The sequence below is a fragment of the Polypterus senegalus genome, chromosome 3, assembly GCF_016835505.1.
Source record: "Polypterus senegalus isolate Bchr_013 chromosome 3, ASM1683550v1, whole genome shotgun sequence".
Lineage (NCBI taxonomy): Eukaryota > Metazoa > Chordata > Cladistia > Polypteriformes > Polypteridae > Polypterus > Polypterus senegalus.
In genome coordinates, this window is record NC_053156.1 from 55,006,141 (window position 1) to 55,131,675 (window position 125,535).

The 125,535-nt window shown below is 39.2% G+C and overlaps 2 protein-coding genes across 2 annotated transcripts; one reads left to right on the forward strand and one right to left on the reverse strand.

The window, feature by feature from the left end:
* Nucleotides 1-1,560: 1,560 nt before the first annotated feature.
* trappc14 (trafficking protein particle complex subunit 14) lies at nucleotides 1,561-73,832 on the forward strand. The gene is made up of 11 exons (XM_039747232.1): nucleotides 1,561-2,731; nucleotides 24,726-24,821; nucleotides 32,234-32,363; nucleotides 43,281-43,367; nucleotides 46,873-46,993; nucleotides 51,014-51,161; nucleotides 57,073-57,155; nucleotides 57,236-57,399; nucleotides 58,159-58,313; nucleotides 62,833-63,026; nucleotides 70,872-73,832. The coding sequence occupies exons 1-11, from the start codon at nucleotides 2,312-2,314 to the stop codon at nucleotides 71,023-71,025; spliced, it is 1,752 nt and encodes a 583-aa protein (XP_039603166.1). The 5' UTR covers nucleotides 1,561-2,311; the 3' UTR covers nucleotides 71,026-73,832.
* Nucleotides 73,833-88,017: 14,185 nt separating this feature from the next.
* Nucleotides 88,018-108,362, reverse strand: lamtor4 (late endosomal/lysosomal adaptor, MAPK and MTOR activator 4). The gene is made up of 4 exons (XM_039747233.1): nucleotides 108,259-108,362; nucleotides 101,334-101,414; nucleotides 91,744-91,861; nucleotides 88,018-88,612 (listed from the first exon to the last, which is right to left on the reverse strand). The coding sequence occupies exons 1-4, from the start codon at nucleotides 108,259-108,261 to the stop codon at nucleotides 88,515-88,517; spliced, it is 300 nt and encodes a 99-aa protein (XP_039603167.1). The 5' UTR covers nucleotides 108,262-108,362; the 3' UTR covers nucleotides 88,018-88,514.
* Between the last annotated feature and the right edge of the window lie 17,173 nt (nucleotides 108,363-125,535).

Sequence of the window (125,535 nt, forward strand, 5' to 3'; positions counted from 1 at the left end):
GGGTCATTGTCCTGTTGCAGCACCCAAGATCGCTTCAGCTTGAGTTGACGAACAGATGGCGGACATTCTCCTTCAGGATTTTTGGTAGACAGTAGAATTCATGGTTCCATCTATCACAGCAAGCCTTCCAGGTCCTGAAGCAGCAAAACAACCCCAGACCATCACACTACCACCACCATATTTTACTGTTGGTATGATGTTCTTTTTCTGAAATGCTGTGATCCTTTTACGCCAGATGTAACGGGACATTTGCCTTCCAAAAAGTTCAACTTTTGTCTCATCAGTCCACAAGGTATTTTCCCAAAAGTCTTGGCAATCATTGAGATGTTTCTTAGCAAAATTGAGACGAGCCCTAATGTTCTTTTTGCTTAACAGTGGTTTGCGTCTTGGAAATCTGCCATGCAGGCTGTTTTGCCCAGTCTCTTTCTTATGGTGGAGTCGTGAACACTGACCTTAATTGAGGCAAGTGAGGCCTGCAGTTCTTTAGACGTTGTCCTGGGGTCTTTTGTGACCTCTCGGATGAGTCGTCTCTGCGCTCTTGGGGTAATTTTGGTCGGCCGGCCACTCCTGGGAAGGTTCACCACTGTTCCACGTTTTTGCCATTTGTGGATAATGGCTCTCACTGTTGTTCGCTGGATTCCCAAAGCTTTATAACCTTTACCAGACTGATAGATCTCAATTACTTCTGTTCTCATTTGTTCCTGAATTTCTTTGGATCTTGGCATAATGTCTAGCTTTTGAGGTGCTTTTGGTCTACTTCTCTGTGTCAGGCAGCTCCTATTTAAGTGATTTCTTGATTGAAACAGCTGTGGCAGTAATCAGGCCTGGGGGTGGCTACGGAAATTGAACTCAGGTGTGATACACCACAGTTAGGTTATTTTTTAAAAAGGGGCAATTACTTTTTCACACAGAGCCATGTAGGTTTGGATTTTTTTCTCCGTAAATAATAAAAACCATCATTTAAAAACTGCATTTTGTGTTTACTTGTATTATATTTGACTAATGGTTAAATGTATTTGATGATCGGAAACATTTTGTGTGACAAACATGCAAAAGAATAAGAAATCAGGAAGGGGGCAAATAGTTTTTCACACCACTGTATTTACGAAAGTGGATACTAAATTAGGACTGAATTATACAACGACTCCTGAAGGCTGAACATCGAACACAAATATCAATTTCGGTTTGGGTTGTACGAAGAGTTGCAAATCTCGCGTGTCTTCATTTCGAGTGTGCAGTTGCGGTCTCTCGTGGCTCTTCGATTGTTTGATTAGGCTGTGTGCTTTTTCTGGTTAAAACCTGTAAAATGTTTCCAAAGAAACAGTGGGTGCAAGCATCAAAAAATACATAGCATTAAAAAAATCAAAGTTTTGTATGTCTTCGAAAGAACAACGAAACTAATCGTTAACAACTGTGACAGTTTATACATGCTAACATCAACTCACTCCCATGAACCTTCATTTGGAATTTAAGAAAATCGATACATGTCTCAGACGTCTCCTTTGGGTGGCTGCGTGCTTTTAATACGGTTTTGTCACATTTTCGTGTATAATGTATTGTATTAGATTTGTCTCCGTGTGTGTGTGTGTGTGTGTATATAGAGTCTTAACCCGGCCCTGCCTACTTAGCACCGTGAATCTACTTAACCCTAATGAATATGGACTTTGGCCGGTAATCAAGCAGGCATGCTCGTTTATTCCATTGACATATACGGTTTATTCATTAGTAAAGTCTTTCATACACTTTTGAATCCGCGTCATCCAAGTGTGGGATCGCGAGTGGGCTCACCACTGGGAACAATTACGCACACCTTCATTCCATGTAAATTTATACTCGCCAGCTGAACTGTCACACACACACGTTTGAAAGCTAAGTAAGTCGCATATTTACTGACCGGTTTATCCAGAACTGAAAGGATCGCTACAGTCTTACCATGGCAATAAACATACAGCCGCCGATTTCACTGTAGCATAGACAGCAGTCAGTTCGCACGCGAGAATCAGTGATGGATTGCTCATGTCTGATGTTTTCGCTTCGTCCATATGCAATCAAATGAGAAAAAGTGTTTCCCAAGGATTTAAGCTTATATGTGTGTAAGAATATGGGACTGAGCAATGTTTATGGCAAGGCAAACCCGTTAGTGCATCCATATCTGAGGGCCAAGCTGCCGTGCTGAAGGTGAACGCGCACATGAGCGCGCAGACCGACTGGCGCTTGTCTTGTCGCGACTCGCCCGACGCTCAGCTCTACGCCCTGCCTGCTCCGTAGCTTCTCGTCTCGGCTACACACACTGGGAAGGGAAGCTGCAGCGATGGAGTCCCAGTGTGAGTACTACATGTACTTCCCGGCGGTGCCTATTTCTGACCTCTCGGACCCAGCCCGCTACCGCTCGCTGCCGCGCCGTAGCCACCTCTACCTGGGCGAAACGGTGCGCTTTCTGCTGGTGCTGCGTTGCCGCGACGGAGACGGCGATGGAACTGGAGACGCACCCAGGGTCCGGATTTGGAAGGAGCTGGCGGGCAACCTCTCGGCTGTGGCCAGCGTAAGCCCCGGGGACAGCAGGCAGCCCCCGCACTATGACTATCCCGGCGGAGGAGATGAACCCGGTTTGCAGGGCGCCGACGAGCAAACGGATGACGAGGAGGAAGCGGCGACGGCCTGCAGAACCAGGGGCTTCCGGGACTGCAAACCCCTATTAATCCACAACAGCAGCCGTCCGCTCCCACTTCAGGTGCGTGTAGAGGGCGTCCCGAGCCTTGTGCATTGTGCAGGTTTCAGAGCCCCTAGCATATTCATTGCACTTCTGGCATGGAATCGGTCAGCAACTGAGCTTGTAAAAAATGTGGGCTTAAGAGTTAGAGTGGGGGGGAAATAGAAGCAGGTGCACATGGTAAATCTGAGAGGCTGCTTAGACCGGAATACTAGGAATTATTACGGATAAAACTACATGATACATGACACATATGAGGCTGATGAATTTGGAGACCCAGTCGGTAACGCCGCATACATGGAGGTGCAGTGAAAATGTAAAGTCGCGAGTGTTCAGGTCTGGCCTGGTACATAGGTGTCCCGTGCCCATCTGGTGCAAGTGGTAAGTTCTAATGGCAATAGTTGGTTTGCGCAATTTATTGTTGTTAGGTGTAGAAGGAGTTAATGGTGGCAAAATCTTTGCCATGATTTGCAGTGTATTCAGTTTATCATGTTCTCATTTATAAGCAATGGAAAGCCAGAGATTGGATGTGTTATTATCTAGTTTGGATTAGCAAGTTACCAAATAATGAGGGTGAGAGAAATATATAATGTGGCCAGTTTAACAAATTAAAAATCACCGAAGAAGCCCAATGTCAACAGTCCAACAAAGGAAGGGAGACCTGTATCCGTATTTATCATGCATCTCGGAATTGCACTAAAAGTCTGCCCAGGATAGGAATTTGTTCAACCTCAGAGTATGACATGAGCAGTATTTATGAAGCATCCCACACTTACTCCCAGCTAGAAGAGTTCACATTTGATAATGAATGATGTCTCAATTTTGCTGCACTCCATGAGTGCTGCTCACAGTGACTTTTTATAGTTTCCTTGAAAATGATGACACTTCCTAGTTTTCTGATACTTGGCGCTAAGACTTCACTGCAAAGATAATCGTATTAAAAGAGCACAAAGGATACTGTGCCAAACTGCACATAATTGTCACTATGCAGCATTAAGCCCAATAACGGGCACATTAATTTAATAAAGAATGATCTGCAGCTGTCCTTTCAGGGGAATCGCTGTCCAAATGTTATGACCATAGAAAATGCCTCATAAAGTAACAGTTATACTGAAAGTGGCTATAGCTATACTGTAAGTTGCATTCCAATCATCTTCCACTGTGGCATGCTGTGCCTCTCTGTGATCCATCCTTATCTTCTCTGAGGCAGTATTTATCCAGTGTCCCGTGAGTCTTTGTCCGCATTCTTGAACCTTATTGGGCTTGTAACCTGTAATGTGCATGTTCAAAGGGTTTATGGAACACAGAGCTCTCGGCATACCTGTGTGACATTTCGCTGTCTATCACCCATCCTGCCCAAGTTATCTTCAGGATAACATGATGGCTACTACAAAGCAGTTTGTATCCATGACTGCCCGAGTATTAATGCTTTGATTTCACTTGAAATTCATGTATGCGTGCTTATCCGAACTTGAGGCAATAATCTTTGTGTGTGCCAATTTGCATGAATGCAGCTTGCTTTAACATTACCTCATGTAGATTGGTGTATGAATCTGGGTATTATCTTGCATGCTACAAGGGTGTTCAAAGTTTGGTACAAAATTCAAGAAATGGTTGGTTGTGACATTCACAAATTAATCACTATTGCAAATTTGTATTTTACACATAATGTTCCTAACAATTTAATTCTGGCTCACAGTGTATTGCTTCTTTGTAAAGATGGAGTGATCATGTAACATACAAGATTTGTTACAAATATGATCCTGCTTCTGTCAGATCAGATCTTTTTATGAGTTCACTCTTGCCCAGAATTTCCAAAATATTCCACCTTTCTCAGAATGTGAGTGCTAATTTCTGCTTGAATGCCATCTTCTGGCAGCTCCTATCAAGTTAAAACAACTCACAAGCTGTCCTAAATCCTGGTGAGGATAGGAGTAGTTTCCTAGAAGAAACTTGCTTCACTCTTGAGATTTTTGTGTCAGTTAGGACTGTTTTCGTTCTCGAAAGCAATTATTGGGTTACTGGTGTCGGAGTCAGTAAAAATGTACCAATTCGACTAAATGTAAATTGTAATACAATTTGTTAAAATTTCCAATTTCACAAATTTTTTTGCTTTAAACTATTTTTTCTACACGTCTGATAAAAATATAGCTTTTTAAAATTTTGTTAGTTTAGTCTTCTGTTTTTCAGTGTTTATAAGCCACAACAACATTGCTACAGCCATTAAACCCGAACTTTAACATAGTAGGGCTCTAAAACGTAGCCTGATAGTTCACACTGGCAGTGATAAAGTGCCTTGTATGTTGTGTGCTTTCAATTAACATAGCAAGTATCTTAATCTAATTACAAATAGAGGAGTTGGAGTGGGTGGTACCATAAATTGAGGAGTCTTGAGTCGGTGGTACCATAAATTGAGGAGTTGGAGTCTAAGGTTTTGTGTACCAACTCCACAGCCCTAGCTCTCGAGAAACACTGGTCTGCATAATAATGCAAAGGAATGTTCAGGAGTAGAACGAGTGATTTTATACTTGTAATGGGGCCAGGGTGATCAATAAGAAGATACTGTTAAGATTTTTAAAGATAGGCAAAAGCAGTGAACAAGACCTGTTTGGTTTTTGTCAAGCACAAGGAAGAATGGTAAGATTTGTTTATGTCTTTTGTAAATGTTTGAGATCAGTATAGCAAACTTTGCACGGAGGAAGATAAAAATGGTTGTCCTAGTAAAAATGATACTAAACTGGCTGCATTGGTGTTTGCAATCAGCTTTCAGCATACTTTGATAAACCTGGTAATGACAGATAGACATGGATGACTTGAGGACTTGGTTTGGGCATTAAGACACAAAGATCAATAAGCAAACACCATTAATTCAGTGGCATGTAAGGACAAATGAAAAGAAATTGGTTAGTTCTGCATTGAAAATGTCAATTGGCAAAAGCCAATATTGTGATGCATTAGAAAGAAGAGATTTTTTATTGATATTGACAATGTGGATATTGTTGTTATTGTAGGTATTGTATTGTGCTGTAGTCAAAGAAGTGTCCCCTTGTCCATTAGCCTGTTTCATCTCCTTTCCTGAACTTGCATTTTTAATACTGGGTTGCAAGGAGCTGTAGCTAGTCTGGGCAGTGACAGAATTAAGGCTGAACCCATCCCTAGACAAGATGGCAAGTAGATTACAGAGCACAGTAGTGTTTGCAACCTCACTTAAAACACACAGAGGTAATCCTTCTGACAACTGTCTTGGCACTTGAGAAAGAACCCTGGTTCCAAAGACTTGGAAAAACAGGGTCAACATTTAAATTTTGTGTGGAAGGTAGGTGTCCCACCTGAACCATCCAGCAGGCCTTAAAACAATTTGGTATTCGTTTACTTTGCAGTAGGACATGGGTTTGTGAATTACACAAGTTGCAAACTGAGGTGTGCCTTCAATTATGTTGCAGCTTACTAAACATGCTAATTTTAAAATAATGATCATCCTTGCCTAAAAGTGGAATGGGAGTATTTTGATAAGCCTCTAAATTGCATGTTTTGGAGTTGTGTGAAGTGTTTTGCAAGACTGAGTTCAGATAAGAAGAGCTGGTACTGTTAGGGAGTGACTGGGTAAAATATGTTTAAACTATTTTTAAAATAAGACCCTAACTGCACTTTAATTAAATTATTGTCCTGTGGAAAACCTGGGTTTAAAATCCAGTATACCCATTCAGAAAATCTGTACATGTGCTTCTGTCACAAGCAAGCAACACTAGTACTAATTCAATGTGTGAATTAGTTATACAAGACAAAGATTTGGTAAGATTTGGCAAAGGGTCTGATGCTAGATACCTAACACAAGATAACTGTCCTTAGTTCTGGCCATGTTCAGTATGTTTGACTCCAAATTATGTGGTGGGTGACAGACCAATAGCCAGGTTTGGGAAGTTGTGAATGTAAATCTGTTAAAGTGTGATACACCTTGTGGGCATAATCTTCTAATGCAGAAGTTCTCAACCAGGGGGCCACAGCCCACTGGGAGCCTCAGTAAACTTTTTGGGGAGCTATAAGGTGAATAAAGATAATAATCAAATAGCAGCAAAATACTCAAATCAGTAAAAATCAAGTTACAGTACGGGTGTCAGACTTGTCTTTTTAAAGCAAACCACTCCAATATCCAGAATATTGCAGCATCTCATCTGGCTGCGTGGTTATGACTGTGTGACAGTTTGATCTGGCAAGGGAGACGGACACCACCACAGAGAGCTGTCTGTCATGTAAATCAGCACAATATGATTTGTGAGGAAATATGAGAGGAAAACAGGGGGCCACTGTGACCGGGTGAAATAAAAAGCTAGAAATGGGCTAGAGTAGGAATGAGAAGCCTTTCTTTTAGACGGTTGGGCAGGTATGGCGGTGAATATGTCAGCCAGGTTGAAGTGGCATGCAGTCTTTTGATGATAGAGAAAAGGGAAGTGGGACTGTCATTGCACTGTGCGATGGTGCAGAAACCAAGAGCCAATGAGTATTTAGTTTCTCTTTTGGGGTCTTTTATATAGTGCATCTGTGTGCTTACTTGTTTGTTGTCAAGTGACTGCCTTTTTCACTCAAATACTGCACTATTGTTGAATAAGTAAACTGTTACAAATGCTGCTGCTTCTCCTTTTTTTGAAAAATGTATAGTTCTTGTTACAATGCCTTGAAGGTAAGATTAAACAATGCAACTCTGTCAATAACAGAAGGTACTTCATAAGTAAGATTCGTTAGTGATTCACTTGATTGTGCTTGTTTCATTTTCAGACAGATTATAATAAACCACTAATTGTGCAGCTGAGAAAAGACATCTCTTTATCTTCTAAACAGGCATTTTTCCCTAATGATTACTATCTCCTAGTAGTAAAGAAATCTATTGAAATATCATAAAGCAAAAAAACAATGTTTTGAGAGATGAAAATAAATAATTATACACAGCACATTGAAGCAAATGTTCCACTAAAATATTAAGCTGAGGCAGAAAAACTGTTTCTCATTGTTTAACTGAAAAAAGTAATTTATTTTCCAATGTCAGTTTTGAAAATAGAGGAAAAGTTTCCTAGTTAGGCATTTATGTGTCAAAGCCATAATGGGCACCACTGTGAAGAATGTCTAGCCTTCTTGTTAAACAGAAATTATTCTTTTATGTTGTACCTGTTACCATTCATACTAAATCTATGCACCATCAGGACCCATATTTTTCAGTTTAGGAGGTCTGTACCTTTCTCTAAAACGTGCAGCAGTCCATTGTAAACCATATTGATGCACACACCCTCTGTCCAACTAGGTCTGTTTTGAATTTCCAGTCGGCTTAATCTGCATGTGTTCATAATGTAGCAGGAAACCAGAGAACCCAGGGAACCCACAGAGACTGTGGCTGGTTCAGAAAATTAACATAAAATTCTGGTTGTGGGGTAGAAGCACTTTAGCACTGCATCATTAAGCTATTGCAGAAAGAATTCCAAATTAATTTCTACTTTTAGTTGCAAGTTATCAATGCATAAAAGTGCAAACAAATTAGTAAATGAATGCCTACAGACAAAAGTCATTGGCCAAGTACATCATAAAGGTGGTGATAAATTTTGGCAGTGATAATGCTGAAGCAGAAAATCATGTGTTTCTTAGAGTGTCACTGTAATAGCAGGGTGTGTATATGTATGCAGTGTTTATATAGTATTCATAGAGTAAACAATTTACCTAGGCATTTTGGAATATTTGATTTCAGGGCTGAATCTGACAGACTATACCAAATATGCTGCAGCCATAGAGAAAGTTACTGTATGTAGACATAATATTTGGGTACATGTCAGGACTCCAGCATTGGCATTTTTAAACATTTTCTCTAAATTCTGTTTGTACAGAAGGTCCTCAGAGAAGAGAATTGCTGTACTTCAGTTTATCATTAGCTGCCTTTGCAGCTGGCTTTTTTATGAGCCAACAATTCTGTGAATTTGTATCTAAAATGCTGTTACTTGGGTTATTGTTTCATCAAAAAGTGACCTGCCAAGCTTCAGGAGCAGGAAAGCTGTTAACTGTCTCTAGTCCTGTAATAGTACTTCAATATATTTTGAAGTGGATCATTTATATCAAGACTTATTACTCTATGTACGCCCCATATCGGCAAAATCAGAGAAGTTGTATTTGTACTACTGCATAATTTGATCAACTTCAATCTTGAGCTAGCTAAAGGTTATTGTGAAAATATGTTCAGTATGTTCATTTACTGCAAGAGTTTGCATCTTGAGAGAAATGTAAAACGGAGGATTTATTAGTTAATGAAATATTTACATTGACCTAGTAAGTACTACTCAAAAGAGCACTCAACTTAAATTGAACCCACACTATTTACTTATCAAAAATATTAATAACAACATTTATTTTTGTAGCACTTTTTTCATACTTGGGATGAAGCTCAAAGTGCTTTACAAAATGTCAAATAGTTATAAGTAAAGAAAAACCAATTAAAATTAGATAACATTAGTGATGATCAAGTAACATAAAAATAAATAATACATACAAAATAGATTTTTTTTATTTTGATATATAACTAATTGAGAAATAAAGAATTAATATATAGAACTGTATTTTTTAAGTCTCTAAAGAAGTGATGATCAGGTCAGATGGCCAGGATGGACAGGGAAAAAAAAACCCTCTTGATAACCTGGAGATAAAAATCAAAATCTGCAGGTATTCCTAGGCCAAAAGACCTACCAGTCTCCACTAGGCATTCAATGTAACATAAATGTTCTTAAGTAGTTCCTTATTTTTTTTTTTTTGGTTTTGTCTTAGATGATTCAACATGGTGGGTCATGGGGAAAGTTGGGCTGTCCATGTTCACTCAAACATCACAGATGGCTGCACAGTACTTTGAACAGGTGGTGGTGGTAGCCACCACATTAAAAACAAAAGAAATCTGAAAAATGTAGAGATTAATATTGATTGCAAATTCGTTGAAGAATATAATAATTCTATGAAGATGAAGTTTATTAGGAGTAAATCTAAAATGTAGGTACGAAAAAGCCAAATTTAAAAAAGTGGGCTTTTAGGTGATTTTTTTAAAATGATCCATAGTATTAGCCTGGCCTATTTCTATTGGCAAAGTATTTCAGATTTTTGGTGCATAACAGGAAAAAAAGCACCTCACCGCTTATTTTATTTTTGCATCTAAGGGTACTACTTGGAATGCAGAAATGTAAAAGTTACTACAGTATTTGACTCCCTACTAGTCTGTGTGCACCATTTATGGGCAACGTGTATTTTATACAGCTTTCACCCTAGAATCGGCCATTACTCCTTGGGTCATATCAACCTTCCATTCAGTGGAGGTAAAGGAAAATTGTTGTGGTTTATGTTGTATGCTCTGTTGAGGCTTTTGACTCCAAGTGCTTGCTTATACAAACTGCAAACTGTCTAACAGGAAATGCAAGCTAAAAATGGAAATAGATGTATGTGCAGGTGGTGGGTGGAGAATTTGTATAACAATGGTCCCCTTTAACTATCATCATTCTAGTCTAAATAAATCCCGCTTCTTTGTATAATGATTATCCTATGTTTATGATTGGGTAAATTGAAAGAAATGCTGTCTCTGTGTGGATATATACAGGCATTTTGTCAAGGAACAAAAATAGGGAAGCTGTTGGTTGTTTCAGATGTATTTGCATATGATTTGATAAAATGTCAACGGTGTCTACTGAGAATAATCAAATGCTGTTGCATCAAATTGATCTGAATATATGCTTCCTATCAAAATGAACATTTGTTGAGCATTTGGACAATAGTCCAATCAAGATTGATTGCTACATGTAGAATTTCACTGATATTTGGTTTCTAGTTTAAATGTGCAAGTGGTTACTTTTCCAGCAACACTTTTTGTTTTTTAATGAAAGTTTACTGACCTGTACATTCATGCTTACTAAAATTCCACTTTCTCATGCATTGGAGCATTGAGACCCATACCCTATTCTGGCAACCTCAGATGCAAGGCAGGAAGTTTGGATGGAATTTGTAAGCATCACAAGATAAACTATTTGAGCCAATGAAGAATCTCCAATTAACCCAACACATACCTTTGGAATATGGCAAGAAACAGGAGTACCTGTCAAACATGGACATGGGGAAATCATGCATCACCTGCCTGTGAATCAAAGCTGTGTCTATGGAACAGTGAGGCAACAGCAATAACTACTGTGCCACAATGTTTTCCACGGCCTAGAGTAAAGATTCCAAACAATGCTTGTTTATTGTTCTTTGTTTTTGTTTGTATTTGTAAAGAAACTATGTTACTGTAAAATATGGAAATTATTGACCATCAAGGAGTAAGCAAAGATAGGAAGATTAGTCTACCTAAATGGCTTAAAAGTGTCACAAATTAAATAAGAGTTGTATATTGCTGTACTTAAATATTTGAATATAATATTTTAGACGAATCTTAAACATGGAAATTAATTTAATATAAACTGATATTTATTCACAGATATGAAGAGTTTCACATTCTCTTAAATCTTTAAAGACTTTTTTTTTTTTTTTTTAAGGGTGATGAACCACATCTTAGTGGAGATGTTCAAATTATAGCAGTTTGCAACAATAGACACTTAACAATCTGAGTGTATTATAAACCCCAAACACAGATAATTGCATCAGTATACAACTTTATAAAGTTAAGTGTCAAGAAAGGGAGTATAAATGGCAAACATTGGTTGGTAAATTACAAAAGTAGTTGCAGTACAAGAAATTGAATTCATACAGTACATAAAAAATGGAGTTAAAAAATTGGGCAAAATAACAACAAGGGTAAAAGCCTACCAAAGCATCACCATTTGTAAGAGTAAATCATAGAAACAGATAAATAATTGGGTCACCATAGTTAACCCCTTATAATTTTCAGAATGGAAATATTCAAAGAAAAACAATACATTTTCATTTCAGATATGAATTGTCAATCAGCTGACTCCAAGATGGCATTGGTGCTGGTTTTCACTTTGGATGACAGGAAGAAGGGGTTCAGGTGATTGGGAGCCAGAAGTCACATCATTAGTGTTGCCGTTGTCAGCCACTGCTGCTGCAGAGGGAGGAAGAGAAAAGGCATTAGGTAACAATGCCATCCCCTGGTTCAGAGTGTAATCCCCTTTACATGAGCCATGAGGTGGTCTCCCAAGCGCACGTGTGTGATGCAGTCTTTTATTATATTATAGCATAGGTGCCAAGCGCCGCAGTGGCGAGATTCTCTGCTCTTTAAATGGCTCTTTGAGGTTACTTGATATTACAAGGGCTGCTTGCCTTTTGCCGCACTAGTTGGAAAAGCATGCGCAACTGTGCGGAGTTGCCGTTTTTATAGGCGCTTCTGCTATAGATAAGATAATGCCAGCTCATTCTTTTGCTGATTCATCCCTGGTTGATGTAACTTGTCCAGCACCATTGCAATTATTAGACATATATAAATGAAAGACCTGTGTGTGTATGGAGCAGTCCGCTCTGCTCACGCTCAGCCACTAGATGGCGGATGCATTGCACTTCAAAAAATTTTTGGTACTTGCATGCACCTCACTTCTCACTGTGAAAGACCTCACAGCAGCAAACACCGCTGTGCAACAACAATGTCGTGCTAATGACACAGATGAAGGGACACAGCATCGAAATTAAGCAAATGACATGGCTCAACAGCATTCAAGTGAAATATCTCAGCAATGGAAGGCAAGGCTTAAAGTTTTCACTTAACACATTGTCTATCTGGAGGTATTTTCTTGAGACAAATATTAATAGTACTCCTATGCCAGCAATACGGTTCCCTCTGCCATGGGAATTTTTTAAGAGTTAGCTGACAACTCTCCAAGTTTACAAATATTGTAAAACTGCTAGGGAGTCTTCCTGTTGTGTTTTTTGTCCTAAAGACCACACACAGCTAGTATAATATACTGTAACGCTAAGGACTGTGTATGTTCCCAGCCGCTTAGAGCAATCTGATTGGTCAGTTTGGCTTTGGTGACACTGAAGTACACTGGTGTAGGAGGTACACTGAGAGTCCCCTTCATTGATGGGAAGTATAAAAGCGGACAGGAGAAGTGCAAGGTACCTCAAAATGACAAGGTCTGAGTAATAGGCGTTGCAGGAATACACTCGACAGAGGGAACATCAGTCAAGAATGGTTCAGACACATAAGGACACAGAGGAAAGGAGCTGAAGGTACAATTAGGGCAATTCATATCATATATATACACACACACACACTAGCCAACCCGCAGCGTAGCATACGCCGTATATAATTATTTATTGATAAGTGAACACCGAGGCATGCCAGTGGGAGTAAGACTATTAAGAAATTCTTCGGGGAATGCAAGTTGATCTGCAGGATCGTCTGTGACGATGGAGTCAACGCTGGTGAAGGTTACTTCGTCGTTAGGGATAAGTTTCCGCACCTGTTCATTAAGGTGTAGTGAGTCTTCGTTGTTGACACTTAATATAGCTCGCGTACTGAGTTGTTCCAGAGTGACAATTGAGAAGTCGATGTCGCCATATAATTGCCTCGAGAGCGATCTTAGAAGCCTCTGAAGGGTGAGAGTTGTCGGGTGGGGCCTTGTCATGCGTTCCCCATGAAGTAGGAGTAGGGTTAGAGTGGGCGTTCGTGGCTCTTTCATGTGTAACCCATGGGTGGGGCTCTGTTACAGTTGGCAGGCGGGGCTCTGTGAGTTGGCGGTCATGGCTCTCTGTCTTGCGTGCGGTGAAAAGTCAACGTGGCTCAGAGGTGCATGTGGACTTTTGCACTGATGAAAGCGACTGAGGCTGTGTTTGGTGAGTTGTTGCATGCGGGCACAAGTAGGCAGTGCACATGCCTCGAGAGCGACACTGGACATGGGAGGACGGTTGCAGTTGGCGTGCGTGGCTCTGTCATGCGTATCTCATGACGCGGTAGGAGGGTTAGAGTTGGCGGGCGGGGCTCTGTTGAGCATATCCCATGGTCTTAGAGTTGGCAGGCGGGGCTGTGTGAGTTGGCGGGCATGGCTCTCTGTCTTGCTTTCACTGTCTTGCGTGCCCTTAGTGAATGATATATATAGACTAGCAAAATACCCGCGCTTCGCAGCAGAGAAGTAGTCTGTTAAATAAGTTATGAAAAAGAAAAGGAAACATTTTAAAAATAACGTAACATGATTGTCAATGTAATTTTTTGTCACTGTTATGAGTGTTGCTGTCATCAAGGATTTGATTATCATTATTTCTTTCAATCAGGTTCGTATTTGGAGGACGTGTTGTGTTCAAGATACATTCCGTGTTTGTCAACCGTTGTAAAGATAACAGGTTTCATTCATCGAAGTGTTCACTACCCAAATCGCTACTCGTGAATCTGAGATGCAGGCATTCCCGGTATTAAGTTGTGGATTTGCCTGCGAGTATTTAGCGACAGCGTGTCTATTAACTTGTGGATTTTTCTGCGAGTATTTGGCGGCAGCATCACAAAGTTGTTTCTGTCTAGCTGCATCAGAAAATATACAACGACGTCTGACACGTTGTAAGCATACAACCGCCTTCATCGATAACTTCACATCGTAATAAATGAACAGTAAAACAGCGGAGAAGCCGTGGATTAAATAAAAAGGCTGCAGTTATCATCAGGGAGACGTGAATACCGTGGTTAAGCAAAGAAGGGAATGAAGAGACTGGAGCAACGGATGGCCTTATATGGGCAAGCAGCCAACTACGTGGGAAGCGTGGGGGTGGGACACAACGCCGCCTCACACGGCGACTGAGCTGCAGGCTATGGACGTATATATGTATTCAATTCAATTATGACTGTTATGCGTAGAATTTCGAAATGAAACCTGCTTAACTTTTGTAAGTAATCAATAAGGAATGAGCCTGCCAAATTTCACCCTTCTACCTACACGGGAAGTTGGAGAATTAGTGATCAGTCAGTCAGTCAGTCAGTGAGGGTTTTGCCTTTTATTAGTATATACATACATTGGGTACGGAAAGTATTCAGACCCCCTTCAATTTTTCACTCTGTTATATTGCAGCCATTTGCTAAAATCATTTAAATTATTTTTTTTCCTCACACACAGTACACACAGCACCCCATATTGACAGACAAAAAAAAGAATTTTTGAAATTGTTGATGATTTATTAAAAAAGAAAAACTAAAATATCACATGGTCCTAAGTATTCAGACCCTTTTCTCAGTATTTAGTAGAAGCACCCTTTTGAGCTAATACAGCCATGAGTCTTCTTGGGAAAGATGCAACAAGTTTTCACATCTGGATTTGGGGATCCTCTGCCTTTCTTACTTGCAGATACTCTCCAGTTCTGTCAGGTTGGATGGTAAACATTGGTGGACAGCCATTTTTAGGTCTCTCCAGAGATGCTCAATTGGGTTTAAGTCAGGGCTCTGGCTGGGCCATTCAAGAACAGTCACAGAGTTGTGAAGCCACTCCTTCGTTATTTTAGCTATGCGCTTAGGGTCATTGTCTTGTTAGAAAGGTAAACCTTCGGCCCAGTCTGAGGTCCTTAGCACTCTGGAGAAGGTTTTTGTCCAGGATATCCCTGTACTTGGCCGCATTCATCTTTCCTTCGATTGCAACCAGTCGTCCTGTCCCTGCAGCTGAAAAACACCCCCACAGCATGATCCTGCCACCGCCATGCTTCACTGTGGGGACTGTATTGGACAAGTGCCTGGTTGTCTCCACACATACCGCTTACAATTAAGGCCAAAAAGTTATATCTTGGTCTCATCAGACCAGAGAATCTTATTTCTCACCATCTCCGAGTCATTCAGGTGTCTTTTAGCAAACTCCAAGATATATATAATATATATATACACACACACACACACACACTAGGGGGTTTGCCTCCTAGTCGCTTCACTTGCAAACCTTTCTGGCCTGCGTCTCTGATGCTCATGTTGTTAAGAGGGGGGCTGGGTGAACCCCAAGGAGACGCGGTCTCTCCTCTGAAACCCCCTCTTAAATGGTGATACAATAGGAAACAAATCTCTCCTCTGAAACCCCCTTAAATGGTGATACAATAGGAAACAAATTCATTTTTTTTTTTTGTTTTAACCTCCTCTTTGCTCGATCAGCTGCTGGCTTGCTGCTGCTGTGTGTCACGTGATCTGCATCTTGCGTGGTGCTTCGAACATTTAAAAGCATGTACAGCAGCTGTCCTTCTCTTTGTCTTTTATTTCCAGCCCCAGGCGTGGTTAAATCTCTTGGCACAAAGTCTCGTGTGTTCTTGATATTTTTTAGTTTATAATTTAAAATCTAAGAATCTGAAAATCTAACAACAGCACATTAAAGATCGATAAATTCTGAAAAGAATGATAACCAAAAATATATATGTAAGTTTTAAAATAAGCCCGATTTAAAGCGTGACAAACTTCACATAAAAAGTCACACAAAATCGTTGCACAAAATCATCTTGCTCTTTTAGGCTTAGGATTTTATATATAGAGAGTAGATATACATATATTAACATTTTATTGAATTTATTAAAATCAAATAACATTCCATACAAGCAGGTCAAAGTTTACAAAACTAGGTTCAAGATCTATATAGCATATGTTATTCTATTACTTGTCCTCAACATGGCTGGTATTTTATAATATTTTGGCCTAGGTCTCCAGGACTCTGAATTTGTCTGCAAACAAGAGTTTTTATTCATTTATGGTCTCAAACTTGATTCCTGGTGAACTGTAGTCCTTCCTACCAAGTTTTTGTTGTTAAAGGAGCATTAGGCCTAATTAAATGGTCTTCATCTTGCATTATCACATATAGTAATCGTGGAACATTTACTTCTCTCTGTGTGTTTGTAAAATTAGTTAATTATTTTTCTGGTTATTTGAGGACACCTTTAAGAATTGAGCATAAGCCCATTTAAGACACAAACCCAGAAGCATTTCTTCACAAAAAAGGATTGTGGAAATCTGGAACAAACTACAGTCATGGTACTTAAGTGGAATTTTTGATAACTTCTGAAAGTATGCGGATGAGATATTGGCACAGCTTAACTATTGGCTAACTAAAAGAGCTTGATGGACAGAATTGCTTCCTCTATTTGTAAAGCCTCTTATTTTTGTGACTCTTGTTTGTAAAACATCTTATTTTTGTGATTCTATGGCACAGGCCTTTATTCTGTTTCTATATATTTGTTTTTTAAGTTTACTTTTTAGTTCATTTACCTAGAACTCCATGCTATTGATCCTTTTTCCCCCCCAAGTTAACTTATTATTATCAGCTAATATTTATTTTTTGCCCAGTTTGTGTACAATTAATTCTTTCTGAGGCAGCAAAGCAAAAGAAGGAGGACTTGATTAAACAAAATGTTCCATTAACTAAAAGAGCCTGTTAGTAACTGAGGAAATTTTCAACAAAGAAAAACTGCCACACTGATTCTATATCATCTGAGATGGAGAACTGTGAATTCTACTCTATTATGTGAAACTAAGAGCCCCTGGAAATAAAAAGATTCAACTCCCCCGTGTAACTGGAATCGGGTACCTTCTTTGAAAAGCTGGAAAAATGTGTTTTAGAAACTAACCTGCTGGTGCAGTTATTTGGCAATGTAGTTACAATGGAAATCCCAGAAAGGTCAGGGGCAATTAAAATGAAATGATCACTCAGGATTCTGCAATAGTAAATGAGTGAGTAACATGTCCTAACTTTACACACCCACTATTCAACTCGTGTAATTCATAAAAGGTACAAATGTGAGTATTTGTTAATTACACATCCTCCACAGCTTTTCTTACTTTAACAAATGATTGTAACTTTATCTTCAAACTTTATCCACTTTAGGAGGCAGCTAGCAAGGGCTATTTGGCTAGTCAATAAAATTCTAATCATTGTAAAGGAACTTCAGTGTTAGGGATATAATTAACAGGTTTTGAAATGGGAGCTGTGAAAACAGTGTTCATATAAAATATTTAAATAAATACATCTGAGATCTTTAATTTGTATTTTTTGTATATTAGTTATTTAATTAATGAATTTTTCAAACCTGCTGATTCCAGTACTTGATTTCCTGGAGCTGCTGTTCACACAGACAGTAACTAGACAAGCCCAAAGTTTCTGAGTCAACTGCAGGGTGCAGCCACCCACACATGGCTAATTTAGAGTTGTCAGTTAAGGTAACATGCCTCTCTTTTGGATGTAAAAGGAAACCAGAGTATCCTGAGAATATCCACATGATCATAGCGAGAACAGACTGGACTGAGATCTGATCCTGCTCTCTAAAGCTTTCAGACAACATTGTTGTCCACTGTACCACCTTGCAATGCATGCACATGTGAAAAAAAGTTTTTTTTTTTTTTTTTAGACTTGAAATAAAATATTTAGACAATCCTAAAATAAATTGCCAAGACATACATGTAATGATTTTTTTTATTTTTTTTAAACAGAAACTTTTGGTAGTAGGGCAAGTGGCACCAAGTGCCACATTTGAGTACTGAGAAGAGAAACAGAATAGGTGAGGCTTAGTAAGAAGTTATAACTATCATCATGACTTAGTGCTAATGACTAAGAACAGAGATGCAGGTTGCCAGCTCTAGTCTAGGTATCCTAAATTGAAGTAGTGAGTCTTCAACCAGGATTTGAAAGCTGAGACTGAAGGGGCATCTCATGTAGTAGGCAGGCAGACCATTCCACAGTTTAGGGGCCCTGTAACGAAAAGCGTAACCTCCCACTGTTATTTTATTAATCCTTAGAATCATAAACAGACCAGCATCTTGAGATCTTAATGTGTGCTCTGGTTTGTAAGTAATAAGTTCAGATAAGTAAGCTGGACCTTGGCCATTTAAGGCTTTATATGTTAAAATTAGGATTTTGAAATCTGCCTGAAACTTTAGAAGGAGCCAGTGTAGAGATTTAAGAACTGTATTTGTGTTCCTATTTTCTTGTTCTTGTAATAATTCTGGATTAATATCAAAATACTGTACTAATTTAAGCTATGGGTCATTTCAAAATAAGAGAATCCTCATACGTACATTATAAAGATAATCTTTTTTATTATACTTCAGTAAACCATTACATCAAAAAGAACTGGCAGAAGTGAAGCAGTGTTGGCAGGTCTGTGGTTTTCCTGACCATTTGGGCTATTTTTGGTTGGTTTCCATGGGAAAAAATGGGCTTTTATGGGCTGTGGTTTTCTGTGTTTCTGTTTAAAAAACCAACAGTATTTTGGACTGTTTTTTATGCCCTGTCTCCTTGATGTATGATGGTATATACATATTATATTGCAACTAAACTTCAATGGAGAATCAAGAATTAAGTTTAAAATCATTGGATAGTGTGGCTTTTGTAGTTGCTTATTTCCTGCAGTCAAGCAGCATGAGAGATTGGCTTTCACACCATCACATTTTTTGTTATATCACAGCTGCTAATTCTCAGTTTTGCATTATATGGTCAAAAGATTGTGAACAACTGAGTGTTTATATGGCCATGTTGGACATCCCATTCCAAAACTATGGGCATTAATAGGGAGTTGACAAATCCCCCACCACCACCCCCTTTGTGGCTATAATAGCCTCTACTGTTCTGGGAAGGCTTTCCACAAGAGTTTGGAATGTGTCTGTGGGAATTTGTGCTGTGCTGTTAAAAGAGTATTTGATGTTGGACCAGAACACCTGGCCCTCAGTCATCATTCTATTTCATCCCAGCGGTTTTCAAAAGGTTTGTGGTCAGGGCTCTGTGCAGGCCACTCGAGTTCCTCCATAGTAAACTCATCAAGCCATGTCTTTATAGGCCTGGCTTTTTGCAGAAAGCTTGAACAGAAAAGGGCCTTCCCCAAACTGTTGCCACAAAGTTAGAAATGCACAACTGTTTTAAGATGTCTTTACATGCTGTAGCATTAACAGTACCCTTCACTGGATCCAAGGGGCTTAGTCCAGTACCTGAAAAATTGCCCCAGACCATTATCCGTCCTACATCTAAATTTACAGTGGGCACTATTTAGTCCAGAAGGCAGTGTTTTCCTGGCATCCACTAAATCCAGATTCACCTGTCAAACTGCCAAATAGTGAAGCATAATTCATCACTCCAGAGAACACATTTCCATTGGTCCGGAGTCCAATAGCAACATGATTTATGCACTCCAGCCGGCTCTTGGCATTGTACATTGTGATGTTAGGCTTGTATGCAGCCGAACTGCCTATCTCATGAAACTCCCAACGCACTGTTCTTATGTTGATGTTGTTTCCAAAGGCAGTCTGTAACTCTGTTGTGAGTGATGGAACACAGGAGGGTGATTTATTATATGCACTTTGTGCTTAAGTGCTTACCAGACCCACTCTGTGAGCTTGCGTGGTTCACCACTGCATACATGGTTGAGCTATTATTGTTCCTAGACATTTCCACTTCACAGTAATAGCATTTAAGTTGACTGGGGCAGATCTAGCAGTGTAGAAATTTCACATACTGTCTTGTGGCAAAGGTAACAACTTATGACAGTGTCACATTTAAATTCACTGAGCTCTTCAGTATGACCCATTCATTTACCAATTTTTGTCTTTGGAGATTGCATGGCTGTGTGTTTGATTTTATGTACCTGTTAACAATGGGTATGGCTGAAACACTTGAACTCAATAATTTGGAGGGATGTCCACATGCTTTTGGCCATATTGTCTATGTCCACACTGTAGATGATTCTACTGCATTCGCAATTCTCAAACTTTTCCATCTATCCAGTGTTGTAACAGTGACAAATGATCAGTAGCAGGTATATTAATCAATGCCACAAGCTAAATATTGGCCCAAAGTGCAGCTTCAACCAGCATCTTTTTTTGAAGATGGAATGCTTGTATATTGTTGCAATGACAGACAGTTTTTGAGTGTTCTGTCCACATCCTTCATGTTTTGCATTAAAAAATTCCCAATACCATTGTCGATAGCATTGAGCCACTGCGGTATCTATATACCTAGAATGTTGGGCTAATAACCAGGCCTTAAGAAATTCAATGATTGAGCCACTGTCAAACTCTCTTGTTTGTTCAGAAAATAAACACAAACACTGTTGTAGAGAAAGTATTGTACAAGCATGAAGAGGTCAACTTATCCAGCCCTGTCCAATTATCACCTTATTACGCAAGTGTGCCCAACTCCTGACAAATCCAGACTGCACATACATAACCACTGTCTGTGTGGAGTTTACGCATTCTTCCCATGTCGTTGTGAGTTTTCTCTAAGTTTCCAAAGACAATCATATTGGGTTAAATGCTTCAGAGTGGGGCCTGTGATGGACAAATAAACTGATTGTTTATTTTAAAATTCATTTCTGACCTATTATATGACAGAGCTGTGCACCATATACATACTTTTTTTAAAGTTTTCCATGAAGCCACACTTATCTGCAAGCTGTGAGAGTCAACTGTTATACCTTTCAAATTTGAATCAATTAACCAAAGCATAAATGTAAGCAAAGTGGTAAATGCAAGATGCACAGAATATCTAGTAAAACACTATTTAGTAAGTAACAATAGGTTTAGTTAGGTATAATGTAAATCGGCATGTATTTTTAAATCTAGTGTCTAGTCATCATGTGCGGTTACTGTTTAGCCTATAAGGCAGAAAGCTGAATTATTGAATTGTCACCCTCTTCCCTTTGAAACTGAAGTTGAATTTTTTGAGAGGCAATGGTAATGAGCAATCTGCATCTCAGCCTGGGCTACATGGAGCAGTACTCCATGCTCAGCCTATGCTTCCAGGTCATTCATGTTGAATTTGTGCTTTTCACTTAAGGTACAGGTGGATCATATAAACTGGATTTCTTCTGACCAGGGCTGTGGAGTCGGTAGATAAATCCTTTGACTCCAACTCCTTAGTTTTTGGTACTTCTGACTCCAGCTACAACTCTGACTCCTCTTTATTTAATATGCTAATGTATTTTTCATGTTGACTGAAGGAAGGCAACATGCATGTCATTTAACCACAGGCATATTGGCCAGGAAGCTGACTCTCTACCATTTTGGCCACTTAAAACTAAAGACCAGAACCCTTGAACACACATCAGGCCATAGCATACACCTCAATCTACATCATTACACTTGTTTACACTCAGATTAACTTGTTAAACACATTATATCTGAAATAAAATGAAAGCATTTTTTGTAATGTGCCATAAACCAGATTACAATATGTGAATGTCAGGTTGTATAATAGCACAGATAAACTTCAAACTAGTATTAACACAACTATGCACTGGGCTTTATTCTTGCATCAGAGAATCCATCCATCCATCCTCTTCCGCTTATCCGGGGTCGGGTTGCGGGGGCAGCAGCTTGAGCAGAGAGGCCCAGACTTCCGTCTCCCCGGCCACTTCTTCCAGCTCTTCTGGGAGAATCCCAAGGCGTTCCCAGGCCAGCCGGGAGACATAGTCCCTCCAGCGTGTCCTGGGTCTTCCCCGGGGCCTCCTCCCGGTTGGACGTGTCCGGAACACCTCACCAGGGATGCGTCCAGGAGGCATCCTGATCAGATGCCCGAGCCACCTCATCTGACTCCTCTCGAGCATCAGAGAAGTACTTATTTATTACTATTGTTTGTGAAATGGGACATTTGAACTTGCTGTATTTTTTTTTTTATTACAACTTAAATTTATTTGCAAACTCCGACCCCGATTCCAGGTACCCAAAATTGTCTCCAACTCTGACTCCACAGCCCTGCTTCTGACAGTCTTTATTTTATCATGCCAGACTTAATAAACATGCAAAATGCTTTGGTTGTGGTGTACATTTTCAATAAAAAATGTTCTTGATATGAGCACATACTTGTTTTATGTAGTGTGTTATACTGAGGAATATTTTAAGATGCTCATGAAATCAGTAATGATTTCACAATAGAAGATAAAAGCAATTAGTGTGTGTAGAAGTATATAATAGCAAGAAAAAAAGAAAAGGTTAAAACTGATACAGAAAAACAATTGTATTCATTTTCTAAGTCAAGAGAGAATTGATGGGTTTAAAGCATTGACCTGAATGAGATTAGACAGTGCAGGTCCCTAACAAAGGAATGTTTAAATCAAAAGGATTAATGGAAGACTTTGGCTTAATGATTACATCTTTCAGCATATTTCTGTCTAATCTCTGAGCCAGGAAGTATTTTAGAAAAAAAAAAAAGCTGTTCATATTACAAATATCATTGTTAGGAAACAAACTACAAGCAGAGAACGACAGTTTTTCCCTTTCAAAGTGAGTTTAAATACTCTTTATGTCAAAGTATGTTTTCTGTATTTTTAAAAAAATAATTTTCTTATGTGTCATATTAACTTAAATAACTTGACTGATTTTTTTTTTTTAAGGTTAATAGTTTTCATTTAGTTGTCATTTTCTTTTAGTAGTCTTTATTATTGTTTCCCAGTTTGAATCTAGTTGAATAGTTGCTAATGGCTAATGCCCCATTTGCTAGAACACTGAAAGCAAGCTGCTACAATGTATAGATGTACTGTAGGTGAATATCTCAGATGGGAACAATGAAACATAAATTTTCGTTTCGAAGTCATCCATCCATCCATTCATCTATCCATTATCCAACCCGCTATATCCTAACTACAGGGTCACGGGGGTCTGCTGGAGCCAATCCCAGCCAACACAGGGCGCAAGGCAAGAAGCAAACCCTGGGCAGGGCAACAGCCCACCACAGTACGCGTACACACACACCAAGCGCACACTAGGGACAATTTAGAATCGCCAATGCACCTAACCTGCATGTCTTTGGACTGTGGGAGGAAACCCACGCAGACATGGGGAGAACATGCAAAATCCACGCAGAGAGGATCCGGGAAGCGAACCCCAGTCTCCTGACTGCAAGGTAGCAGCACTGCCACTGTGCCTTGTGGTGGTCTAGCATTCTCCACATGTTTAGTTTATGCCTTCTACCATAATTGACTCTGGTCCAATATAACTTTGACCTTAATAAAGGGTTTTTGCAAATGAGTTTATGGATATTAGCACATAGATTCTTGTTTTGTCCAGGCCTGGCTGTATAGGCTAAAGTTCCCTTTGCCCTTATATTTGAGAAAACTGTTCAAGAAAATGGATGCAGTAAAAGCATTTTTGTGTTTTGACATCTGAAGCTAATAGCTATTTTTATTTTAATTTGTTGTAAAATAAGATTGTTTTAAGTTTAATTAAATCTTTAAAGAGAACAACACCATACTACTCCATTTATATACTGCACCCAACAAAGGCAGACTAGGTAAAAGTAAAATGGACAATTGTGTATAGCAGTCTATTTATGATATCATCATAATAAAAGCCCTGCTTGATCTGACCTAAGTAGTGATGACGATGAATGCTTGATAAATGGATGTACATTTCTTAGTGGAAGCATGCTAACTCGATAGTATCTTGTGATACCAACTTTCTACTCCATATGTGTGCACCCTATGAAGGGCAGAACACATCTGCCTTATTTCTTTTCTACAGGCCCCTCTTTAAAATGAAATGGATTAAGCAGTGCTCATGGACAAACAAATACCAGACATTAAAACGAGAATGCAGCAAAGTTAAATGCCTGTCTTTGGAGGTCCATTTCAGTACTTGCAAAGTGCAATATATGAAAGAGTCAGTAATTTTATAATATCAAAACTAGGTTAAATGTGGCTAATGGTTTACTCTGTGTGTGTGTGTGTGTGTGTGTGTGTGTGTATGTATGTATGTAGATAGGTATGGCAAACACACACACATGTACTGAAGATCAAGTTTATTGGAACAATTGTAAACTCTCTTCTGTGATCAGCTATAATGCAATAACCATCACTGATATACTTAAACACATGCGTTAGTTTAAAGTATAGTAAAATAGAGAAGAATTCAGTCTGATTAATATAAAACATAATGATCACTTGGTGAGCCTTATGATTTCCAGTTAAACATTGGAGTTGACTATGTTTTATTTATTTATTTATTTATTTATTTATTTTTTTGTTCTCCCCGTGGTCTGTAAAGATGATAGCCCTTGCAGTGTATTTGCTGCTTTATTTATTGTTGTCATAGACTGATGATGCCTAATGAGAACTTATTTCTTTCTTTTCTTATTAGTCTCCACTTGATGAGCCAGTAGTATTGAGTGATGAAGTCATCTTCCCCCTGACGGTCTCTCTCGACAAGCTGCCCGTAGGAACAGTAAAAGTCAAGGTGAGGGGAAATAATGTATGGGGAGGGAAAGGTGACACTCTTCTTGAGGTCTGAGCTTACATGCAAACACAAAATTAAGTGTGCATAACAAAAGTCTGATTTCAGGTTTTAATTATAAACACAGAGTCACCACTGTATCAAGTGCACTTATTGTTACCCTAGTTATTAGTCCGTCAGTGTCGTATGTGCAGGCAAAGATATTTTTTTATTTATTTAAAAATGTTACAGGTGTTACAAGGTTAGTCCACCAGCCTAAAAAAAATCATCTGACACCATGTTATAAGAAACTGAGAGTATTGAAAGAAAATTATGATGCACAGCTAAGAGTTGAGCAGTTCTTTTTGTCTGATGTCTACTATCTTATTTTTGGGAGAGCGAAGTTTAATTTAACCTGTTCCAGTTTGCTTTTGAGAGTCAAAGGAAACATGATTATTGAGATATTTTTTTTCCCTGTCATACCTAATTCAAATTTCTTAATTTTAAAACTTCAGTTATGTTACCTCTTAATTTCTGTTTCTTAAACAGAAAATGTTTAACTCCTTCAGTCTGTCTTCATGACTCGTACATCACAGTCCTTGAGTCATCTTCGTCGCTCTCCTCTGGACATGCTTGATTACTGCTAAGTCTTTTTTTTTTTTTTTAATGGAGACCAGACAAGGCCCCACTAGTGTGTTATACAGCTTAAGCATAATTTTGATTACTGGTATATTATTTTCTGCACATCATGCTATATAAACTAACATTCTGTTAGCCTTCTTAATGGCTTCAGTCATGCTGTCAGGTTTAGTGATGAGCGGACAATGAGTCTTGCGTGTTTCTTGTAAGGTATATTTTAAGGTTTGAGACCTCCCATTGTGTACTCATAACTAACCTTTTCAGTTCCTACTTGTAATACCTTATATTTATTTTACTTTGATGCTAACCACTCTTGTGGAACCTTATCAAAAGCACTCTGAAAATCCAGATAACATAAATAAAAAATAATCCCCTCTGATTCTATGCTTTTGTCGCTTCCTCTTACAATTACAGAATATTAATGAAACACGATCACTCATACACCTGTTCATGGCATGTCCTGCTTGATCTTTTCCTTAATAATGGCTTCCATCAATTTACCTTTGATGCTTGCTAATCCTACTGGCCTATATTGACTTAGACCAGCCTGATCACCTCTTTTATATAATCGTATAATATTTGTTCGCTTTCAGTCATTAAAAATTTCCCCAAGGTGCAGAGATTATCAAAAAAAAAAAAATAGTGTCACTGGTTATGTATGCAACAACTAACCTGTTTAAACATTTGAAATTGGATGCTATCTGTTGTAGGGGATTTATTTATTTGTAGCATAGTAAATCTACACAGCACTTCTTCCCCTTCAAATACCGCTCTGATAAACAGTTACTGTTGGGAGGTTAGACACTTTTTATACATCTAAGCTTAAGAAAAGTTCAAGTTTAGAGCTTGCTAAACTGTTTCAAAAACATTTCTTATTTAACTGTACTTTTACAACTAACTGAAAGAAACTGGTTCATCTTTAGTCTTTTCCATGAATTCCTGTCTATCTTTAAGCTTCCTACTATCCTTTTTTAAATGTTGCTCGTGTGCTCTTATTACCCCAACAGTTATCACTGGAATTATTTATATTATATGTGGTAAACAATGTTTTTCCTGTTCCTCCTTATTTGTAAACCACAAAGTTCTCTTATAATGCCTAAGTGCTTTTAAATTTTAGGATGAACTTGTCCTGAATTGTATGTAATACACCTTTAAACCTCCTTTATTTGGCCCTGACTGACTCCACAATTAAAAGCTTGTCCTAGTTCATCTTTATTAGACTTTACCACATCTGATTAAAATGTGCTCTGTAGAAAAGTTAAGTTTAATTTTGTGAAAACACTGTCAAATGTATTACAGTGCATCCGGAAAGTATTCACAGCGCATCACTTTTTCCACATTTTGTTATGTTACAGCCTTATTCCAAAATGGATTAAATTCATTTTTTTCCCTCAGAATTCTATACACAACACCCCATAATGACAACGTGAAAAAAGTTTTTACTTGAGATTTTTGCAAATTTATTAAAAATAAAAAAAACTGAGAAATCACATGTACATAAGTATTCACAGCCTTTGCTCAATACTTTTTCGATGCACCTTTGGAAGCAATTACAGCCTCAAGTGTTTTTGAATATGATGCCACAAGCTTGGCACACCTATCCTTGGCCAGTTTCGCCCATTTCTCTTTGCAGCACCTCTCAAGCTCCATCCGGTTGGATGGGAAGTGTCGGTGCACAGCCATTTTAAGATCGCTCCAGAGCCACTCAAGGACATTTACAGAGTTGTCCTGAAGCCACTCCTTTGATATCTTGGCTGTGTGCTTAGGGTCGTTGTCCTGCTGAAAGATGAACTGTCGACCCAGTCTGAGGTCAAGAGTGCTCTGGAGCAGGTTTTCATCCAGGATATCTCTGTACATTGCTGCAGTCCTCTTTCCCTTTATCCTGACTAGTCTCCCAGTTCCTGCCACTGAAAAACATCCCCACAGCATGATGCTGCCACCACCATGCTTCACTGTAGGGATGGTATTGGCCTGGTGATGAACGGTGCCTGGTTTCCTCCAAACATGACACCTGGCATTCACACCAAACAGTTCAATCTTTGTCTCATCAGACCAGAGAATTTTGTTTCTCATGGTCTGAGAGTCCTTCAGGTGCCTTTTGAGAAACTCCAGGCAGGCTGCCATGTGTCTTTTACTAAGGAGTGGCTTCCATCCATTCCAACTCTACCATACAGGCCTGTTTGGTGGATTGCTGCAGAGATGGTTGTCCTTCTGGAAGGTTCTCCTCTCTCCACAGAATGACCATCGGGTTCTTGGTCACCTCACTGACTAAGGTCCTTCTCCCCAGATCGCTCAGTTTAGATGACTGGCCAGCTCTAGGAAGAGTCCTGGTGGTTTCGAACTTCTTCCATTTATGGATGATGGAGGCCACTGTGCTCATTGGGACCTTCAAAGCAGCCGAAATATTTCTGTAACCTTCCCCAGATTTGTGCCTCGAGACAATCCTATCTTGGAGATCTACAGACAATTCCTTTGACTTCATGCTTGGTTTGTGCTCTGACATGAACTGTCAACTGTGGGACCTTATATAAACCGGTGTGTGCCTTTCCAAATCGTGTCCAATCAACTGAATTTACCACTGGTGGACTCCAATTAAGCTGCAGAAACATCTCAAGGATGATCAGGGGAAACAGGATGCACCTGAGCTCAATTTTAAGCTTCATGGAAAAGGCTGTGAATATTTATGTACATGTGCTTTCTCAATTTTTTTATTTTTAATAAATTTGCAAAAATCTCAAGTAAACTTCTTTCACGTTGTCATTATGGGGTGTTGTGTGTAGAATTCTGAGGAAAAAATGAATTAAATCCATTTTGGAATAAGGCTGTAACATAACAAAATGTGGAAAAAGTGATGCGCTGTGCATACTTTCCGGATGCACTGTATATTATGGTCACTAGATCAGAGCTAAACCTTCTGAATTCTGTTGTGATTCTCTACATGTTGTATTGTACTTTTTGTGCCCCTCAGCATTTCTAGTCCTTTTTTATGCATCTGATGGTTGTTTCCTTGAGGTGCATGTTACTGCTACACATGTATCCACAATATTAAGCAATGTTGCTTGATGATAACTTCAGTTATCCGGGGTTGAAGCAAAACCTATGTAATGAAAAAAAAAAACCAAAAGGATACAAACTTTAAACATGTAAAAAGATGTGTATGTTAGATAAATTTGTAATTGTAAACTGACCAGATTAGAATAAGTGTAGGTGTGTGCTTCTGAAATGAAATGTTCCAAAGCAGATTCTTGCCTTATTTCCAATTCTACCAAGATATACTCTCTTTCTCCATATCCCGGATATTGGAATAAGTGGCCTTTAGAAAATTAAAGGAAAAGACGGTCTCTGAGGCTAACTTGCTAAAAGAAAAGATTTTTTTTTCTTTTACAAGTGGAAGCACACTAATGCTGAGGTATGGCATCAATGCTCTTCAATGCTCTTTCTAAGTTGTATCTAACATATAGGTGTTGAACTGCGGTCCTGGTGCGCCACATTGGCAGCAGGTTTTCAACCATCTTCTTCATTAGTGACCAGTTTTTGCTGCTAATTCACTTCTTTTGCCTTAATTTAAATCAAATTTTTCTTTTTCCGTAATTAGCAGCCAAACAATAATGAGACACAAAATGAGCCACCAAATGACCAGCTAACCTGAAAATAAAGAAAGGCAAAGGTCTCCGTCACATTGGTCTGCTCAGGTCACCAAAACATCTTGACTGTGTTCTTAGAAAAAACAGAAAAGTCAGCAGTTTTGGAAATGTCTGCTGTGGCAGAATGAGAGCCGCAACAAGCCATGGAATTAAATAACGGCTTTAATTAATAGCAAGAATCAGCTTCTCATTAAGAGATTGGTTGGAGTTTGATATCCCATCTGTTGGCTCGTTTCACATCTCATTTCTGTTTGGTTGCCATTTAATGAAGAAAGGAATCAATTTAGAGGACTTAATCCTTAAAAACAGAGTGACTAGAATGAAGGGAAAAGGAGTTAACAGTGAAAACTGATCTCTGATTAGGAAAAGGGTTAGAATGAAAACTTGCAGCCACTGCGGCCCGCCAGGCCTGGAGTTTGACACCCCTGATCTAATGGAAGTACAGTGATCCCCCGCTATATCGCGCTTCGACTTTCACGGCTTCACTCCATCGCGGGTTTTAAATGTAAGCATATCTAAATATGTATAATGGATTTTTTGCTGGTTCACAGATTTCTGCGGACAATGGGTCTTTTAATTTATGGTACATGCTTCCTCAGTTTGTTTGCCCAGTTGATTTCATACAAGGGACGCTATTGGCGGATGGCTTTGAAGCTACCAATCAGAGCATGTATTACATATTAAATAAAACTCCTCAATGATAATCGATATGCTTCCCACGCGGTGCTTGATTATTTGCTTTTCTCTGTCTCTCTCACTCTCTCTGACATTCTCTGCGCCTGATGGAGGGGGTGTGAGCAGAGGGGCTGTTTGCACAGAGGCTGTTTGTATAGAGGATACGGACGCTATCTAAAAAATGCTGCTTTATCGCGGTTCTTCGGCATACTTAAAAGCCCAAAAGCATGTATTGATTTTTTGATTGTTTGCTCTTCTTTTGCGCTCTCTCTCTCTCTGACATTCTCTGCTCCTGACATGCATTCCTTTGAAGAGAAGATATATTTGCATTCTTTTAATTGTGAGAAAGAACTGTCATCTCTGTCTTGACATGGAGCACAGTTTAAACTTTTGACTAAAGGGTGTTATTTCATGTCTAGAGGGCTCTAAAATAATGTTAACAGTGTGGGAGAGTTTATAAGGGCTTAAAATATATAAAAATAACCATACAGACATATGGTTTCTACTTCGCGAATTTTCATCTATCTAGCGATCGAGGAGGGATTACTGTAGTTGCTATCCACCATTTTTAATTACTGTACACATTTAACAGAACAAAAAAGTATAATCAAGCAGTTTCTGTAGCTCTGAACTGCGATTAGTGTACATGACTGGTAGCTTGGCCCGCTCCTCTTTACCAAACTGCTGCAGTTTATTCAAGTTTGATGAGTTCATTCTACATATTCCAAGTTCAGCTCTTTCCATGAATTTTCAATGGGATTCAGAACAGGATTCTTCAGAACAGTTCAATGTTTTCTGCTCATCCATTTTGTGGTTGTTTTTAAAGGTGTGTTTTGTCTGGAATGCTTTGAAAGAAAATTCTATCCATTCATTTCCATCATGTAACTCACTATACTATACAATACAATACAATACAATTAATTTTTGTGTAGCCCAAAATCGCACAAGAAGTGCCGTAATGAGCTTTAACAGGCCCTGCCTCTTGACAGCCCCCCAGCCTTGACTCTCTTAAGAAGACAAGGAAGAACTGACCCAAATGATTTGGATTTGTTTAGAGTCCTGGAGACCTCATCCATCAAGCTGCCTCCCCCATTTGGCCATTCCACAGCTGAAACAGCGCTGGGCCAGCCAATCCGATGAAAGGGCCCCTCTACCCCACGATTCCTGCGATCTTCCATCAGGGATGACTTTACTTTAGGCAGGCAAAACAACTTGGCAGGTGGGCCATGGCACCAAGTGCCACATTTGAGTACCGAGAAGAGAAACAGAATAGGTGAGGGTTAGTATCCAGTTATAGCTATCATGTTACTTATGTTTTAATGCTAATGACTAACAACAGAGATGCAGTCTGTACAATTAATCAGCAGCTCTAGTCAGGATATCGTTCCTCCCCCACACTATATCTGATTCGTCAGCCTGGATTTAAAAACTGAGACCGAAGTGGCATCTCTTATAGTAGTAGGCAGACCATTCCACAGTTTAGGGGCGCTGTAACTAAAAGCTCTACCTCCCACTGTTATTTTATTAATCCTTGGAATCATAAGCAGACCGGCATCTTGAGATCTTAATGTGCGCTCTGGTTTGTAAGTCATGATAAGTTCAGACAAGTAAGTTGGACCTTGACCATTTAATGTTTTATATGTTAAAAGGAGGATTTTGAACTCTGCCCTAAACTTAACTGAGAGCCAGTGTAAGGATTTAAGAATTGGAGTTATTATTTTTGTATTTTCTTGTTCTTGTAATAGAACAATCTAGTCCTGAGCAAGTCACTCAACTTCTTGTACTCCAATTGTAAAAATATACTGTATATGCAAATTGATACACCCCTGCTTTTATTTTGCCTTTGGACTGCATTTATATAGAAAGATTTTATACTCAATAAGTTTTCCTCATTGGTATTTGCCTGGACTTTACATTTTTGCCAGCTCTTGTTTCAGATGTAATTTTCTGTTTCCTCCATTCCTCTGTCAGCAGCTGCAAATTCTTAACAAACTACAGATTCTTAATTAATATTCTTACAGTATATTCTTAATTCAGATGGATCTGAAATTTTTTTTTCTTTAACATTTATATTTTTTGTGCATGTCTGTACAATCAGAATTCAGGTTTGATTTTTGTCAGCTCAAAAAAAGCCTGTACAGTCCATAAGAAGAAGGTAGCAGCAATAAATTTGTCAGCTGAGCACATGATTCTGACACCTTGCTGCTGCACTCTTGGCACTAGGAGAATTACCTTTCAATGTATTATCTGCATGAAGAAGGAAAGATGCCATTGTGTTCACAGATTCATGTAGAACTGATCTTTATCAGCTTTGTGATTTTCATCCAGAAAACAAATTTGATTTTTGTCCCCTCAGGCTTTGTATGAAGCCGATTTTCATTCGCTCTCTAACAGTTGTGTCCCAAATGTAGTAGTCTTTGCATACATATTACCTACTCTGGGTTAAAGAGATGTCTTTGGATTTTTAATCCTTGGCAGATTATTGTGACAGTATGGAAGCGAGACATGGAGAAAGCAGAAGTTCAAGAGCATGGCTATTTAACAATCCTTCAGAACTGCAGTCCTTCTCTCACTTTTCGAGAAGATCTGAACACTTTCAAGGCCCAAGGTAAGTGAACATCCAGGACTTCTGAGAAATAGAATCTCCATGAATCATTCCATTCAGTTGCACTTTAAGCCTAGTGGGTTGTAGCAAATACAGTATTTATGAAAAGTCTGTTGGGAAGTTATTTGATTCAGTGTGTCATACTGAGTTAAAAGTAAAAGGGCAAGAGTTGTCAGTAGTGACAGTTTGTAGAATAGCATCCTTTATTGAGCACATCATCTCGTGGCAGTTTCATAAAGCCTGATTTCATGTCAGTTTATTTTGACCTTGGATTATTTCCTTAGGGCATATGTGGTCATCCTGGCCTTCTCCTTTAGCCTATACTAAAGTCACTTTAGCCTATAATTAAACAAAGCAGATTTTGAAACTACACAGTTGTAAGTAATGGCACCTCTGGCTTACAATGTAACTCTGACCAATTAACTGCTGGCAACTGCTGGTGCTTTCATTTTATGAACACCAATTAAGGTGCAATTGGCCTGATGTCATTGTTTTTAATTCCAGGCGTTAAGAACTCAATGCATTCATGAATATATCCTATATTTGAGATATTTCTAAACATTTTTTGATTGTATAAATTTAATTTTAATGAATAAGTTACCTTTCAATCATACATGCAGTTCTTTTAATTTATATCTGACTCCTGCTATGCAGAGACCAAAAAAATGCCACTGATTTATGGTAGTTGAGTTGGGAATCTTCCTATAGAGCAGTGTACTGTGACGTGCTAGCAGTGTAATAATGTAGGTTATCATGGAAGTTGGTTCATTAAACGGAACAATCCCATTAAACATTACTACATAATCTATCTTAAAGATAAGTTAAAATTTTATTCCATTATGGCCTCGGCATGGTACAGTTCTGGAACGTGACCCAAAGAGGAAGGTGCCTGATGGCGGATATACAGAATTGTAACATTTTGGCTGATTTGTGTGAAGATGACCATGCATTGATGTGGATTTTATTTATCAATAACTGATTTCCATTCAAATTGTCCCTAGTGTGTGCTTGGCGTGTGCCTTGCGGTGGGCTGGCACCCTGCCTGGGATTTGTTCCTGCCTTGCGTCCTGTGCTGGCTGGGATTGGTTCCAGCAGACCCCCGTGACCCTGTGTTATGGTATAGCGGGTTAGACAATGACTGACTTTCATTCTCCCGCTGAAGTTCTATTTGAGAAGTCCTTTTCACAGTGCACCTTTTTCAGGAAAGTGGTGAAGTTTGAAAATATTTTCTATCTCTTTACATTTTGCCAGATAAAATTTTGAAAAACCCTTAACACTAAGCATAAAAATTTAAAATAATCCTGTTTGCATTGTTGTATTTATTTTCCCTACTAAAAATGTGAAAAAATCAAACGTGTTTACATATAAAAATGATGAAATTTAGTGTGCCTTGGTGATTAGATGTTCTACCTTAATTTTTAAACTCTAAGAACCAGCCACACATAAGAACCATCTCAAACCTACTTGATCCAATACCAGGTTACAGAGCCTATTCCAGCAGCATTAGGCACAAGGCTAGAAACAGTCTATTACAGGCCCATACATACACAGGGCCAATTTGGAATTGCCACTTAACTTAAAACACAGACATCTGGGATTCAAAACCAGGACCGTAATGTGTAAGGATGCAGGGCTAATGACTCCACAAGTGTACAGCCCACCAAGGCAGAAAATTATTTAAAAAAAAAAAAAAAAAAAAATTTGTTTTTAATTTGCATTCGTTGGAGGTTAAGGCAATGCTCTCAGGTACATGTTTTTTGTAAAGCTTTTTGAAGGTCTCTTACTTAACTCAGTTGTATACACTGTGTCCAGGCTTACCTTCTAGCGTATGAATTTTCTTCCTGGGCTGTACAATATTGATTTGCTAGTTGATGGTGTTGTGTCCTGGGTTTCTCAGTTGACATGATCGCACCTGGCCTTGAATTTTAAACACCCAGGGGTACAGAGCTCTAACTAGTCCACTACCACTTACTAGAAACTAAAGGGGTGAATGGTTGTGCTTCACCAGATCTTCCTGAGTTGAACTTTTCATTTGCATCATATTTTGAGGGAATGGCTAATGTGTCCCATTTTGTATAGATGTCACAGACACTCGCAGTTCTGCTGAACTGATGAGAGAAATAATGACAGGTTTTATAAGTTTTACATCCCACTGTCATCTATTTCCTGGCATCACTCATTTGGTTTTGAAGAATACATAGCAAGATTTAAACACTCTTTTTTTAGAATGTGCATGCTTGTTTAGTATTTTCAATAAATGTTTCATATTTCTGTCAAGTGACTTTTTTTAAACAATTAAAGAGTTTAATCTCCTTTAATCTTCTTTCTGTCTTTTGTTGTTGTACTTTTTCCAAGTGCATTCATGCCTTTTTTGACTGTAAAAGTAGATGAGAAAGTGTGCATACAGAGATTTATTTAAACTGGATCTTATTTATTTGATTCCTATGTCTTACAGTGAATATACAGTGAATATTTTCAGTTGTGATTTGTAATTTTTGCACTTATAAAATCAAAAAAAGATGATTTCATGCATTTTCCACAGCTTGAGTGTCAAATAATAACCTACAGTTCTCAAAGCAAGCACACACCCAACGTGGAATTCATGCTATGCGTTTGTGTTTGAGTATCATGAACAGTTTAGTCTTTGTTTTAATTGGATACAGACTTTATTTTTGCCTCAATGTTGAGGAAAAACATTAGTGATGCAGCCTCCAGGCGGAAATTCTTACATTCTGAATGAGCAACATCAGGCTGGCATTTTGTAGTTGTGGCAGGCTAACAAGAGAACAGACCTTTGATTGCAGATGCCACATTAAAAAAAAAAAAGTGTCTGGCAAACGCTGCCAGCAAAATGCTTGTTTAATGTAATTCACTACAGAAATATTTCAAACAAACATTATGTAATAATCATAATTACAAAAGCTGTGAAAGGATACTCAAGCTTTTATCAACATAGTCTATAGGATGGTCCAGATCCAATTATGCAATTTTCATTACGCTATAACTTAAGTTTATTACATAGAAAATCACATGAAAAATCCCGGACCATCGAGAAGTGTCCAAACTGACGACATGAAGAATCGTCTTTGCAATGAACTGGAATCGTCCCCTCATAAATCAAAGTCATCCAGACGATCTGGATCTGCATAGTTAGATATGGACCACCCTGTACATTAATTTATTAAAGTAAACTAAAATGCATTATTTCATGTGTAAAATGAATCTCAAAAACTTTGAAATCTTTGCAGGAAAGAAAGTAAATATCTTAATTTTTATGGCAATTAGCAGATAAACTGTACCTGGTGTCAGATACAGTATAACAATAAGCTGTTGCACAAAGATGATGCACTGACTGATTTTCATCTTCTGGTGTTTAAATATTTAATAGTAGTAGTACAAGGCAGTGTTACAGAATATTGTGTATAATGTATGGTTCTGGTTGTTGTGCATGCATAAGAAATATTCAGGGAATAATTTCATTGTGACTAATTGATTTCAGTAGAAATATTTTATTATGTCTCTCATCTGTGATTTTTGTACAGTCATCTCACACCATGTTGTTTTTTTGGTGCAATATGAGGGGGCTCTATGGGTAGAAAATAGGAGACCAAGGGCAGAGAACTACCAGAATAGCACATGACAGGGTTATCTCCTGTAGCAAAACGAATGGATAGAGAATTGGAGGTAGTAATGCTCACTGACATGATATCTGTCTGCTGAATGGCACAGGCTGCTGGGGCTCAAAAGACTCTGTCATGTGTGGTGCAAAGGAAAGTAATGGTAGGGAATCCCTTACATCCCTAGGGGACTGGCCCTTTAGATGGATAGAGAGAGAAACCCTGAAAAAACAACAAGCCTGATCATTTGAAGGTAATTTCAAAAGAGGAGATTAACATTCTCATTCTTTGTTTTTTAAGCAAGTAAGAGAAAATGTACATGAAACTTTCCAAAAGAATAATTGTGCAGAGGTACAGTATATTAAGTAAAGGACTACATACCAGTTTTATTTCACTTCAATTTAGCTTATTTTTGTAAAATGCTCTTTACTGAGTGCAGACATGCAGCGTTGCGACAAGTTCATAGGTAAAATACATTTACAAACTTTACTAATCACATAGTGTATACATCTAGAGATACTAATTAGTTTAAACGCACAGTAAAATAAAGCACTTCCAAACTACATAACATAAATGGATCCTAGCAATATATGCTCATTAACATTATAATTCAATATATTATCAGTTGACACTAGGGTTATCAGAAAGAACGCCACAATTTAGATATAATTGAAAACAATTTTATTTGAAAGTAAAGGCTGACATTTGATCGTAAAAGAATGGTGTTATTTTTTACCACATACTAATTTTGGCATCATGATACATAGACGCACTATGCTGCAATACTTTTTTTTTGCGTGTGTTTTGCACATTACTTCTGTGATCAGTGTTCTTATTTTTAATGATTAGTTTGTATCATCGTGTATAAAAGGGTAGATTTTTGTACTGCAGAGCTCTGCTTTTTGACTAATGGGGGAGTACTAATGATGGTTTTTAAACAGCACACTAAAAGTACTTCTTTCCTCCTGATCCTGTTCAGTTTCACTCTTGAACCTGAGATCCCTGATTTGTTGTTTTTATATTAAAACTGTTAAGCATTCATCGTACCACAAAACTGGTTTCCTTTCCCATTGAATATAATTGGAAGTGACTTCTACATAATGGAAAAAACACATTCTGTTTTTTGTTTATTATTATAATAACTTTAAAACTACTGCCAATGTTTGTTTTTTTTGTAAAACCCAGGGGTACCATTTTCTGGCCCCCTCTTTATTTAAATTAAAGTTTGTTTTTTGTTTGAGGATATGACATTGTTGGAGCTGAAAGTCTTAATGAAAACATAAACACATTTAGCTATGAAAGTAATCACAAAAGTAACTAGCAAAAATGAGTTTCTACTAGGTAAGGAAGAAATTAAATAAAATAGGCTATTTGAGAATTTTCACTTATTTCTCTGATAAACAAGATACTGTGAAAGTCTTGATATTACTGGAACTTTACCTCGTGTAACTTCAACAGATTTCCAGGTTTAAGCTAAAAGCTGCAGTGCTTTAGAATAAGTAGCCCGGCAATTCAATGGCATACTCTTCTTCCCCGTGTTGCTCATAATACAGCTGGGATAGGTTTTGGCCCTCCACAGCCTGAATGTGTGGGGCTTGATAACAGATTAAATTAAATATGTGATTTTTTTAAAATAATAAGGCATTAGAAAACATAAAGAAACAACAACTGTACTAGAAAGTGAGGGTAGTATACTTTTAAGACAGGTGAAATGTAAAAACATCATAATGCATGCATACATACTTTTGCATCTTTGGAATTCTATATTGCGTAAAGTCTGAAATTCCATTATGATGAATTTGTGAAGGAAAAAATACATAGATGAGTTTTTTTAGAAAAGAAACAAAATGAAAACATTTTTAAATTTTAATGAGACAACCTTCACTGCTTTATTGAGACATGTCTTAAGATAGCAAGACTTAATAATAATAATCTATATATATAATTCACTAAGGCAAGACAACCATGGAAAGCACGCCGGAAGGGGCGTGGATTCACTAAGCCGCCGACAAGTGAGACACCTATGGCGCATGCAGGATGGAGCCACGCCCACCAACTCCAAGACCATTGGATACGACGACAACTCACAGAGCCTCGGCCACCAACTCGGACGCGACGACACAGAAAAACCGGCGTCATTTATATTCGTCTGTCGTAGAGGTCACATGCAGCTCCGACCCACGTTGACTGTTAATAGAGGCATGTTTCTCGCGGAGGTGAATCGCCATATGCGGCGTGTAAAACTGTTTGCCAGGGGTATCCCATGGGATTCTTAAAATGTTCCTTTACAACTGAGGTTAAAACACAATGAAGTGAGCAGTCTTTAAAAAATGAGTTTTTGGTTACGACACACGACCGCGTGCACTATAGCAAACTGTTTTACACGCTACATACAGCAATTCGCATCTGCGACAAACATGCGTCTTCTTAGATACTCCTGCACTTTGTACACACCCCCCTCCCACCCTGGTCGGGTGTCTTGGTGGATTATATATAGAAAGGCAGCCAAAACCTCACAGAGCAATGAAAAATCTACGTGAGTCACAGGTGCATCTGAACTGTACAAAGACGACAACGACTCGAGTGACGAGTTGGAGGTGGGCTAGGGTTACCACTTTTAATACAAAAAAATAAGGGACGCGCAATTTCATTCTCAAATACGGGACGATTCCGTATTTTAAAGGACGGGTGGCAACCCTATGACAGAGAACGCTCTCTGACAAATTGTGCAGTTGGCTTGATAACAATTTCCGCTAACACTCTGCAGCCAAGTATTTGTTTCCTCCCACTCTCTGCGGTATTTTTGCAGCCGCTTCCGTTTAAGCTCTGAAACTTTAAGACGCGGGGCAGTTACCTGGAGAAGCATCTGCCATTTTTTTAAAATTACTCTCGGCCAACACTTTGCAGACTCTACTTAAAAGACCCGCCCTCCTCACTGGACAGTTAAAAAGACCAATCAAACTAACGATGACATCAAGTATTACCCAATCAAAAGTAGGAAAGGAGGCATCTTCATAAAATGCGTGTGGGATGATTTGCATGAGACGCTGCTTTAAAAAAAATTATAAAAAAAATACGGGACAAAACCCGTTCCGTATTGATTCAAAATGGGACGCGCAATTTCATTCTCAAATATGGGACGATTCCGTATTTTAAAGGACGGGTGGCAACCCTAAGGTAGGCACATGAGCAGGCAGTGTATACTGAACGAGAAATCAGCAGACTAGCATGACGGAGGGAGCGGAGTGGATGTCCTTCTCCTCTCCTCCCGTTCCACCCTGAGCGCCGCACGGACGATTGTGTGTTGGTTCGTTCCGTGCATTGGTTAAAACCTAATGAAGGAAGCAGTCTTTAAAAACCAATAAGCCCTGTGCCTCTGTTTCATTACCATCTCACCTGCTTCACCAATGCAGGCGTCATTCCCATGCAACAGGCAACCGGGTAACCAAAGTCTTTGGGTTCAGGGGAGTATGGTTACAAAGCTGAAACTTAAAGGAATTGACGGAAGGGCACCACCAGGTGTGGAGCCTTTCGCCTCATTTGACTCAACACAGGAAACCTCACCCGGCCCGGACACGGACAGGATTGACAGATTGATAGCTCTTTCTCGATTCTGTGGGTGGTGGTGCATGGCAGTTCTTAGTTGGTGGAGCGATTTGGCTGGTTATATCCAAAAGAACGAGACTCCGCCTGCTAAATAGTTACACGACCCAACAGTGGTCGGCGTCCAAATTCTTAGAGGGACAAGTGGCTTTCAGCCACGTGAGATTGAGCATTAACAGGTCTGTGATGCACTTGTATGTCCGGTACTGCATGCGCGCTACACTGAATGGATCAACGTGTGTCTACCCGCCGTGGGTAAGCTGTTGACCCCCGTTCGTGATGGAGACCGTGGCTTCCAATTGTTCCCCACGAACGAGAAATTCCCAGTACGTGCGGGTCATACGCCGCACTGATTACGCCCCTGCCCTTTGTAAAGCCCCCATGGTCGGGTGACTTGGTGGATTATATATAAAAAAAAAGCAGCCGAAACCGCAAAGAACAATGAAAAATCAACGTGGAAACCGACTGAGGCAGTGTTTGGAAAATTAACAGTCAACGTGACTCACAGGTGCGTGTGGACTGTACACAGACGAAAGCGACTCAGGTAGGGAGTTGGGGGCGGGCACATAAGCGGGCAGTGCGTACTGAACCAGCGCCGTTCAACCCCGTCCTTCGCTTTGGAAGGAGAAAGTGCGACGGCGCTCCTCCGGTTTTCAGTCACGGACAATTGTATGTTGGTTTGTAGCGTGCATTGTTGCAATGTTACTTTTTCTTGGTGGTTTATTAAATTACGGATTTTTCAAATGTTTATTTTTTCCTCTGTGCTTAAAAATCATTTAAAAAGCGGCCTGATTATGCGCCGTATGATACGCCGCGGGTTGGCTAGTACATTTTATTTCTTTAGCACCTTTCCCTGGCTCAAAGCACTTCACAAAAATTCAGAAAGAATATACAACATTGGATACAGATAATATCTGTATGAAACGCTAAATAAAGATAAATACAGAATATACAAAGCTTTGGAGTGAAGTAAAAGGCTAGAAACCATAATAAAAACATAAAATACTATGAGAAAACCATGAACAAATAGCATAATTAGTGATACAGATGTAGATCATCCTGAGCACATGGACAAAGGTGAAAACTGAAATAAAGGGTTAGAACTTCTGGGTAAGTTGAATGCAGTCCTAAACAAATTAATTTTTAATTTGCCTTTTAAAAGAATAAACTGAAACAGCTGATTTCTTTAATTTAGGGAGGTCATTCCAAAATTAATGGTGCAATAGCACTGAAGGATCTGTCACCCACAGAGCACAGGTTAGTTTGGGGCACAACAAGATTGCCAGAATCTGTGCTTGAACAGGATCATAGTGATGGAGGAGGTTACTGATGTAGGCTGGTGCAAGGCCATTTAAAGCTTTATAGGTTAACTAGCAAAATACCCACACTTCACAGCGGAGAAGTAGTGTGTTAAAGAAGTTATGAAAAAGAAAAGGAAACATTTTAAAAATAATGTAACATGATTGTCAATATAATTGTTTTGTGATTGTTATGAGTGTTGCTGTCATCAAGGATTTGATTATCATTATTTCTTTCAATCAGGTTCATATTTGGAGGATGTGTTGTGTTCAAGCTACATTCCGTGTTTGTCAACCATTGTAAAGATAACTGGTTTCATTCATTGAAGTATTCACTTCCCAAATCAGTACTCATGAATCTAAGATGTTTAACAGGCATTCCCAATATTAAGTTGTGGATTTTTCTGCGAGTATTTGGTGGCAGTGTCACAAAGTTGTTTTCGTCTAGCTGTAACAGAAAATGTAGCACGACGTCTGACATGCATCCCTTTTACTGTTTTCTCACAGATTGGACTGCTGCTGTCATCGGTTTGAGTTTCATGGTTTGTTTGAATCATGTTAGTATTTGCAGGACTTGTGTTGAAGTGACATTTGGCATCTGTCAAGCATTGTAAGCATACAACCGGCTTCATCGATAACCTCGCATCCAGCTTTTGAGAGTTGAAACATTCATAAACATCAAAGTGTCCACTACTCAAATCGTCATTTGTGAACCTAAGATGTTTAAGAGGCATTGACGATTCTCCAAAGGTGTAAAATATGTGGCCATTTCGGTACAGTTAAAATCGACAACCGAACAATTCATGCGGCAGCCATCAACTCAAATGTAGAAGCATAGGTGAAGGGCTTAAGCATTTCACTCTTATAGTGCCCCTGTGTAGTATAATTATCTCCTGTACTGTCATCAATCCACACCTTGAACCTGTCCCAGTCATTCAATACATAAGACGCAATGTTCCTCTGGATATCAAGATTGAGCCTGATATGTCAGTGCAATATGTAACACAGAGAATGAAAAAGGCAGGCAGCATCTCCGGGCATGGAAACCACTCGGTAAGTGACGGTTCTTTGATCGATGGTGATCACCTCGATAGACATCTCACCACCCAAATCGCTACCCGTGAATCTAACATGTTTAACAGGCATTCCTGGTATCAACTTGTAGATTTGCCTGCAAATATTTAATGGCAACGTGTCTATGAACTTGTGGAATTCCCTGTGAGTATTTAGCGACCGCGTCTCTATGAACTTGTGGATTAGCCCACGAGTATTTAACAGCAGCGTCTTTTATGAAGTTGTGATTTACCTTTATGAAGTTGTGGATTTACCTGCAGTACAAGACGTGATCTTGTAGGTCCTTTATCACCATCTTCTCCGGGAGTTCTGCCCCTTCAGTTGAGCAAATGTATGAGAGAGACTGTATATTGCAGCTAATAAAATAGTGGTGTGACTTCAGATTATTCTGGTTTCAAAAATTGTGCCACTGCAGAAAAAAAAGGTTATTGGAACATTCTGGAGGAGGGGTGTGGACTGGGCAAGCTTGCAGAGAGTTGGGCAATTTAGAGATACCGGTGTAGTATACAGTTTGCGTGCCAGGGGCACCTGTTCCTTTCCACTTCTATAGAGAAGTTATGGAGGAATAAGGGGACTGTGGATGTCACAAACTGAAGATTTGGAGCACAGTAGAATTGGGAAAGCTAGCATCAGATTGGGCAGCATGGTGGAAAGGGTATAATACATTTTGGCCTGGATTTGTCCAATGGGTCTGGTATTGTACAGGCCATGATGTGCATTGACGTTATGATGAGGACCACAAGAGCATGTGGAGTAACCAGATAGATTGATAGATATGTAAGGCACTATATAATGGATAGACAGGTAGATAATAATAGATAAGTGCTGCTTTAGCTTTTCCCCCAAAAAACTGTGCTCCCACCCAATTATTTTATTTATTTATTTTTTTTTACTAGCTGCCACTGTTAGGTGAACTGAAATTTAAAAGTGTTGTTGGGCTATTTCCTATTCTCCTGTAAACTCATATTATGTATTTGTGCACAGTTCTAAAATAGATTAAAGGCAAGTCTTTGTAATTATGGGGTTAAAGTTAAAGATAGAATGGATAGCTGTTGAATTTAGAAGGAACACCGTAAATAAAGGTTGAAAGTCGGCCTCTTCTAGCATTTATTCTGTAACACTCAAGGATTTTATTGCTTTGTCACCCCCTTTCAAAGCAAGGGGACATAAGGCTTGTTTTGTAGGAATGCAAATACTTTTTGAAAGTGTGCTTTGTGTGCTCCTAGGACATTTAGTATTTAAAGAGATGCACAGTGGGTTGGGGCTAATTTACTTTTTTAGACAATGGTTTAAACTTTTTATTGTTTTGTGTACTTTTTTTTCCTCAGTAAGCACAACCTTAACGGTGTTACCGCCTCCCACAGTGAAGTGCCAACAGATGACCGTGTCTGGAAAATACCTCACCATCCTGAAAGGTACGTACAGTATGTCAAAAGCATAACACAAAGGAGCGATGAGATTATAATCAATTGGGAGTGTCCAGTTGCCAGTCAGGGAGCAAGAGGAAAAAAAAGCTCAGTAAAAGTGATGTTTATCATATAGACTTGTTAGCCATCTCATTAGCCAACCACAAACCGCATAACGTCTCGCTGAGGACTCAGTTGCTACAAGGTATACAGCAATTTCCATTACTGTGTGCCATAAGTTGAATTAGTTTCTAAAACTTTTTTTGACCTGTTTTTTGACAAAAAAATGTAGAAGAGTTACATTAATCTGTTTGTGCTTTACAGTTTGAACATTTTGAATGTCATGTTCTTATTTCTTGCTTTTGCATTTTTGGAAAAAATATTTGGAACTAATTTATAGTTGTTCCCATTGATGACCAATGAGGTTCAAAGGGCAAACATTTTCCCCTTCCAAATTCTGATTTTTGTGTTATATTAAGTAATTCTCTCTTTTCTTTTACAATTAGTAATGCTGTCCTTGATAAATAGTAAATGTTCTCTATTACTGACTGGAATTTTTTTTCTTTCCAGCACCCTCCCAGCCCCCACACTTCTGCACAAACACTGACATGTACAGTCATTAAAAAGTTTGGGAATCCCTTTTAATTCTTTGGATATGTGTTTATCATTGACTGATCTTTCAAAGTAGCAACTTCCTTTCAATATATGACATGCCTTATGGAAACAGTAGTATTTCAGCAGTGACATTAAGTTTTTTAGATTAACAGAAAATATGCAATATGCATCATAGCAAAATTAGACCGGTGCATAAATTTGGGCACCCCAACAGAGATATTACATTAATACTTAGTTGAGCCTACTTTTGCAAATATAACAGCCTCTAGACACCTCCTATAGCCTTTGATGAGTGTCTGGATTCTGGATGGAGGTATTTTTGACCATTCTTCCATACAAAATCTCTCCAGTTCAGTTAAATTTGATGGCTGCCGAGCATGGACAGACTGTTTCAAATAATCCCATAGATTTATGATGATATTCAAGTCAGGTGACAGTGACGGCCATTCCAGAACATGGTACTTCTCCCTCTGCATGAATGCCTTTGTAGATTTTGAACTGTGTGTTTGGGTCATTGTCTTGTTGGAATATCCAACCCCTGCGTAACTTCAACTTTGTGACTGATGCTTGAACATTATCCTGAAGAATTTGTTGATATTGGGTTGAATTCATCTGACCCTCGATAACAAGGGCCCCAGTCCCTGAACTAGCCACACAGCCCCACAGCATGATGGAACCTCCACCAAATTTGACAGTAGGTAGCAGGTGTTTTTCTTGAAATGTGGTGTTCTTCTTCCGCCATGCAAAAGCACTTTTTGTTATGACCAAAACTCAATTTTTGTCACATCAGTCCAAAGCACTTTGTTCCAAAATGAATCTGGCTTGTCTAAATAAGCATTTGCGTACAACAAGCGACTCTATTTGTGGCATGAGTGCAGAAAAGGCTTCTTTCTCATCACCCTGCCATACAGATGTTCTTTGTGCAAATTGCACTGAATTATAGAACGATGTACAGATGCACAATTTGCAGCAAGATGTTCTTGCAGGTGATCTGTGGGTTGTCTGTAACCATTCTCACAATCCTGCGCATATGACGCTCCTGTATTTTTCTTGGCCTGCCAGACCTGGGTTTAACAGCAACTCTGCCTGTGGCCTTCCATTTCCTGATTACATTCTTTACAGGTGAAACCGACAGTTTAAACCTCTGAGATAGCATTTTGTAGCCTTTCCCTAAACCATGATACTGAACAATCTTTGTTTTCTGATCTTTTGGGAGTTGCTTTGAGAATCCTATGCTGTCATTCTTCAGAGGAGAGTCAAAGGGAAACACAACTTGCAATTGACCACCTTAAATACCTTTTCTCATGATTGGACACACCTTTCCATGAAGTTCAAGACTTAACGAGCTAATCTAACCAATTTGGTGTTTCAAGTAATCAGTATTGAGCAGTTACATGCATTCAAATCAGCAAAATTACAAGGGTACCCAAATTTGTGCACAGCCAGTTTTTCACATTTGATTTAATTTCATACAACTAAATACTGCTTCACTAAAAATCTTTGTTCGGAAAACACCCCAATACTCAGATGTTCCTAGGAAATGAAAGACCACTGTTATCTTTTTTTGTTGAAAGTAGAGCAAATTATAATGCAGGCTGAGAGGGGTTCCCAAACTTTTTCATATGACTGTATGTAGGTCAGACAGTAGCAAATGTAAATGTGTTTCCAGAATGTGGCGGACTGGTGGCTCTGAGGCTAAGGATCTGTGCTGGTATCCGGAAGGCTGCCGGTTCAAATCCTCGTTACTGCCAAAGGAGATCCTACTCTGCTGGGCCCTTGAGCAAGGCCCTTAACCTGCAATTGCTCCCAGGGCGTCGTGCAATAGCTGACCCTGTGCTCTGACCCCAAGGGATATGTGCGAAAATAAAAAAAAAAAAAAAGAACATCTCTGTTTCATTTAATAAGTGGCGTTATTAATGCAGTCTTTTTCCACCTGGCAATTGGAATTTTTTTTAAGCAATGATTAGTGTTTTCATCCTTGTGTATTGTATTTAGAAAGTTTCCTGTGGGTGCTCTGGTTTTCTTCTGAAATTCTCACTGACTAGCACCAGACTGTGGGGAACTGGTGTGGCACCAGCTTTATTCTCCCAGTCCCAGTGATGTTATCAAAGGGTTTTACGGTACTTTGAATTTATGGAAGACCCCAAGGGTGCATCAAATCCAGTAATCACCAGAACACGCTGTAATGGGATTGACCCTAGGAACTGGTTGGAAATTCCCTATCGTTCATATCTGCAAGGCACATTGCTTATAAAAATTGGCTGTACAGTTGTTCTAAAGAATTTAAAATATCTTTTTGTGATTGTTAAGTTTACTACTTATTGTTGTGTGAGGTATTTTGAGTATCAGACGTTTATCAATCTAAGCAGTATGTTACTTAACCCAAGTTAAAATTCTTCCAACAGTTTTGTGGGTCAGGAATTATCGGTTAAATTTGTGGTCATTTTTGATCTTTTAGCATTAGATTATTCTTTTTTTGAAAGTGTTTTTATATGATGCCTGGTTCTGGAATTGTTTTTGTTAGCATGATATAGAATATTACTTTAATCTGTATTTGATTAATCCAGTCTTGAATTATAATAAGGAAGAGAAAGACTTTATCATGTTTGATTATTTTTACATGATTTTGATGATGTAACAAATTGAAAATTTTGAAAGCCAATTTAGAATAACTCTGGACCTATTTTGATTTTCCTTATTTCTATGAAAATTTTGGAGCATGAAATTTTTTTTTAAGATCTGGAAATCTAAAATCATGCTGAATATGTGGCATGGGGTCTGTGAATACCTTTTCAGGGTATAAAATTAGAGAATCATAAGTGGACTATGGACAGATTTGTTTCAGATTTAAACCTTAAACATGTTTTTCATCACTGACTGTGATCTGATCTTTCTTTAGTGTTGAACACATCCTCCCAGGAGGAGATCTCCATTCGAGATGTTAAAATTCTGCCAAACTTCAATGCCTGCTACCTTCCCATGATGCCAGATGGCTCTGTGCTTCTTGTGGACAATGTGTGGTGAGTTGATGGATGGTTTTGTATAGCATCTTCAACCATTATTTAAATGTGTAACCTTTTGACAGTTATTAACTGATACAGGTACAGGTAGTCCCCAAGTTACGTACATATGACTTACGAACGCGGCCACGGCTGCTCCTTCATCTGTCTGGGGATGCGACGCAGGCTCCTCAGTAACTGCTGCTCTGTCATCTTCGGCCTGGGGACACTGCAAGTGGTGGCTGAAGGGGGCGTTTTCGCTGCTCACGCAATGTAGTGTCCCTCGAGTGGCTCCAGTTGATGAAGTAGGGCCGTGGGAACTGCACCACATTCATTCTCATTGGGCGGCTGGGTGCGTGGCAAGTGGTGACTTGGGGTCCATAGTCGCCGGGGCCACAGCTACCGCTCTTGTGCAGGACAGAGGCTTGATGGGGTGGTTCGCTGCCCGCCCACCACGCCACTGCAGCTACTGCTTCTGACTGCTCTGTTTGTTCTCAGTGGGTGGCTGGTGATGCTGCAAGTGGTGACCCAGTTGTGGCAGAGTGGAGGCCATTGAGGGTGAATGGGGCGGCGGGTGGCAGCATTGTATAGTGTGCCTCGGGTGGCTGCCTGTTGAATGGGGTCAGTGGTGGGCGATTCACTACCCGCCTTTGGCCATGCCCTGTTCGTTCTCAGTGGGCAGACGCTGCAGGCAGCATACTGTATGTAAGTGAAGGTGACTGTGTATTGGGCGAATGGTGGATCGCCCCTCACCGCCCCCATTCATTCTCAATAGCAAGCCTGCTTGTACTGTTACAACTTCCTGCTATTTACGTATCTCATTCAGTACGCCAGACGTGCTGATGAGGGGCGCCTTCCTGCTGTGATAGCATGTACAGTGCTGTGCAGAAGAGCTCATCTTAACCTTTTGTCTTCAACCTTCAACAATGTCTCTGAAACACAAATCTGATGCATGTGCTGGTGATACAGTAAAGAAGAGATAAACTATCACCATGGAAAATAAAGTAGAAATAATAAAAACTTCAGAGAGAAGTGAAACTCCATCATTCATTGGCAGAGCACTTGGTTACAATCGGTCAACAATAGCATTTATTAAAATAATGTACCTGTTCCGACTTACATACAAATTCAACTTAAGAACAAACCTACAGTCCCTATCTTGTCCATAACCCGGGGACTGCCTGTGTTAGAGCCATTTAAGAAAATCTTAAAGTTTCTCTGCACATCTGGAAGATATGCAAGCTCTATGGTTCATTGCCTCCATGAACTGAACTACTGTAAATGTTTCAAGCAAAACCACATCACAAAACCCATGTTTTGATTTCTTTGTTTTAACTTCTGTATGTATACCTCTGAGGTCAGATTTTGGTTTATTCTTTAAAAATGTGAAAGATCTGTAAAAGAGTACAGACCAGGTGAAAAGTTTGCACCAGCATAAGAAAACCACTCCTTAGAAAAATTAGCCTTTAAAGGACTTCATGTGGGACAGTCACAAGACTCAGTGACTCAATGAAATAAGAAAGGTTTATCGATATAAAAAATGCACTGTAATTTATGCACATATACTGACACAAACATACACTAACTGAAATCTTAAGTAGTCCATCTGTTTTCTAAAACCAATTATTCCAATTCACAATAAAAATAAAAAATCTGCGATCATGACATCACCATGTTCTCATGAATGACATTCCTGTTAAGTTATACTGACAGCCAGGAAAGCTACAGATTTTCATGGGTGCCTAAAGGGGGAAAATAATAGCAATAAACCAGGACCCAGTCCTAACCTGGCTGAGTATGGTTCCTTATACTGTACCTAGAGTGAATGCAACATTAATGTCATTTATGTCTTACACATTCAAAACATGCAGTAGAGTTAGTAACGTCTAGGACTGTGAAGCGGTTTGGTAGATAATTAACTTGGCCCTGAGGAAATTCTGGAAATGCGGGATGTGGTAGGGAATGATTGGCTTCAGGTTTGGTTCTAGGGTAGCTTTTAGGGAGGAAACCTTGATCTCATTTCTTTAACTGTTGGTTAATAACCATTAATCTTTAAAAAGAGACACCCTATTTAATGACACAAAATACAATGCAAAGGTAAATGATCACAGATTTACTTATGCATTATTGGTTGGTGAATAGCAGATTGCTGAAGCTGTAGTGATGGGATTACTATATTTTAACATTTATGCACAAAGTGACTGATAAATACTACAGTATATTTTAATACGCAAGACTGAGAGTCCCGTAAAGACATTGAAAATATATAACTGAAGCAGTTCTAATACAAATGGTATAACACTTTTACCCTCCAAACAGTATAATGCAACACATATCCCCTAAATTTGGGAATTCAGTTTCAAGTGGATGTGAGAGTAATTAAAGTGCATAGATAGAAACTATTGACTCGAAATTAAACTGCAACTAGGGTTGCCAGACATCCCTTATATAGGGGACATGTCCCATATTTGATAATTTTGTTCCCTGTCCCATACTGACCTTTCAGGGACACCGAAATGTCCCATAGTTAGTTCATTTTCAAATTTCTTAATAAAAATATATATTTTACTACCTTCTTATGGTACTTAGTTGTAACTTTATAAGTAATTTATACTTTGTTTTCTCAGATTCTCTTGATGAAAATAGCCCAAATGTAACAAGGAAAGTAGTGTTTGCTGCCTGGTTGCAACTTGTTCAGTTGCTATGGTTGGCTGAGGACAGCGACACTCTTACCGTTTTGCTCTCCAGTAGCGCTGCTGTGCAATTCTGTTTCAGCGTTGCAACATACAGTATCAATAAAGTATGTTGTTACTACTTGCCATAGCCCACTTTTTTTCCAACTGCCTGTATTAAAAAAATAATAATATTTCTGTGTTGTCTGTATTAAATAAATGTTTTCAAATTATTTCACTTTTACAGAATTTTTTTAGCTAGTATTAAATAATTTCCAAATGATAAAATTCAAATGATTTTACTTTTGTTTTCCTCATAACCCATTAAAATCCTTGCTTTACATTTTTAACTTATGTCTCTACTTTTATATAATATATTGGTCTGGGTGTGTAGGGGGCATGTATAAAGTTTTATATATATATATATATATATATATATATATATATATATAGAAAGAGATTTTGTGTCCCGTATTTCTGATCTGGCAATCCTAGCTGCAACAGTTAAAGAAACAATCATGCAACACACAAAGAAAGCACCTGTCAAAGGGTATGGAAATGTGGCTGAATTACTTTTAACTTGCACTTGTCTTTAGGAAAGTAAAATATCAATCAATATCAAATTGTTGATATAAAGTTTACAGTCATGACCAAAAGAGCCAAACAGATATTAAAAAAAAAAACACCTTGGCCTTGATATAGAAGACCTAGGTTGCTTTTATGGATTAAAATTATTTTTCCTCTGTTGTTTGGAGAGCGTCATGTCTCAGCAATGATGTAAAAGAGGAAGGAACCGTATGTAGAAAATGTGGTGGTTGCATATGACATCATCCACACCATGACTTTCCTTTTGACTGTCTGTTAAACCCACTTTTGACTCGCCTTTTGTTTCCTGATCAAATTGGAGAGAGTGCTAAGACTCCAAAGGTACATTTATTTGTGTATGTATTCTTTTCTGCATCTTTAAAATATCTGCATTAATACTAGATATGCAGTATAAATACATGTTATTAATGATATTGTAATTGCATGTGTGTGAGTATCTTTATGTTCCCTAGTTACATTTTAATTAAGACCAGGTAAAGATAGAAAGCGGTAACAGAGCCCTGACATATTATCTATGCAGCAGTATGGAGGGCCAGCTTGTTATCGTTTATGTAAAATATTTCTAGAGACAGAAGGAGAAAGGGTCAATGTCAAAAAATGGCATGGAATGACATTGTACTTTGGTAAGCACAGAAAGGAAAGCTTTTGAAATGGTGTATTTTGAGAATATAATATACAGTATGCTGCAGTTAGAGGAGAACAAGAATGGATTGAAACTGGCTCTTAAACAAAAATAATCTCTTTGTATTCTGTTTCTGAATAGCCATCAGTCAGGTGATGTGGCCATGGCATCCTTCTACAGAGTGGACAGCCTTTCTAGTGGTCTTCCTACCACACTCAGTGCCCTGGAGGAGCATAACTTCCTTTTTAAACTTCAGGTTAATGAACGACCACAGGAGGACGTAAAAGAGGTAATCACAATCATTGTTATTTGCTATTATGGAGTTAGAAATGAGTAGAGAGTGGACTGGTTTTGCAGATGAGCGTATTTTGCCCTCTTTCGGTGGCTTTGTCTTACAGAATATTCCCCCTGCATTTTGGACGTCTATCACATATCATTATTTTCTCTGTTCATATTTTGTATTAAATCTACCTACCTTCTCTTTCATTTTGGATTGCTTAGGTCTACATTTACTTTATTTTCTACCCAATTATTCTGCAACATCCTCATTGATGCTGTCTCTACTGTACTCTGAATATGTTTAGTATGGTGACAGTTGCCTTGGATAAAAGCATCAGCCAAATAAGCAAATGTAATGCAATGACATTTGTTTCTTAAAAATGTTTGTTTTATTTTTGATTCTCCTATTTATTTAAATTATCTTCTGTTACAGTTTGTTGTTACATACACTTGTACTGTTATTGTTGTAAAGCACTATGTAGTGAAACAATATGTAAAAAGTACTGTGTCATAGATAGATGAATTGTAAAATAATTACTTTTGTATGCTCAAATTTCCCTGTGATTGCACTTTTCTATAGAGGATGTAATCACTATTTATCAGGTGTGACATCATTTGTGTTTAGAGTAGGCTACATGAACCCATATTGTTTGGACCCCATTTTTACTATCCTTATCCAAGATGAGGGTGATCTCAGTAGAGAGTTGGATTTGTGTATGTCTGACATGATGAAAGAATTTAAAAAGGTGAAATCAAATCAATCACTACGGCCAAATTGCATTTACCAAATGTAAATCATCTGTTGATTAGGAATTATTTCTAAACTAACGGAAACAATTTTTATATATCCAACCAAAAAAGTATATTGATTGTAGCAGCAGACAGGCATCATAGATTGTAGACACAAAAAACATTCACTGGGGATCAGACAACAGACTGAGTTTTGCCTTTGTGGAGTTTGCACATTTTCCCCATATCTTCATGGGAATTCCTCCAGTTTCTCTAATTTTCCATCAGCACCCCAAAGATGTACGCTAGTTTAATTGGCAACTCAAATTAAGTGGATAGTGTCATGCTTCACTTTTAAATAAATATTCTGAAGTTACTCTGCAAAAAGTTTGGTGTATACATATTTATTTATTCAACCAATCCACTGGAGTGTTGCAATTGAACTCTCAGAACTATTTTTGCAACTCTTAACTAGACAAAGAGATTCCTAGGATAATATAGACATATATAGGAAAGACCCATGGCAAGCAGGAAATCATCCTATAGACTGGAAAGTTACTAGGAAAGTTGGAAACTTAAAATAATAATAATACTACATATTATCCATTTAGGACCTTTCCCATGCCCAGGCTACATCATGTTTTAGGTCAGGCTAAAAAGACCTCCTGTGTTCTATAACAGCAATATACACGAGTATGCATATGTATAGAACTGATTATCTATGTACGTAAAAGGCAAAGATGACTCGCTCACTCACCAACCAACAACATTCTATTACCCATTTAGTTAAAAAGCTGAAATTTGGGGGGATTGTAAATCTAGAATAGTAGATATCTACTATGAGGACATTTCGATATTATTAATAATTAGTGTTGAAAAACACCACTTCTATAGAAAAACCTGGAAATCTAAAAATCTTTTACTGATTGAAAATTGGTGATGTTCTAGAAAAAAGAAAATTAGCTGACCCGTGTTTTTGTTTATTTATTTATTTAATATTCGTTGATAATAATACTGTGCCGAGTAGGATACAGCAGCACACCACGTCCTTTTCTTGGCCTCAGTGCTGAGACCAAATCAGGTCAGACACAGTGTCTTTCCAGCTTATGCAAATGGAGACCTCCAGCAGAAGGGATGTGAGGCACACAAAGAGCTGCACTGACCATATGGTGGACAAATAAGTTAAGAAGGAAAAACACATGGCAAGTTACATGGCATGAAGAGTAAGCAGGATGAAAGGTTGACAAAGCGCAAATAAGACATGGTTAGCAAGCGTGCTTTAAACCTGGAGTCCAGGTTCCAGCTGTTGTGACCATGAGCATTGTTTCAAAGAGGCCACTATAATATACTTACAGGACAAAACAAACCCAAAATTAAAAACTCAGAAATCATTGCATGGGGCTTGTAAATCCATCCATTATCCAACCCGCTATATCTGAACTACAGGGTCACAGGGGTCTGCTGGAGCCAATCCCAGCCAACATAGGGTGACCCTGACAAACCCCAGGTAGGGCGCCAGCTCACCACAGGGCACACACACACATCTACACCCCTAGCACACACTAGGGACAATTTAGAATCGACAATGCACCTAACCTGCATATCTTTGGACTGTGGGAGGAAACTGGAGTACCCGGAGGAAATCCACACAGACACGGGGAGAACATGCAAACTCCACGCAGGGAGGACCCAGGAAGCAAACCAGGGTCTCCTAACTGCGTGGCAGCAGCGCTACCACTGCACCACCGTGCCGCCTGCCTTGTAAATCTTCAGCCAGAAAGCATACCGTAATTGCTGTTAGTAATAAGTTAAAGTAAAACATGATTCAGTTGTACAACTTGACTTTTGGGGTAAAGTCCTCTGAGAATAGTTTTTGATTCCCTGTCCGAGTAATGGAAAAAGCAGATTCAGAAAGTGGATAGATAAGTAGAATTTTGCAACCTCAGATCACAAAATTAACTACAGAAATGTATGTCTGAAAAAAATAAAGACGTTTATGAAATTTAAGAGAGTACAGTTTACTGTTTGCTCCTTTATTCATGTTATAAAATATAAGGATAAAATTTTCACTGTTTATTTCATCAGCTGTGATGGCCAACTGGCATGCACTTGGCTGAGTTCCACGTGATTCTTTCCATAAACAAATTAACTTCTGATTGGTGATTCATTTTACCCACAAAACCGTAGACAGTATTTGATTAATATGTATTAAGAGAAATGACCATGTCCAGTTATACAATGTTTATATGTGCTTGTTATACAATACTCACTACTGTTTATGTAACAGAAGCCAACTTCCTTTCCATTCTAAAGCATCTTGGTATGACAAATCTTGGCTGGTGGAGCTCAAAGTCAAAAATGGCTGGCACCAACTTCCAGTCCTGGTTCCCAGTTGCTTGATCCACTGCCTCAGAGTATATTTTGACTGCCACAGCCTTTCCTGGGTTGGTGTCAGCTGACCACTTGTGCGGTGGTCCTGTTTATGTTTGAATGTAGAGTGTTGAAAGAAAAGAACTATTATACAAATCAGATTAGTTTAGACTATTCTAGTTTAAATGGATTAAGAAAACCTGCTTCAATCTAGTCTCTATTTTGCACATATTTATTTTCTTTTTGGAAAATAATGATCTCTTATTGTTCACTCGATGCTTTGTTTTGAAGTGCACACTGAATATACTAAATACTTTGTTGCCACATATACAGATTAATAGGACAGCTGTACAAATGGGAGTTGACTAGCCTGTCTCTTTAAAAAATACAGCATAATAACCAAGGATCGATATTTCAAATCTTTCTCAGAGCTGTTTAAGAGAGCAGTCTGCCAATATACGTACTGTATATAAATTCTCAAAACCATAACTTTAGCCAAGGTAGTGCTTACCACTTATGCCAAAGTGCTTCTCTAATGACACTGGAGTTGCTCAGTACATTTATTAAGGGTACGATGTTTGGAAAAAGTGCTAGCAAGTATATAGCAGAGCTATGGAATTTTAATTTTTCATGGCAATTTAAAGTAGCATCCGCACTTGGGATGGTAGAGTTCCGAGTACGCATTTAGGCAATTGGATAAAAGACACAAACTAGCTACCTAGCAGTGAAAGAGTTTTTGTCACAAAGAAAAATAAAAGTATGTTAAAATTGTATAATTTACAAAGACATTTGGAAAGGGAGAACCACAAGAAATAAAGGAGTATAAATTAATAAGAATTAAAATGAAGTAGCAAACCTATAACTATACTGTGAACAAAAACTTTGTACCGTAGATCTGTTCATCGGCTTAATATATAATGCAGGGGTTCTTAACCCATGGGCCATGGCCACAGTGGCATTGAAGGTGACAATTGCATCAAATTCACAGCAGCTCAGTTCAACAAGGAGAAAAAACGATGATTGTACTTGATTCATCCAACACTTTGTGATTGAGTGGAAAAAGCAACCCCACCCCACCCATTTAATAATTGCACTTAAATCATCAAGGCAGACTACCTTACTCCCCCCACTCACATGATCACATTCAATTCATGGAACCGTTCCGGTCGGTCACACACATACTGGCATGTGAAAAACTGGTGTATGACTTGACAAAGGATGGGAAACACTAGTATAATGCCTTTCAATTATGTCTGTCTTGCAGTATATACCACCGTTAACAGCAATTTTATTATATAATGCAGGGGTGCCCACACTTTTTCGGTTTGCGAGCTACTTTTAAAATGACCAGGTCAAAATGATCTACCTACTTTAAAAATGATATATAGTAACGAGTTACATTTACTCCGTTACATTTACTTGAGATTGTACTTCTAAGAGTAGTTTTACTGCACCATACTTTTTACTTTTACTTGAGTACATTTGTGAAGAAGAAACACTACTCTTACTCCGCTACATTGGGCAACACTCGAATCGTTACTTTTTTTCCATTAGATAAAAGTCTGACAGACAATTTTCAATCTGCTCTGTGTAGCGCATGCTGTCAAGTTGCGCACACGCCTTCCATTGAGTCTCCAGCTCTGACACGAGGCTTTGGATGTTCCCCAAATCAAGGAGCTGCAGCTTTGAGGACAGATGTTGCATTTTTCATTTAAAAGCATTAACTGAGCTAATCATATTGACCATGGTTTTCTCTTTTCCTTGCAGCTATAAATTAAGCTCATTCAACAAGTTGGTCAGATCGGAAAAAAAATGCCAAGTCTAGCGGCCATTGATCGTTATTAAGTTGCTTGCATTCTGCATGTTTAATGACAAGGAGAAACTCCTTTTTCTCCGGCCAGGGGTCTTGAAATCTCAGCAGGAATTTCTCCCTAGCCATCTGCCTCAACGAAGGCATCATCTCTCGATCTTGAAAGAACTTCTTATGCTTAATGATCGAGTGACTCACCCAGAATGATGCTTCGGTGCGTCTGCCTTTGCTTTTGAATTCAGCCGAGTGAAAAATGACAGCTGTCCGATTAACTGTGATTTTAGTTCCCTCTCCTTTCTCTTTCTCAGATCGCCGCAGCAAGTCAGTTTCGTAGTTTTTATGAACAGTTCGAAAGTGCCTTTCCACATTTTCCTTCTTTGGAATAGCAGTGATAGATTGAAAGATCAGACAAACGCACTTTGATTGTGACATTGTGAGAGAAAAAAATCCTCTTCCAATTCAACATCTAGCCCATAAACAACAATTTTTTTTTTAAAATCCCTTCTTTAGTCGATATAAATTGGAAGGCTAACTAAATCACTTAGCCGGAGTTTTGCAGTAGCTTGCGCGTTTGGTTGTATGTGCGGGATGACCAGTGTGTGCGGGATGACCAGTGTGTTAGAAGAAAAGAGATCTCAGACTGGCCGCCCTGTATGTCAATCAAGTGGCAAATGCCATAGGGAGGATATATGATAGACTTAACATTTAAAAAAAATTTTTTTTGAATGCAACGCTATCTATCTGCACTACCTTTCCGATCTACTGGTCGATCATGAGCGTCGCATTAGGCACCTCTGATATAGTGCCTTTCTTATTTTTCAGTCATAGTGAATTTCATATCCATGGTCAGGTAGTTGTTTGAGTGTGACCCGGCAGCCTTTTGCTTTGCCTTAACTTGGTGTAACTCTTAGAAGGAAACCACAGCAGTACATCTAAGGATTCTGATATTTACATTGTTAAAGAAGTGTAATATTTCATTACCGTCCTATCAACTCTTTGATTTACTTTACAGGGTCTTGAAGTTCCTCTGGTTGCAGTGCTCCAGTGGTCTACACCAAAATTGCCCTTTACCAACTTCATTTACACACATTACAGGTAGGTGCAGTTGTGATGCTAGCTGTCTTTATTCATTACATTTTTTTAATAATAACGTTCTTTGTTGTGTTGTACCTCAGGTTACCCAGTGTTCGCCTTGACCGCCCTCGCTTTGTGATGATGGCATCCTGTGAGTCTCCAGTGGCAGTAAGGCAGAGATTCCAAGTCCAATACACTTTGCTCAACAATTTACAGGACTTCCTGGCAGTAAGGCTGGTGTGGACCCCTGAAAGTGCCATCACTGGTAAGGGTCTTAGTGCTGTGTAGTAAAGAAAATAGAATTGTGATGTTGTCAGAAGAAAGTAAACTAACGTCCTCAATGTCTGCTAATGTTTTGAAATGGATACTGAATTCAGTAATCACTGTTTTACCAAACAGCTCAGAGTTGTAGAAGTAGCAGTAGTTACATTGTCAGGTGTACAGAGTAGAGTAAAATTCTTAGTTGTTTGTCCAACCAATGCACAACGTATCAGTGCTCTCCAGCACCATTATAAACAAATTGTATTAAAACGCATAACTTCATTTTATGGAATAGTGAACACAAGTCACCTTTACCTGATTTATTCCATGTGTCTTTTTCTTGAAAAAACCCAGAGGAAAATCTATTAATGTTAACAAAAGATTTACATATACATACTGTACATGTCAACCCATTTAACACTGATCATTAATTTGTTTAAGTATTGACTAAGAGTGTAAGGATGTAGGTTCAAGCAGCCTATCTTAGATTTCCCAGAGTTTATATTTTAAAGTGGCCCTCAGATTCCTGGCAGTCATCTAGCAGCAGATTAAGAAAGGAAAACCCAAGCTTCTCTGTTAAACTGTTTACTGTATGAGACGAGATGTTTAGAAAATCAGTGCGTGCTGACTGTTACTTTTAAGTTGAGTGGTGCCGTTGGGTTGTTTGTAAAAAGCGTAATGTAAAACACAGCACTGCATGATGAGATGAGTTTAACGGTAGCTTGTTTATGCGTGACATACTTAACCATTCTGTGTTCTGTAGGAAAACTGCATTCACAAGAAGAATCCAGAGCCTCTGAAGCTGCACTCAATGCTGTTGTGTGCCACACACCACTCAGTAATTTGGGCTACTGCAGGAAAGGAAGCACTCTCACTTTCAATGTGGCATTCCAGATACTGCGAGCAGGTCTATTTGAGGTAAGGAAGCACTACTGCTATAGTGAGATCTGTCTGACTGTTTTTCCATGTTGCCATATTGTGTCAGGGAAGTATTGTTCCCAATTTAAAAAAAAAAAAAAACATTTTAAAGCAGTTTATTTAACACGGCACTTAAGTTGACTTAATTTAGGCGACAGTGGGCCTGAGCATGTTCTACAGCAGCAGCAGCAAGGCAGAAGCCAGCCCTGAACATGGCTATAACTCCATTGCAGGGGCCACTCTCACTGACAAACACACAGGCTCAATTTTGAATCACTGATTAATCTAATAAGCCCCTTTTTAGATGTGGGAGAATATTCTGAGTCTATAGTCTTTAAACCTTGTAAGTTTTAACTCTAAAGCAGAGTCATCCACCACGAGCCACCAGCACATATTCATCCAGTGAACGGCGGCTGTTCACACCACATTTGCGGTGACAGAGCGAGCTGAGTGCGGGTGTGTAAAGCGTGAGAAATAGAAAGCGATTTGTGTGCTGCCTTTATTTGCGCTTGTTGTATAACAAGATGTAATTCAAATGGCTGAAATCAGAAAGTGCTGGTCAACAACCATTTGGATAGAAAAATCACAAGTGAGTAACGTTTCAGTTTATTTCTCAGGTGTCAGCTTTTTGTTGACAGCAATTCACCTGCCACTTTGTATATGAGAAAGTAAAAACGCTTTTTCCTATGCGAAGTATAGAGAAGGTATAGTAATCATGAAAAAATTTGACCTCGATATTTTGGTGAATCTTAACGTTATAGACTAACCAGTGTCCAACAATACAGTTTCTTGGATTGTGTGTGCGTGTGTCTGTGTGTATACACAATAACTCAAAAACACAACTAGATAGATGGATGAAGTTCGGCATGTGGTTGTTACACTTTAATTACAGATCTGTGTTAACTTTTGGGCCAAATCCATCACCCGGAAGTGGTACTTTACCTGAACACATTTATTTTTTTATTTATGCTGCAGAGTCCGATTTATTCAACTTTTATAACAATTGTTCAATATATTATTGATTTGTTGTTGATGGTTCCTTAATGTACATAATATAAAAATATAATCATTGTCTTGCGGTTTACTCTTCAAATATCCATCCCCATATCTGAGTATACAAGAAAGTTGAGGGGAGTCCACTCCCGGTTTTTGAAAATAAAATGCCACTAATCGAGATACTGACTAGGTCATCATACAAGATCAGCATATTGTTCCTGACCAATCACTTTTGCTTTAAAAACATCGTTTAACAATGAAGCGATGCAAACAAAGGTAGAGCCTGACAAGTGATGAAAAACTACTAATGGGTTTTTGTATTTATTCCATATTTATTAATTTATCATTTTTAGTTCATATTCACAATTTAAAATTCCTGATATTGTGAAAGTAATTCATTAGCAGAATTATATTTTAAAATATTTGTCTTTTCTCAATGTTTTTCTCTCTCTCAAAATAGATAGTTGAAATATCATATTCTTTTTGTTTTTAACATCAGCCATATCATACATATTGCATACCAGGGATTTTTCCTGCCTTGCATCCAAACCTGCTGCGGTAGGCTCCAGGTTTTTTCTGCAATCCTAGTCTGGATAAACAGGTTAAGATAATGTATATGTTGTTCTTGATATAAGACGCTGTCTCTGTTGTTTTGTGTCTGTCCATACTCCTACTACTTGCTCTTGCCCTGCTCATTGTGGGTTTACTGTTCTTATGGTGGGCTATTCAAGACTCACCACCCCTAACCTTGACACTGCATGCTTGTTGTTCTTTGTTTCCCTCAATACAGCTAAGTGGGGTCTGCACACTGATTCAAGTCTAACAGCCCTGTTCTTCCTAAGCCCCTGTGATTTTCAAGAAAAAATATTTTAAAAATTATAAAATTGTGTAAAATCGTTCATATTTAGTGTCTAGTTTTTGCTTATGCTTGTTTTTATTAGACAAAAACAAAACCAGATAGTAAACCAGGCAGTATAGTAAGCTTCCACTAACATTAAACTCATATCCAAATCTGTTAAGTGTACAGTTCTGTCTGATTGTGACACAAAACCAGATGCTCCATGCCATAATTACTAAAACTAAAACTTAACTCAATTTTTCTTTTTGTAAAATCTTGAATGCTTTGTATGGATTGTAATAAAATTAATAAAAATAATAAAAAAAAAAAAACTGAAACTAATATATATAAAAATAAAATAGAAATGTCTTTGTGAAATAAAATCTAAACTAAAACTAAAAATGCATGATGAAGGAAAACTAAAACTAAACTGAATTTCCAAGTAAGGCCAGAAAAAATATAGAAATAAAAACTAATATAAAAAGGCAAAACTATAATAACCTTGGTGCCCACATGTTTTTTCTCCAGGTGCTAAGGCTTTAAGGATAGGTGGTTTGGTGTTGCTAAATTGGCTCCTGGTGTGTGTGTGTGTGTGTGTGTGTGTGTGTGTGTTCATCTTGTAATGGACTGGCTCTCTGTCAAAGGATTATTCTTGCCATGTTCCCCATGCTTGCTGGGATAGGCTACAATGGATCATTAAAGTAGTAAACATTAGGCCATTTCTGTTTGATTTATTACTTTTTTACTTTTTTTTTTTTGATGGCTGTTGATCCTGTGCTGTCAATCCTTAGACAAGTTATTTTGAATGTTATGATATGTGGAATCCAAAATGCATGGGACCCAAAGTATTTTGGAGTTTGATATTTTTAGATTTTGAGATATTTGCATCTTACAAAATCACCCTCCATAGTCCATGTACTTGGAAATGCCAGGGTTTCAGCAAGAGAGGAAAAGAAACCGCAAAAGACTTGACATTATGAGAAATCTAAAAGGATAAAATAGCTGCTATCCATTCAGTACCTCAGTGCTACTAGGTAACTGAAGCTTAATGATTTTTTTGCACATTGTGAGAGCACAGTGAAAAGAGACAACCAGACAGACACCAATGTGGAATATTGCAGCTACTTGGCTTCACGTGTTTGAAAAGTCCTTCTGTCTGCTATGATAACTTTCTGTCACAGAGGCATCATGGAGGATTTTGAACATCAGAGGTTTTATTCCCTCATCTATTGTACCATTCCTCTAATCTTTTTCAAGAGTGTACAAGAATAATCCGCTCCTGTTCTTTGTATCTATTCTGTTTGATTTAGCTCCTGATCATATTGCATAAAGCCAAGAGGGAGCTGCTCTTCAAATTGTTATATATTGGATAGATGATTATGCAACTTCAAAGGGTAAACCCCCCAAATCTTCAATTTTTTTTATCCAAGTAATCTGATTATGTCTGCACACAATAATTTGCAGAGGAGCCGAAGACCCTGATCTCTTCAACACCTAACAGTTGTTTTTTTTTTCTGTTGTGTCATTATATAGTATAACAACAGCAAACCGAGTTAGATAAACATTGTATTCTATGTACTGTATATACAATGTGTTAAAAAGCTGCCGCTGTATTCGGGCCTGGCCTAATTTACAATTAGACAGTAATGTTAACTTTTTTTTTGTTCGTTTATATGTGCAATAAGAAGGTGGATGCTGTGTTCATGTCGTTAGGCATTGTTGTAGGCAAGGAACACACATGAAATGCATGTGTTCCATATAACATATAATATTTATTCTATATAACTCCTAAGCAATTGACACGCAGGTAAACAGACTTGAGCTGAGAAAACTTTGTACGGCAGTAGAGGGATGTAATAGCAGGCTGCTTGCTGCATATCGACACATTTATAAGACAAAAGATGCTGACGCAGAGGTGCGAAGGGATTTAAGGTGGGCCGGATTTACGTGTTTTTTCATAGGCTTTGGTAATTCTAGTGTTAAACTCCTGTAATCTTCTCCCCCTCGACTGCCTGCTGTCTATGAGGTTACCTTTTCTCTGTCTGCTCTTTTAACTTTTGAAGTCAGCTGCTACCTTTTTTCCCACTAAAGAATCGTTGTTTCTATTACTACTACGATGCATACTTACACCTTGCTGATGCTAGTTTGAATACAAATAGCAAGTAACTGTTCCAAATGCTCCCCAAAACACTCCTCTGCTTTTGCTTCTGTGCAGGTGAAAAATCAGGCAAAAAACCCTTCAATATGGGAAAAAAAGCTTAAAAGATATAAAACCTCCTTCTCGTTAACAGCAACCAAAACACACATTTTCAGGAGCAAAATGTATTATTTAAATAACTCTCCCTCCACAGAAAAAGGCAACTCTCAGCCGCTTCCTCTTCGTTTGCAAGGATGATGTCGGCACATCAGTATGTCTCAGTCTCCAATCAGAGTCTCAGTTTCAAAAACCACAGTAGGTGTCCTCATTAACCTGTCTGCCCTCTTCTAACTGACATCAAAATGTATGGCCCTCCATTTCACAAACCTAACCATTCAAAGTTGTCTGTCACATTTCCATTTTTCTTTACTTTGAAGTTCCAAGTGTATTAAACAAGGTAATTTTGCCTGCTGACTGTAGTTTGACTATCCTTGTCTTAGAAATGTAGAGTGTAACGTGTCAAACATTTTGTTTTCTTTTCTCCATAGTTAAGTCAGCATATGAAGTTAAAATTGCAGTTTACAGCCTCTGTCTCAAACCCACCTCCAGAAGCACGTCCACTTTCACGCAAGAACAGCCCCAGCAGCCCGGCGGTCAGAGACTTGATGGAGAGACATCAAGCAAGCTTGGGACGATCCCAGTCATTCAGCCACCAGCAGCCGTCGCGCTCTCATCTCATGAGGTAACTATGCAAATATTGATAAACACACCTACAGTATCTGGGTATGCACCACTTAACAGCCACCTATGGTTCTGGCCGGATAGTTGTAAAGCGATTTAGTTGTTAAACAGACCCTCAGATATTACAGTATGTACAGGTACATATAGTATCAGTATATAATGTATACACATACTGTATATACAGTACTGTACACTGCTGAACATCACAATTCTTGTAATAAAATCGCAACAGTAACAAATAACATATAAAACATGAACACAATTAAAATAATACATTAATATAAACTACTGTAATAATAATTAAAAAAGAGGTTTTGATGAAGAAAAAGAGGACTTTTGTTGTTAAATCCACACTTACTCTTAATGAAGCTGAAGTTTTTATGCATGTGAAGGCAACTGTAGTATACGGTATTGTACTCTACCAGATAAAGTGCCAGTATGTACAGGTACAAATGTCTTGGATAATGCTTACCATTGTTTGTATAAATTGTAATACAATTTGTTGGTGAAAAATTTGTATTTAATTTTAAACTTCATTCACTAAAAAAAATGAATTATATAATCTGAACTTTGTTTTTTCACATTTTAATTTTTCCTTACATTTGTATGATTTAATTTTTATTTTTTTTTTAACTTTTACTTAGAAAATAACAGACACTAGCATATTATTCGACAGATTCTTCAGGTGACTTTGCATCTGCACTTGTAGCCTCACTAATCACTTTCACATTGTGCAATTCAAACGCTTTTTAAAGTGCCTGAACCATCCTGAGTTGTCAGTAGACTGCACATCACATTCTGGTTCAGGTTTTTCTTTTAAAGTTCCAAATAATCTCAGCCCCTTTGCTGTGATCGGCATTCAATTCCTGGTCTAGTGATCTATCCCGTTCATAAGCAACATTTTTCATATTGGATATGGGTCCCTCTCGCTGCTTTGCTATCTGGTGTGTTTCAAGTGAACAGAACTTTCCACAGCCACAAGAATCTTAAATTTATCCATAAGGATAGTTGAGATTGTGGAATGAGCCATATCTGACTCACGTCTAATGGTATTAACATATTTCCATCTTTGTGTTATTTTATTACTTTAAATTTAGTTTCAAGGTCTGTTACTTTCCTTTGTTTCTTGGAAGTACTTGTAGGACTTATGGGCATTTGGGAACCATGATGCACTGAAATAGCTGCAGCTAGCTAGAGAGGATATTACTGTGACTGTGTTTGTTTAAATGCTGGTGACCATATGGCATGCAGATCGCTATGTAGTCATCCTTACCTCCACAGTGTCTGGTTTGGGATACGAGTTGATTCCATCATTATGGCAAGCACTTATTAGTCGGAAAGATGTTAAACAGCGCATGTCTGTATATGTGCAGTATATGCTCACCTCTATATAATAATCATCATTTCCCAAATACTAGTTCATTTTAAGTTTTTGAAAATTTCAGAACATTTCCAGAGACACTTTTCTAGCAGTCTAGCAGTTTTCTAGCAGATTGTCATCTTAAATGTAAGGCAAGAAGCTAAATATTTCAAAGATTTTATTTAAAACCTGTCATTTTGGGTATGGTGCTTTGCCAAGGATTTCTTTGCTTTTAGGCAATTGACATCATTCTAATGTTACATAGGAAGTTGGCTGTAAAGCAACATTTTATCTCACTTGAAAACAAAAAAGAGTGCTCTTTCTCATCAGACGAAACATAGTCTATTTCACTGATAATGATAGAAGCTTCTACCACCAAAACTACTATACAAATAGACTGTTCATACAAATCATTTGTGAAGAAGCAATCTCAATCTTAAAAGCCTTGCAATGTTATATGAATTTCAGGATTACCATGACACTACTTGGAAACATTTGAAAATTTGGAATTAATTTTCAGTATTCCAGCTGCAATGCACATTGGTATGTTGCTTCATTTTTCAAAAGATGTTTCCTTAATGCTTTGCCTAGAGTTGATCTATACTAACAAAAGGCAAAGCCCTCACTCACTCACTCACTCACTCATCACTAATTCTCCAACTTCCCGTGTAGGTAGAAGGCTGTAATTTGGCAGGCTCGTTCCTTACAGCTTACTTACAAAAGTTAAGCAGGTTTCATTTCGAAATTCTACGCTTAATGATCATAACGGTTGACAATGTCCGCCATATTGAACTTTCTTATTTAATGGCCCCATCTTCACGAAATTTGGTAGGTGGCTTCCTTGCGCTAACCAAAACCGATGTACATACTTATTTCAGTGGTATGATGCCACTGTCGGCCACCATATTGAAGTTTCCAATGTCACTAATTCTCCAACTTCCCGTGTAGGTAGAAGGCTGAAATTTGGCAGGCTCATTCCTTACAGATTACTTACAAAAGTTAAGCAGGTTTCATTTCGAAATTCTACGCGTAACGGTCGACAACGTTTGCCATGCTGAACTTTCTTATTTATGGCCCAATCTTCAGGAAATTTGGTAGGCGGATTCCCTGCGCTAACCGAAACCAATGTACATACTTATTTCGGTGGTATGATGCCACTGTCGGCCGCCATATTGAACTTTTCAACGGTCTTTGTTACTTATGGGCCCATCTTCAAGAAATTTGGTACGCGGGTTCCCAACGCTAACTGAATCCTACTTGCATACATATATACGTCGATAGCCTGCAGCTCGGTCACCGTGTGAGGCGGCGTTGGGTCCCCCATCCCAACTCCTCCCACGTTGTTGGCTGCCTGCCTATATAAGGCCGTCCGTCGCTCCAGTCTCTACATTCTCTTCCTTGCTTCGCCACGGGATTCACGTCTCCCTGCTAACTACAGCCTTTTTATTTAATCCATGGCTTCTCCGCTGTTTTATTGTTCATTTATTACGATTATAGTTATTGTTTAAGTATTTTAGACTTACTTTACATTGTTCAGGTACCCATTTCCTTTATCATTCCAACCGTACCCCCATTAACATGTCTATCGAGGTGATCACCATCGATCAAAGAACTGTCAACTTACCAAGTGGTTTCCATGCCCGGAGATGGCACCTACCTTTTCCATTCTCTTTGTTACATATTGCACGGCCATATCAGGCTCACTCTTGATATCCGGAGGAGCATTGTGTTTTATGTATTGAATGAGTGGGACAGGTTCAAGGTGTGGACTGATGATGGTACAGGAGATAATTATGCTACACAGGAGCACTATAAGAGTGAAATGCTTAAGCCCTTCACCTATGCATCTGCCTGTGAGTTGATGGCTGCCGCTAAATTGTTCGGTTGTCGCTTTCAAGTGTACCGAAATGGCCACATATTTTACACCTTTCGACAACCACCAATGAGTTTATGAATGTTTAAATTCTCAAAAGCTGGATGTGAATTTATCAATGAAACCGGTTGTATACTTACAACGCTTGACAGATGCCGAATGTCTCTTCAACACAAGTCCTACAAATACTAACGTAATTGAAACAAACCATGAAACTCAAACCGATTATGACAGCAGCAATCCAAGCTGTGAGATTTGAAACAAGATTACTGTTCACATGGCCAACTGTACGTTGCATGCTCAAGAGTAAGCTCAGCGCACAGCTTGGTCATATTCTCACAATGTGGTATACAAAGAGATCCTTAACAAATAATTATTGGTATATTTTCTCTCAGTTTAAAAAGGTTTAATTTTCTTCTTAATAAAAATTTCAAGGCAGTACTTGGCCGCTGCAAACCGCGGGTATTTTGCTATTTTTTGATAAAATGCCATTATCTTATAGTTTCACTGTGTATCTCTCTCCATTTCTGATAGAATTATTGTAATCGCCATATTCCAGAGTTCCAAGGTTATTATAGTTTTGCCTTTTTATATTAGTTTTTATTTCTAGATTTTTTCTGACCTTACTTGGAAATTCAGTTTAATTTTAGTTTTCCTTCATCGTGTATTTTTAGTTTTAGTTTAGTTTTTATTTTACAAAGACATTTCTATTTTATATATATATTAGTTTCAGTTTTAGTAATTATAGTATGGTTTAAGAGCTACTATGGAGTTTAGTATTTGTATCACAATGAGACAGAACTGTACACTTAACGGGTTTGGATATGATGAGTTTAAAATTAGTGGGAGCTTACTACACTACACAACCCACTTTACTATTTGGTTTTGTTTTTATCTTATAAAAACAAGCATAATCATAACCAGGTACTGAATATAAACAGTTTTACACAATTATATATATTTAAAATATTTCTATGTCATTTGTGCTGAACAAATCTGTGCTGGCTGTTGGCACTTTTTTCTTTTCCATTTATTGCCAAGAATGGGCCAATTTGTAATGAAATTTAGGTGAATTTTAAAGTGTGAGGGTTTTTTACTCTAAATCTCTACAGCACACAACATATCCTGCTCCAACGACAATGTGCTTATAATGAACGCCTTCAATATTGCATTCAAAAATCTCCCATACTGGGCTTTGTTATTTTGTACCAGCCATATTGATCTCTGGTTCCATCTCCGGCACAAACCATTTACAGACAGAATTTTGCACCTGCAGGCCTGAAAAGATATAAAAAAATAAAAAGAGATTCTAGTGTGTTCTGACAAGTGTGACCATGAAAATCACGGGGGCTAAAGAAAAACAGGGCTCTTAGGCTTGAATCTTCACTGTTCTGCCTTCTTGCTGTCACCATACCATGCATCCTTACTCCTGGCCCACTTGCATCAGCACACAGTTGCCCCTATCCGTTGTGCAAAAGAACTGCCACAACTGCTGACCATGCAGGAAACCTCCAAAAAAACACATTTGCTGGTACAGTAAGCAAGTCTAACAATTCGTAGTTAATGAATTGCAACTGTAACACTGATTGGACAATGTGACATTATTTGATGTGAGAAAGTCTCTATTGTAATGGAATTCATTATTCACCTGCCATTCAAGTTATTACTTTCTCAGACACTACCACAATACCACAACTTTGCAATTTATGAAGTAAGTATGTCCTCCCTACAAGGAAAAATATAAGTGAACCTAAATACTTGAATGTGGATGGAGCCTTGCTTATAAGAATTCTAACATTAGTTGTTTTCATCACCCCAGTTAACAAATAATAATTGTTCTCAGTGCATTTTGGTATTTATATACCATAATAATAAAAAAAAAATACAACTTTAAAATGCAAAAAAATAAATAAAAATAATCGCAGTGAAGTATCCCAGTGAAAAATATTGTGATACTACACTATGTTAGTTTTATGGCATATCTGATTCACTGTAATTTTGGTCAGGTTTTCATGTGCATAAATGTGTTCAATAAATGCATTAAAATGTATTATTTTTTTGTGTTTTATTTAATTAGATTTACTTTATCAGTAGAATTTAACTAAAGAACACATCCCATTGTGATTCAAATTATTTCAAAAATCCTAACAGCTGTAATGGTTTCTTTGTTTCTCACTGTCTAATCGTGATATGAAGCTCCCAGTGAGGTTCACAGCTGAATAAACAATTTATTTTTTTAATCTTATTACTAGAGGGCTCTGCCCCCTGCTTGCTTCGCTCGCAAACCCCTTAGGCAGGCTAGGCTCCCCACTATCTCATGTTGGGGCACCCCTCTGTTACAGTAAACAATTGTATTTAAAGAGTAGGTATATAGAAGTATGTGGGACACAGGAGGAAGATGGTTTGTTCCTTAGTTATTCTAGATAGAAAATCAGTTACTTGAGTATTTCAAATACCATGGCTATTTTGAATACGAATGAATAATAAAATGTAGTAAAGCTAAAAATGTAAATGTAAAATAGTAAAATGTAATAAAAAGCAAAAAATTTAATTCAATTAACACCTCATTAAAAAAACAATATTATGAATTACTTTATCCTCTAACTTACATTCTGTAAATGTTTTTTTGAATTTTTGGTTTGCATATTGTTTGGGATATTTTTCTCTTGTGTATTCTTTCTGTTGTTGATTTTTATTATATTCAGCTTTTTGTTTGTTTTTTTATTCGACATTCATTATCAGCTTTTGGCGCTGTTTTCTATTGCCATCTATAGTTCAACGTTCTTGAATCGATAATTTACTTTTCTGCCTTGCCATTATAATCGACTGAGTTGAAGGGTGAGTTAGCAGCACTGAGAGTGTCACGGGGTGGTATGGAGAGAGGATGTGCTCTGTAGGAGTAACGATTGGGTGAGCGGTGTGGAGGAGAGTCGTCACGGCTAAATAACGTGGACAGGACAGAAAACTTTTTAGTAGAACTGAGAGATGTTTATTCACTCCTCTTTTTCTGCCCTATTATAAGGCTTAATGCTGTGGCCTGAAACTGATTAATGGGATTCTTGTCAGCAGTTATTGTCTTGTACTTCGTGGATGGGTGTGGTGAATAGGCAGGGTAAGGCAGGATGCTCTGTATGTGCAGCACAGATTATATCAGAGAAGCATTGTTAACAGCAGTGTTTCTCAACCTGTGGGTAATGACCCAAATGTAGGTCACTGGATGATAATCATAGGTCATCAGCTTAAGTGTATTAAAAAAAAAAGCCATCACTTTAATGTTTAGGGGGCTGCAGATTGCAGTTCTGCACATAGTCAGAGGGAAATTTTGCTCCTGCATACTGGAAAATCAAAATAACTGACACAAGTACAGTTTCATGCAGACTATAACATTACAGTATATGACGCACCCTTCATTAAGAAATGCAAACACAGAGAAGTACTTCAAGTGCCACGTAGCATTTCCAGTTCCATATCAGCCTCACAAGATAGCATCCCAAACACCTGAACCAAACAAGAATGTTAAAAGAACATACAAGCCAGATTTTCCAAGATTGTAGATTTATGTTTATCGTGAAGTGTTGTGAGCAATGGCCATTGTGCATTATCTGCAGTGTAGTACTACAAAACGTAATCATGAAGTCTTACAGACTATAAAGACATTTGGGAATCTTAAGGCATTGCAAAAAACAATCTAGCATGATTGTACAACAAGTCAGCAGGAACTTTGGCTATCGTTTTATTTCACATTGAAGTGCCAAAATACTGTATTTATAGGCAGTGTGGTGTAGTGGTTAAAGGCTTTGGACTTCAAACCCTGATGATGTGGGTTCAACACTGTGTGGCCATGAGTAAGGCACTTGACCCATCTGTGCTCCAATTGGAAAACCAAAAAGAAATGTAACCTTATCATAAATGCTGTATGTCACCTTGGATAAAGGCATCAGCCAAATAAGTTAATATAAATGTAATAAAACTCAAACTACTTCAAAACTTGCCTTGTGCAATAGGTAAGCACGCTGAAATTCTCAACAAGTCAGCCACCAGCAGACTAAAACATATTTCGCTCTGTGCTGTCTTTGCTTACTGCTGATTTTGACAAACTTGTAAAAATCAGACGAGCCAATGTTATGTATTAAATTTGATTCGTCATTACACATTGGTGTGTTGAGTTGTGATTCATGAGTACCATGTTTATTTTCTCTATCATTTACACTGTAGTTAAATGCAACGTTTGCATTTAATATTTTTGTTAATGTTTGCCATTCAGTGGTAAATGTTGTCTAGTTTACCTTAAAATTACTGCTAATAAAGTGCCATCATTCAACAGAAATGGATAAAACTCTGTCCCAAGGCCAAAAAGATTGGGAACTACTGGTGTAGAGCACTCATGACACATTTCTTATAAAGATGCTGCCTGTTCATTTGAAGCACTTATTTACTTTGTAAGATTCATTCTTCAAAATTACAAACTATAATAAGAAACAATCTGCCTTGGCCACCGTACACAAAAGTAAGCACAAAACCGACATTGTTTGGTGGGTTTGAATGACCACATATTGTTGTAAACGCACATTACAGAGCAGTTTTCTCTCAAATTGTCTTTGTTCTTTCCTTAGGACTGGCAGTGTAATGGAACGCAGAGCAATCACCCCTCCAGTGTCGTCACCCATTGGCCGACCGCTGTACCATCCTCCTGAAAAGGCCGTCCTTTCCCTGGATAAAATTGCCAAGCGAGAGTGCAAGGTTCTGGTAGTGGATCCTGTGAAATAATTACTGTAAGAGAGCCGAACAAGCCTGGGGTCAAGTCAAGAAGCTAATGAACTGCTGCTTTTGCCAGGGGCACCAGCTTGGTGAGAGAGGGTGAAATGGACTTGGAAGGCAAAAAGCAGTAATTTCTTTTTAAACAATGTTTTAACCTGTTCTGGCGGCCATATGCTGAATACCCAATACTTTCCATTTGAATTTAGAGTAATGCTGCAGAGCAAAGTAGTCATGATCACCAGAGGCTTTCTTGTGCATTATAGGACAGTCTAAGCCTCTCACAAAGTTGTATTCACGTCAAGTGTTTGCGCTCACTCACTGCATCCTAGGCTTTTGCAGTATGGCGTTGAGGAGGACGAGGATGGAGGCAGTGTCGGCCGTTTCAGCAGAGCTTGTAGCCCATTCACAGTGCTTTAGTATCTGAGGCTCCATTTCTACTGTTACCTTAAACTAGAAGCAGGCCTTCTTGTCCCTATCCAAGCCTCAAATGGTGGTCAAACTTTAAGCATTTCAGTACATGTTAAGCTGTGCTTCCTTGTTACTTCCAACACCTAAAAGAAAGCTGACAGACCAGCCACATTGGCACTGGACAGATGTATTGGTACTGTATTGTCCTGCAGCCTGGACTGGGCCTCTACAAGTATTAAAACGGCATCAGGGTTGTGAGAGATCTGGAACCAAGTAGCCACAAACAAGACTGGACTTCTGGAAATCTGTAGGTGGACACAGAGTAGCAGGGCACAGATTGTCTGTTGTCCTCTCCTCTCCTCGCAAATAAGTTGTGATGCTTTGGTGTCCAGTTTTTGCTGTCTTTGTTTTGTGTTTTTTTAACATGTTTCTTTAGTTTTATCTTGCAGTTGTCTGGTACAAACTGTAAGAATTATGCACCTTGGTGACAGGCTGCCTAGTCGCTAAAGGATTTTACTGTTTTCATGGTTACTGAACTTGAATAACATGTTCCATGTTTACATTTCAGCTGTAGATTTCTTGTAAACGTGGACAAATTGAGGGCTTCTGCAAGCCCTCAGGAACATACATTCTGAGACCCATGAGCACTCCCAACACAGCCCGTTTTTTCTTGAGTTATGTTGTTTTCTGCTCAGGTTCCTACACCAGAGTTAATTGAGGTCTGGGGTCCATTTGTTTATACACGTACGGGATCCAAAAACTGGAAATGTATTTAAAGATTAAAGTAGGAAGGATTTTTGTACTGTTCAATGCATCGTTAAGTCAAATCAGTTTTCTGTGACTACTGCTGACCCACATCCTTCACTGCTATGTACACAATTCTGAAGCCCATATGTGAACTCTTTATTACCTCTTAACTCAAGATCTTTATTCTGAGGTCCAATGTCTGATTGACTCCATCTTATTTCTGAAGACATCCTCTACACCTGAAGCCCATCTTGTGACTCTGTTCCATTTTTGCCCTAAAGCCAGTGTGATTGCACTGATTGTCCATTTATAAAGCCACGTTTATAATGTTTTCTGTCACACACACACACACACACACACACGCACACACATCCAGTTCTCTTTTTCTGCATGCCCACTGACTGTGCCTGACCTCTCACTCCCCCTTCTCTCAATTCACTGCATCCACATTGTTCTGCCTTCAGAACATCTCTGTCCCATTTCTCAAGGCTGATGTGTAAATCTCTGCTCTCTTTATATAGTTCAGGCCCAGTATGACTGCACTCATTAATCTGAAGCCGACAGACAAGCTATACTCTGTCCCATTTCTGAGACCCCATCTCTAAACCGTTGCCTCCCCTACTCTTGATGCTCAGTATCTGACTCCACTGTATTCTTACTTTAAGTGCCCAGAGAGTGTGAACTTTGTATTCTAAAACCCACTTTTAAGGTCCTATCATCTTATTGCATCTCTTCTCTTTTAAGAGGACCACGTCATAAGACTGGCCTGGTTGCAAGAATTATGACCCCCCGGTGTGATTTCGCTCTGTTCTTTATTTTGGGACTAACTTCACACACACACACACACACAGACACACACACACACACACACACACAATCACAGTCTCCCACCCCAACATCCCCTAAGTTCTGGACCTCCATTAGTGGGGTTCATTATCAGTCTTCAGCAGAGATTTCAATACTGTGCATTGCTGCGGTGTAAGTCTCTATGTACCCTTCTTCCAAGTCCATGTTTGGCCACATTACTAGGTGCCATCCTATGCTCGGTCCTCTGCTCAATCCGCCATTGTAGTTTGCACTCCAGATTCTCTAAGAGTCGAGCATGTTCTTGTAATATAAAAGGCGCTAGTCTAACTGACCTCTGCCTGAAATACGGGGGTCCTCACTGTAACTTTCTTTACACAATGCTGTCAGATGTCACCAACCTGCATTTCTTTTACATTATTAAGTCTGTCGTGTTTTTCAGTTCATGTCTGATTTTATTTTGCTCTACTGTAAAATTTGGTGAACCAGGCAGCTGTTTAGGGCCAATTTACTTACTTACATTTTTACATAGGAAAAATGCTGCCATTTATAAAAAAAGTTTTTAATTTTGTGAGTTTATTTTTAATTTTTGGAATGAATTTTATTTTTTTGTCTTTAAGCACTTTATTTGAGTTTTAATTTATTTAATACTGTGATATTTTAAAAGTTGTTTTAAAGTCTTAACTGCTGTGTAGCTTTTGTCAGATGCACTGGATGCCCTCACAGTAACTGGATATGCATGAATCATGGGAAATTCAGCATTTCTCCTGCTAATTGGTTTACTCGAGGATTGGTTTAATAAACCTGATGAGGAAAGAGAAGCGGTAACGTAACCTTTTCTGATCATTTTTGGTGTTTTTTCTTTTATTTTCTTTCTTCTATCCATTGTACTGATTCCAGTGGTGGTCTGACTGTTTTTTGAAGGAAGTTTATCCTTCACACCTAAATCATTGATGAACTCAGAGTGTCATGCAGGCTAGAACTTTGATTAAACAAATGACAACTTAAACACTTTGGCTTACAAAAAAATTGTAAATTGTACTATTTAATTCTGCCCCCTAGTGACTTGTCTAATGAACTGAATGTGAATCCACAATGATGGATGCCTTGAAGAATGAAATCCATCCATTATCCAATATGCTATATCCTAACTACAGGGTTACGGGGATCTGCTGGAGCCAGTCCCAACCAACACAGGACGCAAGGCAGGAAACAAACCCCAGGCAGGGCACACACACACTAGGGACAATTTAGAATCACCAGTGCACCTAACCTGCATGTCTTTGGACTGTGGGAGGAAACCCACGCAGACACAGGGAGAACATGCAAAGTCCACGCAGGGAGGACCCGGGACGCAAACCCAGGTCTCCTAACTCCTAACTTTGTGCCGCCAAGAATGAAATCGCCAGTTACAAATAAGGTAAGTCCTTGGGAGACGCTCAAAGCGCAGAGTAGGTGAGCAGCCTAGAGGGTTGATTTTTTGAGCCCATTGTTAGACATCCACCTGCTACTCAAACTTGATTGATCTTAAAACTAAATTATTTGTGTCCTTTGACCTGATGTGTGAAAGTGTGCGCCTTTCAGGAGTGAAATCTGCTTTGTCTACAACCGTGAAATGCGTTCAGTGCTGCACTGTCCAGGAGGGGTCCTGTCATGTAATACTACTGGGACAGCCTCGGGCCCCCTCACAGCCTCGTACTGGAATGAGCAGCTTTGAAAAATGAATAACTTTAAATTAGATACAAAGCTTGAGAATGCAGTAATATATTATTTATGTACTGTTCTACTGTAAAGGAACATGAGTTGGTGACATTTGGCCTCACCCCATGTCCTGTGTAACTAGAGCGGTGAGCTGATTTAACACTTTTAATTGGAGGCAGATTCCTGTTTCAGTGGATGCCTCATCTTGGCAGAAGAGCCTCTGATTTGGTATTCAATGTTCACTCAGTGGCCGCAATTCAATATATAGACCTGGCCAAGAAGGCCTAGTTGTCTATTCTAGGGTTGATGTCTGATCAAGATGCATCATCCAAAAACCCTTGACCACAGTGAATCGGTACAAAGTGGTTCCAGCAGCTGCCCCCACAAACTGCAGTCAATACAGTGTACATTTCAATGGGACGATAAGCAAGAAATGTTCAGTGAGTGGAAGTTCTCTGGAAGAGCGCATCTTTTTATGAGACTTTAGAGGGGAATGGCTAAAGTTGTTCAAGCAAACAGAAAAGGCCTGTTAGAAATTGGAAAAGTCTTGCCAGGTCTTGTTTTCTGCTGTGAAATGCAAATGGTGGGTCACCATTTGGTGTAAGTAGAATGAATCCATGACTCAAGTACAGGCTGGAGATGGTAGTATACTGGTGTGGGGCATGTTGTGTTGGTATCTATTAAGCCTCTTCATACCAACTGGGTATCTTTTTGAGTGCCACAGCGTACCTAAGCTTTGTTCATGTTTTTTTTTTTTTTTCTGTATGGCCACGGCCTACTGTTTTCAAGTGGATACTTCTACATAGATGGATAACACACCTTGTTACAAACTCCACATTATCTCAAGATGGTTCCGTGAATATGATGAAGATTTCAGTGCACACCCAATGCCCTTCATGGTTCTGAAATCTCAGCATAATAGAGTGCCCTCAAGATGCACTTCTCAGTATGAATGGTTGGCTGAAAAATCTGCTGCAACTACATGTTTAGCATGGACCAAAATCCAAGGGATGTGTCCAGCCCCTTGCTGTATCCATGCCTCAAAAGAATTCAGACTGTTCGGGGGTGAAAGGGGGTCCTTCTACCTGGTCCTGGACAGGTGGACCTAAAAAAAAATGGCCACAGAGTGAACAAACCGTAGTGAAGAGGTTCATGGATTTTATTTGTTTTTTATGTTTCATCACAAGTTCTCATGTGACATGATTTCCCCCTTTAAGTTAAAAAAATAAGTACATACAGATGTAAATACATGGCAGGTTACTGTGAAGCTGCTCATGTAGATGCTTTTGGGTGCAGTTGAGAGGGAAGTTCAGAAAAAGTTACAGGTGATAAAGCATTAATGTTCTGAGGAGGTTTGATCCTGTGGATCACCTCAACGTAGGGAGCACTATCCAGTATTTATAGCTTAAGAGGATGTGAACATAAAAAAATCCTGTTTGGAATCTGTAAATAAAAGAGTAAATGTAGAAATGTCCATCTGATTCTAAAACCGGTGTACAGGAGCACCAGCAGCTCTCAAGATGGGATGACTTCAACTAATAGGGCCATGACTCTAGATCGAAGGTTGTCTTTTATTCTCATTCCAGTCATGCCTTTCATATAACAAATTTTGTGCTTTTTAAGGTTTGTTTGTTTTAGTAGGCATAGCTTTTAAATCATTGAAGACTTGCCAACCACTGCTGTTAAAGTAACTGTTATTTATAAAAACAAGAAGTAATAAATGGGTCTAACTGTGAGAGCACCAGTGAATGAACACCATAAAACCTGCACCATGTGAGTGCAGAGCCACTCAACGGCCCACAACTGCAGGAGACTAACGAACAGGCCAAGGAACAGCCATGCTGCCCCCCACAGAGCCCACCTGTCCTCGTCACTTGATTTCTCCACAATAAAATCGAGTTGAGTTTTGAACGTGCCCAAGCTCCAACTGTCTACCACACAACTCGCTCATTTAGTCCATGTGTCTGTGGTTCTTTACGTAAAGGAAACACATTATAACGTTAGTGCAAAATCTGCCCTTAACAAGTTTCCATTTGTGTCCTTATTGAAGAACTTAAAGTAATAAGTGAGTCCACTCTACTAATTCTCATAATTTGAAACACTTCCTCTTAATTTCTTTTTGCCTAAATTGTAAATGGCCAGCTCCTTCATTTGTACCTCTTAGTCCCAGAAACAGCCTACTCGCTCTCCTCTGGACTTTTTCCAGGACTGCTGTGTCTTTTTAGTAATATGGAGACCAGAACTGCAGCCAGTACTCCAGGTGATGCGTCACTAGTATGTTATGGACTTTTAACTTCATCATGGTCTGCGTTGGCTTGTACTCCACATAATGTCATATATGACCTAACGTCCTATTGATGGCTTCTGGCCACCATCTGGATGTAGATAGTGATTCGTGTCCACTATGACTCCCAGATCCTTCTCATAAGAGGTAACTTTCATGTTTCAGACCTCTCACTGTGTATTCAAATCAAACCTTTTACTTCCTACTTTACTTGCATTTAGATTCATTTGCCCAGGTCTGAATTCTGCTCAGGTCCATTTGTAATGAATCGGCCAACTCTGTCGTCTGCAAACTTCACAGCTGTTGATCAACCTGCAGTTGAAGTCAGCAGTTTCCGTACACTTTGGGTGAATTTTTTAAAACTCACTTTATAGTCCCTCCACAGATTTTATACTAACAAACTACAAATTTAGCGTATCGTTTTCCAACAGTGTTCACAGAAATTATTTCACTTTTTATTGACTATATTCCAGTGGGTCACAAGTTTATGTACAATTTGTTAGCTGTACTTTTAAATAGCTTGGAAAATTCCAGAAAATGACGTCTAGGATTTAGCCAATTAGCCTAAATGGAGTCAACATGTGGATGAATGTTAAGGCCTACACGTGACATAATGGGAAAATGAAAAGAAATCGGCCAAGACCTCAGGAAAGTAATTGTGGAATTTCACAAATCTGGTTCAAACTTGGGAACAATTTCCAAATGCCTGAAGGCTCCATGTTCATCTGCCCAAACAATAATATACAAATATAACCCCCATGGGACCACATAGCCGTCGTGCCATTTAGGAAGGAGACGCGTTCTGTCTCCTAGAGAAGAACGTAGTCTGGCACGAAAGTGCAAATCAATCCCAGAACAACAGCAAAGGATCTTGTGAAGATGCTGGAGGAAACTGGTAGACAAGTATTCATATCCACAGGATGTCCTACATCGACATAAACTGAAAGACAGCTCAGCAAGGAAGACGCCACTGCTTCAAAGTCGCCATAAAAAACCCAGACAGCAGTTTGCAATGGCACATGGAGACAAAGATCTTACCTTCTGGAGAAATGTCCTCTGGTCTGATGAGTCCAAGATCAAACTGTTCAGCCATAATGACCATCATTGTGTTTGGAGGATAAAGGATGAGGCATGCAAGCCAAAGCACACCACCCCAGCCATCAAGCGTCAGTTACTGCAGCAGGGACTGGTGCACTTCACAAAATGGATGGCAGCATGAGGAAGGAAAATGATATACTGCAGCAGCATCTAAGAGCTCAGCAAGGAAGGTTGAAGCTCAGTCGCAAATGGGCAATGACTGAGAGTTTACCTCCAATGTTAGGGACAGCAAAGTCAAGGTATTGGAGTGGCCATCACAAAGCCCTGACCTCAATCTGACTGAAAATTTGTGAGCAGAACTGAAATAGTGTCTGTGAGCAAGAAAGCCTACAAACCTGCCCCAGTTACACCAGTTCTGTCTGGAGGTGGGGGCCAAAATTCCAGCAACTTATTGTAAGAAGTGAAATCTCTGTGCATGTGACAGCTGTCCAGATTTATTGTTTAAGCTTACATTTGTTGTATTATATCAACCTGCTCCTGGTACATTCTTTCTTGTCGCTGTTGCTCACTTGAGCTTTATCTGATTTTCTGATATGCCTGAACAGGTTTCTGACATTTATTTATTATTTACATTATTTATTACATTTAACACTTTTATACTTCTAAGATGGATGCTATATTTTAATATGGAAAGCATATCAAAACACTTTATCCTAAATGAGTATGTGACCCCTAAGTCTAATTTTTCTTCCACACGACCCAAAACAATTACAAAAATAATTTGAAGGCAACGCTGCCAAATAATATCAAAGTGAATGTAAACTAGTGACACACTGGAATTGTGATCTAGTCAATAAAAAGTGAAATACTCTGAGGTCTGCGAACATTGGTGGAAAAAATTACTTTTGCCCTGCAGAAAGCAGACTTCTTAAAACGATATGTCAAAAGTTAACTTTGTTAGTATAAAATCTGTCGAGGGCTTATAAAGTGAGCTTTAAAGAATTCACCCAAAGTGTATGTAAAATTCAGATGTGGAAAGTAAACTGAGTTCTTTTGGGGTTGGGGGGATGATATTGGGAGACCCCAATACAAGCAGCAGGCAGATATGCAAACTCAACACACACGCCGATTACACTGGAATTTGATCCAAACTTCCAGGGCAAGGAGGCTGCACTGCTAGCCACTTTGCTACTGTGCTGTTTATAACTCTGCCAAATCATTCCCAGAATCCCGAATTTACACTCTAAAACTGCCAGGTTAGTTACCTCATTTAAGAGCCTTTGGATTCGTTGCCCGGTATCAGACAGATCGATGTGAAAGGCGCTATATTAAGATTGCTATGAAAAGTGGCATATGATTAACAGATATGTACTGCAGATAGATCAGTAGATTCACTTGATTTAAAGACTAAGCCAACTTGCAGTAGTGCTACAGATTAACGGACTCCATTTCCCAGCTGCCCCAAGGGTACAGTCCTGATTGGATGTCTGCAACGGGCACAAAAGCTGCTGAGGACATGAAGGGCCAACGGGAACTTTAAAAAGGAGCCAGCTAAGCAGCAGACACCCCTGTTGTTTTGTGTTCATATTCACCCGTCTTGTCTCGTCTCTGTGGAATATCGTTTCTATCCTGGATTGTTGAACCTGTAAGGATGTATGGCTGTTTCATGCCTGTCTGCTCTGTCAGTATTGTTGGATGGTCATCGTACAGAACTTTTCACTCCTCACCACATCAATACTACAGGTATGACTGTTTAATACTTTATTTACAGAAAGCTGTTCCATGGATCATCATCTTTTCCACCATTCCACTTCATCCGCTGTTGCATTTGGACTGTTTATGGACTGGATAATTAGTGTTTTTTGTTATATGTTTATTGTTGTGTTAGTAATTGATATTGTTGTGGGGAAAAGGGAGGGTCAGGGTTATTCGTTGTTTGTGTTTCATTCAATATATCGCATAGTTATTTATTTCAGTTGCTGTAGTGGGTCGGGCCAAGGCTGGGTGCGTTCCTGGGATCTCCACCAAAAAAAAAATCACTGTCCCTACAACGGTGTGAATCTGTGCAGCACCAGACTGCTACAAACTGATATGATAGTTGGAGCATTTTATATTTTCAAGTTACTTCATCAAAAGTCAGTTATGATAAGTCATATTCAGAAATAACTGTGACAATAAAATAATTACATGTGCTAGTAGATCACATCAAATGGCTGTATTTAACAGCACTGGTGGGGGGCCATGTGTTTCTTATGGACAGACAGACAGGACTACCTCAATAGGTGCTTCACATAATTTATGCAAACACATGGCCCAAAGGCCACCACACCTTTGTCCTTTATGACTGTCCCTTCATTTCTCAGAGTAGCTTACCTCCCTGCATCAAAAGGCATACGCGGCACCTGGTCCTTCCAGTTCTACGTAAGCCACAGGCAGCTGCTGTGTGGAACAGTTTCACTATATGTTGGAATAAGAGTCACCAAGCAAAACAGCAGCATGCTACAGGCCGCCATCAGCAACAGTCAGACAGGGACACAGCAGGTCCAAAGTTGGGCACCTTCCCTTGAATGGTTAGTTCTAACAGCTGCAAAACTCTCCTGTGAAAAAGTATTTTCCCCCTTCCTGATAGCCTCTGTGTTTTCATAACTTCACAATGAATGAAATATTAGAGAAAGGGAACCTGGGTGAACCCACAATACAAGGTTTTAGTCAAGAAACAACTTTATCCAATACCCATAACGGGAAGTAATTGCTCCCATATAGTCAATAATTGGTTGCAGTAAATTTAGCAGTAATAATCACTCTTTATAATCTGATTATCAGTCTTTCAGATTGCAGTCAAGGAATTTTAACCCACTCCTCTTTGCAGATCTGCTTTAATTCAAACACACTGCTAGGTTTGTGAGGGTCAACTGGTCATTTCAGATTCTTCCCCAGCATCTCTATTGGGTCCAATTGAGGGCTTTAACTAGGCCACAGCAAAGCTTTCATTTTGTTTCTGTTGAGCCATTCAGTTGTACACCTGCTTTTCTTTTTTGGGTTTTTGTCCTGCTGCATAACCTAATTGCACAGAAGCTTCAGGACATGAACAGATAACCAGACGCCCTCCTTAAAAATATTCTTACAAAGTGCAGACTTCATGGTTCCTGCAGTATTGAAAGGTCTTCCAGGTCCTGAGGCAGCAAAGCATCGCTAAACTACCTCCATGTTTTATTGTAGGCATGTCTGATCTTCTTACTGTTCTAATGCTGTATTAGCAGTCATAGTGGCTCCTTTGTCATCCAAGGAGCTCGACCTTTGACTCATCTGTCCAGGCACATTATTCAGAAAGGTTTAGGAATCATCCAGGTGTTTCTTTGCCAATGCAAAATGGGTACTAATGTTACCCTTGGACAGCAGAGGTTTCTGCCCTGCTGCTCTCCCATGTTTACTCCGTCTCTTTCGTATCTTGGAGTCATAAACGCTGACCTTAGCTAAAGCTAGAGAGGCCTACAGTTCTTTGGATGTTCATCTGGGACTCTTTGTGACTTCTTGAATGATGTTTCACTTTCACCCTTTGGGCTAATTTTTGCAGGCTGGTCTTACGTGTGAAGATCCAGCACTGCTCAAAATGTTCTCCAGATTGTGGTGTGGTGGAGTCCCAGACTCTTCGGAAATGACTTTGTAAATCTTTCCTGATCGTTAAGTTTCAGCAATCATTTCCTCATCTCTTCTGGAATTTCCTTTCATTGAGGCATAGTCTACTTTAGCAAGCTTGTGGTGATGACTTCAGAGTCACATATGATGAAATTTACATTTGACAGGCATGGCCTGGGCTAAGGCTGCGGACTCTTAATTATTTAATTAACTTTGGTCAGCTGTTTGAGGAACAGGGTTTGGGGGGCAATTACCTTTTCACATGGGCAACACTTAATTGAATACAAAACGGTTACATGTTTACACTAGCTCCCTTTAGATCATAAAATTACATGGCGTCTAAAGTTCTCGAGCTATTTATTAAGACAGATGTACATAAATATGGGGCACATACTTGTTCACAACACTGTTCTTTTACACGTTTGGTCTTTGAAAGTTCCAGGAGTGACACATTGCTAAGTGAGTACTTTTCCTCATGGCTGTTCACCTTCATTTCTCAGGGCTTCAGATGGCTGTTTTCCTTCTTTGTTAGCTTACATTTTCTAGGTAGTTTCCTGATTAGGTGACCCCTTTGTTTGTTTGGCTTGTACATATCCCCATTGTGGTAGATCTTTCCTGGGCAGGCTTTGTGTATGTTGAAAGGCAAATGCTGCCGCTAAGATGACCTCTGGTCACCTGGCTTCAATGTCATTGCCCTTTAACCAGACATGTTGAGGAGAGCTCACAGACCTTGATGGGCAAGACATATTTAGCCTTAAGTTACTGCTGCACTAGATGAAGAGAAGGAGGATAATGCCCACCAGATGTGATACCTACCCCAAACCCCATGGCACACTTGAGGGGGGTGCATCTTCAAGCTGGTTTGGAAATGTCTTGAGAATTACCCAGGAGAATTAGGAAAGTGATGCAGAACACGGGATATTAATCGGCCTTCTCGTGCTGTTTAAGAGAAGTCCTGCCGAGAGTTTGTACAGCAGACACTGTACCATAATAAAGCAGTGCTACAGCAGAAGACTCCCCTGCAACGGGTCAAACAAGACTATATGCGCTTATTTTATTTTTTGCATCTGGAAGGAAGCCTACATGCAGACTCTACTCCGAAAACAAACAGATCAGCATCTATACATAAAAAAACATTAAAATATTGGTTTTTCAAAAGACCCCGTCAGTAATTGATTCCTGGTATGACTTTCAGCCTTCAACACCAGAACCGTGAGGAGTAAGAAGGAGGATAAATTGGCAAAGATTCACACAAATAAACCTTCACTTTCTCAGTTTGTGGTCTGAACATGGCAAGAGACTGTTTTTCAAACACACTCATTGTAATACAGTCATACAGTTCATTCGTAACTTGAGGATATTAAAAGATGGCTGTACGCAGGTATACTGGCAAAGGACACAAAACCTAAAGGTGGCTTGGGTTTCACTCCCAGTTTTTCCCATAAAAGGGACACAAGCATACCATATCCTCATCTTAATTCTTCTCTAACGTATAACCCAAGTAAACATTTCTCATGTGGGACTGGCTTTTAAGTGCTTTTGAATGACTTCTAGTCTTTTAGCAGGCCGAACAGATAAAACCTTTATCTCATTTATAAGCTCCATAATATCCATTTGCCTTGTTAGAGTGGCATTCATTTTTGTCCCCAAATCATCTGCACTTGCCTGCTGGCTCCTCTGTGCGTGTTTGTGTCACACATTGTCTGAAGCGGCTGGGTGGCCGCATTAAACTGAGGAGCAGCTACAGGAGAGCTAAAGGTGCACCTGTCACTAGGCACGAGACCACACGCTTCACTCACACTACAATTGATTTTGCAATTCAAGGTTCATGTGACAATACTTCCACAGTATGACATTTTCATAAAAAGTACTGCAAGTTTAGTGCTACTTAGTACAAACCGGATTCCAAAAAAGTTGGGACACTATACAAATCGTGAATAAAAACTGAATGCAATGATGTGGAGGTGCCAACTTCTAATATTTTATTCAGAATAGAACATAAATCACGGAACAAAAGTTTAAACTGAGAAAATGTATCATTTTAAGGGAAAAATATGTTGATTCAGAATTTCATGGTGTCAACAAATCCCAAAAAAGTTTGGACAAGGCCATTTTCACCACTGTGTGGCATCTCCCCTTCTTCTTACAACACTCAACAGACGTCTGGGGACCGAGGAGACCAGTTTCTCAAGTTTAGAAATAGGAATGCTCTCCCATTCTTGTCTAATACAGGCCTCTAACTGTTCAATCGTCTTGGGCCTTCTTTGTCGCACCTTCCTCTTTATGATGCGCCAAATGTTCTCTATAGGTGAAAGATCTGGAATGCAGACTGGCCATTCCAGTACCCGGATCCTTCTCCTACGCAGCCATGATGTTGTGATTGATGCAGAATGTGGTCTGGCATTATCTTGTTGAAAAATGCAGGGTCTTCCCTGAAAGAGATGACGTCTGGATGGGAGCATATGTTGTTCTAGAACCTGAATATATTTTTCTGCATTGATGGTGCCTTTCCAGACATGCAAGCTGCCCATGCCACACGCACTCATGCAACCTCATACCATCAGAGATGCAGGCTTCTGAACTGAGCGTTGATAACAACTTGGGTTGTCCTTGTCCTCTTTGGTCCAGATGACATGGCGTCCCAGATTTCCAAAAGAACTTGAATCGTGACTCGTCTGACCACAGAACAGTCTTCCATTTTGCCACACTCCATTTTAAATGATCCCTGGCCCAGTGACAACGCCTGAGCTTGTGGATCTTGCTTAGAAATGGCTTCTTCTTTGCACTGTAGAGTTTCAGCTGGCAACGGCGGATGGCACGGTGGATTGTGTTCACTGACAATGGTTTCTGGAAGTATTCCTGAGCCCATTCTGTGATTTCCTTTACAGTAGCATTCCTGTTTGTGGTGCAGTGTCGTTTAAGGGCCCGGAGATCACGGGCATCCAGTATGGTTTTACGGCCTTGACCCTTACACACAGAGATTGTTCCAGATTCTCTGAATCTTGGATGATGTTATGCACAGTTGATGATGATAGATGCAAAGTCTTTGCAATTTTTCGCTGGGTAACACCTTTCTGATATTGCTCCACTATCTTTCTGCGCAACATTGTGGGAATTGGTGATCCTCTACCCATCTTGGCTTCTGAGAGACACTGCCACTCTGAGAAGCTCTTTTTATACCCAATCATGTTGCCAATTGACCTAATTAGTGTTTATTGGTCTTCCAGCTCTTCGTTATGCTCAAATTTACTTTTTCTAGCCTCTTATTGCTACTTGTCCCAACTTTTTTGGGATTTGTTGACACCGTGAAATTTTGAATCAACATATTTTTCCTTTAAAATGATACATTTACTCGGATTAAACGTTTGATCTGTCATCTACGTTCTATTACAAATAAAATATTGACATTTGCCATCTCCACATCATTGCATTCAGTTTTTATTCACAATTTGTTTAGTGTCCCAACTTTTTTGGAATCCGGTTTGTATTAGGCATTCATAAATCAAACCACTGCAAAATAACCAGATCAGTGCAAGAATACATAAGGTTTAACATCAGGTGCTGCAAGCTTTTTCTTTTTTTTTTTTTTTAATTGAATAATAAATATTAACATAAAACATTTGCACTACAGAAACATAGGACATGTTGCCCTTGTAAGTACTCTGTACATGTGACTGTAACCCACATTAATAAAGGGCTAAATGTCTGTGGTTCTGTGCTATGTCTCTCTCATTCCAACAGATGGCACACTGCTTTTAAAAAATCCCATATCAAATGGTATATAACAGAGATGGGCATTTCATTCGTCATTCCAAATGACGCTGCATCACAAGCATCTGTAGTAATGCATTTTTTTACTACAAAATGTTTTTATGTGCCATCCGTTGCAATGACTGCAAGTGAACTACATGCAATACAAAATACATTTCAAAACACTAAGGTCTACTTTGATTTCAACCCAACCCTATAAACGGATAATATAAAAATCATTGCAGTACAAAATCGTCCAAATTTACATTTTTGCCTTCCTTACCTGTTAGCTGTGGGTCCTGACTGGATCTACGAAGAACTTAATAATTGCTAGTATTTCAATGCTCTGTATGAAGATGAGACCACCGAACTGTAATAACACTCCACCGGCACAGACACAGCTGAGACATGCGTGAGATGTGACCACCAAAGCAAGTGCTTTGAATTTGTCTGCTTTCTCCTTTCACCCTGGTACAGACAGAGCTGCACTTGCGAGAAATCCAAGATCCACGTCTGTGTAACGTCGCCTCGCCACAGTCCGGCTGCGATTTGTGAATCAGTCCTAAGCGTATTGACGTCTCGTTCCCACACCAGTAGTGCCTGAGCAGATCATGCAAACTGGTCCACTACGACGGTAGGTTTGTGTGCTTTGCCATTTCCAAGAGTTCAATTTGAAAACAAACATGTGGACGCAATGGTGCATCAATGAAACAATGCTGGACTTCACATTACCATTCGGAGACTGCGACTCGCTAAATTAAGTTTGTGTTGCGGTCCCAACCCATTCTTTTGTGTGGTAATGTCTATGATGTGTGCCAACAACACCCGTCTTCACCTCATTACATCGATGGTGAATGACGCTTCTGCCAAAGCTCAGTCTGTTTGTCCTGTTATACCTTTAAGTTTCATTGTTCTGCATTTTCTAAATCTCCTCCTTTCAACAAATGGCATTTTCATTTGACTTTTTGTTTCCTGCTAGGCATTTGGCAGTGCCATACAGTACACAATGTAAGGCCACATTTCATGCTGGCAGTATTTGTATTGTGAAATTTTGTCTTCTGCCTGCCGGTCACACATTGCTATTTCTAATAATAGTAATGAAACATCAAAACTACACATCGCTACTACATTTACAAGCTTTGTTCAAGCCATGTGGTTACAAACTGCTGTATGTTAATCTCAGAATCAATAGATCCCCTTACTAGAAAGGCCAAATGTGTGTAGCTGTGTGTCGTCTGTCTGGCTGCTATGGCTCTGTCATTCCAACAATCAGCGCATGGCAAACATTTGTGGTAAAAAAACACCTTGCATTTGTCATTCCAACAGATGGCACATCACAAACATTAACACTGCTTCTATGAATCCCATACCAAACTGCATACAACAGAGACAGCTGCATTCCATTTGTAATTCCAACAGTGCATCACAAACATTTGAAGTAATAAAATTCATTGCATGTGACATTCCAACAGATGGTGCATCACAAACATTAAACTCCGCTTTAAAAAATCCCAAATGGCATATAAGAGATATATACAGTGCATGTGACATTCCAACAGATGGCAAATCACAAGCTTGCATAATATTGCATTTTATTACTACAAATGTTTGTGATGCATCATTTTTTGGAACAACAGATGCAATGCATTTTATTACTACAGGCACAGCAAAATACATTCCAGTAGATGGTGCACTGCAAACGTTAACATGGAGGTCAAGTTCGTTACTTAGGATTACAACCCGTTCTAAGCAGGTAGCACAGCCTGTACAGTATAAAGCAGTAATGCATTTACTCCTAATGACGCGAAGGATTTGTCTTGACTTTTAGATGAGCGCCCTTTGTTGTCCTTTTTCACGATGCTTTTCTCACCTTGTTGTAGACAACCACGCTGCAGTTATAGCCTTTGAAGCTTCATAAATGGTGGAACACTTTTGTAAGCATACAATATTGTACATCTGGCAACAGCTGGTGATCATTCGACCCCACCACCAGCAAGACACATGCATTGCTTTATACACACGTCCCCCATGCTTGTGAACATCTCCGTCCTTTGTCAACACTGGAGACAATGCAGCACCCAAGCCCAGTTCTATGACAGGCCATCATCTACTGCTGAGGTCCAACAACAGAAGCCCTCTATTCTTTCAGCCATTACAGAGAGGCCAGTGAGCCAGTGCCAACACTGGCCTACAAACACACTGCCAGGCCCAGCCTTTTATCTGATAACTGGTATAAGAATTGTGGTCATTTTTTCCCCCCATTGACCAAAGTGATGAATACCTGGATACAGGCCAAAGATACATCTGGTAAATTCGGATTTGAATTGATTTTATTATGTGCTCACTTTGATAAATACCAAAAAAATCCAAATTAAATTCAATGAGATTCAATGGTGCATGTAATAAAATGTGAAAACTCCCACCAAGAGGGAGGACATTTTTTTTATAGGCAGTGCAAGTCAGATCAGCAATCTTTTCAACAAGACTCACCACCCAAACATCTCTGGAAGGTACGCCATAGATGTGCCACACAAAGAGAAGGTGATCAGCACATAGTAGTACATAGGCAAATAAAGTGAAAGCTTTCTAATACATTTTATATATTAAAAAAAAAAAAAAAAAAAACATGAAACTTGACTTGAACATGAATTTACTGTTTGTTATTGAGAGGACAACAAAAAGACAATGCAGACACCTCGAGACAGCCATTGGCATATCATGAAAGAAGTCTCTATGCTGAAAACACAATGAAGGAGGAATAGGTCCCCTCAATCCCAATAATAAAACTGTAGATTTAGACCTCAACTGGCACATCAGAGCCCTCCATGACTGATAAAAGGTGCGGATTTACATCACTGACAGTGATCGTGTGGATATAGCAGCACATAAAGATGTCCTACTGGTTGCTGCATACATGCAACAAGGCTGCCAACACATCCTCACAAAAAAAAACAAAACAGACCAAAGCATCACAAGTTACACAAACTTTAAGGGAAATGCAAATGAATAAATTAAACTTGTACAGATTCTCCAAGTCCATGGAAGGTTCCCTTTTGTGTGACGATGAGAAACCCCTCAGGAATTTGGCCCATCAGGACCACAAGCGGCGCACGTTTGCTCCCATGTTTGGCTAAACGTTGATTGGATCCCGCTGGTTATTCTGTCGCTTGACAACAAAAACTTTTGTCCCAGAAACAGTAACCATGAACACATGATCTTCAAACATGACTGAAAAATAAACAAAAATAACCATTTAGAAGAGTAAACAATTTCAGTAATTGGTAAAGAAGTGTGCCAAGTGTAACTTGCACTAAGACTTTCCACAGAAACAAGTGAAGTGGCAATGGCAGGGGTTACTGCTGCCAACTGGCATTGCCAACACCCAAGATTATTTTTACTTTCAGCTTACAAAGGGGGGGGGGGTAAACTCTGAAGAACACAAATTGGCGAGGCAGTTAGAAAGACTGATGTAGTTTACAGTGTGGGCTTCACAGAGATGGTCTGCAGATTAGATGCGGATATACTGCTCAAAAAATTAAAGGAACACTTTTTAATCCGAGTATAGCATCGAGTCAGTGAAACGTCTGGGCTATTGATCTGATCAGTTAAGTAGCAGAGGGGGTTGTTAATCAGTCTCAGCTGTTTTGGTGTTAATGAAATTAACAACAGGTGCACTAGAGGGGCAACAATGAGATGACCCCCAAAACAGGAAGAGTTTAACAGGCGGAGGTCACTGACATTTTTTCCTCCTCATCTGTTTTTTTCACTAATTTTGCATTTGACTACGGTCAGTGTCACTGCTGGTAGCATGAGGAGATACCTGGACCCTACAGAGGAAGCACAGGTAGTCCAACTTCTCCAGGATAGCACCTCAATACGTGCCATTGCCAGAAGGTTTGCTCAAGGGCATGGAGGAGATTCCATGAGACAGGCAGTTACCCTAGGAGAGCTGGACAGGGCCGTAGAAGGTCCCTAACCCATCAGGAGGACTGGTATCTGCTCCTTTGGACAAGGAGGAACAAGACAAGCACTGCCAGAGGCCTACAAAAAGACCTCCAGCAGGCCACTGCTGTGAATGTCTCTGACCAAACAATCAGAAACCGACTTCATGACAGTGGCCTGAGGGACGATGTCCTCTAGTGGGCCCTGTGCTCACTGCCCAGCACCGTGGAGCTCAACTGGCATTTGACAGAATACCACAACTGGCAGGTCCACCCCTGGCGCCCTGTGCTTTTCACAGATGAGAGCAGGTTCGCCCGGGGCACACATGACAGATTTGAAAGGGTCTGGAGAAGCCGTGGAGAACGTTATGCTACCTGTGACACTGCTCAGCATGACAGGTTTGGTGGTGGATCAGTGATGGTCTGGTGAGATATCCATGGAGGGACGCACAGACCTCTACAGTCTAGAAAATGGCACCTTGACTGCCATTAGGTATGGGGATGAAATTCTTGGACCCATTGTCAGACCCTATGCTGGTGCAGTGGGTTCCTCTGGGTGCATGACAATGCCCGGCCTCATGTGGCGAGAGTATGCAGGCAGTTCCTGCAGGATGAAGGAATTGAAACCATTGACTGGCCCCCACGCACACCTGACCTAAATCCAATTGAACACCTCTGGGACATTATGTTTTGGTCCATCTGATGCCACCAGGTTGCACCTCAGACTGTCCAAGAGCTCAGTGATGCCCTGGGCCAGATCTGGGAGATTCTCCCAGGACACCATCCATCTTCTCATTAGGAACATACCCAGACATTGTTAGGCATGCATAAAAGCACATGAGGGCCATGCAAACTACCGAGTACGATTTTGAGTTGCTGCAATGAAATTTTAGCAAAATGGACTCGCCTGCCGTATCATTTTTAACTTTGAATTCAGCCCTCTGTAGGTTAATAATTTTAATTTCCAACAAACAATGTGGCATCCTTTCGTTCCCATTAAGATCTGCTCTGATGTTCCTTTATTTTTTTTGAGCAGTGTATTTGGCAAATCTAGTTAGGCCCTACCTATAATCTATGTTTAGGGAGGAGAAAAAAAAAAAAAAAAAAAGGCAGTTTTAAGGTTCTAAATTTCAAAAATAAAACATCAAATACAGCTTTACTGACAAGAGTGGACATTTTCAACTGCTGAAGAACGTATACTTTTAAGAAAATCTATATATGAAATAGAATGTCTGTCTGTTAGTAAGTTCACTATAAAATTCTACACCCTTTGATTGATTTGGACTAATTTTTTTTTAGTTGCTCTACTATGTCTGTATGGTCCTAGAGACTACTTTGGAACCCAACATTTTGACCCTGAGGGTCTCAGCAGGTTTTGTTGTTCCTGTGTACTACAGTTTGCCCACAAGGGTCATCTGCTGGCTCAGAGCAAGTGAAACATCTTAATAAACAGACTGAAGCCTGACAAGCAGACAAAATGACCAGAGCTTACAATTACTTACCTAAGCAACGCAGTGTGCTGCTTCTACCTACTGAAATATACAAAGGTGTATCGTGTGCTTTTGCAGGGGGCCCGATTAAGAGTGGAAGTGCAGTACAACACAAAGGGAAAAAAAGGTATTTTTTCAATGTTTATGCAGCATTACGAACTGCTCACCTTGAATTAAAAAGGACATGTCAGACATTACACCATTTACAGCTTCAACCCAGTAAAAACGTCCGGCCATTCTGTAATCCAATTGGAGCCAAAAAGATCCACTCATGAGAGCGCAGACATGGATAGAGGGGCAGTGTGGATGACGGATGGGACAGCTAGCAACTGGGCCACACAAACATTTGCTTGGTTTGCTTAACCCATTCTACAAATATACCCGGTAAATGCTAGTCAGAGATAAAAATTAAAATCAACAAACATGGATAGTAAAAACAAGCAACATCATCTCCAAGGGTAACATAAAGGTGCAGTGGTTAGCATTGTTGCCTCACTTGGAATCTGCATGTTCTCCTCATGCCTGTGTGGATTTTACTTCCACAGCCTTAAACAAGTGCTACTTAATAAAAGATTGCAAATTAACAGTACCAAAAAAATGTATACGTATTTTTCGGTGCTCTGTCGAAGGCTGTTATATACTTTGTGCCCAGGGCTGCCCGGATTAGTCTCTGGTTAGTCTTGAACCCTTAATTTAAGTAGGTTTGAAAAGGTTACATTTAAAAGAGTCTCATCCACGACTTAAAGCTGTTATGGACAAGAGGTATTGGAGTGTAGAGTCCCCAGTCTTCGTCTATAGATAGATAGATAGATACTTTATTAATCCCAAGGGGAAATTCACATTAATAACGTATCTATGTACAGCAGCTATATACAGAACACATGGGACTTCTTGTTAATAATAGTGTGTGGAACCACTAGAAGTTTACCTGACAGACGTTTGAAGGGCGGCTCTGAGCTTTCTTGCAGTCTAAATTTGCAGGCCGTCTGCACCATCTGCATGATCACTCCAGCTGTGTGTTCATCATTCTCCAGTTCACCTGCAGACTGAAACAAACACGAGTTTGTGTTGGTGGTACCCTTAAGTCAAATGCATGTACATTTGTACCGCATGTGCTTTTTAGATTTCTCTTTATTAATATTTTTATAACTTTAAAGCAGAACATGCTAAAATAAGCAGAGGACAGCCTTCAGAAAAATGCGACACTTGAATACACAGCCTTCACAGCTTCTCTGTGTGCACAAACTGGTGGAGTGGGACACGTTTTGCACATAATTGACCAAGACTGCTAAAACATAAAATACTCAAAACCCTGCCAGTGGACAAGAGTTTAGACATATAGGACCTTGATACTGTGCAGCTTGGGGTGCCAACTGAGTGATGTGAGCAGGAGTAGGTGGTTAATGAATAAAATGCAGGATCAAACTCACCACCTCTTTTTTCATTTCAACTTTAACTTAGTTATAATGACAAAAGTAAGAAACACAATTCTGTATTAAAACCAGGGGTGCGGAAATCCAACGCCTAATTCGTCCGACACGGGTAAATTGACCGTCGGACAAGTGTGTTTTTCTGGTTTGAGTTGTCCACTGACAAGTGCATTTTTCTGGAGAAAAAATAATTATACAGTGGTGTGAAAAACTATTTGCCCCCTTCCTGATTTCTTATTCTTTTGCATGTTTGTCACACAAAAGGTTTCTGCTCATCAAACACATTTAACCGTTAGTCAAATATAACACAAGTAAACACAAAAATGCAGTTTTTAAATAATGGTTTTTATTATTTAGGGAGAAAAAAAAATCCAAACCTACATGGCCCTGTGTGAAAAAGTAATTGCCCCCTTGTTAAAAAATCACCTAATTGTGGTGTATCACACCTGAGTTCAATTTCCTGATTACTGCCACACCTGTTTCAATCAAGAAATCACTTAAATAGGAGCTGCCTGACACAGAGAAGTAGACCAAAAGCACCTCAAAAGCTAGACATCATGCCAAGATCCAAAGAAATTCAGGAACAAATGAGAACAGAAGTAATTGAGATCTATCTGTCAGGTAAAGGTTATAAAGCCATTTCTAAAGCTTTGGGACTCCAGCGAACCACAGTGAGAGCCATTATCCACAAATGGCAAAAACATGGAACAGTGGTGAACCTTCCCAGGAGTGGCAGGCCGACCAAAATTACCCCAAGAGCGCAGAGACGACTCATCCGAGAGGTCACAAAAGACCCCAGGACGTCGTCTAAAGAACTGCAGGCCTCACTTGCCTCAATTAAGGTCAGTGTTCACGACTCCACCATAAGAAAGAGACTGGGCAAAACGGCCTGCATGGCAGATTTCCAAGACGCAAAACCACTGTTAAGCAAAAAGAACATTAGGGCTCGTCTCAATTTTGCTAAGAAACATCTCAATGATTGCCAAGACTTTTGGGAAAATACCTTGTGGACTGATGAGACAAAAGTTGAACTTTTTGGAAGGCAAATGTCCAGTTACATCTGGCGTAAAAGGAACACAGCATTTCAGAAAAAGAACATCATACCAATAGTAAAATATGGTGGTGGTAGTGAGATGGTCTGGGGTTGTTTTGCTGTTTCAGGACCTGAAAGGCTTGCTGTGATAGATGGAACCATCAATTCTACTGTCTACCAAAAAATCCTGAAGGAGAATGTCCGGCCATCTGTTCGTCAACTCAAGCCGAAGCGATCTTGGGTGCTGCAACAGGACAATGACCCAAAACACACCAGCAAATCCACCTCCGAATGGCTGAAGAAAAACAAAATGAAGACTTTGGAGTGGCCTAGTCAAAGTCCTGACCTGAATCCAATTGAGATGCTATAGCATGACTTTAAAAAGGCGGTTCATGCTAGAAAACCCTCAAATAAAGCTGAATTACGCTGTAAAAGACTCAGGATTTACAGGCACCAGGATTTTTGATCAAAACACCTAATCTTATATATAAACGTCTACGCATGGAAGTGTGCATGTGTGTGTCTGTCAGGCCCAGAAGTAAGGGGTAAAGTTGAGGTAAGGGCACCACCTCCAAGGACACAGAAAACTCGCTTAGCGCTAATAACACAAGCGGGGCGAGCATGTCAGCAGAAACAAAACCTCAGAAGAAAGACGACGTCACTTGGCCACTAATGCACAAGCGATGTGAGGACGTCGGCAAAACGAATCCTCCTAGGAGGGAGACACCCAGAGTAGTTCCTTTCAATTACCTGACATCTCTACATTTCAATCATTTAGCTGACGATTTCAATAGTTTGTAGGACCCCGAGCTTTTTACAGAATGGGCTTTCACAGATAGTTTTTTTTTTTTAAAACTAGCAAAATACCCGCACTTTGGAGTGGAGAAGTAGTGTGTTAAAGAAGTTGTGAAAAAAGAAAAGGAAACATTTTAAAAATAACGTAACATGATTGTCAATGTTTATTATTAGTATTGAGAGTGAATTTGATGATTGTAAAGAGTTTAATTTATGATTGTAAATGTTGTGTATGTATGTGGGCCAAAATTCCTCCAGAGCGCTGTAAAAGACTCATTGCAAGTTATCGCAAACGCTTGATTGCAGTTATTGCTGCTAAGGGTGGCCCAACCAGTTATTAGGTTCAGGGGGCAATTACTTTTTCAAACAGGGCCATGTAGGTTTGGATTTTTTTTCTCCCTAAATAATAAAAACCATCATTTAAGAACTGCATTTTGTGTTTACTTGTGTTATATTTGACTAATGGTTAAATGTGTTTGATGATCAGAAACATTTTGTGTGACAAACATGCAAAAGAATATGAAATCAGGAAGGGGGCAAATAGTTTTTCACACCACTGTATGTGCTGTGCATGGCACATTTTTACCACTACTTTCACATTTTAAACATTTGGGTACGTACTTCGTGCTGAAACGGTCTACTTAGGCATGTTCTTCATGTCTCAGATTGGTCTTCAATATTGTTTGCAAAATGACGGCTGATTTTTCATAGGAGAAGCACTCTTACAGAAGTATTTTACCCTACTATTTACACACTTGGAGATGCAATCATTTTTTTCATGCCGACATTACGATGTAATATGATTTTTCATGATAATCGATAACTTTTAATAAAACTCATTGTTTCTACATAAAAATGCGGTCATTTTACTTACAATGCAAATGTTTTCACCACAAAGCTTGTTTGGCAGTTAATCTTTCCTGAAATTTGTGATTTCGCGTAGGTTGTGATATACTGAGGAGTTAAGAAATTTATTGCGTGACAACATCAATTTTGATGAGCTGTCTATAGATCGTTTTTGATTAGAGAATTTTTCATATAAAAACCAAGTTGGTTTCATGCTGTCAGTTTATTAAAAATAAAGAAGAAAACATTCTAACGGTTTCCAAATGTTATGAAAGGTCTATAAACATCTTCACTTAGATGCGATTATTTTTTCCCCAGACAACTTTGGTAATATTTACTTCTTTGGAAATGTACCATCTTGCAGAATTTCAAATACATCATTAGGAATTACCTGTGTAACCCATAAAGCACTGCGGTAAGCACGTTCTTCTCGCTATATGCGTGTTGCTGAAACTGAAGCAAGTAGCATCGCGGATGAGAAATGGATCGTTTCTTGATTAAAACTGGCACAACAGGCCCTGAAAAACCTGACAATGAGGGCAAGAAAAGAAAAACCAAAAGCTGAAAGGGACGGCGAGTATGATAAAAAACAAAAACGGACTTTTCAATCACAATGGCTCAAAGAGTTTCCGTGGGTAAATGCAGAAGACACCGACTCCGTTTTTTGCCAAATTTGCCGTCAATATCAGTACCAGGAACCATGCTGTTCATTTCTGCTTGAGCTGAACAGCATTCAGCCCATGCTGTCTGAGATGGTTAAGATTCTTGGGGGAGAAGATGTTGCAAGACAAAAGCTGAAGAACATGGCAGAAAATGAATCAGGACAGTGTTCTGTTATGTAACTGGAATATGTGAAACAGAACTAGTGTAGCTATAATGAAGGCATTGTTTATTAGTGAGTTAAAATGATAAGGGAATCCTTTTTTATATAATGTTCTAGAGCAAGGTAGCAAAATACTACTGCCTGAAAGAACTTTTTTCAGTTTTAAAATGGAAGGCAGTTTTGGCATCAATAAAAGAGATCACAAAAAATAAACTATTTCTCACTTTTGTTATTTGTTTATGAGGCAAGTGAATTTAACTGGCGGACGAGTGGATTTTCTAAGTTTACTTGTCCGTGGACAAGTACAAAAAAATTTGATTTCCACACCCCTGATTAAAACATTAAAATGCAGGATATTTAGACTGGGATGAAGTTGGAAACCAATTAAAGGCAGAAAGAACCAAAGAGACATGGAATAAACAAACAAGTAGTGTGGTGAAGAGCAAGAATTTGGGGACCTTCAAATCTTGACTTAATTTTACTTTGGACAATCCAATAATCTAGTAAGTGATGGACAATAATTTGGGGTTTAATGGCTTGTTTTGTTTAGTTTAATAAATCAATTCAGTGATCAGAGTATCAAGAAAATTCAATTAAAATAAAGGGAAATGGTGACCAGTTTTTGCTGCTAATTAACTAATTAAGAAAAGAGTTAGAATGAAAACTTGCAGCCACAAGCACTATAACATGACGTAAGCACAAAAGCCAAAATGTGCTTACGCACAGAAAAATCCAGATGAATAAATCTGTACGTTCACCCACTTCACATTCTTCCGCTACATAAATCTCGATCAGCGTGAAAAGTAACGCTGGTGCACTCACCTGCTGTCCTGCCCCATCTCCTCCCACAATTACACCACTTTGATTATGCAAATCAATAAAAATAGCCCTTAATCTCAGCCTCATGTGAAAAGACAATGGGAAAAGCACGGGGGAAAATATAAGAATTTCAGCGAATACCAAGTGGAGGCAAAGGAAAAACATTATTTGTTTAATGAAACCGTGGTATAATCAACAAAAGGAAGTTGATCGAGTGACATAGCATGTTGGAGAAACTCGAAAGCTCAAGTTCACAAAGTCGCACAGTGCCCAAAATAAAAAAAGAAGTTGTCAAATATCAAAGTCGCCGTGAAAAGGCGAGTCGTAACCCATATGAAAGCTTATTAGGGTACAGAGAAAAAAAAGGCACACAGTGGGGGGAAAAATGCAGGACATGTCAACTTTAATCTCGAAATTTCCATTTTAATTTAGTAGTTTATTTTGTCATTAAAGTAGAACATCATAAACTTCATCTTTAAATTGTTTAATTTACTAGATTCTGAAATCCCATCGTAACTAAAGTAGCACGTTAAATGCTTTGTTTTGTACTTGATATTCTATGTGCTCTGTGTGTTTGAATCACTACGTGATTCTTAAACAGGCTTTCTCTTCATCCGCCAGGACACAGAATCCATTACATTCGTGAAATTATAACTCACTGAATAATTAAAATACTGAGAAGTATATGTGATATCATTTTCACGATGATAGGAGTTAAAGCATGTTATTAAACATGGTAACACAGTGGTGCAGTGATTGTTCACGTCTCGAAAGAAGATGCCTGCTGCGCCATGCGTGACCTGCGATGAAATGCTTTATTACAGAAGAACTGTCTTTTTCAAACATACTAACCTCCAATTCCTTTCTTTTCTTCCTCCAAATACCCAATCGCCACACAATCAGCTCTGTAATGGACGTTAAGCCATCTGTAAGCTTAGAGCACATTTTCTTTAAAACGTTTAAGGAACATTGAAATATCTTCGTAGTACGTGTTTATTTTATCCATCTATCCTTCCAGTGTTGTGCAATGTCCCAGTAGGAATACAGTGATAGGCAGGAACAATCTGTAAACAGAGCACCAGCTCCTCGCTAGCACTGTGGCACAGTGTCCTCACGTTTAATTAATTATTAACAATATACAGTAGATTATTTAAATGAAGTTAAAGTTTCACCTGTATAATATAATAAAACATATTTTGCTGCATGTCATCTTAAAAATGATAGTCATCATATGTAAATACGCGCTTTATAAAGTAGCTCAGGTTGTGCAATATTATAACTCTATTGCAAGTTTACAGTGAGGTGATTGTACTTATAAGTACAGACAGTTCTACAAGGAGCACTTGGACTGATCGAGTGCGTTTAGAGTTCTTGGGATGAAACTGTTTGTGAACCGCGAAGTCTGAACAGGAAAGGCTCTGAAGTGTTGGTCGGATGAGACCAGTTCAAATAGTGAATGGCTGAGGCAGCGTGTGCTTGATGCTGTATCCCGATAATTCTCTTTCCGATCAGCTGCTGTACGGCTGTGATTCCCCACTCAGATACAGTGATATAAATACTCCGAGTGGTGCACCGAGAGTAATATGGAAAAAGATGGTTCGATGTGGCAACCCCCAACAGCAGAAGCCGCTAGTCTGCAAAACTGAGCGGAGACTTGCGCACGGCAGGGTATGAGGTACCATGGAAATGTGTGTGGCTTTACGCCAATTTTAGGTGTTATACATCACGATTTGAACGTGGAAATGTTCTTACGCAAACTTTCTGTGCGTATGCACCGTTTATACATGAGGCCCCAGGACTGGAGTTGGAGACCGCTGGTCTACACAGACATTGGGAGAATTTGCAAAATCCACAAGAAAGAACACAAAGTAAGTTCTAAAAACGATTGTTTTTTATTTTTAATACATACATTTCTGGGCTCTTTATTTTAGTATCCCATATAGCACCAAGTCTCAATTACAGGCACCAGGATTTTTGATCAAAACACCTTATCTTATATATAAACGTCTACGCATGGAAGTGTGCATGTGTGTGTCTGTCAGGCCCAGAAGTAAGGGGTAAAGTTGAGGTAAGGGCACCGCCTCCAAGGACACAGAAAACTCGCTTAGCCGCTAATAACACAAGCGGGGCGAGCATGTCAGCAGAAACAAAACCTCAGAAGAAAGACGACGTCACTTGGCCACTAATGCACAAGCGATGTGAGGACGTCGGCAAAACGAATCCTCCTAGGAGGGAGACACCCAGAGTAGTTCCTTTCAATTACCTGACATCTCTACATTTCAATCATTTAGCTGACGATTTCAATAGTTTGTAGGACCCCGAGCTTTTTACAGAATGGGCTTTCACAGATAGTTTTTTTTTTTTAAAACTAGCAAAATACCTGCACTTTGGAGTGGAGAAGTAGTGTGTTAAAGAAGTTGTGAAAAAAGAAAAGGAAACATTTTAAAAATAACGTAACATGATTGTCAATGTTTATTATTAGTATTGAGAGTGAATTTGATGATTGTAAAGAGTTTAATTTATGATTGTAAATGTTGTGTATGAGAAATGCACATTTTTAGGATGGAAGGATCTCTTTGTAAATGATGTTTGCAGTTCTGCCCTGGGGCTGTAAATGACCAAGCTGTCTGCTGAGCTTATACTCTTGAGCATGCAACGTGCAGTTGGCCGTGTGAGAAGCAATCTTGTGTCAAGTTAATGCCGACCTTCTTTAGAGTCTGGCCCTTTGACTTACTTATTGTTATAATGAAGCAGACCCTTACTGGAAATTGGATTAATTCATTAATTAATACATACATGTATATAGGCAGAGAGCCAACTACATGGCAGGTGCACGGACAGTGGCCGTGCAGAAAAAGGAAGTGGGACCGGGGGCGGCTCTAGTGCATCTCTGCCATGAAATAAATGCTCGCTTAATGGAAATAAGGGTTGAAACTGCCAAAATAAGAGGTCAGTGCCGAAAGTTCCTTACAGCATAATGGTGAGAACCGACAAAAAGATGATGTTATTTTCGAAAGTTTATTACGGGGCACGGTGCGAAATGAAACATACTTAACGTTTGTAAGTACAGTGTAAAGGATGAGCATGGGAAATTTAGGCTTCCTACGTATATTGGAAGTCGCAGAAATAGAGAGGACGGGTTTCCCTATATATATATATATATATATATATATATATATATATATATATATATATATATATATATATTCTTTTTGCTGTGTGTGTATGTAAACGTCCCTTTTTCAGGACTGTGGATTTCAACAATAATGTTTTAAAAATCCAAATAACTTTACAGATCTTCATTGTAAAGGGTTTAAACAATGTTTTCCATGCATGTTCAATTAACCATAATCAATTAATTAACATGTACCTGTGGAATAGTCGTTAAGACCTTAACAGCTTACAGAAAGTAGGCATTTAAGGTCACAGTTCTAAAAATGCAGGACACTAAAGAGACTTGTCTACCGACTGTGAAAAACACCCAAAGAAAGATGCCCAGGGTCCCTGCTCATCTGCGTGAATGTACATTAGGCGTGCTGCTGGGAGGCATGAGGACTGCTGATGTGGCTTGGGCAATAAATTGCCATGTCCGCACTGTGAGACGCCTAAGACAGCGCTACAGGGAGACAGGAAGGACAGCTGATCATCCTCACAGTGGAAGAGCCCGGATCTCAATCCCATTGAGCAAGTCTGGGAACTGTTGGATCGCAGGGTGAGGGCTAGGGCCATTCCCCCCAGAAATGTCCAGGAACTTGCAGGTGCCTTGGTGGAAGAGTGGGGTAACATCTTACAGCAAGAACTGACAAATCTGGTCCAGTCCATGAGGAGGAGATGCACTGCAGTACTTCAAGCAGCTGGGGGCCACACCAGATACTGACTGGTACTTTTGATTTTGAGCCTCCCTTCATTCAGGGACACATTGTGAAACATTTTTAGTTTATGTCTTATGGTGTTGACTATTTTAGTGTTCATACAAATATTTACACATTATGTTTACTTTTTTTTTGCAATATATATATATATATAAAAAAACACACAGTTTAGGGGGTACACCCGTCTCCATCCTCCCATCCCTTGGGTTGTGCAATAGAACATGAAACATACCTAACTTTTGTAAGTACACTGCAAGGAATGAGCACGTGAAACTTCAGCTTCCCACCTATATGGAAAGTGGGAGAATTAGTGAGGAGTCATTGAGGGCTTTTCCTTTTATGTGTATAGATTATGTTTAAAAAAAAAAAAATTCTTTACAACACACAACAGCCCTGTTTACACATTCTTGGGTTACTCATTTTCCAGGTATTACTAGGATTTTGTCTTTTGTAAACTCACACGTGATAAGATGACTGAGCATTTGCTGGGCATGTTGCTGTTCTCACATACAGTCCCAGGCAAGGAAGAGAGGATCCTAAATACCACAGAAGAGGTGTGAACGAAAATGTGCAGGTGGGTAGCAGTGGTGGAGTACTATGCTCATTCGATTCTTACCTGACACAGTGAGACTCACTCGGCATACAAACACCACTATGGGCAGCAAACAGCAGAAAGAATACAAAACTGCAAGGATCAGATGGCATATGCAACCCACAGTTTTAGTATTCCCAAAAGCTTTATGAAGCTCAGTTTCTAGATGTTGGGTGGTCATGCGTTTGTGTCTTGAGTTTCTTATAAAACAATTAGAGAATCAGCTAACTAAATACTGTAACTTGACTCCATCTTCTCTACTTTATGTATGATGGTAAACAACTAGTCACGGAAATAGAAATACTTACTGCCAGAACTCCATCCTCGCTGATCACCAAGTAGCCCAGCTGGTCAGGAATCCGCTCTAACCCCTGAGTGATAGCCGATGTCTGAAATACAACAGAAACAACCAGAAAACCAAATGAACCACTCATCCAGAATGTCAAAGTCTGAAGAAGGAACTTCATTACAGTTTTTTTCAATTGCAGAAAGACAGTCTGTGATACTGAAGTCGCTTACTCAGAACTCCTCAGAGTTGCCACAACATCAGTTTGAGGGCTAAACTGTGAATCAGTTCTTATTGCTTTCATACAAAATCCAGTCAATGACTAAATTCCGCAAAATTCTTTTTTCACTTCTTTTCTCACTCAAAATCCACCAACTAAATCACTGACAAGAACGTTCCAGAATATATTGTAAACACCACACAATACAAAATAAATCTTGTCCATTGAAATGAGATGAAACACAGCAGGTCTGTGTCAGTGGAGTACCTAACTAGGCACTTTGCGGTCAACTGATCTCATGATCATATATAGATAAGAGGTCATCTTTGGAATGACTGGACCAAGTGGGAGAACAATGAAGAATTGTTGTAGGAAGAGGCCAACAAAGCAGAGAAAGACTAAGGCCAGTGGTCTCGAATTAAATAACAGCTACAGTCACTGACCATGTAAACAGTCATGGACTCTTTACAGAGAGGAAGGGGATTGCAGCCAAATCTGCAGCGCGCAGCAATCACATCAATCACGAGAATATTCCACAAAGCCAGCAGATAGGATGCAGTTTTCAACAGTGTACAGTATATTGACATACATTAAGTATTGATTTTCTCCCTTAGGATCCAAAGATTACCTCACACAGGAGGGAGAGAATTTTTTTAATGGATTAGTAGGAAACTAACCCAGCCACAGGGGATCCACTGTGTTTCTTCACGATGGTCCCAAACACAGATAAATGGGTAGGGTTACATCAGGAAGGGCATCCGGTGTAAAATTTTGCCAGATCAACATACAGACATGCTGGGTATATTGGGAAAAGAATGCCAAGGATAGAGCTGCCAGGCAAGAGGAAGGCCTAAGAGAAGGTTTATGGATGTGGCGAGAGAGGACATGCAGGTAATGGGTGTAACAGAAAGGCTGCAGAGGACAGAAAGATATGGAAATTGATCCGCTGTGGCAACCCCTAACAGGAGCAGCTGAAAGAAGAAGAAAAAGAATTAGGAAACTGCTATTGTTCACATGGTCACTGCTGACAATGACATATGAGTCCATGGAATCAGGGATAGAATTCTGGCAGACAACATAGTATTTAGCAACCTGGCAAGTGTCAGCATGGCAACAATTGCCAGAGTATTACAAAAGCATGACCTAACCATGAAGTGCTTATAGACTGTCCCATTTGAGAGGAACAGTATACATGTGAAGGAACTCTGATACCAATATGTCCAGGTAAGCAGTCTATTCAATATAACGCGGTTGTGTTTTGTCCTTAAGTGGTTGTGGTTTTGAAGGTCTAACACTATAAATAAAAGCAATCCAGGGTACAAACCCATCCAAGTCCCACTACCCTACCACTGTACGCCAGAGTTGCTCCAGAGGAATTCTGCTTCTAATTTATTAGCCATCAGCAGCTCTGAATAAGGTGGTCTTCTTTACAGGTTCCATACAAATGCTTGAATTCCAATAAAGCAAAATGTTCAGACCATACTGAGCTATATATACAGTAATGCAATCCTTACAATGTGGTCCCTTGTGTTTTACCTGTTAAGAGGGTCGTGGAGTTGGAAGCTATGCAAACAGCCCATACGTTCATCTTTGTGGATGAAGCTGGGTTTAACCTGGCAAATCAATGGCAATGAGGACGAAATATTGAAGGGCAAAGAGAGGGGCCAACATCACAATGTGTGTGGCAACATGCAATGAAGGCGTTGTGTCATACAAACCAGCCAACACAGAGCGCCTCATCTTGTTCCTCTATGAACTCTACAGGATACTGGTGCCCGAAGATGAGACAGTGGGTGAACACAAATGTGTCAGTATTTGTTGTGGTGTGGGATAATGTAGCATTCCACCAGTCACCGAGTGGTTTGCAGGACACCCAAGGATGTTGTCATTGTTTCTGCCACCACACTCCCCCTTCCTGAACCCCACTTAGTAAATTATTTTCTGCATGGAAGCGGAAGGTTTATGACCACCCCACATAATCGCATGTCCATACTGGATGCCAACATATTACACCAGAGCAATGGCAAGGATGGATCAGGCATGCCAAAAGATACTACCCAAGGTGTATTTATTGCTAGAGAGTACATCAGATGTGACATTAAGGAGAACTTGTAGCCAAATCCAGGGGACAGCGACTTCAGTATTGCAGAATGTCTCTTAGCAATTGGAAAAAAAACTAAAATGTGCAAGTGTGACGAGTGCCTTAAGGGAACTTGCGTCTGTGAATGCAATGGGGTTGGTGAAAAGGGTTGCCCTTCTGCCGCAGTCTTATCTGTGGTCCTGTTCCCAGGCAACAGTAAGTCCTGCACATAAAGATGTGATATCACTTTTGAAACAACTTGTCACCTCCCGTCAGTCCACAGAATATAAATTCCTCCTGAACAGAAACTCCAGCATCGTTCAACCAAAACATGTCCAAGGGTGCAGAAATCCTACAACCTAACACCACCGCCACAAGGAAGGGGTGGGCCTTTTCCTTTTAGTTCTTAAAAAGGTGTTCTTCTTGAACTCCACATCTGTCAAATATAAACAAGGCATCCCTGCTGGGACCCCAACATTTCTTTTGTTTCTCTGTCCAGTTTTGTCTGACTTTCTCACACTGTTTTAAGTACATGTAGGCTAGTTTTCAAATTGACGTTTTCTTCAAAATCATGGTATATGTTAATTTGCCACATAAAACGGAGTTCTAAAGCGAAATATTTTTTCTTTACATTTAAAAAGAAAACACCCAACCTGTTCTTTCATTTTAAAAATGGGGAGTGATGGGTCTTGGGTACAAACATGAAAACAAAAACCTCCATTTTTCTAAACCATGAAAGTGTTGTCGGGTATTACTCCACATCTTGAGATTGCACACATATAGTATAGTATTGCAAAACAGCACATCCACGTCATTTTAGAAAGGAATAAAAACAAAAAACAACATTTTTATGAGACCCAACTAAAATTGTGAAAAAGTATCAATTGTAACATTGTTCATGGTGTTGATTTTACGGCCTACATTACTAATGCAATTACACTTTTCACTGGCTTTTGATAATTGAGCCTTGTAGGCTATCAACCACCATGGCACGAGTTGCAGCTCCATTTCCACCCACACATAGGTGTTAATAAAATGGCAAACTCAGCTACGTCAGAACCTTCATCAGAAGCCTTAACTGACAAAGAGAGCAGTCGGAGTGGAGACTGCAAATACTTCGGCTTTGTCCCAAAAAGGGACGTAAAACCACGAGATACATGCAAGCCTGTATGTAAGATTTGGTACCGCACAATGCCATGGGGCCAACACAACAAATTCAGCCAAACGCTTAAAGGAGCGACCATGAGTCAATACTAAGAATTTTGAGAGGTATGTATCTTATTTCTAAATTACAGAAACATTAATCAGCATAAGCCAGTAAGAAGTTGTGTTTGACGTATGGATGGAACACCTGACCTTTTTCTTGAAGTAAACTAGGGAGCTCTGCCCCCTGCTCGCTTTGCTTGCCAACCCCCATATGGGTGCTACACGCTAGCCACTTCGCAGCTCTGCCACTCGCGTATGGGCAAGCGGATGTACAATTTAAACAGCTTTTTATTTTCATAGGAATTGTTACATATGCATAATAGACCTATTTTGCATTACAGTGAGTAATTAACCATAGTAAAAAAATAGTAAAACGTAATAAATTGAAAGAAAATTGTTAAAATTTTACATGTCAGAATTGTTTGAACAATTGTGAATACAACTAATCTTGTTCTATTACATGGCCCATCATTCAGACATAAATTATGCAATAACATGATATGATACATCCTTCTTTCACAAGTAATTTGGCTGGTGGAAGACCGGACGGTGTTAACGCTTGTACATATTCTACGAGATATTGTAAGTTGATGTTTTCATCTTCCGCACCCTCTCCGCCAACTGCTTCAGCATAGTCTACCGATACACATTTAACCAATTTGCCTTGCAACCGATCGACAATTTTCACTTTAATTCGTTTGACTGAATTGTTTCTCTGTGCTAGGATTGCCCGTTTACTCATTTCTTCTGTTGATAACCCTTCGGGATGAAATTCTTCATTAAGATTGACATACAGCATTACGTCTTTTTATTGGGAACTTAAAGTGAGAAAAACGTAAAAATTTACAAGAGCTGAGAGCGCAGGAACTGTGTCTGACAAAAGCATTCACACGAATGAGAGAACCGTAAGCGGGGCCGTTAACCGGAAATGATTGAGAGGAGGATGGGACGGGGGTATGGGAATCTCTCGGAAATAGTCTTGTCTCAAGATTTTCTTTTATAATAGAAATGTTTTTTGCAGACAGTTGAACATTTAACACATCAATTAATACAAGAGTCTGCAACCATTTTATCTGTGGGCCAGTTGTATTCCGTGCTCTTTATTAGGTGGCAAAACGTTTAGCATAAGAGCTCAGTTCATCCCTCCATTAGATTAATATGTCACTGTAAAGTCTGCTGCAATAGCACATTACTTTCTTTCATTTTTAGTTCTCACAATTTTAAAATTTGTTACATTTGCTATTTAATGTAAAGTGATAGAACCTTTCAGTGCTCAGCTGCATGAATGGTGATGCTACTCCTCCAAGTGCTCATTTACTTGGATTTAAACTGGTTTACATTTTACCATTTACAGACTTTACTCTTTTACAAAAGATTGAATACAAGTATTTGCATTTCTAAATTTTTTTCCACCAATGTAAAAATTTGAATGCTTACACAATTGCAATTGGTTTAAATACAGTGCCTTCCAAAATGTTTGGGACAAAAAAAATTTTCCCTTAATTTACTCTTCTATTCCACATCTTAAAATTACAAATCAAAACAACTCAGACATCGGAATTAAAGTGCACATTGCAGATTTTCGTACAAGAGTATTTGCATACACTTCAATCACACCGTGTAGAAGTGACAACACTTTTTATACACTGTCCCCCTGTTTAAGGGCACCAACATGTTTGGGACACAGCAATGGCTGGTAGGCAGAGCTTCTCCTGGAACGGAGGATGCAGAGTTAATCACTGCATTATTATGCTGTCCACATTTAGTAATTATGAGCAGCAAGATCCTTTGTATTTTCGGGGTTATATGATCTCACTCTTCATGCCAGGGTGATGTGCGCAGCAATCCAGGAGGATCAAGGAGTAAAATGCTGCCAGTTGAGGTATTCTGTATACCTGGTTAGGATGCTGTCTGCTCATCTCCCACTGTAGATATATACAAGGCACAGCTATATGGGAGAAGACCAGGTGGACCCAGGAATTCCTTCTTTATTAACAGGCCTAGGAGACCCCGAGATGCAGAAAGACATTGCCGAGTGTAGGGCAGCCTGAGAAGTCCAGCTTTGTTTATTGCTGCTGTGCTACCAAAACTCTCGTCAAAATAAGCACAGTAAGAAATGGCTCTTTAAGGACCATGCTGCTACAGCCTCTGTCTTACAGATTCACTACATACAACATTTGCAAAACAAGACCAAAAATTAAGAGTATGCAACACAGCTCCCGGTCTAGGCTTTGTTCTTGTCACATCTGGGCCACTGCAACTCTCTGCTGGCAGAAGTACCTATCTGCATGTATCACCAAGCTATGGCAATTGATTTAAAATGCAACAGCAACTCTGGTATTCAACCAGCCTGGGCCAGCACATCACTCCTCTTTTCAGACCACTCTATATTGGCTCCCTGTAGCGGAATGTGTGAAGTTCAAATCATTGATGCTTGTCTACAGAGTAGTCCATGGGTCAGCACCTGTATCTATGGTCCTATGCTGCTGATAAATGGGTGCGGGTGCCTGGTGACACGACTTTTGTGTGCTACCAAATCTCAATCCAGACTATTCATCTGTAACCTCCCACTTCCACTTGAGATTCTGATTCCCTCAATGTGTTTAAGAAGCGTATGAAGAACTCTCATGTTTGGTGAATTTCTGTCTAACCGACTTGGACTTTCCAAGTAAGTAACTGTATTAGCCTGTATTTTGTTCCGATTTCTTCACCTGCGGCAATCGATTTTATACCCCTTGTGACACTTGTTCTCAAACAGTCCCCAAGCTGATGTTTACTCGATTGTGGGCACCTCTTTTAGGAGTTTCTATGCGTCTGCGTAATGTAAATGTAAACAAGGAAGACACTGAATTCTTGAGGACGATTCTACACCTGGTGGAAGTCACCCAGTTTATCTCCGGCGTCAGTCACTTAGACAGCAGTACCCTCTTCACAGAACAATTATTTCAAGCTTTAGTTGCTGCCATGTTTTGGTACCACTTCATAGTTTTCGGTGCTATTCAGCAGATGCAATTCTGTGTTATGATCTGCGCGGTATACACTTAACCTTGTTTTAGCCTGGCAGACTGTTACTGAATAGTAAAGTCATACAGAAAGGTCCCGAAGACGTTCCTCTTTTATTGTGAGCAGGCGAGGTCAGATGTTAGTTCAGTTTAAGAACTAAAATAAAAACACCGGTTGATAATAACAAAAGACATTCGAGTATTCGTGTCCGCTATACATCATTAACTTGTGTTAAAAGACAAGCTGTAATCTTAAGTAAAACTCGTTCTGATATTAACAAGTGACTCGATGTGCGCTCCTAGTAGCGTCAGAAAAACTGAATAGTTGTCCACCTCCGTTAGCGAATAAAGAAAAATACAACAGATTATTCTGCTTAGTGCGATCGTCTTTGCTCACACGTACCACATTTTATAAAATGAAGATTTAAAAGAAACTCACCATCTTCACCCGTCCCGTTTAACTTCCCCCAAAAGAAGCAATCATATGATACTGAGGTCACCTGAGTGCCAACGAGCTTTATATATGTTGATCTGCTCATAGGTCCACACAACTGCCCATAAACATATAGATTACGCCCACTGCCTAATTCTCTCACTTTGATTGGTCAAGAATTACGATCGGTTCTTTATAGCCCGCCCAAAGTGATTCCGTTTCCGGGCAGTCGTCACCAGTTCTTCCTCATGAGTTGGGAAGCATAGACATAGAATTACTAGACGCCGCATGATTAGCAGCATCGCACGTCAACGTCGCCGCCACATTGCGAGTGGCACTGCTGTGGAGTGAAGTAATGGATAAAGGTGCCTCACGCATGTGCTGCTTGGGATTATACAAACTGCTGTACGTTCCAAACCAGATCTCGGGGGATTACATTTCATAGGTGAGGCCGAGCAATTGTTTTTTTTATATTTGGCCATTAGAAAATCCCGTTTTATAATCTTAGCACTCAAGGTCACCTTACAATAAAATTAAACAACATTAGTAAAATTAAAACAAGGGAATGATAAATCGGTAAGCAATAATTAGCAAACAAACAATGATAACTGGCAGTAACAATGCAAAATTCACAATTGGTATGCTAGTTTGAAAAGATTTGAGGGCAGTTTTAAAATGTGTTATTGAATCGAGCTGGCGTATATGAGAGGGAAGAGAATTCCCGAGTTGAGAAAGCACTAAGAGAGACGCTCGAGCTCCCATAGCACAGAGTCTGATGTGCGGGACAGAAAGTAGAGCTGCAGATGAGGATCTGAATGAGCGAGAGGAGTGTCCGTCTGTAGGAGATCAGTGAGGTTGTGGAGAGCTTTAAATGTTAAGAGCGGTAGTGTGAATTGTATTCAGTAGTGTACAGGGAGACAGTGAAGTTGAGAGATAATCGGTGTGATATGTTCAGTGGATTTAGAACAGCAGGTTATTCTCCTGGCAGCAGAATTTTGAAGAAATTGTAAGCGATGGATATGTTTTTGTGGGATGCCAGATAGAATAGCATAACAGTAATCTAACAGTAATATAATGAATAGTATTATTTAACAATTGCCATTATTAGTGTATAAATGGATATAAATAATTGCATGTAAACGATTCGCCAAAATCTCTTCTATGTAAATGATACTGTTTTAAACGTTGTTTTTTCCATCAGAAAACCTGGTTTCCACGTCTACCTGTATTAGTTTAAATGGCACTTTTGCCACTCTGAATATGGCGGATGCGCTGATGTATCGTGTCGACTAGACAATCGTAGACCTATATAAATAGACGCCGCATTCACTGTGTTGCTCAGTCGACACGATACGTCGGCGCGTCCGCCATATTCCGAGTGGCAAAAGTACCATTTAAACTAATACAGGTAGACGTGGAAACCAGGTTTTCTGATGGGGAACAATAACGTTTTAAACAGTATTGTTTACATACAACATATTTTGGTGAATCGTTTACATGCAATTATTTATATCATTTATACACTAATAATTGCAATTATTAAATAATATTATTTATTAAATAATTCCTCCCATATAAGTAACATTTCTCGGACTGCCTTCAATCTCCGAAACATTTCTAGACTTCGTCCTGTTCTTATGCAACACAGTACTAAAGTGTTGGTTAATGCCCTTGTCACCTCACAAATAGATTATTGTAATGCTATTCTGTCTGGAATCCTAAAAAAACGTATCCATCGCTTACAGCTTCTTCAAAATTCAGCTGCCAGGATGATAACCTGTTCTAAATCCAATGAACATATTACACCCATTCTCTCTCAATTTCACTGGCTCCCTGTTCACTACTCAATACAATACAATACAAAATACTGCTCTTACCATTTTAAAGCTCTCCACAGTCTTGCTCCCCCCTACCTCACTGATCTCCTACAGACTTCCACTCCCTCTCGCTCACTCAGATCCTGTAATTTGAGTATTCAGTCTGGCAATATGGTGCAGCCTTAGTTTGTGAAAGACAGACACAACTAAAGACAGGAGCATGAAATGATGGGTGTCAATTCCAAACTGTGTTTCCTCAATGTGCCTCTTGAGAAAAAACACCATCTGAACCAATCTCGGCCTGAACAAACTGATCAAAGATACACTGACAGCTTGCCCTAATGTCGACTGTCAGATAACACGCTCAGCTACTTTGACCACCTTGACTGTACCCTCAGAAGGAATCATCAAACCTCCTTTGTTTTTTAATGTGGGCAAGCGGTAGCTTTGATCATATGATGCCAGTAGAGCATCTGTTACCAAACTAGCACGGCTCGCATCACAGGATAGCTTTCTCAAAATCCCATCTAAGGGCTACCTCCCACTGCTTCCTGAGGTGGATTTCTTTGGGGAAACCTTCAAAGTTTTGAGAAATGTTTAACCGCTAACAATAATCTACATAGTTAGTGACTAAATACGTTTAGCTAAAACGTTGTTTGGAGGCTCACTTGAGCACATTGCTAGCTTAGCCTGGTGTAGCTAAAGTTAAGAATATAAAACAGGATTTTCTAATGGCCAAATATAACAAAAAACAATTGTTCAGCCTTACCTATGAAATGTAATCCCCCAGGATCTGGTTTGATGCGTACAGCGGTTTGCACAATCCCAAGCAGCACATGCATGAGGCATCTTTATCTGTTACTTCACTCCACAGCAGTGCCACTCGCAATATGGTGGCGACGTTGACGTGCGATGCTGCTGGTCATGCGGCGTCTAGTAATTCTATGTCTATGCCCGCAATACCTATGACTTTGGACACGGAACGCCCCTAACACGAGCCACAGAACGCTATGATGTCAGTTTCGATACGCCAATCATTGTTTTTGTCGGCATTCGAAGGAATGGTGGGCTTTGAATAAATCTTTATGAAAGCATTTTGAGGAAAGAAGAATTAGACTGTGGTGGGCTGGCGCCCTGCCCGGGGTTTGTTTCCTGCCTTGCGCACTGTGTTGGCTGGTGATTGGCTCCAGCGGACCCCCGTGACCCTCTAGTTGGGATATAGTGATTTGGATAATGGATGGATGGATGAAGAATAAGGCAGTTTGAAATCAAGATGGCATTGAGTTTTTTGCAAGCTTTAATAATATTAGATAATATCATACTTTACTGGTAGGGTACGAATTATACTAGAGTGTATTAAAGAGGTGAGTTGAATGGACTTTCAGGGGACGTGCAATACTTAGCACTCTTAAAGTATTAAACAACAAGCGGGTCCATTTGTGTAGCGTATTGCAACAGAGCTGTTCGGAATACTCAATTCGGAGTAGTAAATCGACAGATTCAGCTGACGATTTTTTTTATAATACTGTAAACTATTATATGTGATTGTCCATTGTTGAGTATAATTGACCATAGCTAAGTGTAACGGATAGTAATCAAATATCTGTAACCGCGATTAAGTAATTATAATTGCCCTGCCCTATAATTGTCCTATACATCACGTATGCTAGTTAATCAGAAGCAAAACCTTTCTGCAACCTGGTATTTTAGATACCAAAATATATTTCAGAAAGACAGTGAAGAGAGATTGAGCCAATATAAAGTGATTTTTCACTGAAAAGTGGAAAAAGAGCACAAGTTTCTAAGACAAACACAGTTAATAGTGGATATATACTATTTTTTCTCGTATAGTAATGTTACTAGTCAAAAGTTTGAATACACTTGGGTCACTTTAGATCTTTTTTCATAGTTCTGTATATATTTACAGTACATAATGGAAAATTATAACAAGTAGCTATAAACAAAGGTCAAGTGTTACAGCAAAATTCAATTACCTCCTGTTCAAGAAAGTTCAAATTAGAATCTAGACAATGGGGAAAAGAACAGCCAGTTATTTATTATTATTATAATTTTGTACATTAGTATAGTTTGTTTAAACTCTTAAATCAATATTCAACATCTCATGCTTACCTCTCCTGCATTCTTCAAAAATACTGCTTTAGAAGGATTTTTTTTTTTAATTTAAACAAAGTGAAACGTTTGTTCTTGTGCATATTTGTCAGTTTTAAGAACTTTATATCTATTTCATATTCACCAGAGACACATAAGTATATTTAAGTCCACAGAGGAACCTACAGTTGTGTTTGGTGCTCAGGAGTTTGCTTGTCTATTTTGCTATAAAACAACAGATTATGCAGATCTCGTCAGGCGCTTACAAAGCCACAGAAGGACAGTGGTGGTCCATGGAGGGATGTGAAGCTCAGAACTTGTACATTTTGATAAATTGACACTTTTAACACAATTGAATGCAGCTAGGTCTCCACAGTAACCACAAGATTTTATTTGACAAAATAGTAAACTGTGTACCTTTCTATCTTTTGGAAATCTTGCTTTGATTCATTTTAGATTAATTAATTCATGACTGTTTATTAACACAATTTTCTCTTTTAAAATATTTAGTAGGATATGACAAAGATCATAGTACAAATACTATAATTTTTAGGAACGTAAACGTGGAGTTACATTACCTACAAGTGACTGGCAGCATATATTTTCATAAATGCGTCATTAGCTGTATCTTTTAGTATAATGTTTGTTCTGATTTAAAGAAATAGCATGCTATTTTTTTTTTCATAGAATTTATTGCAATTTCCTGATTTACATTTCTAAAGTGTATTCTCTTCCTTCGGAAAGCCAGCATTAAAGGTGTAACCTTCCAAGCTTTGCTTCCAATAACTTACATTATTTCTGAATTTTTCTTCTTTCAGCCAAGACAGCCGTCTTCAGTTTCCACACAAGAAGGACATTCTGTGTGCCACAGGTAGTGCTACCTAATTCTCAGTTTAAAAGTTCTCTGACACTCATTTTATGTATTAGAACTTCACAAAACATCTTTGACCAACAACAGGTCACAAAGCAGGTCTCCAGTGAGGCCTTCACTGAGTTGTGTCTTTCTTCAGCCCTGCGTCATGTCAAAGGCATTAAGGGGGCAGAGAATAGTGGTCTTAAAATTTGGGAGTTTGTGTGCTCTAACTGATTTATTAAATGGCAATTATTTCTGCTTTCAGTAATTCCAGACAAGATCGGGAACAGCAAGGACCTTTCCCTCTCTGCTCCGTCTTTTCCATTACTGAAGTACAGTATATGCTGCCTATCTCTCCTTTTCTCACTCACTCACACATTTCTCAAGGGCTTCATATTGTGTATGCTTACTCCATATGTGATAATGTAAAATATATTTTGCAAAAGGATAATGTGGTATGAGACTATTGAACTGGAATACAGTAGAAAGTCAAGTGTTTTCACCTATAAATACCCAAATTTTTATATAAAATGCATGTATTTTTGAAAATGTTGACTGAATTATTTATGCCAGTACAATGAATAGTATTAAATTTACTGTTCTTAAAATGTAGGCAATGAATGGCTTCATAGGCCTGCTTTTGTGGAGTGTAACATTTTGACTGTTTTCCTTGTTCTTCAAATACCAGTTTCATCTGTGGCATTAGGTAGCATTAACTGAATATGCAGGTCAGCATATTTATGATTGTGTAGTTGTTAGCAAATTGTAATGTATTAAAATTATTGAAATGCTGCATAATATTTAATACTCTGTATTGCCGTGCCTTGTAGCATGGAAAATGTGGTTCGCACAAAGGCACAGCCCTGTCCGGTACTGTGTGTAGTGAAATGATTCTTACCGGCTTAAACAAAGGAAATCCTTTTAAAGGTAAGGATTCTCTTTTTCCTTTTCGATATCATTCAGTCATCAATCAATCTAGAAAGGAGTGATTGTTTGATTCAGGTAAACACTTTAAATTATGTTTAACTTTTTACATGTAGCATTTCTATTGCAATATGTTTATGTGAATGTTTTAGTAGTTTTTAAAGTATACTTACTAAATTGGGATAAGAAAACTACAAAATGTCATCACGATTTCCAAGGAAACCACAAAGTACTGTCATCCATAAAGCCCCAAAATGGTAGTTGGCTATGATGTGTCAGCACTGATGCCTTCTGTACAATCTGTTCATGTTCCTTCACTTGCTTTTATACTGAAATCGCAAGCAGGCTGAATTGAAAAGAAAGCCATCAGTGGACAATGAAGCCAATGGTGAATGACAAGTGAGCAATAATCAAGTGAGACTTTAGAAACTGCATTCAGTTGAAGGTATGAAGGACCAGTGGGCTATCAAGCTGTGATTTCTGAGGGGCTTTCCAGGTTTCTGATGGTGGAGGTGACCTAAAACTGTAGCTGCCTGCCACGGCTCACTCTACAAATGTGCCACACATCTTAGCTTTGCTCTTTTGTCTCAGTTCAGAAGATTTTAAACTTTTATGTTGACTAGCTTTGTAGCACAAGGAGACACAATCTTGGGCACTCGTTATTCACAACTTTGCCTTCTAGTCTCTGGTGCCTGACATATAAAGCCATCACCTTGTCAATTGTGCAATGTGTTTTTGGAAAAGGTTTGATGCATGGAAGTGATCACTCGTACTGCGTTCAGTTAGTTCACGTGAGCTGCTCTCGTGTGATGTTGTGATGTCCACGGCTTTATTTAATGTTTGCTAAGACCCGGCACTTAAAAGTCTCTTGCTGCACTCCGGTTGTAATATGACGAAGCTGCGCGAGCTCACTCTTGAGAATGCAACGTATAGTTGTCCAGGAGAAAAACAATCTTGCCTGAAATCAATGGCATCCTTTTGTAGGGTCTGTCCCTGAGACTTCTTACTTGTCATCACGCAGCAGAGCCTTACTGGAAATTGGAGGCATCTGAATTGAAATGGGAGATCAGAAGGTATAAAGGGAATGTGAGGAATACATTGAGTGTGGAGAAACTCTAGAGACAGGGTGTGTATTAACTTGTGGATTTTTCTGTGAGTATTTGGTGGCAGCGTGACGAAGTTGCTTTCGCAAGACCGCGTTAGCTGTGGAGCTCAGTTTGTAGCATATTCTTTTCCTACCTTGTCAATTGTGTAATGCGTTTTTTGAACAGGTTTGATGCATGGAAGTGATCACTCGTACTGCGTTCAGTCAGTTCACGTGAGCTGCTCTCTTGTTGATGTTGCGATGTCCACAGCTTAATTTAATGTTAGCTAAGACCCGGCACTTAAAAGTTTCTCGCTACAGCAATTTTAACTCCGTTACAAAGTGATCCAAAGTCTCGTTTATATCTAGTGTCTTCTCATTAAACTTGCATCTCGCGAATAAAGTATTCGGCGTTTTTCTTCAGCGCTCTTTGGGAGCTCTTCCTTCTTTTCTGCGTACTGTGTTGACAGTCAGTTCACGTGATTACATGGGAGGCGTGATGATGTCACACGCAGCTCCGGCCCGCACGGCCATCGAGCTAACATCCATTACAGTATATGGAGAAAAATAGGTTCCAGTTATGACCATTACGCGTAGAATTTCAAAATGAAACCTGCCCAACCTTTGTAAGTAAGCTGTAAGGAATGAGCCTGCCAAATTTCCGCCTTCTACCTACACAGGAAGTTGGAGAATTAGTGATGAGTGAGTGAGTCAGTGAGGGCTTTGCCTTTTATTAGTATAGATTAATGGACACCGCGCTGAGGCCTAATGTTGTTTCTTCCCTGTGTTGAAAGCTGACAATGGATCTGAGCTCCTGATATGCTTTCAGCACACAAAATATATAAATATATGGTGCTTTTCACACTCACTTTGAAGTGGGGAGCCATTTCCGCCGCCACTACTAATGTGCAGCATCCACCTGGATGATGCAACGACAGCCATTTTTGCGCCAGTAAGCTCATCACACATTAGCTGTTGGGTTGAGAAGGGGTGAGAGATAGTTAGCCAATTAGAGAGAGGGGATGATTAGGTTGTGGTGGGCAGCTTAGCCAGGACATCAATAAACACCCTGCTCTTTATGAAGGATGCCCAGGGATCTTTAATGAGCACAGAGAGTCAGGACGTCAGTTTTCCGTCTCATTCTAAGGATGGCGCCATTTTTATAGCATAGTGTCCCCGTCACTGCACTCAGTGATGTGTGGGGAGGTTCATGGCTGGTGAGGCACTGACTCCTTCAGAGTCACATTTACAAATATGAATCTCTTACTCACAACTGGCAGCATGCACATTGACTACTGGTTATGTTTCATATCTCATCAGCATTCTTTACACACACATACAGTAGGTAAGGTTCATATTTGGCTAAGAAAGAACATTACATTTATAGCGGTCAGAGAGTGCGCATTTGCTCTGCACCCTCAATGTGTTCTGAATTTGCCGCTGAGATTCCACAATTCATGCTCATTCACTACAAATGAAAGTATAAAAAAAAAAACAACGGATTTCAATTCTGAGCTTAATTGAAATATTAAGCTTTTAATTTTGATGCTTTAATCAATTTTAATGCTGACCAACAAAAGGATAGCAAGAAAAACAAAAGAATATTTTACTTAAGGTCAAATTTTAGTTCTTAAATACTGGATTTGTTTTTCTTTATCTGGTCCCATTTTTTATGAAATTGAAAACCGTTTATGGTCTTACCATTATTTGTAAATGAAGTCCATGTGCCTATCCTTCACCATGAAAATCTCCATCACTTTCCTGTAAAAGTCCTCCTTATTTTCCTTTACTTTTAAAAGTCTTAATCTTCCATTTTGGCAGTCAGTCGGAACAAAAAATAAAAATAAACGGACCGTTGCAGTGCACTTAACTTATTGATATTGCTAACTTATTGGCACCCAGCGCTTCTGTGTAGAAGATCAGCACCTGTTGGGCTCACATCCACCCCCTTCAGTGCGACACGGTAATGTCTGCCTCACCTTGTGCCTTTTTATGGCAGTATTAAGTCCAATCAGCAAGACTAAATTTGTCACACACATTCATTAAAGATATTAGCCAGACTCTGGAAAGTCAGGATGTATAATAAATGTGTCTACAAACATTATATTGACGACATCCAGAGAGACCGCAACAGGCATGAACCAACTGCAGGCATCAACCCAGTGTGTGAGGGAGAGTGCAGTCTGAGGTGAGGCTCGTCGTTGCTGGAACTCACATTTCTCCCCTGTAATTGAACAGGAAATGCACATTCAGCAAATTTGATTATAAAAATGATCAAAATTATTGGAATCATATAGAAAACAAATTTATAACAGACTAGTAGACACATTTATATTATTATTATTATTTTTTTTTTTAACTTTTCCTGACAACAGATGAGGCTCTGCCTCACCTGACTGCATGTCCCTGACTGCAGTACAGCACTGGGGTCTATATTCAGACCACATGGTAAGCACCCCCTGCTGACCTGACCAACACCTCTTCCAGCACCAACCCAAGGTTTTCCTAGATGGTCTCCCATCCCACTACTGACCGGGCCCAAACATGCATAGCCTGAGGTGGATGAACACTTCTGGAGTGCAGGTGGTGTGGTATGTTACTTTGGTGTAATATGGACAGGAGATCAACCATGTTAACAAAAGTAAAAAAAATTCCACAGTTAACCAGACCAGTCATTAGTGTCATGTGTACAGAGTGCAGCGAAATTCTTACTTTTATGTATTTTTAAAAATTCTCAGAAAACACCATCAATTTTTACATGCTTATTTTGCACCTGTGCTGCAGCAATTTAGTCAAACAAAGCTAACACATACAGTGCAATCCATTATGTTCAGGACAATGACACATTTCTTGTTGATTTACTTCCCCTCTGCTGCACAGTTTAAAATTACAAATCAAACAATTCAGACATGATTACACTGCACAATGCAGACTTTCATTTAAGCAGATTTGCATACAATTTGGTCTCAAGGTAGAAATGACAACACTTTTTCTATGCGGTCCCCCCATTTCAGAGCACCATAATGTTTTCCAGACAGCAATGGCAGGTCTATTAAAGAAGCTATATTTAGGACTTTGTTGCATATCCTCTGCTTGAAGTTTGTGATTCACAGACATCTCCAGGTGCTGAGGATATTCTCTGGTGATGCTCTGCAAAGCCTCTAATGCAGCCATCTTCAGTTCTTGCTTGTTTTGGGGGCTTGTCTCCTTCAGTTTACTCTTCACCATATGGAAGGCCTGCTCAATTTAATTTAAATCAGGTTAGACTGTTACTGGTTATGAAACTGACTTGTTAGACAAACACTGGACAGATAGTAGATACAGGTCAGGTTGGGGAGCATGCACTGCTATAGCATGTTGCCGCACCCACCACATGATGAAACAACTCGGGATCCTGGTTGGCAGCCCCCCAGCCAGACACACGGTCCATTCCCACCCTCCGGAAATGACCATTTATCTGCTGTAGCCAGGTGTTACGCAGGCGTCCCCTTGGCCTGGTCCACCCACTCAAGTCTTCAACAATGAGAACCTGCTAGCCAGGTCACCCTCAGGGAATCGTGCCACATGGCTTTAGTGTCGTAACTGACGCTCCCTCACAATGCAGGTAAGGCGCCTCATTCAGGACTCCATGAGCAACCGCTCATTCCACACAAAGTCAAACCAGTGGTACCAAAGGAGTCTCTGAAGAGACACAGTACCAAAAGAGTCCAGTCTTCATCTCAGGTCAATGGATAGCGTCCATGTCTTGCAACCATACAGCAAGACAGGAAACACTAGGACTCTAAAGACTTGGACCTTTACCCTATTGCCACACACCCCTTTCTAGCAACCTCATGAACCCTCCTTAATCCATCTACTGCCTTCACAGGAAGAGTCACCAGAGACATAAATGTTACTGCCGAGGGAAGTAAACCTCACGAAAAGATACTGCTTATGGTTGTGCCCAAGAGGTCATTAAAGGCCTGGATCTTGATTTTAATCCGGGACACTCGCAAGCTCAGACACTCGGACTCCTCACTCGGTCTCTCGAGAGCCCTATCAGAAACCTCCAGTGACTCCATGAACATCACAGCATCGTCAGCAAAGTCAAGATCAGTGAATCTTTCTTCACCAGCAGATTTCCCACAGCTGCTGGACTCCACGACCCTGCCCAACACCCAGTCCATGCAAACATTGAACAGGCTAGGAGCAAGAACACACCCCTGAAAAATCCCAGAATCATCTGAGAAAAAAAAAACCAGCCTCAATTCTGCATCCACTCTGCACAGCACTCACAGTACCAGTGTACAAGTTTCAGGATGTCCCACAGGGCAGCTGGATCAACTGAGTTGAACGCTTTATAAAAATTGACAAAGGTTGAAAAGAAACTCTGCTATTCACGTTTGCACTCCATGCGAACCCTCAGTGTTAGGATGCAGTCGATGGTAGACTTCTTAGGCATAAAACCAGACTGCTCCAGTTGCTGGTAGGTGAGCAATTTATCACGGATCCTATTGAGGACGATCCTAGCAAGGACCTTACCCGGCACTGACAGCAGTGTTATCCTCCTTTAGTTGCTGCAATCCAGGCGATCACCCTTCCCTTTTCCTGATAGCGAAGACAATTCCAGTTTTTCAGTCTGTTGAGATGATGCCCGTCTACCAAACGGAAGCAAAGATTGCTTGCAATGCCATGGGGACAGTCTTATCACCAGAATGGAGAAGTTCACCCTGGATACCACAGGTCCCTGCAACCTTCCCTACCCTCAGCTGGTTCACCATCGGTGCAATCTCAGTGAGACTGGGTGGTTCACAGCTAATTGGAGGATCAGCCTTAAGAACTGTGAACCCAGAGATATCCAACGTCTTAGCTGGAAGATCTGCTTTAAACAACTGCTCAGTAGGTCACAGCTGCAGTGTCATCTGTAAGGACCATTCCATCAGCCACCTTGACTGTGACTCTCTGAGGAACAGATTCAGATGTGCATAATGCTTCCATTCCTCTGTAAGCAGGTCACTAGACCACAGATGGTGTTTCATTTGTTCACAGGTTCCTTTAACAAACGCCTCTTTATCTGCCCTCAGAGCCCTCACGACCATCCTCAGTTCCCAGTCCAGACCAGAGTTGCCATCAAACCGTGTGCTATGGCCTGCTCTCGTTGATATCCAAAGTGTCCTGCGAGGTGAAACACCTCCTTCTGGGAAAGGCAGTAGATGCAATTCCAATCTACCCAAACAATTTACAAAACTAGGCAAAATTTAATACCAAAAAGTTCAAAACACTATTTAAAAGCAAAATGAACAATAATTATAAATAGAAGATGAATGATGTTGCCTCACAGCAAATAAGCTCTGAAAAGGATTTAAAGATTTATGATTGCAGAAGCAATTACAAAAGTGAATAATAATTTAAGGTTATACTGTAAAAACCGTTGAACATAAATAGATGTTATTTTCTGACTGTATAAATGGACTGGTGGGTTGTATGCTGTTCTGGTCACCATACTTAAAAACACATCACAGGCTCAGCTCCAGAATTTTATATGACAGGCTAATTAAATAAAACCTCTGTAGGTTGTCTGAAGTGAACAAAGGGGGATACGTCCTCAAAATCCTCAAAGGCCTCAGTAAAGTGAGGCAGTCCGCTTCTTTCATTTAAAGAGTGAATCGGGTACTCATGGGCAACTAATAAAAATTAAGGTGACTTACATTTAACACAGAATTCAGGAAGCACTCCTTTAAATAGAAACGTTAGAATCTGGTACAAACTACTGAGTCATGTAGATGAAGAAATAAAAACTTAAAAAATGGACATTGGAAAAAGCTGATGGACTAAATTACCGATCGGCATTTCAATTTACTTTACTGAACTGGTTCTTTGGATTAGATGCTGGGGCAAACAATGAGTTTTAGGAGTTTGGGGTATATGACCATTCATATGACACTGTCCCGTTTCATTACGCAAAGTGTAACATGACATTTAAGAGCATCATTAATAAGACATTACATTACAGTAGTCCAATGAGACATTCCCGGGTAATGATTTAGTTCAAACTCAAAAGAATCAGTAAATGATACACGTCTAGTGCAGACAGCCATAAAAAAAAAAAAAGTGTGCACAAAAGTAAAACTGGAAGCAAATGTTACAAATAATATGTTTACAAGATTCGGCTTTTTACGTGAATATCCAAAAGGACAAACATGCTGGTTTTAATATTGTTTATATATTGAATTTAAAATAACTCCAGCAATAAATTTGAATAAAACAATTATCACACTCTAATATAAATGTGTTGTGACTGTATTGTACTTGTGTGATGAATGAGAGAATCATCAGGCACGTAGGTTTTGCTGATATTGATTGTTTGAACTGAAAAGAATCATAAATGAAGCAAGAAGAGACTCCCGTTTCAGGCAGTTCTTCCACATGCACTTTAAACACCTATTAGCAATAACAAAATGAAAGATGCTGCTGATATCTTGCAGGTTTCACATACACCACTCGTTTAGCTCCACTGTTTTGATTTTTTCACGCTCGTAAATCTATTCGCATGATTTACTGAAAAGAGTCATTCAAAAAGAATGAATCATTAGTGAGGTGCCCATCACTAGACTATCTGCTCTACTTATATTGCAATGCTATATATTATTTAAACATTGTATGGCTATCTAAAATTTACATCTATTATATAAAAAAAATCTTGGGATGAGACGTGACTTTTTCAGAGAGATACTTTCATGTCTAGCGAGATGAGACTTTGTACCAAGAGATTTTTAACCACGAACGGGACTGGAAATAAAAGACAAAGAGTAGATGACAAAGTAGAACATCATAAAGAGGTTCAAAAACGTTGGCGTGATACACATGCTGAGCAGGTTAGCTATTATGAAAGTACTAAAATTCTCAAAAAAACGATAGTAAAGATCACATTAGTGCAAACAAACAAATTATTACTCAGTGAAATAATGGAACAGCGACAAGAGATTGAATATATTGTTTGGATTTAAACTTTAAGTCAGAGACTTGTAGATCATCTAATTCGTGTTGCCATCAGGGAAAAATTGCGTTTCTTCCCAATGAAGAGGTGTATCCGCAAGAATTAAAAGATTTGTTGTTTGGTGAAAGTGAAATACACATACGCGAGCGGCAGAGACACGAAGTGGCTGGCACGTAGTGCAGGCTGGGGGGTTGGCGAGTGAAGCCCCCTAGTAATTTCACATTTAAATTGTTCAAGTAACCATAGTATAAGAATACAAAAGAAATCGGTATATAAGTAAACGCTTCTATTGAGTCTGTATTGTTAATAATCCATTTAATGTCTTTACAGCAGTAGCTACTGCCAACTTGAAACACGCACTTGAATTTGAAGCTTGAATAGCACGATCCATACTGACTTGATTTGGTAACATTCTGTAAATGTTAGGTGAGCAGTGACTGATGGGAGATGTTGGGCTGAAATGTCGCCCTGTTACAATTGTTCTTATGCCCCAAGAGCTCCCAGGGAGTAAATACTTTAAACACACTCACTTTTTAATGGCACTGCTTAATATTTCTGTTTTTTAATGTTTTGCTTCTCATGTTAAAGGCAAATAACATTCTTTCCCATTACTTAATTTTACGGTCAACATGGCTGCTCAAAATTGACTTCTCGATTAAAGTGACACATCATTTACACTCCTGCTTTCCCTTCACTGGCTCCCCATGTCTTAAAGGATTGAATATAAACTTCTATTCAATGAACTACAAAGCTTTAAATGGCATTGCAATGAACTACATGAGTAACCTCCTCCATGACTTTGCTGCATTCTGTTCACCAAGTTCAACCAGTCCTAGCAATCTTGTGCCAGTGCCCCAAACTAAACTGTGCTCTACGGGTGACAAAGCCTTTAGGTCTATTGTAATGACCTCCCAAAATGAATAACATCAGCTGAATCAATTCATTCTTAAAAATAAAAACACTTAAAACTCAATTATTCAGGAAGACATTTCACTTACCCTGATATTCTGGCCCTGTTTCCAGTTTATCCTCTTTATCCTGGTGCTCAGGGCGATTTGTGTTTGTATCACAAATTATGTTATTTCTTCAGGTTTTCTCATAGTATTTGTATTTTGATTTGGTTTATTGTCTAATATAAAAAGTATTGAAACAGAATATTCTGTATTTATCTTTATTTAGTGTTTTACATTGATATTACTTTCAGCCAATAGGCTATTGTATTTAACCGACTGTTCTTTATAAATTTCTGTGAAGTGCTTTGAGCATGGGAAAGGTGCGGAATAAATAAAATGTATTATTTTTATTATTACGTCCAAATCCCTGGTGACGGACAGACATTCCAAACATGGCGCGTGACTGATTTTTCCCAGTCTCTTCTCTCTTTCTGTCTCAAGAAGCCCCCATTAGCAGAGATCTGTAAACAGGATGTCTAATTTCCTTCATTGCTGCAAATTTGTGATATTTGGTTGACTTATATTTATCACACAGTATAAAACAAACACAGAGTTTGGAATACTTCTATAAATATTTTTGAATGTAAAAAACATGAAGTAAAAAGTGATGAATTGACATGCTACGTTATTCACAGAAAAGGCAATCTGATTATTGTACCTGCTCAGAATAGTGTGTCGCTTTGCCAAGCAAGAAGATTATCTGGCTGGTGCTCTGCGATTTTGACCAGGAATTGTGCAGGGGGAAGATGCTATATAAATAAAATATTATTTTTACTTCATTAAAAAACTTCTAAAATGAAATAATTGTAATAAGCATGAACTAAAGGAAAACATAACTCACAAAACATAAAGGAGTATAATTTCTTTATTTACAAAATTGTTTACAGTGTGTTTTGCATTCATAAATCCACTGGACTATAAGGCCTGAGTAGCCTTTGCATTTAACTAGAAAGTAAGTTTTTACAATAACAGAACAGAAGCCCAGGATCTCCATTAGTATATTCTCTCTTTCTATGTTACATCAAGACAAATGTCAATGTTTGAGCATCAATGTTCTGTATTACGGCCAGTCACCGTGTGAGCTTTGTTTAATAAAACAAGCCATAAACTGTAACTCCTTAGAATAATGACATGCAAAGCAGGCTGCTTTCAAAACATAACACCGGATGCTTCCGCTCCCCGCAGATCACAGAGGCGGCTTGTTTTTGACTCACAATGAGCTCTTAACTGTAATAAAACAATATTTTATATTGATATTTTAAATCCCTCGGCTACCTCCTTTTACAACTTTTTTTGTTTGTTTTTAAACTTGTCTATAAATTAGTAACCTCATTTTATAAATTCATGGAACTGTAAATTCACCAGCATGATCTTTTATAAATTCTATCATAGCAAATTTGGTAAAAGTTCACCATTTCCATCTTCATAGAACACTATTCTACATTTTATTGAAGACTTACACATTGTCATCTGCTTCTTTGTTCACCAGAGAAAAACTGATATTTTAGAGACAGACTGAAGAGAATTTCTTATTAAGGAAGAAAGTAAAACACATAGCATACATCTTTACAAAATTAATAAAACACAGAAAGTATGAGAGTTTGAAACTCAGACACAATGAAATATCTGTTTAAATACAGTAATTTGCCTGTGACTTGGTGCTTTGCTACCATTAAAAGCAGTACACAACAAGGCCCTCAAAGTCATCACTCAGTATAGGGGAGGGGGTTTGGGGGGGGACCACAGAGCATTAAAAACTTACATATATGAAAGACTTAAATTAATATTTAAAATAAACATCTGCCACAAAAATATTGTTTTGTTAACAGTTTGACAGATTACAAATGCAAGTGCCCTAATACTGTTGCTATAATTAATAAAATAATCACACAAAACACAAACAGAATGTGCACATTGCAACTAAATCAATAAAATTAAACAGATGCCTGAAATCCAGCATTTGACTTGTGCTGCAATAAAATCTTTAAATGCATCCAGTGTCAATTTCAGCACAACAGGATATTTTCCCTGCCCGCTTAACATAAAGGATCCATGATTTTTTCAGGCTGTGTGAACGATAAAGAATGACTGAACCCTTTATGTACCTTTGAGTGGAAATGAAAAAAAGGAGACAGATGACACACTTTAGCTTTTCTACAAAGCAACTGAGACATTAAACAAGCTGAAAAGCCAATATATGGGGGAAATACATAATAAATAATTTAATAGACCAAGTAAAAGGACTGTGGCCACCTTTAGAGTTCAAAATCAGATGTCTTTCTGCAAGAAGAAGATTTCAAAGATAAATTCAAATACATTTAAACTAAAGAAAAGTTTATCTCAAACTGCAATGCAAGTGAATCCAAAACACTTACACGTGACAATATTAAGTAAACAAATAGTTCAATCTTTGGAAAACAGTCATCTCTGTATGGGACTTGACATTGGGGGGTCTAATCTAGTTCAGTTCATTCTCTCTTTTAATGTCCTACTCTAAAAATGCAGGTACAGTACCTCATTGCTTGAGTGTATTTGTGCTACTTCTTACCAGGATAGAAAGCATGACA

Excerpts from the sequence above, each read along its gene's own strand:
- lamtor4 (XM_039747233.1), bottom strand. Across the intron at positions 91,862-101,333 it reads GCGAGGATGGAGTTCTGGCA|TCTGCAGGTGAACTGGAGAA; the intron begins GTAAGTATTTCT and ends TGTTTGTTTCAG. Across the intron at positions 88,613-91,743 it reads GCCCTTCAAACGTCTGTCAG|TCATGTTTGAAGATCATGTG; the intron begins GTAAACTTCTAG and ends TTTATTTTTCAG.
- trappc14 (XM_039747232.1), top strand. The coding sequence starts at position 2,312 with ATGGAGTCCCAGTGTGAGTACTACATGTACTTCCCGGCGGTGCCTATT. Across the intron at positions 2,732-24,725 it reads GCCGTCCGCTCCCACTTCAG|TCTCCACTTGATGAGCCAGT; the intron begins GTGCGTGTAGAG and ends TTTTCTTATTAG. Across the intron at positions 43,368-46,872 it reads ATACCTCACCATCCTGAAAG|TGTTGAACACATCCTCCCAG; the intron begins GTACGTACAGTA and ends ATCTTTCTTTAG.